The following is a 144,179-nucleotide window of genomic DNA, read 5'->3' as shown; positions in this document are numbered from 1 at the left end:
TTGTAGGACCACCTACAGCTCAACGTAGACAGAGACAGTCACCTGATCGGTACACTAGATACACGGCTCTTGTGAGCAAATGTGTCGTGACAGAGCCATCCTCTTTCGAGGAAGATGTGGAGGATCCCGCATGGGTAGACGCCATGGTGGAAGAGTATGATTCGATTGTCAGAAACAGTGCATGGGAGATTGTCCCAAGACTGGAAGGGAAATCAGTGGTGGGTTTGAGATGGATCTACAAAGCTAAGCAGGCATCTGACGGGAGTGTGGAGAAGTACAAGGCAAAATTTGTTGCCCGAGGTTTCTCACAGATAGAGGGGATCAATTATGAGGAGACCTTTGCACCTGTCGCAAGGTATTCTTCCATACGGACGATTCTTGCTCTCTCAGTGCAGATGGGGTGGCACATTCATCAGATGGATGTGAAGACTGTGTTCCTCAACAGAGTCATTGAGGAGGAGGTGTACATAGAACAGCCCGAAGGTTTCGAGATCTTCAGCAGTGAGTCGCATGTGTGCAGGCTCAAGAGAGCGTTGTATGGGTTCAAACAAGCACCACGTGCTTGGTACACACGGATAGACAACTATTTCACTGGACTTTGATTCTCTAAGAGTGAGGCGGATCCTAACCTATACCAGATTGTGGTGGAGGGTAAGTTGCTTATCAATGTACTTTATGTAGATGATTTGATTTTAACGGGAGATGAGCTGTTGATACTTTCATGCAAGGATGATCTTGCTAAGGAGTTTGAAATGAAGGACTTGGGCCTCCTTCATTATTTCCTAGGATTGGAAATTTGGCAGCGTAGTGGTGGACTGTTTGTTCTCAGGGTAAGTATGCTCGGGAGATACTGGAGAAGTTCAACATGCATGGCTGCAAGCCTGTTGATACTCCTCTTCCTAGAGGTTGGAGGAAGGAGTGTTGGATACCTATAGTAATAGGTTTCATATTTCATGATTGGCAAGAGAAAAGCCAAATATGCTCTGCTTTGGTATCCCAAAGATCCCATATTTCCTAGAAAGCAAGAGCTGGGTAAAGTGTTTCAAGTATTGAGGACCTTATTTCAATTTTTGTGGATGATTCAACAGTTTAATCTGGATCATGCCATGTTTCAATTTTGAGTTGTAGAATAGAGAAAGAGGTCTGTCCAAACAGCTTAATCTTGGCAGACAAGTAGTTCAGGTAGAGAAGCAAAGGTTCCCAAAAGTTTAATCTGGGACCTTGGAAGACATAAGGGTAGAAGTAGATAGAGAAAAAGAGGAAAAAGCCAAAGAAAAGAAAAGGCAATTGAGGGTTGCAAGTTCAAGTGCCCCTCCAAGAAGAAACAAAAAATGCTAGGCAAAATAGTTGGGTAGGCAGTTGTGGTTGCAGAAAGAATAAGATCACCATTACACAACTATCAATAGGTCTCTTGCCAAGGCAATTAATCTATCAGCAAGCAAAGTGGTGAAGTCCATGAAATTACAGCAAAGAGCATCACTAACTTCCTCTCTTTCCCTCTCTACTCCATCACTAACACCCCCTTTCTAAATTCCCCTCCTTCATTCATATTAACTCCTAATTCTACTATATAACCTCCCTTATCTTACCCCACCCCTAATATTATTAACACTAAGGTGTATAAAACCCCAAATCTTATGTATATTCCCTCCCCTAGGCATAATAGCCGTGTATTTTTCAAAAGGGGCCAAATGGCATCTGGCCACTTTGGTGAACCTATTCCACCCTTTTTCCCCTTTGCTGCAAGTCAATTTGCCTTCAAATCACCTCTGCATTGCTAAAACCCACTTTCCAAACCCATTTTGCCTATAAAACCTTTGCAAAGGTCAAATGCCCGCCTCTGGCACGTTTCCCAATCCTACCGCATTGTGGTTCAATCAAAACATTTGCAAAAACCCACATAAAACCCACAAATTTTAATTTTTCCGCCCGCAATATCAATGGCGCTTGTTTCCCCTCCGCCAGCCGTCGGATCAAGCCCATCAGATCCGACGGCCTACAGCAATATCGGAGCGCCTCCCGTGGCCGCACGTTAACTTCCGGGGAAGTGACGTTGCGCCTCGTCACGCCTCCTCCACGCGTCGGGCGCTAAACCATCTCGGAGCCCGCTCTGACATCCTCCGCGCCGTACCTTAACCGCCCCGGGAAACCGCAACGGTTAAGGCCTTAACCGTGACCGCCGCACGTTAACCGCCACCTACCCGCCGCTAATTCGCCGCCACGTTTGCCTGCCCGTACCCGCTTATGTTATTGGCCCACCTCACTGCTGACTGGACTGCCACCTCGCCGAACCTTTGACCAGTCGCCCACTGCCACGTCGCCCGATGACGTCAGCTGACGTCACCTCACCATGACCCACCAATGACGTCATGCTGACGTCAGCAGAAAAAAGCGCCAAATGGTAAAATGACCCATATTTACCAATTTTTCCCGTGTTTTTACCATTTTCACTGTGTTTTTTACTGAGCGCTCTGCTTGACCGTTTGAACTCGAATTTTCGCCAACCAGCCGATTAGCCCGGGCGACCTCCTCAAAAAAGCACCTGTGCACCTGTGTTTCAACCTCTGCTCGTCGAATTACAGGTATTTAGACCATTTCGCCCTCCATACGACCTTCATTAAGCTCAAAATTTCTCACAGGGATAATAGAACCATAAAAACTATATTTACACCGTTCATTCCCCTTCATTCCTCCAGCATTGTCATTGTGAGGGCCAAGAAACACTGGCAGAGCTCTAGAAACCTGCAATTCCCATTAAACCTCTGTAATTCTGCGTTTTCCCGGCAGAATTGCTAATAGACATAATTCACCCGGTTATAGAGTTCAATTACACCGCAGAGAGGTTCTATCACTAGACTCCAGTAGTATTTCAATTGCTACTGAGAGAATTCCCCTTGAATACTCAAAACCTCAACTGTTTCCACAGAAGACTGTCTCCAGACTGTGTTTTCACCATTCCACCTGTCTATTTGCAATTCTGGTAACTTGAACAGCTATGGAGACCCCTATTGCACTGAACATTAAGCCCATCAATGCACCTCACCAAGAACTAGCATGGAAAGCCCTGGGGGACATGGACTACCAAATGCTGGATTGGTTTCCCATGGGAACCAAGTATAATGTGTTAATGCTGAATGAACTAAGAGCCCAGCACCTCAGTGGAGCAGATATCTTGGGGATTTGGGAGTCAAATTTGCCCATATACAACCTTCCCCAAGTCAATCCAATGCCAGAGCTCATTTACAGTTGCCAGGAATGCTATGACCCCAGCCAAAGGGCAGTCATAAGCCCCACAGGCCTAGTCCTGTTCCACATCACCCCAGAGAGCATAAACCAGATGCTGCACTTCAGTACAGCCAAGAAATTGACCCCTCTGTCCATGCAGAATCTGATTAACACAGGGATCAAGCTGTCCAGTGAGCAGATTATCAAAATTAACCAACTGTTTGTCACACCAAGCTCAGAAACAGTCAGAACCCCTCCTATTGGGTACCGTTATCTGAATGAGTTGGGCAGAATGCTGGTGGATCTGATTAGCTATGTCCTAGGGTTCAGGGGGCTGGAAGATGTAGATGAAAGTCTAATGGCAATGCTGTCCATGTTTGCCCCTGGTAAGCCTCCAGCTGTGCAGTATGACTATGCAACCTACATAGCAGAGAAAATCCATGATCAGTTCATGAATCTGAAGAGGGAGAGACTGTTCAGGTACTCCTCATATATCTATCATTTATTCCTTTTCTATCAGCCAGCTACCTTCTCTGTTCCTTTGAGGCCACTCAATGCCCAAGGAAGCCCAAGATCAGTTGTTTTCTGGACCTCTGTGTTTCATTTTACCTCAGTATCACCCTATACATACTGTGAGTTCATTGATTTATTTGTTCATCCGGCCCTAACAGTTCTGCAAGGCTCTCCTCCTCCTAGATTAACCGATGAAATGAGGAGGATTCTACATCTGAACAAATCCTACAATATTGGCAACTGGTACTTCTACCAGAACCACACAGTCATTAGGATATATGGCTGTGAAATGAACCCATTTAGGTTGCCAAGGTATGTCCCCATGAGGCTTTTTGCCTTGGAGTATTTCAGGCAGTTTGGGAACTCAGATTACCTTCATTTTCAGAGTAGGAACAAGAAGTCACAACTGAAGGTAAGAAGCCAGCTAGGTTCCTTCCTGTATAACAAGAAAGAGGAAGGATGGAAAGAGGCACACAGCATGCTGGAAGGCCTCAGATTGCAGACCAGTTTTGAGTGGATTCCTTATGACCCCAATCATACTATCTCCCTCAGGAGAATTAGATACAGACTGGGCAACTATGCACATAAAAGACAACCTGAAATAGAAAAGTATGCCAATGCACTAGATTGGGAAGAGGGTACACTAATAGAACAACTCACTGAGGTAGAATTGCTTGAGAAAGAAGCCAGGAATGTACAAAAGGAAACTGACTTGGAAACTTGTGGACAGGTGCCCCACTCCTACAGAAAGCAAAGTGGAACAGCTGCTGGATCTTCAGCAGCACAGCAGCAAACCACTGAGAAGACATCCCAGGCAGCAAGCAAAGACAAAGGTAAACAGGTGGAACAGCCACCTGTATTGACAGAGGAACAAGTGGACACCTTGCTACAACAGCAAGAAGAAATGGAACAGCAAGAACTGGGGCAGCAACAAGAAAAAGCACAGTCCAGTGAACAGCCCTTGCAGCAGGAAAAGGGGACAGATCAACCTGGTAATACTGAGCAGCAGCCTCAAACAAAGGTGCCTCCCAGGACAGACACCAATATTGACACATCAGTCCTCCAAACACCACAAAAGGAGGATGTGACAAGGAAAAGGGAGAGAGAGACCCCCCACACCTCATCTTTCATCAGGGGAGAGAAGAGACAAAGACTAAATGACTCCCAAGAGGAGGACATAGCAGTAAGGCAGGCCATGGGCATGGGCCCACCCAGTGGAGAACTTTCGGCCAGCTCATCCCAGCGAGGACATGACATGACTATGGGAGGAGAGGTCAGCTCCTCCGGTCAAACCAGAAAAGGACAGTCAAGTATAAAACAGCAATTCATTGACATAAAAAGGAGGAGTGATCCAATAAAAGTGCAGCTATATGATCACTTGTTGAACCTAGCTCCTAGCAACCAGCAGAGACTCATGTCTGCTTTCGATGTGAGCGAAGACAAAATGATAATGAGCCACTTCATGCCTACAGCATTGCAGCCTCAGTCCACCTCGGACTATCTAAGAACCAACATGGAGGTTCTTGCCAAAGACATACACCCCATGGACAAGATTGAACTGCATAAGCAGACTGGTGAAATGGTGTATGCCTCCCTGGCAGATGAGACATTAGAGAATTATAAATTAAAGAGCAGCCTGGACAACACAGCTTCTCAGCTGGAGTTAGAAAGAGCTTCATCACAAGCCAAGGACAATAGGATCAAGTCCTTGGAAGAGGTAATCATAGAGATAGGGCATGACCCTAAAGATGTCTAAGGCATCCAAGAGCTCCTGAAGATAAGGGATGCAGACATGGCAGCCCTAAGAAAGAAAATCAAACTCCCGGCCACCATCCATCCATAGACAGATGAAGTTGCCCAGCAAAGGCAAGAGAAAGATGCTACAGATCTGCTGGTGTCCTTATACAAAGAGCTGGTCAGGACTCAGGACCAGCTAGGACAAACTGAAGCTGCAAAGGCAGCACTACAGGAAACACTGAAGCAAAGAGAAGAGGGCCAACCCTCCCAGCCTCCTCCTGTCATAATAAATCTTGAGGAAACCCCTCCAAAGATTACTCCTCCTCCTCAGCAAACAGAAACTACAGCACCATCCACAGCAGCAACAACTACAACATCAGAACAGGCTGCTAGCTTAGACATGCAAAAGCTGCAAGCTGAGATCCAAGCCATGGAATCTCAAATGAAAGAGCTGGATGAGCTTAAGAAAACCTTGACTAAGGTAAATGAAAGGTTTGACAAGAGCAAGCAGAATGAGGCAGCCAAAGACAGAGAGGTAAAAGCTCTTAAGAGGAGAATTGCTGAACTGGAGAAGGAGCTTGCATTAGAAAGGGTGACAGCTGAAATGAAAGCAGTGCTGTGGAGCAATATTGGGCGGTCCATTGCCAAACAGTGGCAATATATTGAGACCATGGATGAGCAAATGGTGCTCATCACCAAAGCAAACAGAGAAATACAGAGAGCCAGGGCAAGCCTTGGACACATGCCAGAAGCTGCTACAAGGATAATCAACACTCTGAACTATAAGACTAGCTCTCAATTAGCTGTCATGGGAATCACTAACAGGACAGAAGCAATTGCTGTAGCAAAGAGAGTCATTACATTAAGGAACTTTGTTGGAACATTGGAAAGGAGGACCCAGGATATGCAAACTGAAATCAATAGATTCCTGGAAAAATTCGTGACACTGCAGAACAGAGGCCTCCCCAGCATCCTAAGCAGTGTAGGAAGACTGCTCACCCTGGACAATTATAATAAGAGGATTGATGCACATGCAGTGGCAGAGATTGCACAACCACCCAGCACTTCAGCAGAGCCAAGGCCAGCCACAGGGCAGAGTATGTATGACAGGGTGGAGAACCTGTTTTTCCTAATGAATGAAGTTGACCATCTGTTTGATACACCACCTAACTTCTTCAAATTTACAGAAGCAGATGAAACTCTGGGTGCAATCCTAGCACACCAGCTGCCCACACAGGATGCCTGGAGAAATTTGACACAAACAGTTCTGTCAGGCCAGAATCAGTAGCGCTATTTCTACAGGCAAATAAGCATACATGCGCAGGCACAGTTTTGAGGAAAGATATATACAGGGAAGAGGCAGAGGCTGAGCCAACTCAGCAGGACCATTGACTCACCACAAGCAACAGTCACAATCACAGGTGACAAGTCCAAGGCACAGCGTACAAAGCATTAAAGACAGATTTTCCAGCATTTACTCAGAATATTTCGACCGACTTAGCTGTCTCCAAAGGCTAAAATATCTTCTGACAGAGCATTAAAATGCCTGTACTCTGTAATCAATGCTGCATTAAATTGTGACCATAATATCTTAAGTAGTTGGTAAGAAAGTAAAATCTGAGATAACTCATGACTCAGATATTTTGTAAATGACCGCAAGTATATATTGACCCTTCACAGCAGTTGAAGGGGTTGTTGTTATTTTCTTTTGAAAAGCTCTAGCTCGTTGTAATATTTTCAGAGAATTAATACAAAGGAAGAATGGAATTTCCAAGGCTTGGTGTTCTTTGATGTATTGTGGTGAAAGATGAATGTTACAGGATTCCAGGGTGTTGCATAAAACAACAAGTATTCTCAAATCTCTTTGTTATGTGTTTTTGAGTCTTTTGTTCTCTTTTGTTGTTCAAATGTTTTTACACTTGATAGCAAGGTGAAAGGATAGTCCCAGGATTTAACAATGTTTACCCTGGACTCAAACTGAGCTATTATACATGTTTTCCTCAGATACAGTGACAGAATTGTAATTCTTAATTGCTGCATTTCAAAACTGTGTCTTTTACTGTGACAGTCATTCTCAGGGATTCAATTTTGCCCCTAAGACCTCTGTTTTCTCCTCTTAAAGCTGTCTGTTGGGAACATATAGATAACAAGTGAAAATTCTTAAATGCTTTCACTGTTTGTATTACCTGTTTCCAGTAATTTAATCAAAAAACCTGTTCTATTAAGCACTCAAATGGCCCTGTAAGTTCCATCTTTCATCTCAAAGTTTCAAACACATATAGCCACAGACTCCATTGCCCAATGGTACTCAATCTCTCAGAAAACTACTTCACTAGAACCTAAAAGGAGTTTCATCAACCAAAACATAAGCAAAAAACCAGTACATAATAGCTAGCCTAAAACCCTATCACAAACAGTTACAAATCATAAAGAGAGAGCCCTCTCTGATCACAGTTTGGCTAGAAACAGTGATCCGAAGATTGGTTAGTGGTTACCCCGGCCGTATTCCCTTGGGAGTCATAGGGAACAACCTGGGTGTTAACATAAATGGCGACTCCACTGGGGACTTTAAGATTTCTTCAATTACTATCTATTTCCAAAAGCTACCATCAAGCCTGAAACTAGCCAAGAGGCCTCAGGACTGTTTCTGTAAACACAGGGACAGCTTTAGGGAAGAGCTAACTAGGGAAACTTCATCCTAGCTTTGAGACCTATATAGTCATTCCAGAATTCTTACCTAGTCCTTGTACATACAAAACCTTCTGTATAAAGTTCTAATAGAATACTTAGAAGCTGGCTCCCAAAAGGAACCCAAGGCACACTAGGGCAAACCCTGACCCTGATCAACCCATCATTGTTGATAATCCAAATATCATACCAAAGAACATAAGGAGACGGCAAAAGCAGGAGAAGCCTGCTGATTCAGATATAAGTTTAGACCAACCTATCCTCATTCCAACTCCTTGTAAAGTCCTTTTCCGTTCCACACCTAATTCCCCTAGTTCATCATCAACACCTCAAAGCCCTCCTCTCCCATCTTCACCATCTGCACATACTCTTTCAATCAGTCTCCCGCTTGTTACCCCTGTTATACCTGTGATCCCAGCTGTCCCATTTGTTCCTATTAACCCTATAAATCCCATAAACATGGCTAACAGATATGCACCTCTGCAGATACCAGCCAATGCTCCAGCTCTACCCCAAGACTACCAAACTAGACTCTCATTTTTTGACTCCCAGGGCCCTTTGACAGCTACCCAGCATGCTAAGAAGATGCAAGATCACTTTGAGACCTTTGAAATAGATGATGACAGTGTTAGGATGAGAATTTTTGTTCAAAGCTTAATTGGGGATGTCAGAACTTGGTTTAGATCCTTAAATGCAAATTCCATTGCAACCCCTGAAGTTCTATACCAGGAATTTACCAACAGATGGGAGAAAAAGAGAGATCCACACCATATACTTGGTGAATATAACACTATTAGAAGGGGTCCCCAAGAAACGGTTTTGGAGTATTGTGCTAGGTTCAACAACATATACAATGCTATCCCCCAGAACTTAAGGCCCCCTCCTGATTTGGCCCTTTATAACTTCCCTGATGGTTTTGATTCTGATATGGCCTATCAGTTGAGAGAAAGAGACCCTCCAACCCTTGCAGAAGCCCAAAGAGTTGCAGTCACTGTAGAGGCCAACCTAATTGCCAAAAGAAACAGGGCAAAGCTGGAAAAGAAGGTTGGTTTCAAAGAAGAGCCCTCAGGCTTTGATCAAAAGTTGGATGCAATACTAAACAGCATGAAAAGACTAGGTGAGAGAGTGGAATCAGTAGAAAGAAAGTCATCATGGGAGGCACCACAAAACAATTCTCCTAGAAACCCAAATTTTAGGAGAACACAGAACCCCAATATAGGAAAAACAGGTGCTGACCAAGATATCAGACCCCCTTTTCAAGAAAATTATGCAGAAACTTCCTCAGCTAATCAGCTCAATGAAGATCCTGAGATCAACTTAATAGGTCTGGATGGTAAAAGCCATGTTTTCCTAACACAAGAAGACCATGACGAGGATGAAGACAAAACATTCCAAACACAATCAGGAGAATCCTTTGACTTTAAACAAGGGTATGATACTGCTGTCTATGAAGTCCATAAACAATACAAACTAAGAAGTCGGACTGTAAATGCAAATCAGCCTGAAAAGGTAAAGGAGAAACAGCAAATCAAAGAAACCTTAGTCACTGAACCTAATGACAAAACAAATTTGCCTGCAAAGGAAGTAGTGGTTGAGGAGGTCACTGAAGTATTGTCCACACCACAACAACCCACGGCAACTTCATCCTCTCACCCAAATCCGAACATTACCCCTCAAGACATCAACATGAGGGGCAGGTTCCAAAATCAAGATGAAATCCAACAAGAAGATTCAATGAACAAAGAAAGGACTGCTATCCATGACCCTAAAATTCAGGCGGATAAACCCTTTGACCTAGGAACAGAGATTGGCAAGTTAAAAATAGCAATTCCCCTTTCAGAGCTAGCCAAGCATGACATATATAAGCAACAGATCAAAAAATCCCTTCAGCTCACCAACAACAAAGATGATGTAAATGTGCTAGATGACACTCCAGAATTACTGTTTGGCCCAGAGGTAGATGGAAAAACAGTAGTCACAGGGGTTTTGCCTTTTTATGTCAGCTTGCATGTTCATGATAAAATACTGCATAATGCAATGTTTGACTCAGGTGCATCTCACAACCTTATGCCAAAAGCAGTCATGGAAAGATTAAACTTGGATATAACAAGACCATACAAAGACCTGTTTTCTTTTGATTCTAGTCAAGTCAAATGCTTGGGCCTAATTAAGGATTTATGTGTGTCCCTGGTTCAATTCCCCAACAAAACCATTCTAATGGATGTTGTTGTTGCTGATATCCCACCCAAATATGGAATGCTCCTATCAAGATCATGGGGAGCCAAGCTCCAAGGCTCCCTGCAATTAGACATGTCATATGCAACCATCTCTGTCTTTGGACAACCCAAGAGACTTTATAGGGAAACACTCATGAAATATATGGTCAGCAGTGAAGAAAAGCCTCAAAATTTTCCAATATATGCTGTCCATTCGGACATAGACTCCTTCATCCTTTTCAATGACAGCACAAGTTCCTTAAGCAATGACATTAAGACCGAAACACCCATACAAGAACAAAACATCGATCAAACAAGTGGCACCTGCCAAAATTTAATCAGCCCAACAGTACCCATTCACCCTCCTTTAGTTGTCAAAAATTGTCAAACAAATGATGAAATTATCCTAGGAGACAAATGGGAAAAGAAACCTCAACTCATGCTCACATGGCCATCCCATGAAAAGAATTTAAGATCCCCTGACCAGCAAGATAGTCTGTGGGTCCTAGAGTTTGATGGCTCAGTTAACAAGTTAGGGGCAGGAGCTGGAGTATGGATACATAACAAACAGAAAGCCTGTGCACAAGGCCGGGCTTATAGATTGAACTTTAAATGCACTAACAACATGGCAGAATATGAAGCTCTGCTATTAGGCCTCAAGATTGCAAAATCATTACAAGCACATAGCCTCTCAATCATGGGGGACTCTGATCTAGTAATCCAACAAGTAAAAGGGGATTTTGTCACCAATGACAAAAGATTAAGGTCCTATAGGTCTGCTGTAATTGAAATACTAGAAACTTTCTCCGAGTTTGTTATCACAAAGATTCCAAGGGGCCACAATCTCCATGCTCACAGCTTGGCAACATTTGCCAGCACCTTCAAATTCCCACTACAACCCAACAATTGTTTCACAGCAGAAGTCAAATATAGGCCTTCTATTCCAAACAATGTCAAAGAGTGGCAAGTATTTGAGAATGATAGGCAAATAAACAACTTTTTAACCTTGCAACAAGAGTTTACAGGATTAAATATTGACCTTGAGACAGCAAGTCAATCTCAAATAGTTGATGGAGCAAGTCAATCACAATTACAGTTTCAACAGTCTGCCCACCCAATGTCACCTAGGACAGCAAAACAACTACTCAGTCCAACCATTTTCAACAAAGAAAACATTCAGCAAATTCACCAAATTGACTGTGAAGAGCTGAGCAACGCTGAAGATGAAATCATACAACTCAAAGACAATCTTCTTCCAGCAGGCCTTACCCCACTAGAGGACATTTTTGACTCAAATGATGTCCCCAGGAAACCAAAGATGCAGCCATTAGATGCAACAATTGAAGAATGTAACATTGGTACCACTGACAAGCCTAAAATAATAAAGCTATCTGCTGCTTTGCCCCCTGATCAAAAACCCAAATATGTTGATCTCTTTAAAGAGTTCCAAGATGTCTTTGCCTGGGGTTATGAAGACTTGAAGTCTTATGATACCTCTGTTATCCAGCACACCATTCCCCTCAAGCCTAATCAAAAACCATTCAAACAGAAATTGAGAAGAATCAATCCTGTCCTTCTTCCTTCCATTGAAAAGGAATTACAAAAAATGTTCAAAGCTGGTATCATAGCACCAATCAGATTTTCTGAGTGGATTTCAAATTTGGTCCCTACAAGAAAGAAAACTGGTGAGATTAGACTTTGTGTAGACTTAAGGAATTTGAACCTAGTGTCACTCAAAGACAACTACCCCTTACCCAAAATGGACCACATCCTTCAAAGAGTAGTAGGAGCCTCAAGAATATCATTGTTGGATGGCTTCTCAGGTTTCAATCAAATCCTGGTACACCCTGATGATCAAGACAAGACTGCATTTACTACCCCATGGGGTACTTTCAAGTATGTGAAGATGCCCTTTGGATTGAAAAATGCAGGGGCAACATTTCAGAGAGCAATGGACATTGCTTTTGCAAAGGAAATTCATGATTTCTTGGTCATTTACTTAGATGATCTTACACCCTTTTCAAAATCTGACCAAGAACACTTGAAACATCTGAGACAAATCTTCATAACATGCAGGAAATATGGTATTTCCTTAAACCCCAAGAAGTCTTTATTTGGCTTAGAAGAAGGGAAACTTCTAGGACACATCATTTCGAAAGATGGCATAAGAATTGATCCAGATAGGATACAAGCTATCCTACAAATGCCTCACCCAAGGAATGTCAAAGAGCTGCAAGGATTCTTGGGAAAAATCAACTTTTTGAGAAGGTTTATCCCAAATTTAGCAGAGTTAATCAGATTATTAAACAATATGCTAAAGAAAGATTCAAAGGTCAAATGGACTGTTGAAGCAAAACAAGCTTTTGAAAGTATAAAATTGGCCTTGACTCAAACCCCAGTGTTAACTAACCCTCAGTTTGACAGAGACTTCATCATTTTCTCCTTTGCCTCCCAACACACTATTGCTGCTGTTTTATTACAGAAAGATGACCAAGGGAATGAAAAGCCCATTGCTTTTTTCAGCAGAGCTCTTAGGGATGCCCCCCTAAAGTACCAAATAATGGAGAAACAAGCCTATGCCTTGATCAAAGCCATCAAAGACTTTAGGATTTACATCCTTTACTCCCATGTTGTAGCTTATGTACCAAGTCCTATTGTCAAAGACATTCTCACACAAGAAAACTTAGAGGGAAGGAGAGGAAAATGGATTGCAAACATACTTGAATTTGACATTGAAATAAAGCCTACAAAGCTGATAAAAGGGCAAGGTTTGGCCAAGTTAATGACAGAAGCAAATTTCCAAGCTTTAGATATCAACCAAATGGACAGTGAAACAGAGCTGGCGACTCCAAAGATCAATGTAGCCTTTGAACAATCTCCATGGTACTCTGATATCTGTTATGTGTTACAAAACCTGTGTGCTCCCCCAGGACTGTCCAGAACTAAGTCTAGGTTCCTAAAAATGAAAACATCTAAATTTTGTGTGATAGATGAGAATCTACTCTGGAAAAACCATGAAGGTATTTTGCTGCACTGTCTTCTTGAGAGTGAAACTGACAATATCATGCAAGAATTCCATGCTGGAGACTGTGGTGGACATCTGTACTGGAAGTCCACTGTGGACAAGATATTAAGGGCTGGTTATTACTGGCCCACTATGTTCTCGGATATGAAGAAATTCACAACATCATGCCACAAGTGCCAACTGTTTGAAGGCAAAAGACAGTTGCTGCCACTCCCTTTGAGGCCCATTGCAACAGAGAGACCTTTTCAACAATGGGGCTTGGATTTCATTGGAGAAATCCACCCCTCATCTTCAGGGCAACACAGATGGATTCTAACAGCAACAGACTACTTCACCAAGTGGATTGAAGCTGCCCCATGCAGACAAGCAAATGATTCAGTAATCATTCAATTTTTGGAGAACAATATACTGGCTAGATTTGGCTGCCCAGACAAGATAATAACAGACAATGCTGCTGCCTTCAGATCCAAGAAGATGGTCAATTTTTGCCATAAATTTCACATTACTTTGGGCCATTCTACAGCTTACTATCCTCAAGGAAATGGTCTTGCTGAATCATCAAACAAAAGCCTGATAAACATCATAAAGAAAGTGCTGGAAGAGAACAAAAAGAACTGGCATAAGAAACTAGTAAATGCTTTATGGGCAGACAGATTAACCACCAAAAGATCAATTGGGACCAGCCCATATGAGTTAGTCTATGGATTAGAGGCCAGATTTCCTTCATCACTAGGAGTGCCAGTTATGAAACTTCTACAAGAAAGCCAAGCAGAGCCAAATGACATGCAAAGAAGGATTAACCAGATAATTTGTCTACAGCAGACTAGAGAACAAGTTTTCAGCAGAGTGCAGATACTACAAGAGAAACTGAAAAAGGCCTTTGACAGAAGAACTAAAGCTGAAGATTTCAATGTAGGGGACAAAGTTTTAAAGTGGGATGCAAGAAGAGAAGAGAAAGGAAAACATGGGAAGTTTGATTCTTTATGGAAAGGACCATTTGCTGTCCAAGCAGTACAAGGTAATAACACCTACTTCCTAAAAAGCTTGACTGTAACTGAACTGGATGAAGGTCCTGTCAATGGCAGGATGCTGAAGCACTATTTTGACTGTTCACTATGATAGAAATTCAGAGGTTCATTGTATATATGCAATTGTACATATTCTTTTTGATTTAAATTATATAAAGAGGTTTTCCCAAATGCTGCACCTAGCAGCAACAGGCAGATAGAATCAGAGGTTCTCCAAGAAAGAAACACACTATTTTGACAGATTATATGCAGCAGATTTTAAAGACAAAGATGGGCAGTCAAGCAACAAGGCAATCTGACCTGCTGTTCTTGGTCTTTCAAAAGAAAAACCATCCCCATGTGGAGCCACTGTTGGATACCTATAGTAATAGGTTTCATATTTCATGATTGGCAAGAGAAAAGCCAAATATGCTCTGCTTTGGTATCCCAAAGATCCCATATTTCCTAGAAAGCAAGAGCTGGGTAAAGTGTTTCAAGTATTGAGGACCTTATTTCAATTTTTGTGGATGATTCAACAGTTTAATCTGGATCATGCCATGTTTCAATTTTGAGTTGTAGAATAGAGAAAGAGGTCTGTCCAAACAGCTTAATCTTGGCAGACAAGTAGTTCAGGTAGAGAAGCAAAGGTTCCCAAAAGTTTAATCTGGGACCTTGGAAGACATAAGGGTAGAAGTAGATAGAGAAAAAGAGGAAAAAGCCAAAGAAAAGAAAAGGCAATTGAGGGTTGCAAGTTCAAGTGCCCCTCCAAGAAGAAACAAAAAATGCTAGGCAAAATAGTTGGGTAGGCAGTTGTGGTTGCAGAAAGAATAAGATCACCATTACACAACTATCAATAGGTCTCTTGCCAAGGCAATTAATCTATCAGCAAGCAAAGTGGTGAAGTCCATGAAATTACAGCAAAGAGCATCACTAACTTCCTCTCTTTCCCTCTCTACTCCATCACTAACACCCCCTTTCTAAATTCCCCTCCTTCATTCATATTAACTCCTAATTCTACTATATAACCTCCCTTATCTTACCCCACCCCTAATATTATTAACACTAAGGTGTATAAAACCCCAAATCTTATGTATATTCCCTCCCCTAGGCATAATAGCCGTGTATTTTTCAAAAGGGGCCAAATGGCATCTGGCCACTTTGGTGAACCTATTCCACCCTTTTTCCCTTTGTTGCAAGTCAATTTGCCTTCAAATCACCTCTGCATTGCTAAAACCCACTTTCCAAACCCATTTTGCCTATAAAACCTTTGCAAAGGTCAAATGCCCGCCTCTGGCACGTTTCCCAATCCTACCGCATTGTGGTTCAATCAAAACATTTGCAAAAACCCACATAAAACCCACAAATTTTAATTTTTCCGCCCGCAATATCAATGGCGCTTGTTTCCCCTCCGCCAGCCGTCGGATCAAGCCCATCAGATCCGACGGCCTACAGCAATATCGGAGCGCCTCCCGTGGCCGCACGTTAACTTCCGGGGAAGTGACGTTGCGCCTCGTCACGCCTCCTCCACGCGTCGGGCGCTAAACCATCTCGGAGCCCGCTCTGACATCCTCCGCGCCGTACCTTAACCGCCCCGGGAAACCGCAACGGTTAAGGCCTTAACCGTGACCGCCGCACGTTAACCGCCACCTACCCGCCGCTAATTCGCCGCCACGTTTGCCTGCCCGTACCCGCTTATGTTATTGGCCCACCTCACTGCTGACTGGACTGCCACCTCGCCGAACCTTTGACCAGTCGCCCACTGCCACGTCGCCCGATGACGTCAGCTGACGTCACCTCACCATGACCCACCAATGACGTCATGCTGACGTCAGCAGAAAAAAGCGCCAAATGGTAAAATGACCCATATTTACCAATTTTTCCCGTGTTTTTACCATTTTCACTGTGTTTTTTACTGAGCGCTCTGCTTGACCGTTTGAACTCGAATTTTCGCCAACCAGCCGATTAGCCCGGGCGACCTCCTCAAAAAAGCACCTGTGCACCTGTGTTTCAACCTCTGCTCGTCGAATTACAGGTATTTAGACCATTTCGCCCTCCATACGACCTTCATTAAGCTCAAAATTTCTCACAGGGATAATAGAACCATAAAAACTATATTTACACCGTTCATTCCCCTTCATTCCTCCAGCATTGTCATTGTGAGGGCCAAGAAACACTGGCAGAGCTCTAGAAACCTGCAATTCCCATTAAACCTCTGTAATTCTGCGTTTTCCCGGCAGAATTGCTAATAGACATAATTCACCCGGTTATAGAGTTCAATTACACCGCAGAGAGGTTCTATCACTAGACTCCAGTAGTATTTCAATTGCTACTGAGAGAATTCCCCTTGAATACTCAAAACCTCAACTGTTTCCACAGAAGACTGTCTCCAGACTGTGTTTTCACCATTCCACCTGTCTATTTGCAATTCTGGTAACTTGAACAGCTATGGAGACCCCTATTGCACTGAACATTAAGCCCATCAATGCACCTCACCAAGAACTAGCATGGAAAGCCCTGGGGGACATGGACTACCAAATGCTGGATTGGTTTCCCATGGGAACCAAGTATAATGTGTTAATGCTGAATGAACTAAGAGCCCAGCACCTCAGTGGAGCAGATATCTTGGGGATTTGGGAGTCAAATTTGCCCATATACAACCTTCCCCAAGTCAATCCAATGCCAGAGCTCATTTACAGCTGCCAGGAATGCTATGACCCCAGCCAAAGGGCAGTCATAAGCCCCACAGGCCTAGTCCTGTTCCACATCACCCCAGAGAGCATAAACCAGATGCTGCACTTCAGTACAGCCAAGAAATTGACCCCTCTGTCCATGCAGAATCTGATTAACACAGGGATCAAGCTGTCCAGTGAGCAGATTATCAAAATTAACCAACTGTTTGTCACACCAAGCTCAGAAACAGTCAGAACCCCTCCTATTGGGTACCGTTATCTGAATGAGTTGGGCAGAATGCTGGTGGATCTGATTAGCTATGTCCTAGGGTTCAGGGGGCTGGAAGATGTAGATGAAAGTCTAATGGCAATGCTGTCCATGTTTGCCCCTGGTAAGCCTCCAGCTGTGCAGTATGACTATGCAACCTACATAGCAGAGAAAATCCATGATCAGTTCATGAATCTGAAGAGGGAGAGACTGTTCAGGTACTCCTCATATATCTATCATTTATTCCTTTTCTATCAGCCAGCTACCTTCTCTGTTCCTTTGAGGCCACTCAATGCCCAAGGAAGCCCAAGATCAGTTGTTTTCTGGACCTCTGTGTTTCATTTTACCTCAGTATCACCCTATACATACTGTGAGTTCATTGATTTATTTGTTCATCCGGCCCTAACAGTTCTGCAAGGCTCTCCTCCTCCTAGATTAACCGATGAAATGAGGAGGATTCTACATCTGAACAAATCCTACAATATTGGCAACTGGTACTTCTACCAGAACCACACAGTCATTAGGATATATGGCTGTGAAATGAACCCATTTAGGTTGCCAAGGTATGTCCCCATGAGGCTTTTTGCCTTGGAGTATTTCAGGCAGTTTGGGAACTCAGATTACCTTCATTTTCAGAGTAGGAACAAGAAGTCACAACTGAAGGTAAGAAGCCAGCTAGGTTCCTTCCTGTATAACAAGAAAGAGGAAGGATGGAAAGAGGCACACAGCATGCTGGAAGGCCTCAGATTGCAGACCAGTTTTGAGTGGATTCCTTATGACCCCAATCATACTATCTCCCTCAGGAGAATTAGATACAGACTGGGCAACTATGCACATAAAAGACAACCTGAAATAGAAAAGTATGCCAATGCACTAGATTGGGAAGAGGGTACACTAATAGAACAACTCACTGAGGTAGAATTGCTTGAGAAAGAAGCCAGGAATGTACAAAAGGAAACTGACTTGGAAACTTGTGGACAGGTGCCCCACTCCTACAGAAAGCAAAGTGGAACAGCTGCTGGATCTTCAGCAGCACAGCAGCAAACCACTGAGAAGACATCCCAGGCAGCAAGCAAAGACAAAGGTAAACAGGTGGAACAGCCATCTGTATTGACAGAGGAACAAGTGGACACCTTGCTACAACAGCAAGAAGAAATGGAACAGCAAGAACTGGGGCAGCAACAAGAAAAAGCACAGTCCAGTGAACAACCCTTGCAGCAGGAAAAGGGGACAGATCAACCTGGTAATACTGAGCAGCAGCCTCAAACAAAGGTGCCTCCCAGGACAGACACCAATATTGACACATCAGTCCTCCAAACACCACAAAAGGAGGATGTGACAAGGAAAAGGGAGAGAGAGACCCCCCACACCTCATCTTTCATCAGGGGAGAGAAGAGACAAAGACTAAATGACTCCCAAGAGGAGGACATAGCAGTAAGGCAGGCCATGGGCATGGGCCCACCCAGTGGAGAACTTTCGGCCAGCTCATCCCAGCGAGGACATGACATGACTATGGGAGGAGAGGTCAGCTCCTCCGGTCAAACCAGAAAAGGACAGTCAAGTATAAAACAGCAATTCATTGACATAAAAAGGAGGAGTGATCCAATAAAAGTGCAGCTATATGATCACTTGTTGAACCTAGCTCCTAGCAACCAGCAGAGACTCATGTCTGCTTTCGATGTGAGCGAAGGCAAAATGATAATGAGCCACTTCATGCCTACAGCTTTGCAGCCTCAGTCCACCTCGGACTATCTAAGAACCAACATGGAGGTTCTTGCCAAAGACATACACCCCATGGACAAGATTGAACTGCATAAGCAGACTGGTGAAATGGTGTATGCCTCCCTGGCAGATGAGACATTAGAGAATTATAAATTAAAGAGCAGCCTGGACAACACAGCTTCTCAGCTGGAGTTAGAAAGAGCTTCATCACAAGCCAAGGACAATAGGATCAAGTCCTTGGAAGAGGTAATCATAGAGATAGGGCATGACCCTAAAGATGTCAAAGGCATCCAAGAGCTCCTGAAGATAAGGGATGCAGACATGGCAGCCCTAAGAAAGAAAATCAAACTCCCGGCCACCATCCATCCACAGACAGATGAAGTTGCCCAGCAAAGGCAAGAGAAAGATGCTACAGATCTGCTGGTGTCCTTATACAAAGAGCTGGTCAGGACTCAGGACCAGCTAGGACAAACTGAAGCTGCAAAGGCAGCACTACAGGAAACACTGAAGCAAAGAGAAGAGGGCCAACCCTCCCAGCCTCCTCCTGTCATAATAAATCTTGAGGAAACCCCTCCAAAGATTACTCCTCCTCCTCAGCAAACAGAAACTACAGCACCATCCACAGCAGCAACAACTACAACATCAGAACAGGCTGCTAGCTTAGACATGCAAAAGCTGCAAGCTGAGATCCAAGCCATGGAATCTCAAATGAAAGAGCTGGATGAGCTTAAGAAAACCTTGACTAAGGTAAATGAAAGGTTTGACAAGAGCAAGCAGAATGAGGCAGCCAAAGACAGAGAGGTAAAAGCTCTTAAGAGGAGAATTGCTGAACTAGAGAAGGAGCTTGCATTAGAAAAGGTGACAGCTGAAATGAAAGCAGTGCTGTGGAGCAATATTGGGCGGTCCATTGCCAAACAGTGGCAATATATTGAGACCATGGATGAGCAAATGGTGCTCATCACCAAAGCAAACAGAGAAATACAGAGAGCCAGGGCAAGCCTTGGACACATGCCAGAAGCTGCTACAAGGATAATCAACACTCTGAACTATAAGACTAGCTCTCAATTAGCTGTCATGGGAATCACTAACAGGACAGAAGCAATTGCTGTAGCAAAGAGAGTCATTACATTAAGGAACTTAGTTGGAACATTGGAAAGGAGGACCCAGGATATGCAAACTGAAATCAATAGATTCCTGGAAAAATTCGTGACACTGCAGAACAGAGGCCTCCCCAGCATCCTAAGCAGTGTAGGAAGACTGCTCACCCTGGACAATTATAATAAGAGGATTGATGCACATGCAGTGGCAGAGATTGCACAACCACCCAGCACTTCAGCAGAGCCAGGGCCAGCCACAGGGCAGAGTATGTATGACAGGGTGGAGAACCTGTTTTTCCTAATGAATGAAGTTGACCATCTGTTTGATACACCACCTAACTTCTTCAAATTTACAGAAGCAGATGAAACTCTGGGTGCAATCCTAGCACACCAGCTGCCCACACAGGATGCCTGGAGAAATTTGACACAAACAGTTCTGTCAGGCCAGAATCAGTAGCGCTATTTCTACAGGCAAATAAGCATACATGCGCAGGCACAGTTTTGAGGAAAGATATATACAGGGAAGAGGCAGAGGCTGAGCCAACTCAGCAGGACCATTGACTCACCACAAGCAACAGTCACAATCACAGGTGACAAGTCCAAGGCACAGCGTACAAAGCATTAAAGACAGATTTTCCAGCATTTACTCAGAATATTTCCACCGACTTAGCTGTCTCCAAAGGCTAAAATATCTTCTGACAGAGCATTAAAATGCCTGTACTCTGTAATCAATGCTGCATTAAATTGTGACCATAATATCTTAAGTAGTTGGTAAGAAAGTAAAATCTGAGATAACTCATGACTCAGATATTTTGTAAATGACCGCAAGTATATATTGACCCTTCACAGCAGTTGAAGGGGTTGTTGTTATTTTCTTTTGAAAAGCTCTAGCTCATTGTAATATTTTCAGAGAATTAATACAAAGGAAGAATGGAATTTCCAAGGCTTGGTGTTCTTTGATGTATTGTGGTGAAAGATGAATGTTACAGGATTCCAGGGTGTTGCATAAAACAGCAAGTATTCTCAAATCTCTTTGTTATGTGTTTTTGAGTCTTTTGTTCTCTTTTGTTGTTCAAATGTTTTTACACTTGATAGCAAGGTGAAAGGATAGTCCCAGGATTTAACAATGTTTACCCTGGACTCAAACTGAGCTATTATACATGTTTTCCTCAGATACAGTGACAGAATTGTAATTCTTAATTGCTGCATTTCAAAACTGTGTCTTTTACTGTGACAGTCATTCTCAGGGATTCAATTTTGCCCCTAAGACCTCTGTTTTCTCCTCTTAAAGCTGTCTGTTGGGAACATATAGATAACAAGTGAAAATTCTTAAATGCTTTCACTGTTTGTATTACCTGTTTCCAGTAATTTAATCAAAAAACCTGTTCTATTAAGCACTCAAATGGCCCTGTAAGTTCCATCTTTCATCTCAAAGTTTCAAACACATATAGCCACAGACTCCATTGCCCAATGGTACTCAATCTCTCAGAAAACTACTTCACTAGAACCTAAAAGGAGTTTCATCAACCAAAACATAAGCAAAAAACCAGTACATAATAGCTAGCCTAAAACCCTATCACAAACAGTTACAAATCATAAAGAGAGAGCCCTCTCTGATCACAGTTTGGCTAGAAACAGTGATCCGAAGATTGGTTAGTGGTTACCCCGGCCGTATTCCCTTGGGAGTCATAGGGAACAACCTGGGTGTTAACAAGGAGGATGCCACTTCGGTAGAAGAAGTGGATGCCACTATTTATCGACAGTTGGTGGGGTCGCTTATGTATCTGGTCAATACACGACCTGATATATGCTATGCTGTTAACCAGCTTTCACAAGCTATGGTTAAGCCAACCAAGCTCTTCTGGAAGGCAGGCAAGCATGTATTGCATTATTTGAGAGGCACATCGGGATATGGATTGTGGTACAGACAGGAGGATGAGGTGAAGCTATGTGGCTTCACGGATGCAGATTGGGCAGGGAGCCCAATGGACAGAAAGAGCACATTAGGAGGGGTCTTCAGTATCGGGTCGACAACAGTTTCTTGGTACAGCAGGAAGCAAAGATCTGTGGCACTCAGTTCAGCAGAGGCCGAGTATATGGCAGCAAGTTTGACTGCATGCGAGGCTATATGGATGAGGAAGATTTTGGTCGGGTTGTTCGGTTCTCACTTGGATCCTACTGTGATTTATTGTGATAACCAGAGTTGCATTAAACTCTCGGATAATCTAGTATTTCATGATAGATCTAAGCACATTGACATCAGGTACCATCATATCAGAGATTGTGTGCAGCGGAGGGTCATGTTACTTTCATACATTCCAACGGAGGATTAGGATGTTGATATCTTGACGAAGGCGCTCACCAGGAGAAAATTCGAATACCACCGAGGCAGGATAGGGGTTGCTGATAATCCATATCTTGTTGAGAGGGACTGTTGAGAATGCAACAAGATGATGGAGCTTAGTGGAAAGGAGTCGCCTTCACTAAGTGGGCCCGCAGGCAAATTTTGGTGCAAAGTCTATTTTTAGACTATGTCTATTTTTAGACATATGGATCATGGTCTATGAGTTGCAGTATGTTATTTGTGGATGATTGGTCATGTTGGTAAAAATGGATGGACTTCTATTTTTAGACATATGGGCAGGTTTCTATTTTTAGACTGCCAGGCTAAAAATAGAATAGTCGAATATTATTGTCTCATAATAATATTTGGACTATAAACATTATCTTATTCTCTTGGAGCACTACAGTTTGAGCTACAGATGTGGCACATGCAGCTGTCAGAAGGAAATACGCTTTTCTTATGAGTCCGTTGAGCTATTGCATGCAGGACTATAGTTAGAACTCATGTGGTTAAGTTTGGTGGAGTTGATGGAGTTGTGTTCAGTTTTAGTTGGTTAAACTAGTTGTATTTTAGTCTAACTAAAGAATACTCTAGTGATGAGTTGTGTGAATCAAATATTAATTAATTCACTAATTATTAACTCATAAAGCAACTGAAGAATACATCAGTTAACTCAGTGCATGTACAGTTCAGTGGAGACAGGTGTTAGAGGTTGAGATTGCTATCAGTTGTGACTATATTTGTGCATGAGATCTTGCACAATCAATGGGATTGAGTTATGCCAATGAGAATTGCGCAGTGTGGGCATATACCAAGTGAAATATAGCTTGCGCTCACATTATCTCCAGTGTGGGTGATCATTTCTCTTGCAGGATTGCGCAGTGGAGGCAGGCAAAGTAGTGGAAGAGATTTGAACCTGTGACTTGTTCCGATCTGAGCTAGTTTTGTGTGTAACAGGTGGAGATAGTGATGAATACTTGAGAGGAGTATTGTACTATGTATTGTTACATGTTCTCAATCATTATAATATACAGATAGTGTGGAGTTTTCAGCTGTAAGCTTTCCCCAGGTTACATACTGTGTTAATGTGTGCATGCGATTGATGTTTCATTGTTTTTGATGCTGCTAAATTGATGATCAACGTAGAGGAGATTATGTATTGTGCATGTATTCCACAATAGTGTATAATCAGGATAATATCTGTGAATAAGTGTCATATTATTCAAAATTTCTACATATATATGAGAAAAAAAAAATGTAACCCCATGAACCCTCAGTGGGATTTGAAAAAAAAAAATAGAACAAACAAAGATAGGTTTCGTATATATTTATCCATGAAATATACAAACGCTATATATTTAAACCAATGCCAAGAAAGTATTACTAAATGCATTTTCCCCATAAACCACGGTGGGTTCTATATCTTCTAATGGATGATATTGATAAAAACACGAGGAAAGAGATCATTAATTGAGTTACACAACATGAGGTAAGAGGTCATTGATTGAGCTTGACGCGGAGTGTGAGATGGGTGTTTGTTTAATTTTACAAATTTAATACATTTTCGTAAGTATTTTTAGTAGAAAACTTCATAATAGTTAAACTATAAATGTGAATGGCCCTTGAATGCTCTAAACATGATTAAGTGCGAGATAGGAGTTTGTTTAATTTTACAAATTTAATACATATTCTTAAGTAATTTTAGAAGAAAACTCCAATCTGATATTTAAACTATAAATGTGAATGGCTCAACACTCTAAACATGGTTTAGTAAGAAGTGGATAACAAGTTTTGTTGGGCATCATCATTTGCATAAATCAAACTACCCAGGAAAAAAAATGCTAACCTTACACTCCTCTTAAAACAATCAATAAGTCCAAATAGATAAATTATTAAAAATGGGAATAATTCCTACTTGTCTATTCTAGAATGAGAATGTTCCTAAAACTTGGGAGTTTATTTAAGTCTATTGGGCTGAAAGATTCTCTCCAACTAGTTAAGCTCCTAGATTGGTGTGTGGTTGAGATATTCAATCAACCAGAGTGATTGTGTGTCCAAGATAGATTAACTATCTTGAGACATAGCTTGATGTACTTAAATGTATCATTATCATTCTTTGTAAACAATACATTGAGGCTACAGGCCTTTTCCGCCATGTCTCTGTTCCTATTTCTTATGTCTCTATTGAATTAAGGTTTTTATTTTATTTAATATCCTTTATTTGGTATCATAGCAAGGTTTTCCTGGCTCCCTAGTGAGAGGGTATGTGATCATGTGAAATCTGTGTTTGTTGTGATGGTTTGAGCATTATAGTTGAGTGGAGGCATGCGTTGGAAATTAAAGAGATAGATTGCATTACATGATGTGACTAAAGACGATATCTGAACTAAATATCGACCATTGTTTGGAGAGAAATGTGTAATTCACCATCCATAAGTCTAAGAGAGAAAGATTTGCGAATTTGGAAAGCCTATTGGAAATCACTGGAGTTTTTTTGCACTAAGCTCACCCTGTTAAAGGAAATCACTTGAGTTGTTGCATGTCGTATTGTAGCATAGATCTAGTATGTTGGAGAATCGAAGGCTTATGACAGTGTGAAAAGAAAATGCCAAAGTGGAGACACCCAATGTCATTTCGCAATCGTTGTCCAAAATGTCATATTCTCAGATCGATGTATCAAAGGTGACATTTTTGCTTGAATGAATCATTGTGCACCAAACCATGAAAGTGGAGTTCCCACCACCATTGTTATTCACTTGAAGAAAGAGGACAACGTTTTCAAGAAAGGGGATGTGTGTTCTGTTTGGTCACCATTGGAGGAGAGAACCTCTGTGAAGCATTAAGTGTTATCTGCCATTGAAGATCGTTATTTGTAATATGAAGGAGTTGTGTTGTATGCATTTAGAAGAATTCCCTGATTGCATATTAGTGGAGAAAGGTTTTATAATCGATTTTGATAGGACGAAATGTTCTTTGCTGGTGAAGTGGGTTGTAAGCATAGTTACCAAATACGTCCGAATCGGTGAAAAAAATACGAAAATTCGTGAGTTCGATTCGTATTTCGAATAGTTCGATAAAAATTCGATCCGATTCATATTCGCTTCACACTGTGAGAGTGTGCATTCCTAATCAGACTCATTCTATTATCTCTTGACTATTGTTTTTGCATATTATTATTACTTACTATTGAACTGCTGCATAATGTGAGAGCATGCATTCCTAATCAGACTATTCCTATTATTTCTTGGAGTATTTTTTGCAGATTAGTATTACTTACTATTACTTGTTGGTTACATAAAATGCAAGCCTAATCTTTCTAATTAGATAAACAAAAAAAATGGTAAATGTAATTATTTTTAAATTGAAAGTAGATGTTAATGGAGGCAAGAGAGCAGTAAAATAGAAACTAATGTAAAATGGAAATTGATGCCAATGAAGGCAGGATAGCAGATAAAATGGAAACTAATGGTAACGGAAATTTACCAAGATTTTAAAATTTAGACAAAATATATGTCAATGGAAACAAGATAAGAGGTAAAATGGAAACTAATGGCAAGCTGAAATTTTCAGATTTCAAAATTTTAATGTTTCCTTTAATGGTTTAAAAAGCTGAGATAAGTAGGAAAGAAAATTTTGAAGTTGACTAAAAACAAATTAATTTTTTTATATATATTTATGTTAAGAATTGATTTTTCTATATATATTTTTGTTAAAAGGAATTTAAAAAAAATAAGTTTTAAATATTTAATTTTTAAATGTCTTAACTATAAAAAGGATTTTAAAATAAAATCAGAAACTAAATACGGATATATTTTTTAGTTTTGTATATTATATTGATTAAATTTATTTAAATTTCAAAATAAATGGGAAGAAAATGAAAGAAAAGTATTTAAGTTATATATATATATAAAAGATGTATAGTGCCGAATTTTCTCCGAATTAAATTTTTTTCTTCCGAAACTTGGTAACTATGGTTGTAAGTCGGCCCAAGCATTTTTAAGTAACACAAAGTGATGATTGTGCCACCACTAACAGAGATTGTGCTACGTTCTACTAGTTTTAAAGGGTCATTGTGATTGTTTCACGTTTTCATTGAGTAGTTGTGGAAGTCTCTGTGTGGAGCTATGCTTAGGTGTTGTTGAAACTGTGTTGGACACATATCATTCATTCAATCTGCTAGCTTTCTTTGTAACAGATTGATTTTCATGGGAATATTGAGAGAAGAGCATACGGGAGCCACAAGCATAAGAGGACAATGTGGAGACTAAAACGTTGCAGATATCAACTATGTCTACATCAACTGAGGATACTCCTCCTGGTCACGTGATTGGCTCTCATGAATTTCTCCCTTCACATCATTTCAAGTTGGATGCACAATCTTGGACAATGATTTAACTATTCGCTTCACCTTTACAAAATCAATCGTTGCTGGCTATGGAAATATTCACATTGTTGTATGCTTGCAACACAGTTTTGATTGTGCAGACCTGCAAATTCATGAGAAGACTATGTTGCAGAGACTAAAGTCATTGAGCACGTGCAACAGAAGCATGATGTGGCATCTGAACATGATTCGAATCAAGATTAAAAGTCAATTAAATAAAAGATATTTTTGTAGTATAAGGGTTTGGTGCATAGCAAGCAAGTTTTTAAATCATATTGAAGGTCAATGGACTCTTTTTAGCCACTGTATAGATCAGATCGAACAAAAGTAACAGGGGTTCCCAATTTTTTTTTTTTTGTATGAGCTATCCAAATGGTGGAAGATGATATCTATACAGATGAAGGAGATACTAATTGGTTTGTCTGCTGAGTGTGGAGGAGTTAGCTGAGATGCAAAGATCTTGTGACAGAAAGGTGAATCTGTGTGAGGATTGGAGACAATTTGGTCTTAAATTAACTAGAGGAAGAGTTTTATGCATGTAGCAGGATTCTTTGTGTGCTGTTGTTGTTCAATTCAAAGGGAATTTCAAGCATCATGTTTTGCTACATTTATCATTGTTCAAACATTGTTGTAGGACAATGCTCCAGGAAAGATCAAAATACAAATGTGAAAGGTTTGAACAGATATACTTATAGAAATGAAGTAACATCATTTGTTTTTTGAAATTTAATAGTTGAGATTGCTGGAAGATTATAGTGCACATAATATTGAATCTGGGATAATTATAGAAGGATTTGGTAAAATATTTTTTCGAAAAAAATCTCAAAAGGATCAAGAAATACCTGGCTTGCTTTCCGTTTTCTTTAAACTAGAGGATATTCCTTATGTAGCATCAATAATTTTCCAATCTAAATATTTTCAACATGTTTTGCTTCGAGAATTGCATGTTTTTTAATTAAACTAAAGGATTATTCTTCTTTAGCCATTGGATTAATCTGAAAGAATATATTCACATGATTGATGCCACATTTGTTGTAGTACAGGCTACTACCTGAACACTATGACTCATAACTGATTGATGCTGCAAACCAGTGTATGAAGGATCTCGATTTTTTTTAACAAGAGCATAGAACGTGTGTTTATATCATGGACATTTCTCCATGCGTTAAACAAAGAAAGAGAATACCAACAACGTGGATGCATTGAACTACAGAATAGTACAACTATGCATAAATATAGAGTGTAGGAATGGACTAGCCCAGATTGTCGAAAGTTTCCTTTATCGAGTGGAGACTGACTCGATCATTCGCTTCCTCTTTCGGTTGATACATCATCCGAGTTAAAAAAAAACTCATTGTATGTTGTGAAGCCTAATAAGTCTACAACTTCCCTAAACCGTCTGGCATTAAGTGGAGGGGGCAGTGAAGAATCAATCTATCGTTGGAGATTGCAATTGGAATGCAATCCTAACAACGAGATGCAAGTAGCATTGGAAGGTTTTTGTTTATTACTTTCCTTGAAGCATTGATGTTTCAATTAAAATTTTAATACATACGGATGCCCTCCTTCAACCATTTGAGCTCTGTACTCCAACACAAAGATCAAACCTCCCAAATCAACATTCTTTGATCCGCTTTTAATGGAAACTATTTTTAACCTAAGAAATTATTTGTTATAACATTTCATATACATAAAGCAAAGTGGCACATTTTTAAAGATTACAAAAGGAATATTTGGAAGAGAATATTTAAAAAAAGGTACTTTGAGTTGTATTTCAGGAGATTTGAAACATAATGGAGTAATAAGGTGTCATTTTTGTAATTTTGGAGTGATACAGTTGTAATTATAGGGATTTGAAAAGGAATTTTTTTAGTTATAGACAAGTCCAAATTTGAGTCCAAGTTCAAGAAATTTTTTTAATTGAACTAAAGGGTACATTCTCGGTTAAGCCTGACACCGAAGCCTTGAATCATTAAGTCAAAATTCATAGGAGGTTGAGTTCTTTCAAGAAAAGTCATTTGAATTTTTCATTGCATTGTAAAATCATTAGCTTGGGTGCATTTTCGATGGTAGCTGAAACCCTAAACTTGTCAAATCAAGGGAGTGAAGCAAAGCAAAGCACCTTTAAGATCAAGCGAGCGTGAAATTTAAGAAAGAAAATTTAAGCAAACAAGTTCAAGTGGGTGGGCTAGAAAATCAAGCAAGTGTTAAAATCAAGAGAGAGTTCAAACAGAGAAAAACATTCAATTGTTAGAGTTTCTAAACAATTTGATCCTATGCATTGCTGAGGACACCGTGAAAATCAACAAAGCGACTCTTGCTAATATAAAAAAGCATCTACATTATGCACATGAAACCATTGAATTTTTCCAACTTGAATCACAACTACAATGTTTAACTTGGTAACTGGTAGCAGCAATTCGCTTATGACCTGACAGAGTAGTGAGGAAATAGAGGATCTGATAACCTAGAATAAAATACAAGTAATGTTATAAGGTGAAAATTTATGTGGAAATTATGGCTTACCCATTAAATGGCATGAAGGGAGGTTATTAATGTGTAATGGAATAAATTTTAACAGGAAAATGGTTGCCAAATGGGGAGTTGACACTTGGAGAAATGAGAGTTTTATTAGAAAATGGAGGGAAATGGTGTAACGACCTTTCAAATGGGGAAAAGTGGTTTCCAAAGGGCGTAGGTAGTGATTTATGGTTTTGGAGTTGGGGGGTGTGGAATGGATGAGAGAGGGGCACATGGTGGAGGTGGTATGAGAGAAGACCACTTTTCTGCACCCCTTCTCATCGGTTAAACTTCGGATGGGCTTGCGGGGTGCAGAGTAGCATAAGCGTCCTTGATCTATGAGCGCTTACAAATCGCGCCATTTAAACTTGTTTACATATCGCATAAAGAAAAAAGAGTCCCGTCCTTCCATTTTTTATAAAATAAAACTCTATTTGCATATAACCATGTTTAATTGTTAATTAAACACAATTAATTTATTTGAAAGCGACATTTTGGCTAGTGCGCTATATTTGGGATTTTTTGATATATTTTTCTATTTTTTTGTATTTTGTTTTTTGTCTTTTTATTTTTTATATCCCTTTTGATCAACATATATATTTTTATGAAAACATCTACCTTATCAAAACAATCAATGTTACAACACGATTTTCACCATGTTAAAGGAAATCACTAGAGTTGTTTTGTGTTGTGTTGTAGCATAGATCTAGTACGTTGGAGAATCGACAGCTTATGACAATATGAAAAGAAAATGTTGAAGTGGATACTGTTAACCTCCTGTTGCAACAGGTTTCATATTTCATGATTGACAGTGGAAGTGCCAAAAATCTTCATCTTTTCCATACTGCAAAAGTTTCATTTTTGAAATATTCATCGGTTAAAGGAAGGCCAAACAACTTAGTCTTGGCTTCCTAAGGTTTAAAATTCTTGTTTTAGAGATAGAGAATAAATATATGTCCAAACAGCTTAAGCTTGGCAGATTAATAGCTAGGTAGAGAATGAAGGTGCCCAACTGTCTAGTCTGGGCTCTTGGAAGCAATAAGGGTAGTTTTTAGATAGGAGGGCAGTTAAAAGGAAAAAAAGCAATCAGGGTTTGCAAGTCTAAGTGCACCCTTCCTGAAGTAACAAAAAATGCTAGGAGTATTAAGCTGGGTAGGTAGCCTGGGGTTGCAGAAGCAAGATTATCTTCAGTTTTGGCCCTGACAAAGAAAGCTCATCTCATCAGTGGCAGAGGTAGCAAAGCAGTGTTTATGGCAGAATTCTGAAAAGCATGTTTAATTTCCCTTCACCCCCCCCTAAAAGTCTCTTACTAACATCCCCCTAAAGGACCTTGGAATCTGCCCAACAAGTCCTGATTTCATTTCATTTTTGTGAAACATCAAGTCAAAGTTTTGGTTTTCTCCATGAAAAGAAAGCCACATTTCTTGTACAAAAGTCATTTGTCCACTTTCTATGCAATTCCTATGTATATCACCACTTCATAGACTTATCATTGTTCCCTTTCCATTTACACTCCACCAAGCCATATTAACTTCTAATTGTATTATGTAGCTCCCTAACTATTTCCCCATCCCCATTTACTACTAAAATTATATGAAATCCCCAAAAATATTAAATAACCCCCCACCTTGGCACTATAGCCATATGTTTTTAGTCCGGGAGATAGTAGCCCATCTGGGGCTCCTACCAACCCTTCCGTGTCCAAGCCTGGAATTAGTCTGACAACTGGTCACACTAATAACCTTTTCCCTTAAGTCCTGACCCTACAATACTCATTTCCCGCCCTTGTCCTAAGGTCACGCATGTAAATATATTTCACCCCGTTTGTATATAACCCAAAACCCACTTTACTAAAGTTTTCCCCCCGCTAGAATAAAACAATTAATAAAAAGCGGTGTGGGCCCCATCCTTAACCATCCGCCGCATTAACTGTGCCGCCAACCGTCCGATCTGGCACGTCCAAGATCTACGGTGGGCGGGCCTTTTTGTGACTCGACATGCCGAGGGTTAGCATCCGGGAGATGGGCGGTTTTCCCGTCGTACTCCCACCATGCGTCGCCCTCCCGGATGTGGCAGAGCCCCTCCCTTCGAAACTGCCTGCGCACAAAAGCGGTGCGCCTGAAACCAGATACCGCCCTCCCCTGTGTAAACGTCGGTGCCACGTCTCCCCATGACGTCACCTCCACGCCTCTGCTGCTCTGCCGCGATTGCCGCCACCTCATCCCTTTCGTACCCGCACCCTGCCACCGTGTCATTGCCATGTCACCGCCCCATCAGCTGCCACGTCACTTATCCGTACCCGGGACCCGCTGATGACATCGTGCTGACATCATCCCGAAAAAGCGCCAAAAGCGCTAAAATGTCATTTTTTGCATAAAAAGCGTGCAAACGACCGTTGTATTTCACTTCTATTGGTTCATTTGCAAAGCTCTGGCTCGTTGTTTTACCATTTTCTCATTCCCAAAGCTTGAAATCGACCAACCAAGCTGCTGCGGCCTATTATTCGACGCCATAGCTTGCCATTGCACCAACTCGTCCACTCTTGGTGTCGTTTTAACCAGGTATTTGCCAATTTCTCCCCTCTTCGCTCCGGTTCTTCCATGTTTTTCCGCTATACATGCTGCAAACCTGCAAAATTCCTCAATTGGCAATTCTGCTACACCTAAGACTTCACTAAAACCCACTGGTAAGCCCTTATTTCAAAAGCAATCTTGTAAACCCGCACCCGTTTACAGTTTCACCGTCAAAAACTCCATTTAAAGCTTGGCCTCCAGACAAAACCTTGTAAGAGCTCAGCATTGCCCAATTTCACCTCATTCCACTGTATAAATCAGTCCATTTGAAGTCATAGTAACTCCTTCCCCTTCTGCATTGCTCCTCGCAGTCTTTAACTCCAGAAAGTTCACTAAGAGAAGGGAAGTTGGCCCACAAACTTTGCAAAGATTGTCTCTCTCATAGCATAAGTGCCAAGCAGTCAAGCTATCGTTACATTTGAGTTCAGTCCTAGGTTCCTCTGCTACTCCTTATAGACAACTTTGTTAGCCAGCTATTGCATTGACCTTCCTTCCAAGCTCAAACAGTGAAAAGTTACATAATGGCCACTCCATCAGATCTGAGCATCACTCCCATGAATCCAGCAAGCAAAGAGCTTGAGTCAATGGCCTTGGCTGACACAGATTATCTCATTCAAGACCTAATTGGGAACAGGAATCATTTGCATACCTACTGCCAGCTAAGAAACAACTTTATAAACAACACTGACATGTATGGCATATGGGAGTCCAATTTGCCACATTATTTCCTCCCCTCTGTCAATATTTTTCCTGAGATTATTCACCTGTGTGCTGCAAACTATGAGCCAAATCAGAGGGCTGTTAAGTCTCCATCTGGGAGCATACTTTTCTACATCACTCCTGACTCCATCAACCAGATGTTAAATTTCAAACAGACTGAGCTACTACTGCCCTTCTCCATGAAGCACTTGCTGGATGAGGCCTCCTGGCTCCCTGGCCCCAGGATTGAGAGAATTGCTAAGACATTTATGAGGGCAGATTGCCAACCTAAGGAACCACCTCCATTCCTTTATGTCCATTTCAATGAGGTGGGCAAGCTACTTGTAGACATGATATCCTATGTGTTAGGCTTTCTTACACTAAAATTTGTCACCATGACTATTTGTAGTTCGTATGGCTCCATCAACTGTCATACTATCCTCCTTGGCAAGTCTCATACCTCTGCTCCTCATGTCAAACTCCAAGAAAGAGAGAATGTCCTTAAAAAGTCAATTAACTCTGGTTACGCAGTTTCTCTTAACCTTGCCTGCGTGTACGCACCCCAAGTTCACAATACCTGCATACTTGTACGCTCTGTCTGTAAAGGGATGGGTGCGTACTCCTGTAAAGGTCAAAAGGCGCGAGTTTTACTTCAAAAAAGTTACTTGTGGTCGAATCTAGAGCATTCTAGAAGATGGTTTGACGTGTATTGAGCGCCTCCAGATGGTTCATGCATCCCTATGAAAGAGGAACTTATCCCATCAAGAGGGGAGCTATCCCATTCAAAGAGGGGCTTATCCCATTGATGGTGGACCTGATTAACTTCCTCCAAAGCATTATAAATACAGGCATTGGGCCAGAGGGAGGGGAGGTTGAAAGCTGAACATTCCTAAGGGTAGATGCTGCTGAAATTAGGACCCTTATAGAGCTTGAGAGGAGAGATTCCCATCCTTTCTTAGCTTCATTTGGAAGTGGGTGAGCTGATCAAAGTAGAGGAGAACTCTTGGTGGACCCTGGGAGGGACCTGTACAACACCAAGGCACTGGTTGTAATGGTTTCTTTTGTTTCCACTTAATACAATTAAGTTCATTTTTCTCAACAAGTTGTTATATATAATTTGTTTCATATACTCCTTGGTCTTTATGATGAATATGTTTTATTTTATGAGTTATTTAGGTGCTATGTAATCGTTTGCTTGTTAGTGAATGCAGGTTTCAAAGAGAAGGAGGAGCTCATCTGGATCAGCGAGGCTGGACTACTACAAACAGCGTTGGATTAAAGGTATGTTCTAAACACCTGATTACTTGTATTCTAAATGCATATTTAGAGAAAGATAGTGCTTAATTGTCTTGTTTGTCACTAGAAAGCCTTAGCTTCTAGGGAGGTCGGTTTTGTCCGCAAAATTGACTCTTTCCGCATGAAAAAATGGCGACTCCGCTGGGGAATCCATGTATTTGATTGATTTCTCTTTTGATTGATACTTTGATTTGAGAAAAGTCGATTTCTTTCTGGTTTTTGGCTGATTTACTGTGAATTTGGGTGGAATAGCTTAGGGTTAAATTAGTTTTTATTTTTCTTGGTTTTGCTAGCAGTACGCACCCTCTGAGTTAAGAACAGTGCGTACTTGTACGCACTGCAGCTTTGTACACAGAGCGTACACGCACTTGTGCAAACAGGTTGCCTGCGTACCCTGTCAAAAGTTGAGAAATTTTCAATTTTTTCCTTTTTGCCTCTTAGATTTTGTTTATAATTTTTTTTTGTTGCCCAGATCCACTGGTTACTGTCAGAAGTCTTCATCTAAGCTTGTTTCATTAGTATCAAGGGTTTTAGTGAAATTCATAGAAGTTCTAGCCCTAGGGTTTGATTTTTGCATTGGTCCTGTAGTGACTTTGGCTTTAGAAGTTGTAAAACCTTGGATCTCCCTGGTCTTTTCAGTCTTCTTAGGAGTCGGACCTTTCATAAAATCCACCTGTGTGAGAAACCTACCTTTGTGTTGTCTCTTTGCGGAATTTCGACAAAGCTTGTTTGTTAAACCTGTGAATTTCATTCTTAAGAAAAAAAAACAAAAGATTTTGATTTTTGTTTTTTGACTGGTTTATGATTCTGCATGAACTAGTCCTTGGTTGAATTGTAACTGAGTAAAACATCCTGGAATTATACTTTGTAGGCTTTTGCCTCATTAGATTTGCTTTTAGGTGAATTTCTCTTAGATTTGCTTTTAGGTAAAATTGATTTGATTGTCATAGATTTTTTAAATTTTATTTTTGTTAAGTAGTTTTATATGCTTTGTTAATATAGGAAAAATACAAAAATCTCTTTGGAAAAAGTTTGTTTTAGTAGCGTTTGAAGTCTTTGAAAAGAGAAAGGAGTTTTCGTGAAATAATTAGTGGTCATCTGTTGTATGCTTTTGAAAAGATAAAGAGATTGTTTCTTTAGATCCGTGGTATGGGGATATCATCGTCTATCTCCAAACCCAATCCTTTCGGCCTGAATTTTCAAAGTCGGAACGTCGAAAAATTCGATTCCAGTCCCAACAGTGCAAAATTATTGGAGATACTCTTTATCGCCATGGGGCGGACTTGGTTTTTCAATGTTGTTTAACTCACGAGGAAGCTGAAAGGGTTTTGAATGACTTTCACTCTGGAGCATGTGGTGGTCATATGTCTGGGTACGCCACAGCCCAAAAGATATTGCGCGCTAGCTACTTCTGGCCGTCCTTGTTTAAAGACTGTATTACTGCGGTCCGGAAATGCCACAACTGTCAAGTGTTTGATTGCAAGATGCGCGCTCCACCTGATCCTCTCCACCCTATAATTGCCGTTGGTCCTTTTTCCAAATGGGGTATCGATTTTATTACATGTAACCCTCACTCGGCCGGGGGGCATGCGTATATCATCCTTGCAGTTGATTATTTTACTAAGTGGACCGAGGCGATGCCTACATTCAAGGAAGACGGCAAGACAACTGCAATTTTCGTATTCAATCACATTATTGCTAGGTTTGGTTTCCCACAAGTGATAATCACTGACCATGGGCGCCATTTTCGAAACGTTATGATGACAGAACTTACAAGCCAGCTTGGTTTGCCTCATGATAGCTCAACTCCTTATTATCCACAAGCGAATGGTCTGGTTGAGTCCATCAACAAAGTTTTAGTTATAATGATCCGACGAATCATTGGTATTCATCAGTCGAATTGGCACAACATGTTATTTTCTGCACTTTGGGCGTACTGAACCTCAGTGAAAACATCAACAGGGTTCACTCCTTTCAACTAGTTTATGGTTTGGAAGCTGTGCTGCCCATTGAATGCGAAATCCCGTCACTTCAAATGGCTGTCGAATTACTTCCAGCTACTTCCGAAGAGGAGAAGCGTTTATTATACTTAGCTCAATTAGATGAGACTCGACGTGATGCTGCATTGGCGATCGAGACTCATGAAAAACGTATGAAAGCTCAGTATGATCGAAATGTGACCCCTCGAAATTTTTCGGAAGGAGACCTAGTGCTATTATATGATCAAGCTAACGATAAATTAGGTGCTAGAAAATTCATTCCCATGTGGCATGGGCCCTACATTGTCAAGCGAAAGCTAGCAAAAGGGGCCTATGAGCTGGTAGATTTTGACGGGGACTCTTTTGGTAAACCCAGAAATGGACTTTACCTAAATAGGTATTATGCTTAAATGATGGGTATGAAGATTTTAGTTAGGTTAGATTTTTCTTTCTAGCTGGTGTGTTTGTTAGTTTAGACAGTGTGCTTAGATTAGAAAGTGTGTTTTTCGTCGTTATTCTGCTTATCTTGGTTTTACGCTTGATGTTTGCAGATGTCGATGCCTCTCCAAACATACATTGAATTTGCTGATGGTGCTTGTCGTAGTACACGGAATATATCTCCGCAGCATGGGTTATCTATTTGCCCTCTGACGAGTTAGTTTCTATGCATGGGGTAAGCCTTGGTCAAACAACAAACAACATTGCAGAGTACAGTGCAGTGATTGAGTTATTGTCTGAATCTATTTCATTTGGGATCCGGAGTTTGATAGTGAGGTTAGATTCTGAACTCATTGTATTACAGCTTAATAGAGTGTATGCCATTAGAAATCCAGTGTTATTAAGGTTATTTTTGAGTGCGTCTCTTGGAACGTGAATTTGATTACATTGAATATCAGCATATTCCAAGGTCTTTAAATACATTAGCAGATGCAATTGCTTCTCGAATGTTAGACAGACATTTGCAATAATCATACATGTAAATTTAAAAACATTTCATCACACATGTTTAACAAGATAAGCCGGTAATAATGATATATATAGATAGGAGTGTGTCAAAAAATACATCGTCTTCGATCATAGGTTGAAAAACACCTTATGATCGGCAAAAATGATAAGTACAAAAAACCAAAATGTCACATGTGTCTACAAAAACGATCATCCAATCACTGGTGATGCTCTCTATACGACACCACTGCACGAGCCACCCTACACAAGAACCTCCTAAAAGGTCCTGGGACTGCGACTACATAGCGCTGAAGCCTGATAGGAATATCGTCTATAGTAGTCTCTGGTATATCTGCCGTAAGACGCTCTAGGTCTTGTTCCAACTCAACTAGGGTCTCTGTGGCCTCGTCCCGTCGGGCTGGTGCCGCTGCAACTAGTAGCCTCCTCTCGAAAGGCCGGAGATTGGCTGGACGACGTGGGCCTACATCTGCATTTTGAAAAATTGTTACTGTCAGTTTTGAGACGATATATAAAAACAAAAAAAATAGATAATTTAAAAACTTGTGAAAATGAAGTACCTGTGTCATCCCATTGTTCTCCCAGTGGAAGAACCATGTCCGGATCTCCACGAAAATCAACTCCGGCATAAGGAAAATCCTGTATAGAAAAGATCTGGTCCTCCAACCAGTGAAAATACTCTGGAGTAAATCGGACAACCTCCGTGCCCTCGTCAGGATGACGGGCCATCACCGCAACCCATCGCATCAATTTAGGCTCTCGGGGAGGCCCAACCTCAACAGTGAGCTGCTATGGGATCAGCATCGGAACCCTCTCTATGGCAAAACTCACAACTAAAGGCCCATAACCAAAAGTCTTTAACTGTCCATTTTTTTTCCTAGTCAGTTGGCCCTTTAAATTGGCCAACACAGCATCACACTAGTTGAAAATGGTGCCCCGATAGCAATCAATCGCCATCCGCATCTGGGATCCAGTGGCAATGTGTAAAGCGGCAGCCCCGCAAAGTCTGGTAACTGTAAAAGCAATCACCATAAGTTCAGGTCGAGATATAGTTTTGATCTCTATCCCTTTCTCCTGAGACTGAGTGTTACACCACTCTTGTCAGAGACTAGCAGTGGACTAGCCACTCGGCCTAGTCCCGAACAGAGTCAAGTGTTCGCCTCTCTTGGGCAAACCAATGAGGAAATAAATATCTGAGGGCTCTATCTCGAGCTGGTGCCCTCCAATGTAAAAGCATTGGTCCTGGACGTTCCATCTCTCTACCAGCCACTCTAGAAAGTGCACCTGGGCCCTCATGCTAGGTATGGCCTAGTATTTGTAAAGGACACATGCCTTCAAAGCATCAATGGACGATTGATGATTAATGACGGCCAAATCAACATCTTCATGTTCTCTCTCGCGCCAATCAAGCATGGTGGGAAATCTACACACCAGAAAACATCTGTTAGATTCATGAAATCAAAAAAATTTGGTCCTTTTTGAAGAAATTGGGGTTTGAAAACTCGTTTTGCGGGGTACACACCCCGCCTTTAGGAACAGGGCGTGGGTACGCAGGTTCCCTTTAGGAAAGGTGCGTACGCCCGACATTTTCCCAACTGAGAAAATGTCGGGGTACGCGGGTCACCAGTGGAGCACCTGCATACCCCGAAAGGCGGACCTTGAAACCCCAAAGCCTCCAAAAAATGAAACTAGGGCCTAAAAACAAATTCTAAACAGATGAAAATGAAGAGGAGGATGTTGTAGAATACCTGATGAGACGTCGTTCGATTTCGATGGTCGGATTCTTCGCAATGTCCACGGGAAGTTTCTTGCCAAAATCCCTTTTTCTCTCCTCAACAGTAAAATGGTAAAAATGAATTGGTAAAAGCCCTTTTTATAGGTTTTTTGGGTAAATAAATGGTAAATTTGTTTATTTTTCACCATGAAAAGGAATTTTTCAAAGTATTTTTATCTATCTTAAACAGGTATGAGTAATGTGTTAGTTTTTGTGCAGGATAAAAGGATTTTCAGGGAAAATTGTCATTTTTCACAAACAAAAACATCAGAGTCATCTTTAAGCTCTTTTCTGACTCCTAAAACATGAAAAGATTGCCGAGCGTTTCTTTTACACTTGTTAAAACGGAATTAAAAGACGGTCCTCTTATAGCCCTTTTCTGACCGTAAAAACAGGAAAAGATTGCCGGATTTTTGTCGTTTCAAATTCGATACTGGAAATAAAGCGACGTGTCCTTGATTGCTTTTTACTTTTCAGGTCAAAGACACTAATCATGAAAGTACTCCTTGGTCGTAAAGATCAAGCGGTTCTCTTAAGTATTATTTTATACTTTTTCGGGCTTAGGAGACACAAATTTACGAAAAAGTTCAAACCTGGAGTCTTCTTAAGTTTTTTCAGACTCTCTAAAATTGAAAAACGCCAAGTTTCTCCTATACTGGACTCGTTAAAATTTCACAGTAAAGGACCTGTTCGATTACAAACAGGAACGGACCACTCCTTCTTAGGGTTCGAATCTAAACTAAGTTGGACTCATCCGAAGGATGAGCTTATAATCAAGCATATGTTATCCTCCTCAAGCTTGTAAAAAATAAAGAGGTACTTGCCAGAAATGGTGGGGGAAAAGAGAGAAAAATGAGCCTATTTGTTATCCTTTGTCTCAGAAGAAACCTTATCACCACTCTTGAACACGACACTTTTCATTCACCTGGGTTGGGAAATCCTTTGCCTAACAGTTAATCAAACCATATTGAAAATCTTCAACCGGTTTCGGGTATTAACTTTGGGTCAATTGTCACCAAGCCATCTGTCGTGTCGTTATGTGTTCAAGAGGTCACTGCAAATAAACCATTCATCTACAAAATACCTGTCATCCATCTCGACCATCCCTGAGTCAGTCCTTACAGCTACATTTCTTCAACTTGATCTATGATTTCGTGTTGTGGGCTTCCCTACAACGAGTCGCTTTCTATCGACATCAGCACATTATCTAGAAAGATGACCTAGAAATCGTCAGTACCTTGAAATCTGCATGCATCAATGGTAGGTTTCTCGCCTTTGACGACGGTTTACATCATTGACTTTCGATCGAAGGATTCCGTGAAATGTTAGACATCAACTCATTCATTCACATCTCATGGATTGTACTGGGTACTTTGAGAACCATTGACATCACTGGTGGTATCTCTCATACTTGTTAACAGTTTACATCATCGACTGGTAATCAAGTGGTTTCTCCATGTTCGACCTCAACTCATTTATTCGCATGGATAGAATCGTACCATTTCGGGAAGTAGGAATGAAGACCCTGGATCTAGTTTCCACCATCCAGGCTGCAAGGAGTTTTGTATTCATTATACAGTAGACTAATCATAAACAGATGGCTACGTCCATACTGTGTCTACAAGAGTCTATGATTATGATGTACTACGAAATCATTCCTATATCAGAGCAGTAGTTAGTTTGTTAGTTAAAGTTTTCAATCTGAGTATGGGAATGCCTACCTCAGCGATGATATGATCTTATATATGTATTTTGTGTTGAATATTTGCAGGTTCTGACTGGGCTCTCCACAAGATAATCCTTGAAATGATAAAGTACTTCACCCTTCCTAGATGATATGAAACCCTAATCTACTACAGGCTTCGCACTTTAGGGGGCAATCTGTTACACTAAAATTTGTCACCATGACTATTTGCAGTTCGTATGGCTCCATCAACTGTCATACTATCCTCCTTGGCAAGTCTCATACCTGTGCTCCTCATGTAAAACTCCAAGAAAGAGAGAAAGTCCTTAAAAAGTCAATTAACTCTGGTTACGCAGTTTCTCTTAACCTTGCCTGCGTGTACGCACCCCAAGTTCACAATACCTACGTACTTGTACGCTCTGTCTGTAAAGGGATGGGTGCGTACTCCTGTAAAGTTCAAAAGGCGCAGTTTTACTTCAAAAAAGTTACTTGTGGTCGAATCTAGAGCATTCTAGAAGATGGTTTGACGTGTATTGAGCGCCTCCAGATGGTTCATGCATCCCTATGAAAGAAGAACTTATCCCATCAAGAGGGGAGCTATCCCATTCAAAGAGGGGCTTATCCCATTGATGGTGGACCTGATTAACTTCCTCCAAAGCATTATAAATATAGGCATTGGGCCAGAGGGAGGGGAGGTTGAAAGCTGAACATTCCTAAGGGTAGATGCTGCTGAAATTAGGACTCCCTTATAGAGCTTGAGAGGAGAGATTCCCATCCTTTCTTAGCTTCATTTGGAAGTGGGTGAGCTGATCAAAGTAGAGGAGAACTCTTGGTGGACCCTGGGAGGGACCTGCACAACACCAAGGCACTGGTTGTAATGGTTTCTTTTGTTTCCACTTAATACAATTAAGTTCATTTTTCTCAACAAGTTGTTATATATAATTTGTTTCATATACTCCTTGGTCTTTATGATGAATATGTTTTATTTTATGAGTTATTCAGGTGCTATGTAATCGTTTGCTTGTTAGTGAATGCAGGTTTCAAAGAGAAGGAGGAGCTCATCTGGATCGGCGAGGCTGGACTACTACAAACAACGTTGGATTAAAGGTATGTTCTAAACACATGATTACTTGTATTCTAAATGCATATTTAGAGAAAGATAGTGCTTAATTGTCTTGTTTGTCACTAGAAAGCCTTAGCTTCTAGGGAGGTCGGTTTTGTCCGCAAAATTGACTCTTTCCGCATGACAGGCTTCAAAACAAGTGAACATGTGGATGAGACAGTGTTGGTTCTGCTGTCTTCATTCAGCCAAGGACAACCTCCTGCTATCAAGTATAATTATGCCAAGTTCATAGCAAACAAAATTCATGACCAACTCACTAAGCTAGATAGGCAGGGAGTTTTCAAATATTCCTCATACATCTATCATTTGTTCATGTATTACCAGTCTGAATGCTTCCAATGCCCTATCAAGAAATTGGATTCAAAGGGAGAAAGAAGATCTGTTGTCTTCTGGTCATCAGTATTCCATCAAATCCAACATTCTCCTTACTCTTACTATGAGTTCATTGACCAGCTTGTTTATCCAGTCTCCTTCCTCTTAATGAAGGCTCCTCCTCCCAGAATAACTTATGAGATGTAGAAGACACTGCAGCTATCTAAGAGCTACAAAGTAGGTGATTGGTACCTATACCAGAATCACACTGTCATCAGAATCTATGGCTGTGAGATTTGTCCCTACAAGCTCCCAAGATATGTACCAATGAGGTTGTTTGCCTTAGAATACTACAGGCAGCTTATCAATTTAGATCTGACTCATTTTCACAGCACCAAGAAGAAGGATCGACTAAAATTTAAAGACCACCTAGGCCCCTTTATCATGAACAAGAAGGAAGGTTGGCAAGATGCTGCCCTGATACTCAAGGATCAACTTAAGCTGAAAAGGAGTTTCTGGTGGGTCCCTTATGACCCACTTAGCTTTATTAATGCCAGAAGAGTCAAATATAGATTGACACCCTATGATCACTACAAAACCCCACACATTGAAAAATATGCTAATCAAGATGCATGGGCACAAGGCACCTTAGTTGAAGAATTCACTCAGGAGGAAATTTTGGAGCAAACTGCTAAAGATCTTGAAAAAACTCTTGACTTGGATTCTGCTGACCAGGTAACTTTCAAGCTGCCATACCAAGTTGAAGAGGGCACATCTACAGCTGCAGCTTCACAAGCTGCCCAAGGAGCTTCTACATCAGCAACAGGTACAGCTAAAGGAAAAGAGCCAATGGAGACAGAGCAAGGAGTGGTCACAGATCAGCCTGCCACTTCAATAGAACAAACTCAAGGGCAGGCCCCTCCTCAACAAACAGAGGCGCTACAAGTGCCACCTTTGCAAACTCCTGTCAATGAAGAAAGAAGCAAGAAGCGAGATAGGGAAGAATTTACACCAGCTAGTGGCTCTGCACAGCAGCCCGAAGCTAAAAGGCAAAGAGTTGATCCTCCATTTGAGGAGGAAGTCAGTGAGGAACTCATAGAAAGCCCGAGAAGGGAAGCAAGCCAGCATACAGCTACAAGCTCTTTCCAACAAGAGCAAGACAGACAGCATGCCATGGAGGTATCTTCCTCCACACAACAAAGCAAGAGACCAACTAGCGTCAAAGCCAGCTTTAAAGAAATTAAGGCTCAAAATGAGCTACTGAGAGTGCAATTGTATGACCAATTCCTAAAGGCAACACCTGCCAAGCAGGAAAGGTTGATGGCAGCATATGACATTAAAGAAGAAAGGATGATTCTCACCCACTTCAAGCCCAAGGTTCAGCAGCCACAGTCAGTTGCAGACTATGTCAGGACAAGATTAGAGGTCCTAGCCAAGGACATTCACCCCATGGATCAAATAGAGTTACATAAGCAAACAGGGGAAATGGTTTATGCCACCCTGGTAGACAAGGCCACATTGGCCCATGAGTTGAAGGAATCTCTGAAGAATACAAACACTCAGCTGGATTTAGAAAGAATGTCCTCCACAGCTAAAGACAACAGAATTAAAACATTGGAGGAGATCATTATTGACTTAGGACACGATCCTAAGGATCCTAAAGGTGTGAGGGCACTTATGAAAAAGAAGGATGATGATATTGCTGCATTAAAAAAGCGATTGAGGTTGCTTCCCACTGAGCATCCTCAAACAGCAGAACTGGTGAAAGAGAAAGAAACTGAGGATACATTGGACCTGCTAATGCAAATGAACCAGAGAATAATTGAGATGGAAAGGGAGTTGGAGAAAGCACTACAAGGCAAGCAGGGAGAGTCAATTTCCCAGCCACCTCAAACAGTTCCAACTGTTGTTACTGTTCCTCCTATGCAAGCAGCAGCGACCCCTCCAATTATTCCAGCTACTACAACAGCTACACAAGCTACAGTGGCAACAACAACAGCTCTTGACTCTAGCATGAGCATGGATGAATTGACAAAAGCTGTCAAGGAGCTAGAGCTTCAAGCAACAGAGATAAAAGAGGCCAAAGAAAAGTTGGCCAATCTTGAAGGAAAATATGATAAGTCCAAAATGACAGTGGCTGAGCAGACAAGGGAAATTAAAGCCCTGAAGGACAAGATAAAGGCCTTGGAGAAAGAGTTGTCTTTGGACAAAACCCTGGCTGAAATAAAAAAGATTCTGTGGGCCAAGGTTAATCAGTCAATCACAAGCCAATGGAGGTCAATTCAGGCCATGTATGAACAGGTAGAACTAATTGGCCTAGCTCAGTTTGAAACTCAGAGAGCCAAAGCAGCATTGGGAAACATGCCTGAGCAGGCCAACAAAATGATCAACTTTTTAAATCATCAGACTAAGGAAGAGTTGGCAGCACTCCATATCATGAACAGAACAGACGCCATATTGACAACAAAGAGGGTGCTAGTATTAAGAGGCTTTGTGCAAACCCTAGAAGCAAGATGTCGGGAAATACAAAGGGATGTAGACAATTTTGAAGTAAAGCTTGCAGCACTACAGACTAAAGGATTGCCCAGCCTACTGACCAGCGCTGGGAGGTTATTGACACGTGACCAATATGCAACCAGGCTCAATAATTATGTCACAAATCAGCTTACTGCTTCATCAAGTTCTCCAGCACAAGCAGAACCTCCTTCAGGACAGACTCTCTATGACAAGCTGGAAAACTTATTTTACATAGAACATGAAGTTAACCATCTGTTTGAGATGCCACCCAACTATTACAAGTACACAGAGGCTGATGAGACACTCGTCAAGATACAAAAGCATCAGTTGCCTCCCGAGGATTGGTGGCAGGCAATGCTGGCCATTTTGCCCAGGTAATTTCAGTTTTTGCCCCTTTTTGTTTATTTCAAATCTCGGTCAGCTATGAGTCAGCAAAAGGAGGCACGAGAGCACTGGACAGAGCGGTCAAGGAACGCACAGAGCAGGTTGGAGCAGTGGAAAAGCAAAGAGCTGGGACGACAAGCCTAAAGCGCGGATTTTTTGAAAGCGCAGCCCAGCCGACTCAATTGGACTCAAAAGTCAAATTTTTCTGACAGAATGAACAACTATTACATTCATAATTACTGCGGCACTTATTCTTTCAGCTACTACTCCTTAAAAGTTGGCGAAGAAGTTATGAGCTATTAATTCATCATCTAGATATTTTGTATCTTGTTTTTTGTATATATACGACCCTCTGCATTGTAAAAAGGGTTGGTTGGTTGTATAGCTCCAAGAGAGACTCGCTCTGTATACCTGATGTTTTACTTAATCAAAGACTGTTGAAAAGCTTGGAGGAATGAATGTGTGCTGTGTATTAATGTTTTGAAGAATTAAATGTGGAATTCTTGTGCTGCAACATGACTCAATAAGTGTTTCTTACCTTTGTTTTCCATTGATGCACCATCTAAATAGCAGAAAGAATGAATAGCTTAGAACTTGTTTAACTACACTCTATGCTCAATTTCTGCTGTTTCTTTATGTTTTCATCTGAATTAGTAATGAATATGAATTCCCTGTGGCTCATATTTCCCCTAATTCACTCATGTTTGACAATTATCTAGGGATTCTTCACTGCTCCTAGATAGAGCTCATTCACCTTCCCTCTGCTAAGCTGAACGAGAGATTCTTAACTGCCTCTCATTCCTAGCCCTCATTTCATCTTTTTAGCTTGAATCATTATTTCATGTGCAGCTAGCTTGCTCCATATTCCCTCTTGTGACCAAGAAAACGCACCAGCAGTCCTACTCCTTGACTCCACACCCAATGGTTCTAAAAATTTCATGCTATCCCTGCCTCTTTACTTGAAAGCATCATCCTTCCCACCAAAACTCAAACAAAACCCCTTGTACTCAATAACTAGCCTAAAATCATCATCAACAAAGCTAAATCCTAAAGAGAGAGCCCTCTCTGACTGCTGGTAGGCTAGGACCTGCAGTCCAAAGATTGGTTTGTGGTTACCTCGGCCGTATCCTTTAAGGAGCTTTAAGGACAACCTGAGTGATAACAAAGAAAACCAACATCATTTCTCAATTATCGTCCAAACCGTCATATGCTTAGATCGATGTATCAAAAGTCAGATTGTTGTTTGAATGAATCGTTGTGCACCAAACCATAAAAGAGGAGCTACCAATACCATTGTAATTTATTTGAGCAAAGAGAAAATGGTTTTCAAGAAAGGGGACGTGTGTTCTGTTTGGTCATTGTTGGAGGAGAGAACTGCTGGGAAGGATAAATGTTGTCTACCACTGAAGATGATTATTTGTAATGTGAAGGAGTTGTGTTGTATGCATTTAGAATAATTCCCTACTTGTGTATTCGGGGATAAAGGTGATAGAATCGATTTTGATAGGAGGAAACGTTCTCTGCAGGTGAAGTGGGTTGTCAGTCAGGCCAAGAATTTTTAAGTAACACAAAGTGATGATCGTGTCATCAGTAATATAGATCATGCCATTGCTAATACAGATCGTGCTTCGTTGTGCTAGTGTTAATGGGTCATTGTGATTGCTTCACGTTTTCATTGAGTAGTTTTGGAAGTCTTTGTGTGGAGCTATGCATAGGTGTTTTTGAAACTACTTTGGTTGCATATCATTCATGCAATATGCTACCTTTCTTTGTGATAGATTGATGTTCGTGGGAAGATTGAGATAAGATGATATGAGAGCCATGAGCGTAAGAGACCAACGTGGAGACTAGAAAATTGCAGATATTAGCTCTGTCTACATCAACTGAGCATACTCCTCCTAGTCATGTGAATGGATCTCATGAATTTATCCCTTCACATCATTTCATGTTGGATGCACAATATTGGACAATGATTTAACTATTCACTTCACCTTTACAAAATCAAGGGTTGTTTGTCATTGGAATCTTCACATTGTTGTGTGTGTGCAACACTATTTTGATTGTGTGGACTTGCAAAGTTGTTAGAGGACTGTGTTGCGGAGAATGGATTCATTGAGCACGCGCAAGAGAATTGTGGTGTAGCATTTGAACATGACTCGGATCAAGATTCGAAGTCGATTACATAAAGACAAGTATGTAGTCTAAGGGTTGGGTGCATAGCTTGTTTGAAATTGTATTGAAGGTCAGTGTACTCTTTTTAACTAGTGTACAGATCAGATCAAACAAAAGTAACAAAGGTTCCACACACAAAAGTTTGTTGTATGAGATATTCAAATCATGGAAGCTGATCTCCAAAGAGATGAATGAGATACTAATTGGTTTATCTGCTAAGTGTGGAGGAGTCAGCTGAGATGAAGAAACCATTAACAAAAAGGAGAATCTATGTCAGGGTTGTAGACAATTTGGTCTTAAATGAAATAAAGGAAGAGTTTTGTACGTGTAGCAGGATTCGATGTGTGTGGTTGTTGTTGAAATCAAAGGGTATTTCGAGCATCAAGTTATGCTACATTAACTGTTGTTCAACCAGTGTTTTAGTATGCTACTCCAAGAAATATTGAAATACAAATATGAAAGGATTGAACATATTTACTTGCAAAAATGGGGGAACACCATTTGTTTTTTGAAATTTTAGAGTGGATATTGCTGGAATATTATAGCATAGATAGTCTTGAATCTAGGGTAATTATCGAAGGATTTAGTAAAATATTTTTTCGAAAAAATTATGAAAAGCATCAGGAAATACCTAGCCTGCTTATTGTTTTCCTTAAACTGAAGGATATTACTTGTGTAGCATCAATAATTTTCCGAGTTGAATATTTTTGACAAGTTCTGCTTCGAGAATTGCAAGTTTTTGAATTACACTGAAGGATTATTCCTCTTTGGTCATTGGATTAATATGAAATAATATAATAATGTGATTGATGCCACATTTGTTGTAATAAAACCTATTTCATGAACACTGTCACATAGAAATGATTGATGCTGCAAAACAGTGTGTGAAGGATCTCATTTTTTTTGGTAAAGAAGAGCTTAGAACATTTGTGTATATCATGGAATTGCTACATGTGTTAACCAAGGAAAGAGAAGACCAACAATGTGGATGCGTTGAACTACAGAGCAGTAGAACTACACATAAATCTAGAGTGTAGGAATGGACCAATGCAAAAGGTTGGGAGTTTCCCTTACCAACTAGAGACTGACTCGATTGTTCGCTTCCTTTTTTAGCTGATACATCATCTGAGTTAAAAAAAAAACACATTGACTTCCATGAAGCATAAGAAGTCTGTGGCTTCCCTAAACTGTATGGAAGTAAGTGGAGGGGGCAATGAAGAATCAATCTGTCATTGGAGATTGCAATGGGAATGCAGTCCTAACAAGGAGATGCAAGTAACGTTGGAAAGGTTTTCTTTTTTTTTTAATACTTTGCTTGAAGCATTGATGTTTCAATTAAAATTTTAATGCATACGGACGCCCTCCTTCAACCATTTGTTCAACCATTTAAGCTTTATCCTCCAACGCGAAGATCAAATCTCGCAAATCAAACATTATTTGATCCACTTTTAATGGAAAATATTTTTTAACCTAAGAAATTCTTTCTTATAACCTTTCATATACATAAAACAAAGTGGCACATGTTTAAAGATTATAGAAGGAATATTTGGAGAAAAAAGGTACTTTGAGTTGTATTTCAGGAGATTTGAAGCATAGTGGAGTAATAAGATGTAATTAGAGTGATAAGGTGTCATTTTTGTAATTTTGGAGTGATAAGGTTATAATTCTAGGGGTTTGAAAAGGCATTTTGTTAGTTATATACAAGTCCAAATTTGAGTCCAAGTTCAAGACAAGTTTGTAATTGAACTAAAGGGTGAATTCTTGGTTGAACCCGACACCCAAGCCTTGAACCATTAAGTCAGAATTGAGAGGGGGTTGAGTTCTTTCAATAGAATCCATTTGAACTTATCATTACATTGTAAAATCATTAACTTGGGTGCATTTTTGGTGGTAGTCGACACCCTAAAATTATCAAATCAATTGAGTGAATCAAAGCAACGAACAACTCTAAGATCAAGCGAGTGTGAAATGTAAGAAAGCAAGTTTAAGGGAGTGAGTTCGAAAAATCAAACAAATGTTAAAATCAAGCGAGCGTGAGTTCAAGCGAGGGAGTTAAAATTGGGCAAAAATTCAATTGTTAGAGTTTCTAAACAATCTGATCCTATCCATTGTTCAGGACATAATGAAAATTATTGAAGGGACTCTTGCTGATATAAAAAAGTATTTACATTATGTGCATGAAACCATTGAATTTCTCCAACTTGAATCACAACTACAACATTATTAGCTACAACAGAAGAGCCTTGTTTCGAAGCCTTTCAACAATACAAATTCAAATGCTGAAGATGATGATTTCAAGCTAGTCAACCATACAAATTCAAGTTTAGAAGTCGTCCACAATCATGTTCAACCTTCATGTTCCAAGCCAATCATCAAACCATGGGAATAAATCGAATGCACCAAAAATCGACGTGGCTTAGGATATGAAAAATATGACAACAACTTTGATGGGCCTCAGTTTTGTCTCATTTTTAACTCAAACTCTCTCATGCTACTATTTGATTAAATGATTATTGTTGAAATTATTTGTTACTTCTTTTGTTTTAACATGATTAAAATACCATTAATGGAATTTTAATAGGGTTTGTATGTTGCAGGTTAAAGTTGATTTGATCATGTTTTGAACCTACACTTACCTGCCTGCACTGTGCAACAGATTCCTGCACCAATTTAGTTCTTATAGCATGCCTGCACTAGTGAAGTTAGCGTGCTTGTACTAGTGCAAGTCTTATAGCATGCCTGCACCAGTGCAGGTAGCGTGCCTGCAGAAGTGCAAGTTTTAAAGCGTGCCTCCACCAATTTGGTGCTTTCATACACTGGCACACTTCTGGGGGAATCTGAAAGAGGTTTCTGATCAAAATGTCATTTGAACACTTTCACATAAGCCAAGACACACCCAGGTCATACAGATTTATATTTGGAGAATAATTAATGCTACAACCCCGAATTTGTAGTGGTTCTCAAACTTCCTATTTACACCTCGATTTCCGCATCGCTCAAAGTGAATATCATAATTCGGAAACATGGGTTTTTCTCCCAGCATAGGAAATTGAGTAATCCTCAAGATGTTTTCCATAATTTGTAATGGTTAAGGAGATAAGAAGGGGGCTTTGGAGGAAGTTTGTTAAAAATACCAACTTTTCTAGAATTCTAGAAAATGCCCAGATTTGGGAAATTCGTGGTAAATCTCCATTATTTCAGTAGGGAAACGATTGTACTGATATTCTTTTAATGATAATTAGTTTGGATTCAATCCCCATGATGTTTGCAAAGGATTGAATTATTTTATGCCATGTTTGGAATGTAAAAAGATTATAAAAGAAGAGTTATGGCTCCAAGCCTAGCTAATTAGTTTAGTCAATCAATTAAGCAGAGGGCGGAAGCATGCACAGGCAGACACATCGCAGGAGGGAGGGGAAGTTGTTCCAATGTAGCAACACATGGATTTCAGTGTGGAATGCTTCTCCTACTTGCAGGGATTAGCCGATGTCTGCATTATGTAAAAGACTGTTTTTTAATTAATTGAAGCAATTTTCATTCATGCTTTGTCTATTCATCTATTGAATATAATGATTTTTATTTCTGTGTGAACTAGGCACTCAAAGAAGGTGCAAGCTAGCTGGGTTGGCCATCATACCAGCTTGACACCGCTCTCGTCTTTTAAATAACATTTAAATTTTTTGTTTGTTTGCTATGTGAATTTGATTTCTTTACAATTTTTTTCTGCCTTCGGTTGATGTTATCTATCTTGCTGCAGAATTTTTATTTCCAAGAATTAATTTGATTTGTTGCAATCCATTATTCTCAGTTTTAAGGTTAATTTGAGTTGATCCAAATTGTTTCTATTTCATTTGCTGCATTATTAATAATACTTGCACCTGAAATATTTTAAACAAACATCATGTCCTTCTAGAATCCTCAAGGTCCAGTCTGCCTTTATGAGATCTAACTGGAATTCTGTAAATTAATCCAGATCTATTAATTTATATCTAAAGCTGCGATTTTTACATTTGCTGAGCCGATATTTATAAATAAGGAAACTACACTATGTTTGAATCGATAAATGTTTAATTTAAATGATGGTTTCCTTTAACTTCTGGATTGTTGTTACACAGAATTAGTGCAAGCAGAATGTTACATAGAATTAAAGCAAGAAAATTGTTACACAGAATTAGAGCAAGCAGAATTAGTACAGGCATAATTAGTGCAAGTAGAATGTTACACAGAATTAGTGCAAGCAGATTGTTACACAGAATTAGTGCCAGCAGAATTAGTACATGCAGAATTAGTACAAGCAGAATGTTACATAGAATTAGCGCAAGCAGATCATTACACAGAATTAGTTCAAGCAGAATTAGTACAGGCAGAATTAGTGCAAGAAAAATAGTTTGAATTTCTTTTGAATTTATTCTAGCATTTACAATGTTTTCGTTATTGTGTTGGCACTGCTTGATTTCTAGTTTTGATTTCCATTCCTGTTTACCTACAATTAGAATTTCCTTTCATGTTGATTGCTTTTACTTTCCCGCATGCTTTTAATTGTTTGGGTTGGTGTTTCTCAAACTAGTGTAGGATTACATCTATTAATCGCAAGATAGACTACAATTTGTTTTGCAGGTTACCATGGACTCTCTCTGGCTTTTCCAGTGCTGCATCTTGAAGTGCACGAACTCTCTGGATTGACAAATTAAATGTTGGTACATTTATAGACCCTATACTACACCCAACATTTTTGCACCATTGTCGGGGAGGCGCTTAGGGGATTGACTTTAGTGACCTATTGCATTTGGTTTCTATTCGTTCACCTAGTTTCTCTTGCAATTTTATGTTCTTTGAATTTCTTTCTTTCCTACATTTTTTCTTTAAGGTTTCTCATTTTATTTAATGTTGTAAGAACCCCCCACCCACCCTACACACATAAATATACACTATTCATGTGCTAACAAATGTACCAATGGTCTTGTTGAAGATAGAAAAATGGTATTTTGAGGAATTTTTCAATGAAACATTTGAGGCTAACATCAATCATTCAATGCACCTATTTTACTGATTAATTGGAAGAAACATTCAAAGAAGGAGTCTCGAAGTAGTAAATGGAGAGCCTCTTTTAGTTTCGTAAGAAATGGAAAACATTGTTACTTTTGAATTTCCTATCAAAGATCTAGGAGTGGCTGAAATGCATAATATTTCCCCATCTGCACTACCAAAATTTCATGGTTTGGAAAATGAATATCCATATACATTCTTATTTGAGTTTGAAGTACTTTGTAGAGGATATGGTTATTGTACTAATTCTCAAAGGTTGCAAGTGTTTCTTTTACTCTTAAAGGAGCAAATCTCTGATAGTTCATGAGCCTTGGTGGGAACTGCGTTCAAACATGGGAAGACATGAAGAATGTGTTCTTAGAGAAATATCAAAACTATTGCCAGGCTAGTGAAGATAATTTTTGAATAACACAAGGGGAAAATGAAAGATTTGAGGATTATGTGGAGCGATTTAGATACAATCTCCAAAAATCAAAACATAGGAATTTGGTAAAAGATACTTTGAAAACACTCCTACTGAAAGGAATCAAAGACGAATTTTAAGAACCTTTAAATATAATAGGAGAAAGTGACATTTCTCACTTACCATATGATGATGTTTGTAAATTATGCATTAGTTATTCAAGAGGAATCTACAAGATCGGTAAGAATTCTAGAGAATTTTATTCTCAATTTTTGGAATCTACTACAAAAATAGTAGCTACAAAATATTTTCTAAATTTATAATTGGATGATTTGCAAGAAGAATGGAAGTAGTGTAAAGAAGATCATTCAATAAATTATTTCCCATCATTGTTGGGGTTTCAATGGGTATTAAAGGGATCAAGTAAGTAAATAAGTCGACTGCCAGGTATAACTCAAAACTCATCATCATTTAATACTTGGAATAATATTTATTGTCCCCAACAGGTTCCTAAACACATCTACAACCCTACAGTCCCATGGAAAACTTATAATCCTCCTTTGATTCAATACCCCACCTTATGGCTACAATGGCCCTCTCCTTGGCCCTCATCCTCGAGCCAAATATCTCCATGGCCTCAAGAATCATTTGGATCTTTTTCTCTAGGGAAATATCCCATGCAAATTCAACCATATGAGCACCAAAAAAAATCACAAGTTCTTTCCAATACACCATTATGTTATCCTCCTCCATGTTCCCAGCTGCATGTGCAACCTTATCTTAACCCTAGTCCATACCCTCATCCATATCCTAACCTTAATCCATACCCTCATCCATACCCTAACCCTAGTCCATGCTCCCATCCATACCCTAACCATAATCCCAATCCAGACCCTAATCCAAACCATCAAGTTGCACAACGGCTTGAACCTCCTATTCTTTCTATTGATTCCCATATTGAACAAGATGTTACACCTTCCATATTGGTAAAGGGAATGAATTTGGAAACTTCCCCCATTATTGCATAACATTTACCTCGGGAAGATATAATTCAAAGACCACTTGAGGATCAATCTTTCATTGGAACTTGTTCTGAAAATGTTGTTGAAACTCAAAGCCCTAGAATCTCTCTCAACCTTTCTTGTGAATCTGAAAATCAAATATTTGAGCCTGAATTTGAGGGATTTATCTTTTTTCTTTCACCAGATTTTTTGTTCTTACAAGAGAATGATTATCAAACTGTGGAAGACTTGTATTAGTTGGAGAATCATAAATACGTGGATTCTATTAAATCCTGGTTTTGAGCAGCCATCAATCCATCTTATTTATTCATCATTCAAAAACTCTTGGTACCATGTCAATTAAAGAAACTGGTTTCTCACGCTTTGGTATGTATTGAAGTTTATTCTTTAAAACTAAGTGTGATTATAATCAGCATTTTGTTACACACATGGCTTCATTGGAAGTACTCCTACACTTAAAGGTGATATATCTCTCTTTAAAAATAGGGTAGGGTAACAAATAGAGATGAATAACAACACTCTTGAACTTGTGATTCCATAAAAGCACAACTTTTGAAATTTTTATTATTGCGCATTCTCATGTTAAAACTTGTCAAAAGTACTTTACACTTAATGCTTCATATTTTTAAAGTGAATTTGATTGTGGATCAATATGTATTTTTATAAGTTACATGTAATACTTTTCTATTATTCTAAAAAACTATCATCCGTAAAATATTTTCAAGTCCCTCTCCAAAGGAATCAATGAAAACCCTCTTATGGTGGACCATGTTTCCAAAACTCTAATAATCTTTCATAAAGAACCCTAGCATGATAAACTCAAGGAATCTTTTTGGTCATTATCTGAGATGTTTTTTAATAAAGTTCTTAGGGTAGCATAACCGACCAGTAAAGAGTAGTAATTAAAAGCTTTTCACATCATCTTGCACTCTTAAGGAGTAGAATTGCTTCCCCACCTATTAAGTAATCCATCTGAGGTTAATCATAATTAGAGTTGAAAAAAAAAAACATAAATGAATTAATTGAGGGATAGGAGGTCTCATTGCGAGCTGACCTACTATGATCATGGGTCCTAAGGAGAATGACATTACCACACTGGTCACCAAGCTAGGGTAATGGATTTTAGTTGAAAAACTGAAAGACAAGAGGTCTCATCGCAAGCCAGCTTGTTCATTCTTCTTAGTTCTTGTGAATAGCATTGTCGTTAGCTGGCTACCAAGCCAGGACAACATCCTTCAATTAACTTATAAAAAGAAAAAAAGCAAATGCTCATAAATAACTCTGAATCTATATCTAATAGGTGGGACACAAGCATTTCGTAAGGTTAAAAGGTATCCCTATTGAGGCTATGGATGCTTGCTGGAAGTAGGGCCATGCTTGTGGTATTAAAGTTAAATCTACACTATAATTTACTTGGTTTATTTTTCTTTCTGTGAACTCACTATCGATCTCTTTGAGAATGGCTTTAAAATCCTTTTGTTGTTATACCTTGGAGTTCTATCTTTTTGGAATGATTTTTATGGACATGGGGACCCTTAGTGCAGGTAATTCATTGTGCTCGGATAAAAGGAGCTTTAACTATACATGGATAATGGTAAAATAATCATTATGAGAAAGTATTACTATGTCTACCTGTAACACCATATCTTTTAAATCATGTCACTCATGTTTATAATGACGATGTTAAAGTGAAACTTTTGATCACTGATGCCTCCGAGATATTATTTTTGAAAATTTTAAAAGTTGTCTATTTTTCTCAAGTAATAACACCATCCTTGCAATTTAGTTTTTCCATGGTAGTTTTCGTTTTAGGTTTTCTTGAAATCAGTTTAAGTAAATAAAGAGTCTAACAGACACTCTATTTTTGAGAGCAAGCTTTATCAAGTGCAGGAAATGAAATCATGCAAAATTGTAGGAACATCATTATGAATGTTTATACATATTAGATATCATTTTTGGGATTCAACTGCGTTAAGTAAGTCATTCAAACGTATGACCATTTCCATGAGAGGTAGTCGTAACTGACTAATTTCTCATGATTTTTTGAATAGTTCACTTAGCACTCATTGCATCGGGTGATGCTCACAGGGGTGAAGAAGTGAGATTGAAACTAGTGAAATGTGGAGAACGAATCACATAGCATCAATCATCGCTTCCGGGGCTTGCACCCGGTAACCAGGACTTCCCAGGAGGTCACCCATCCCAGAACTCCTCTGGCTCAAGCGCGCTTAACTGTGGAGTTTTCCCCACAATCAAGCCCACTTAGCTTGCTACCCCATTTGCAAAACCTTAGCAAGTATTGTGCCTCATGAACCATTCAAGTAGAGATCCCTTGACTCTTTTTGAATTTAAGTATGGGGGATTTACGCAGTGCATTATATTAGATATCATTTTTGGGATTCAACTGCGTTAAGTAAGTCATTCAAACGTATGACCATTTCCATGAGAGGTAGTCGTAACTGACTAATTTCTCATGATTTTTTGAATAGTTCACTTAGCACTCATTGCATCGGGTGATGCTCACAGGGGTGAAGAAGTGGGATTGAAACTAGTGAAATGTGGAGAACGAATCACATAGCATCAATCATCACTTCCGGGGCTTGCACCCGGTAACCAGGACTTCCCAGGAGGTCACCCATCCCAGAACTCCTCTGGCTCAAGCGCGCTTAACTGTGGAGTTTTCCCCACAATCAAGCCCACTTAGCTGGAGGAGTTCTGGGATGGGTGACCTCCTGGGAAGTCCTGGTTACCGGGTGCAAGCCCCGGAAGTGATGATTGATGCTATGTGATTCGTTCTCCACATTTCACTAGTTTCAATCCCACTTCTTCACCCCTGTGAGCATCACCCGATGCAATGAGTGCTAAGTGAACTATTCAAAAAATCATGAGAAATTAGTCAGTTACGACTACCTCTCATGGAAATGGTCATACGTTTGAATGACTTACTTAACGCAGTTGAATCCCAAAAATGATATCTAATATAATGCACTGTGTAAATCCCCCATACTTAAATTCAAAAAGAGTCAAGGGATCTCTACTTGAATGGTTCATGAGGCACAATACTTGCTAAGGTTTTGCAAATGGGGTAGCAAGCTAAGTGGGCTTGATTGTGGGGAAAACTCCACAGTTAAGCGCGCTTGAGCCAGAGGAGTTCTGGGATGGGTGACCTCCTGGGAAGTCCTGGTTACCGGGTGCAAGCCCCGAAAGTGATGATTGATGCTATGTGATTCGTTCTCCACATTTCACTAGTTTCAATCCCACTTCTTCACCCCTGTGAGCATCACCCGATGCAATGAGTGCTAAGTGAACTATTCAAAAAAATCACGAGAAATTAGTCAGTTACGACTACCTCTCATGGAAATGGTCATACGTTTGAATGACTTACTTAACGCAGTTGAATCCCAAAAATGATATCTAATATAATGCACTGCGTAAATCCCCCATACTTAAATGTTTATACATGTTTCTAATTTTTTTTTGCAAAGGAGTAACAATACCAGATTTTCTTGCATGAGGACATGCAAGATGGTCAACATGGGGGGATGTTTGGCCTCAGTTTTGTCTCATTTTTAACTCAAACTCTCTCATGCTACTGTTTGATTAGATGATTATTGTTGCAAGTATTTGTTACTTCTTTTATTTTAACCTGATTAAAAAACCATTAATGGATGTTTAATAAAGGTTTGTATGTTGCAGGTTAAAGTTGATTTGATCATGTTTTGAACCTACACTTACCTGCCTGCACTGTGCAACAGATTCCTACACCAATTTAGTTCTTATAGCGTGCCTGCACTAGTGCAGTTAGCATGCCTGCACTAGTGCAAGTCTTACAGCGTGCCTGCACCAATGCAAGTTTTATAGCATGCCTCCACCAATTTGGGGCTTTCATATATTCACACACTTTTGGGAGAATCTGAAAGAGGTTTATGATAAAAATGTCATTTGAACACTTTCACATAAGCCAAGACACACCCAGGTCATACAAATTTATATTTAGAGAATAAGTAATGCTACAGCCCCGAATTTGTAGCGGTTCTCAAACTACCTATTTACACCTCGATTTCTGCATCGATCAAAGTGAATCTCATAATTTGGAAACATGGGTTTTTCTCCCAACATAGGAAATTGAGTAAGACTCAGTCCGTTTTCCAAAATTCGTAATGGTTAAGGAGATACAAAGGGGGATTTGGAGGAAGTTTGTTAAAAATACTAACTTTTCTAGAATTCCAGAAGATGCCCTGATTTGGGAAACTCGTGCTAAATCTCCATTATTTCAGTTGGGAAATAGTTGTACTGATATTCTATTAATGATAATTAGTTGGGATTCAATCCACATGATGTTTTCAAAGGATTGTCTTATTTTATGCCAAGTTTGGAATGTAAAAAGATTATAAAAGAAGAGATATGGCTCCAAGCTTAGCTAACTAATTTAGTCAGTCAATTAAGCAGAGGGCAGAAGCATGCACATGCAAGAACAACGTAGAAGGAAGGAGAAGTTGTTCCAATGTAGCAACACGTGGATTTCAGTGTGGAATGCTTCTCGTACTTGTTGGGATTAGCTGATGTCTGCATTATGTAAAACACTGTGTTTTTTAATTAATTGAAGCAATTTTTATTCATGCTTTTTCTATTTATCTATTGCATCTAATGATTTCTATTTCTGTGTGAACTAGGCACTCAAAGAGGGTGCGAGTTGGCTGGGTTGGCCACCAGACCAGCTTGACACCGCTCTCATCTTTTAAATAGCATTTCAATTTTTTGTTTGTTTGCTGTGTGAATTTGATTTCTTTACAGTTTCTTTCTGCCTTCGATTGATGTTATCTAACTTGCTGCAGATGTTTTATTTCCAAGAATTAATTTGATTTGTTGCAATCCATTATTCTCAGTTTTAAGGTTAATTTGAGTTGCTGCAAATTGTTTCTATTTCATTTGCTGCATTATTAATTATACTTGCACCTGAAATATTTTAAACAAACATCGTGTCCTTCCAGAATCTACAAGATCGGCTCTGCCTTTATGAGCTCTAACTCGAATTCTGTAAATTAATCCAGATCTATTAATTTATATCTAAAGCTGCGATTTTTACATTTGTTGAGCCGATATTTATAAATAAGGAAACTACACTATGTTTGAATCGATAAATGTTTAATTAATATTATGGTTTCCTTTAACTTCTGGATTGTTGTTACACAAAATTAGTGCAAGTAGAATGTTACACAGAATCAGTGCAAGCATATTGTTACACAAAATTAGTGCAAGTAGAATTATTGTAGGCAGAATAAGTGGAAGCAGAATGTTACACAGAATTAGTGCAAGGATATTGTTGCATAGAATTAGTGAAAGCAGCATCAGTACAAGTAGAATTAGTGCAAGCAGAATCTTACACAGAATAAATGCAAGAAGATTGTTACACAGAATTAGTGCAAGAAAAATTAGTATAGGCAGAATTAGTGCAAGTAGAATTGTTTGAATTTCTTTTGAATTTATTCCAACATTTACAGTCTTTTCGTTATTTTTCAGCACCACTTGATTTCCAATTCTGATTTACCTTCTGTTTACTTGCAATTAGAATTTCCTTTTGCATTGATTGCTTTTACTTTCTCACATGCTTTTCATTGTTTGGATTGGCGTTTCTTGAACTAGTGCAGGATTACATTTATTAATCACAAGATAGACTAGAATTTGTTTTGCAGGATACTAGGGACTCTCTCTGGCATTTCCAATGCTGCGTCTCGAAGTTCAGGAACTCTCTGGATTGAAAAATTAAATGTTGGTACATTTATAGACCCTATACTGCACCCAAAAAACTTGCATATCCAAGATTATTCCAAACCAATCAAGTTCACCAGTGGAGGATTTCTTGATCAAGTAACATCAAAAAGCCATGATAAAATTAAATAAAAGCCCGAATGCAAACATTGTCTAAGAACAGGTCATATGGAAGATCATTGTTTTGAACTCCATCCTTGTCACCACTGTGGCAAGAAAAATCACTCATCTGAAAGATGTTGAAAACAAAAATGACCAGCTAGATTGAAGATAAATTATGCATGGATTGATCCTTGGGAGTGGTCATCTATAGTCAAATGATTATATAATTTTTACTGTAGAATTAAATCTCACATATTGCATCCAACAATTAAGTAACAATGGTACTCTCATGTGTTTGGAAGGGGGAGTATAACAATGAAACTCTCCTACATCTAAATGGGGGGGTTAGGGGGGGCGGGAATTCAGAAACAAATGTAGATGTTCTATCCATTCATCTATTAAAGGGTGGAATTGATGGTTGTCATACTGAAATTTTTCGACAACATTTGTTTTTTCTAGTGGGCATCGCAATTTTCCAGTGGGAAAGCTATTAGGATGCTGATTGAGAGCATTTGTATACATTCTTTTGTTCACTGCATGGTCATTGGACCAAACAAAGGATAGATGAATCCTTTTTTAGTACAACTTTAATTGATTGAGTTGTCAATAATTTTCACAATTCACTTCTCTTGGTTTGCTCTCTTCACATTGGAGTTTTCAACATCTAGTTTTGGTGAGTTTTCGCTTTAATTTTTAAGAAAATTAAAGTTTTATTCAATTTAATTTTTAAGAAAATCAAGGTTTTTAAAGTACAAAAATGAGAAGAGTTTATTAAAATAAGAAAATTGAAAACAAATATCAAGTTGTTAGGCTTTCCTGGAAATTTTCTAGGAAATCAATTTTGTGTGATTTCAGGAAATAAGTGTTGGATAAAAAAATAAAAAGAGAAATGATTGAGTAATCATTAAAAATTAATATTAAAACTTTACGAATAACCGTTCATAATTAAAGTGTCCCTTATTTCTTTCTTTCATATTAGATGGTAAGAATAATGACATCGTGAAAAGCACAGTTGTGTCAGACGAGCCATAATGCCTCGTTATGGTAAACTGAGACTTATAACACTGTGTGAGAGGATGACAAATCATATAAAGATTTGTTTCAACCATAGTATTGTATATATTTGTGACTAAAATAAATGAGGGAGGGATCATATATATTGTTTTTAAAGATAGGTGCATCGTAAATATATAAAGAAATACATATATGGGTTTTGTTGGCTTTTTCTATTAAGGGGCATTTTGCTTTAATTTTACTTTGCCCTTATTTTTACCTCTAGGTTGTTGATATTTACTAGTTGATGAAGATTGAATTGTGTTAATCTCATAAGTATTAATAGGAGTAGTCATAACAAAAAGAGTGTTTTGAACAACAACAATGGGATTAGACTTAGGATTAGAGTGGCCTGCTCGTTTCCTCATTGATTGTTGATTAATCGAACCAATCACACCATTCGTAGCATGAGATTATGTAGGCGTTAGTGGAATAGTATTCAATGGGCGAGGAGAATTAGGAATTTTATCATACAACATGACAAATTGTGAATAAAAAAGATTTAGATATTGGGAACAAGCAATAACTGCATGTTCCTTAATAACAATTCCACCTTTGGCAACATCTTCAGTAATAGTAGGAAGTAATGACTTAACAAAACATTATGTTAGTAACTAATTGGGGATATAAGATTTAGATAAATGATGATGGTGTCTCCATTCATGTATATGATCAGAAATATGTGTTGAGTCTGATAGTTCTAATGAAGTCAAAAGCTCAGTATCGCTTTCATATCAAATTGGTAACTGAAAATGAGTAAAAAATGTTGTTTCCAAAGAGTTTAAATTACCAAAGAATGCTCGTGGTAATTCGATATACCACTTAGCTGCAAGACCTGTAAGAGTCCAATGGAAAATATTTAGTCAAATAGAATCATCATTTAAGGAGTTATATGAACACCATAAATGGTAATTCATCGCATGATTTGATGGGTATTCTCTAGGGTTACCATCAAATTTCGGCATAACACTTGGTAACTTTGCAGGAATAGGTGGCCATAAAGGATGATGATAAATCGAATCATTGCTAAGCTGTGATAAATCGGGTAAATCTAATGTAGAAATAAATGGTAACTTGCAATTGAAATCAGGTTTATGATATTGGTAGCCTTGTGGATAAATTCCAACTTCCAGAGGAGGATACCCAAGATATCTTGGAATATGTTGTTCCATAGGAATTTACGTTCCACCAAGATAAGTCAAAGGAGCAAATCCAAGGTAATCTAGAGTAGGTTGAGTTGTAAGTGGAACTCCATAGAAAGGTTGACTTATTTGCATTTGACGATAGCCTTGATATGGTATTTGGAGTATACCTTGAATAGGTTTCCCAATGGGTATTTGAGGTGTAGCTTGAATAGGTTGACCAATAGGTATCTAAGGTACGCCTTGACAAGGTTGACAATAAGGAATCTATGGTATACCTTGAGTAGGTTGACGAGAGCGAATCTGAAGTACACTAAAATAAGCAAGGTTTCAAGGAGTACTAGTCATTCCTAGGAATGGGGCACCAGTAAGAGGTTGAGTTACAATAGGTTGTGAGCATTGATCCATTCACATTTATAGTTTAAATATTATATTGGAATTTTCTTCTAAAATTACTTAAGAATATGTATTAAATTTGTAAAATTAAACAAACTCCTATGTGACACTAAATCATGTTTAAAGCATTGGCCATTCACATTTATAGCTTAAATATTATATTGAAGTTTTCTTCTAAAAGTACTTAAGAACATGTCTTAAATTTATAAAATTAAAGAAACTCCTATCTCACATTCCTTGTGAATCTTACCTCATGTTTTTATGAGGTATCATCCATTAGAAGATGTAGAACCCACATGGGTTTATGGTGAAAATGTATTTAGTAATACTTTCTTGGCATTAGTTTAAATATGTAGTGTTAGTATATTTCATGGATAAATATATACAAAACCTATCTTTATTTGTTTTGTTTTGTTTTTTTAGTTATTTGAGGATATAAATCCCACTTCAAGTTATTTGAGGATTATGTTTTCTCTTTACACACACACACACACACACACACACACATATGCATTTTTATTATATTTTATGTTCTTGGTGTTGCATGGCCATGAATACAAAATGATATTTCTACTGGAGAACATATTTATATTTCTAATAATTTACAAGTGGATAGTAGGTTTTTCTCGGCATCATCATTTGTAAAAATCAAATTATCGAGAAAAACAAAGACATTTAATTTTTAAGAAAATTAAAGTTTTTAAAGTACAAAAAAGAGAAAGGTTTATTAAAATAATAAAATTGAAAACAAATATCAGGTTGTTACGCTTTCCGGGAAATTTTCTAGGAAATAAATTTTGTGTGTTTTCATGAAATAAGTGTTGGATACAAAAATTAAAAAGAGAAATGATTGACTAATCACTAAAGATTAATATTAAAAATTTACAAATAACTGTTCACAATTAAAGCACACATTATTCTTTTCTTTCACACTAGTTGAGGCTAACAGACTAGTATTTGTTGCCTTCATACTAGTTGAGGTTGACATACTAGTTGAGGCTGACACACTAGTATTTGTAAGAATTATAACATAGTGAAAAGCATAGTGGTATCACATGGGCCATAATGCCTCGTTATGGTAAACCAAGACTTATATTTCTCTGCAAAAGGATGACAAAGCATATAAAGTTTTGTTTCAATGATAGTCTTGTATATATGTGTCACTAAAAGAAACGAGTGAGAGATTTTACATTAGGGAGAATTTTGAGGTGTAAAATGGGCCTCCTAAGAAAAATGTACAACCAAAATAAACTTTATAAGAACCAATAAGGTTCAAGATGATGATGTCAACCATGGGGATGATTCACCATTTTTGGAGTAAAAAAGTAAAAATATTAAAAAATAATAAAATAATAAAACTACTTTTCAACTCGTATTTTCAACTTATCTCTCTAAGGTTTTACTCAAATTTCGAGCGGGATTACTCGTTGTATGAAAAATTTAATTCATCATCCAAGGAGTAACCATGTTGCATACTTTCGATGGAACCTGCTGTTAGAGCCTAGATTTACCTCAGGCTGAAAAGGCAAGGTTCTAGGTCCACATCAAACCACGCTCAGCCTTGTAGCTAGCCCTACGAGGACAGGAGAGGGCTCTCTCAGGGTCAATCTCAGCGAAAGATAATCGATGGGGCTTGAGATGACTGATTTAACAACTGATCTTAGGCTAGGTATTAAGTACAAGGAATTGTTTTGAGTTTTTGGGGGTTTTGTTAGAAAAAGGGACAATGAAATTTTGGGTCCGGTGATGAGGCCATATTTTTGCAAAGTTCTGATTGGGGAAAATAAGGCAATTGATTTGATGCTTTGAATTAAATGAATGGGTGGATAAGACAAGTGAGGAGCCAAGGAGGGCAAGAGGGTCTCAAGAGTCCTCCTCAAACAGATGAAAACATGAAGAATTAAACAAAATATCTAGGCAGAGCATAGTAGTCCATGAATTCTACCTTAATCACTCATTTGTTTAATTGTAGAAGACAAGAGAAGGGAAAATGATACACAATAACCTCAATGAATTTACAAATACATGGAGAAACACACCATCAAAACATAGAGCCACATGGATCCCAACAAGTGCTGCAAAACCCTGGTCTTTCCTTTGCCAAAAATGCAGAAATGAAATGTACAATAAAGTGCCAAGCAATCCCAAGTATCCAACCCTGAAAATGACTTAGAAATTACATAATATAGACAAGCCAAACCTATTCCCTTACCTCTAGGGGTCAAGCTCATCATTCTAGGAGCTATTTGAACTAATTCTAAACAAGGAACTGAAATCTAGATAGTCAAACAACTTACCCCTATATGCTATGAAACTGATTCATTCATTCAATTTTCACTTTTTTAGTAAATGAATCCTCTAGAACAAGTAAAATGTGCCAATATTACATCATAGTTATAAAATTACATCTAGAAAAGTCAAGAATAACCTCAAGAAGCAAAACTAGTCAAAACTAGGCGAATTACTAAGCGAACAGTGAAAAATAGGCAAAATCCTCTATGCGTCGCGCCTGATTCTCTATGCATTGCGCCACTTTGGAGCTGATTTTGAGGCACTTCCTGAAGTCCAGATTAAGCCCAAATGTTCTTGTTGGAAATCCCTACCTATCTACCTTCCAACCCAAGTGGAATTTCTGAGTTTGGATGTCATTTGCCCCTCCAAAACTTCAATCGCCCAATACTGCTCCCTGTGTGTCAAAATAGGGGCAGTGAAGTCATTTTTTGAGTGTTTTTGACCTCCTGAAGACTCAAAACTTGCCCAAATTTATTGGCCATGCACCAACAACCACGAATTTTCATGATAAATCTAGAAATGTAAACTTTTTGTGATTTGTATCTCCTTAGCAAAAGCGTGCGCCAGGTGGCGCGACGCATAGGGAGAAAAACCCTGTCTTTTGTGCCAAAATTTGTCAACATGCCAAAAATGCCTCAAATTTCTTGAAATTTGGGTTGGAGCTTCTCCATTAAGTTTCATGCTGATCTAAAGAGGCTTCGGTCAATATCTGAAGACGATCAAGCTCCTTTTGCCTCTTTTGTTTCCTTATTGCCTTCTTTAGTTTCGCCTTTAAATTCCTTATTCGTGCCTTGCAAAACTTGTTCCGTGCCATGTAGCGGAAAGCCATGTGAATTAGTAATTCTTTGTCTCTGTCAGCCTTCTCCAGCATTCCCTCTAAGTGGATGTTGACCCTCTTGAGATTAGACTCCCGATCATCATTAATCTCTTGCTCCAATGAAGTGAGCTCAATTATTCTCCTTTGTGCAGCTTGGTGATTCTTGCGGATGTTTTATAACTCCATGATTGCTTGCTGATATTCAAGTTGTTTATTCCTCTGCTCCAAGTATTTTATGACCCACTCAGCTTTCTCCAAGTTGTGAGTCAAGTCCTCAATTTCTGCCCGCTGCTCCTTTATGATCTCTCTAAGTTGTGCACTTTGCGGGTGCATATCTGTGTCATCATCCTGAACGAGAATGAAGTCAGTCTCTCACTCACCTGAAGGCCCCTCATCATGGATTGGCTCTTTGCCTCTGTCCTGTACCTGTGGTGCTGATGTTGGAAGCGAGGCCCCTTCCACACTGGGTGGAGATAACACTCGCTTCGCTGCTGCAAACAAATGTGTAGTACCCCTCTGGTATGTGATGAATACCGGCACACTAGCAGTCTCATGGCGCTCATACTGATGAGAAGGTCCACCTGTCTCATGCTTAATCTCTGATAGTCCCTGTGAAGCTATGAAGAAGTCACGAGAGATGAAATCATCCTAAGTGATGCCCTGTAATCCAAGGTGATGAACCACCAAAATCTTAATGAGAGAAAAATGATAAACACTGTTAAGTTGCTGCTGAGGGGTTTTGTGCTGCACAAGGGTGGTCATCCTCTCTATGTTCTGGAAAATGAAATACGGAATGTTCATCGTCCGTACCCTAGTGAAATGCATGAGAAACCTGATATGATAAGCATATAAACGGGAGAACCGTCCCTCGCAGCTGAAATATTTCATGATTAATTTCATTAGTGGAGCATATTCATCTTTCAGATATCAGAATTGAAATGCTCTCTTGAGCTGCCTCAAGAAATTGGTTTTAATGTATGGCTCATAGTGCTGTCGGTCAATCTTCTTCCTCTTGGTCCATGGTTCCCCAATGTTTGGTATGCTGGTTGCTAGTGAGACAGATTCTGGTGTAAGTGTGAAGGTGACACCGGATAAGGTAGCTTGATATCCATGTAAATGCAACACAAATAGACGAGCCAACTCATGATGAAATTGAACATTAGCCATCTTTTGACAAAACTCATAGCATGACTGATGCTGGAAACAAAACATGGCAAGAGGCCAGGCCTGTAATTCAGTGTGGGTGACTGGTTCTTCTCTGATATGCCTACCTCCTCTATGAGGCCTTCGAGGTGCATGTTCCTCCATGGGAGAGTCACTTTGGGATTCCATTTCATAATCCGATGAATGCTCAGATGCCATGACTGATGTTTTTCAAACTGCCTTGGAGAAAAAGATGCTGGCGTATGAAAACTGTTTGGACTGCTCTTTTAGTGATGTGTTCAAACTCTGCCACCAAGGGGAAACAAATGAAACAGGGACTGTTAGGAAAGGGAAATAATATTAAGGGATTAGGGACTATCGGGACAGATTTGTTAGGGAAATATAGGAGAGGGTTTGAGGGATTTATGTGTGGGAATAGGGTTTAGGGTTTCACATTCGAAAGTTTGGGAAAGGGAATTTAGGACAGGGGTTTAGTAATTCTAGGGGATAGGGAACAATGAAGTCAAGGAACAAATGGAATCAAGGAGAAAAGGAATGATGGACAAAAGTAAGCTTGGTGGCAAACAATTTTTGAAACCCTAATCAGCAACTTATATTTGAGGAATTCAAAATAATAGGGTTTGATCATTTGTTTGGAAGCTCAACACATCAATCATCATATACACCATAGATTTGGATGAATGAATAGCAAAAGAGGAGCCCAACCTACTTGAATTCAAGAGAAATTTGAACGTTTTGGGCATTTGGGGGCCATTCTGGAATTTTTGGGCCAGACAGCTGAGTGCGTTGTGCAACTTACCCAATGCACCGCGCCTTCCCGGTGCACCATGCCCATTCAAAAATACACTGGCTGATCGCGCCCAATGCACCGCGCCTCCCTAGTGCACCTTGCCACCTGCTCTATGCACCGCGCCGGATTTGAACGCAACTTTGGCTTGAAACTTTGCAAGTTTGCCCTCTCAACACTAAACTTCAACTCTCTTTGACCTCTTAGATGCAAATGAATGTTTTAAAATCATGAGAACATCTTATAGTGATAGATTTGATTTTTGCTTCTCACAAACCCACTTTGTAATGTTTTGACTTGGCACTTTTTCCACAATTAATAAAACTCTGTCTTTTTGTTTCCCTTTTGATTTTTGGCTTGAGTGATGAGTCTTTTGTCAATTTTTGTAGGGATAGTGGCATGTCTTGACAAAGGAAGACCAGGGCTATGCCTGGAGATTTCAACAACTGAAAAACTTTTTGAAAATTACATGACAATTTATTACAAAGCGAAATGACGAATTTTCTTCAAAACAGAGTTTTGAAGAAAAGTCATAGTCAAGCATATGATGATGAAAATATTGGAAATGAAAACCTATTAAGGACCTCCCTCATGAGTCTGCTGGCGTTATTAGACATTGTTGAAGACCAAATTGACTAACCCTAAACCTAATGACTGAAATGACCTTTGCTGATCTAGAAACTGAAACAGGCCTGTAAGTGATTTTAAAACTTGATTTTGACGGACAGACTTGAGCCAACAATGATAAGGCAGGAGGGGTAATGAATGACAAGATCCTTCCATCAGATTATGGCATGCCCCTAGCGGAATGCAACTGAATGAATCAAGCGAGACACCTAAAAATGAAATGCAATAAAGAGGTTTTGATCTCTGACGGAGGGCTGAACAGATCGACTCTAACACCTACTACACAGAAAATGAGAAATACATGGAAAAACATTATTACACTCACATTTTTAATATATTTCTTATTATTCGTGTAGTAGGGTCCATCAAAAGTATGCAACATCGGTACTCCTCGGATGAGAAATCAAATTTTGCATCCAATTAGTGTTGCCACTCGAAATTTGAGTAAACCCATAGGGAGATAAGTTGAAAATACGAGATGAAAAAATGGTTTTTTCTTTTTTCCCTCTAAAATTTGATGATGTAATCTAATCTTATTTTATTATTTCCACTATAATTTCCTTAGGAGGCATATTTAGACCTCAAAATTCCCCTAACGTATATTGCTTTTAAAGGTAGGTCCACTATAAATATATCAAGAAATACATTGTGTGCTCAGCATGTTGTCATCCTTATAATGGTATAGATCTATTTTAGTTATGGATTTAACATGAGTTGAGAGGGATCAAATTTGTTCATGTGTAAATTTATTTTAGAGTGCAAAAAACAATGTGTAATTGTTTATTGTTTAAATTGTATTTTTGAATGTTAGGGAGATTACGTAACATGTATATTTTAACCATGGATTTAACATGAGATGAGTGAGATCAAATTTCTTCATGTGTAAATGTACTTTTGAGTGAAAAAAACAATGTGTAACTGTTTATTGTTCAATTTTTTTTTGAATGTTATAGAGATTACATAACATGTCCATTGATTTTAATCAATCCACATTACATAGATTTTTTGTTATTGATATTTTTAAGTATATGTCAAATTTTTTTTTTTTTTTTTTCTAAATATGAATAATTCTATTAATGTAACAAAAAATAGTACATGGAGGCACCAGCCTCTGCAGATCCTGTCTCAGATTATGCCATGTTTAGCAAACAATAACTGGAAATGACTACCCACATTGGGGAAACCAGTCTAAAACTAGAGGAGTGTGCTGCCCACGTAGGGGAACCAGCCTGTAAAACCATAGTGGAATAGTTTTTTGAACAAAACATAAAAAATGACAACGCTTACAAAAAGAAACAACTAAGAAGACCCCTAAGTTTGGTGACCGGGAGCTCAAAACTTGAAGTAAACTTTGGTAGGCTAGGTGTCATTAGGCGGCGGAGGTTCCTCCATAATTAGACACCTGTATGCCTCCATGTCATCTTCTTTGGGCTGTTGATCTCTCGTCGCAGCTTCCATATTTGTGTAGCCGCCTGGAATATTGTGTCCCTGAGTTGCGCCTATTCGGGTTGGAGCTTCATCATAGGTTCTACGTGTACAAAACTTCTACCATGAGTTTTCCTTCTGTTGGTGTTGCAAGCTGGGATGTCAGAGCTTTGAGGCTCCTCTCTGAAAGCAATTGAAATGGTAGCAATTACGCAAGGGCATTCCATCGTGCAATGAAACTGAAATTGGGTGGAGTGGCTGGGTTGCGGCGTTGGGACAGAGGCAACAGGCGGCCAAGGAGCGTCTTCAACACGCCTAGAGCCAGCCATTTGAGCATGCCCAACATGCCCCCTACCACTGCGGGTGGCAGGATAACGACCCATGGAATGAGCCGTCGTCGAGGGGGAGGAGGAATCCGAAGGGGTAGAGTCAGAAAGAAATAGCGAGGGGGGCACATTTCTCTTCCTCTGCTGCTACCTCTTCTACATCGCATCCTGTGACGCAGACGAGGCATATTCTTCTAGTTGGAATTGGGCCGATGAGGACTAGGAGGCATAGAGCGAGGGATAGAATGGCCAGTGGGAGTAGGAGAATCGAGATTTTGAGGTTCAGACGCAGGATTCAGGGCTAAAGCAGCAGTTTGAAAGCAACAAAGAAGATTATGTGAGAAGTGGGCACCTTCAACCATTTCAATACAACAAAGAATCTGACAACGTCTTCCTATTGTCGTGTGCGAGCTTGTCTCTACAGTAGCAGGGAGACAATTGCAGTTCAAAGGAGGTGAAATAGGGGGAGGGTGGTCCGAAATCGCCATCTTATGGATCAGAATGAGGTTTCCTCGGCCCGCACAAAGAATTAAAACGCCATTAATTTTGGCGGTGAGCTTCTGGGTGGAAGCGTGGGTGGCCATGTGGCCACGCCACTTGCCAATCCAGATTTGTTGCACTGTACCGACGCTATTAAACACCTGCATCCGGGAATGTATACGTCAATATTAATTCATATTAAAATGTTTTATTCATAACTCACATTGGATATTTTATTTTACACAACATTAAAATATTTTATTCTAACATTTTTTTCTATATATAGATATATATGAAGTTGATATCACGTGTTAAAATAGTTTTGAAAAGTATAAGGTTTAAACATCTTACTCACATATTTTATTATTATTTTTTATTACAACGAACAATTTTTTATTTAGAATATATTTTATTTTTATTTTAAGAAGGACGAACATACTTACACGTAAACTTACTTCATACTGGGTTGTAGAATGAGCCTCTTGACTCGGCAAGAGAAGCATTATTTGTTAAATTTGTGAGCATGGAGGCATACAGTAAGTCATGTACTTCAAATGACAAAGTGAAGAACAATGTTAAGGCTATTTTTCATAAAAAATGTGGGGCAACGCAAAATTCTTGTGGGGAAATTCTCTTTCAAGAGTCAAATATTAACAAACATGGTACTCACCGATCGAGATTAAAAGCATATTAAGTGAACTCAAGATTTATACACATTCTTCATTAAGAAAAATGTCGATGATGGAGATTAAAAGCATATATATTTACTAGCAATGTGAACTCGATATTTATACACATGCTTCATTAAGACAAATGAGATGCGGTGGATAGTAGTTGTAAAATTATTAGAGCATAGATAAAAATCTAGCTGAAGAATAATGATGCAAACTTGTAAGAATTGAAACAAAAATTAAAATTGAGTATGAATTCAATTACACAATATTGGTTTGAGAATCAATACATAAAGAAGCTAAGTTAAGCTTAGTTGTACATGAAATAACTAAGGATAATTAAAGTTGTTAACACATATTCTTTGGGATTAGGTAAATTCATGTAAAATAGTGTAAATAGAAAATAAGGAGAATTGGAATATCAAGAGACACTGAGAGATGAAGCCCAAGAGTCTCTCCCTCCATGTATATATTTATGATCAACCTTAATGCAAAAACACAATTCATTTTGAGGAGTTACCAATTAGCCTGACATGGTATCAGAGCACAGGTTCCAGCCTCTAGTTTTGGCTTCCGTCCTACCCTTGTAACTCCCTCCTACCTCTGTTCTGCATATTTTTCGAAACTGACACCTCTGGAATCCCTCCTGTTTTTCTAATCACCATATCTCCTCAGTGGAATTGTTGAAAGAGTGATTGCTATCATAGAGACATGTTGAGTAGTTTCCAAATATAATATTCCTTCTTCAATAGGTTCCCAAACATCATTTATGCTTGTCGAGCTGAGTGTTGTATTCTGATACAATCCAGGAACCTTTTGTTTTATAACCTTTGTGGTAGCCACGGTCTTGCGTATTTCTTGTCCCATTCTTTCAATACAATTTCTGGCACCGTCTGTGGGAATTAAACCCATGACCATGAGCCACGACAAGAGCGAAATTATTTCATCTTCTGCACATAAGTGCATGTAGGGTCTTCAGGCTCAAAAGTGATAGCAAACAATGGAAACTCTTTAGAAGCAACTGTGAGCTGCTGCGTTGAAGGCAGAAAGGTGTGAGTTGGTGCATTGAATCCAGAGGCACTGTAACTATTGGATTTTAATTATCCTTGCAAATACTATGTTGCAAAGTTACCAAATGTTGAATAGCCTCCTCTCCTGCCTGAATGGTATGTTGACTTTTTAGTGACTGTGAGATGATGCATTGTGTATGGTATTTAATATTAGAGTTGGTGAATGGTATTGCGGTGAATGCTATTACACTGAATGGTATTGCGGTGTATGGTATTACATTGTGTACATTTATATGTATAACACCTTTGTTATATAACTAATCCAGGTGGATGTTGGTGGCCACACACCTATCCCACTTGGACCCCCACAACTGTCTCTTTCATTTTTTCAATTTCTGTAATTGTAGCACAATTTACTATTTTTAGCAGTTTTTCGGGTCTTAAACTTCCGGAGCTGTTTTGAGGCCCTAAATGACGTTTTTAAGGAAATCTAGGAGCAACATAGGTCCATGGACCCCTGTTTCTCTTCCCAAAGTTATAATGCTCGGATAGATCTTTTTAATGAGCTATTGTACGCATCAAACGAAGATCAGGTGCCAAAGTTACGACCTCGGGAAATTGATGTACCAACTTACCCAAAACAGGGCCCACAATTTGGTCTTTCATCTTCTAGGGTTAGGTTTTGGAATGTTAAGGGTTTTCCATTAGGATGTTATAGGCATTGTAACACAGTTTAGAGGCATGTAGCCGCCACATCTCTTCTCAGAGATAAGCTACCATTGCCCTAGTTGGTTTATTTCCATTTCTGTTTGTAAGCATATTTCAGTATTTTACATTAATGAAAGGAAGTATTATTTACACTACATCTTTGTGTTTATGGTTATCTTTGTAATTTGTTGCGTTCCTGTTTAAATCTGGATCAGTGGTATCAGGGCAGTTTGCTTTTTCTCTATTTTTCTTTGCATGTCCCCAACGAGGTCGGGATATAAGGAGTTAGGGCTTGAACTGGTCGAACCTTTGGAAGACCAGCATTGCAAATCTCGACGGTCTCCCATGGTGGATGAAAAGAAAGATGAGGGGGTAGGAGATTCTATCAAGATCTTGCTCGAAGAAGCCCTTGAGCGACAAAGGAACGCGATGATGGACAACTTTTCCCAAATTCTTCAGCGGCTACCGATAGGTGACGCATCGGCTTCCAGTAGCTACTCTGGAAATGCCATGCCCTTTAAGGTACAAGGTAATTTTGAAATCCACATATTCGAGGGTCAGATAGATGCAGATGCCGTAGATAAATGGTTAAATCTGCTAGAGGGTTATTTTTCTATTCATGAATTTTCGAGTCAGGAAAAGATTGTTTTCACTCTTCTCAAAGCACCCCCCCACGTCAAGGACTGGTGGGAAACCTACTGCGAATAGAAGGATGAAAGTATGAACTCACTATTCTCAGCCGCACACACTTGGAATTCCTTCCGGGATTCCATCAAGGAGCAGTACTGCCCTATCAAAAGATATGAGGACAAATACATAAAGTGGACCACGTTGCGGCAGGGATGGGACCAAGATGTGCCAGAGTTCACAAACATTTTTCATACCCTTCGCACACAGTTAGGTATCAAGGATTCTGAGCTACGTTTGGTACTCAATACCGCGACTACCTACACAAATACATCTAGGAAGAGATGGAGTTCCTACACATCTCGTCGCTTAGCACGGCGTACTGATACGCTATCAAAATCGAGAAAAGCTCAAACAGAAGAAGCGAGACTTTGGATCTGCGAATCTGAAGACCAAAGGACAAAGCCAAGGCGGGGTGACCCAAGACAACCAGTCGAAGCCGCAAGAAAAGACCAGTACCACAAGTTGAAGAAGGAGACAGGAAAGTGGTGTGAGTTCCACAAGAGCCCCACTCACAACACAAGTGAGTGTCAGACCAAGTAGTCGCTGGTGGCCGAGTTGAAGGTTTCCAAATTAGATGCATGTTTCGACCCTGAGTCAGAACCCGACAAGGGGAATGGAAAAGGGAAGCAAGTTATTGATGCGGAGCCCAGCGTCACTATTGCCACTACCAAGATACAAAAGAATTAGCTCGAAGATCCAGAGGAGGGGGAGCGACTTTTCCACTCACAAATGTGGGTGAAGGGTTCGCTGCTGTAATTCATTATCAACAGTGGTAGCCAAAAGAACCTCATTTCAGTAGAGGTTGTGAAGCGGTTGGGCTTATCGACTACACCACACTCGCAACCGTACAATATTAGGTGGCTTCACCAAGGACAAGATCTTCGAGTTCGCCAGTGGTTCCACCTTCCCTACAACATCAAACCCTTCACAGACGAGGTATTGTGTGATGTTGTGCCTTTGGATGTTTGTGATGTACTATTTGGTCAGCCATACTTGTGGAGGTGGCATGTTGTATATGAGTCAAGCTCTCACATTATTATTATTTCTTTGTGTAATTAATTATACAGGATACTAGAGGTAGCCCCATCTACCACCACCTCTTTGACCATTGCTAAGAAAGGCAGCAAGCTCATCTCACAGACTAAGAAATTTATTTTCTGTCTGGTTTTCTCCCAAAGTAAGGGGAAGATCGTCGCTGCATCCATGATCCCCGTGAAGGGTTCCTCCAAGTAGCAGTAGTAGCAAAGGGATACGGTCATGAAAGAACACAGGAACAACTTCTCCTCACCCATAGGGGCACCACACAAGCTTCAGGTGAGCAACAAATTCTGGTTGCATTTGCAGAAATAACGCCTTACAAGAGCCCATCAGAAGCTCTGACCACGCTGACATGGTCCTTACACCATTACCAAGCCCGTGGGAAATAATTCTTTAGAGCACAACATTTCTCCATTCCTTCGCCTACACCAAGTGTTCAATGTGTACCACCCTCGACCATGCTTCCCACCATTACTGGACACATCTGAGATTGCAGAACAACTCACCAGGGACCAAGTTCAGCAGATGGAGGAGCTCAATGTAATGGGGACCATTGCTTCCTAAGGGGGGAGGAATGATCTAGGTGGATGTTGGTGGCCACCCACCTATCCCACTTTGACCCCCACAACTGTCTCTTTCAGTTTTTCAATTTCCGTAATTGTAGCACAATTTACTATTTTTAGCAGTTTTTCGTGTCCTAAACTTCTGGAGCGGTTTTGAGGCCCTAAATGATGTTTTTTGGGAAGTTTGGGAGCAACATGGGTCCATGGTCCGATGTTGCTCTTCCCAAAGTTGTAGTTCTCGGATAGATCTTTCTAACAAGCTATTGTACACGTTAAATGAAGATCGGGTGCCAAAATTACGACCCCGGGAAGTTGATGTACCAACTTACCCAAAACGAGGCCCACAATTTGGTGTTTCATCTTCTAGGGTTAGGTTTTGGGATGTTAAGGGTTTTCCATTGTTTCTCAACAATAAATAGGCCTTCAAGCCTCATTGTAACACAGTTCAGAGGCATGTAGCCGCCACATCTCTTCTCAAAGATAAGCTACCATCGCCCTAGTTGGTTTATTTACATTTCTGTTTGTAAGCATATTTCAGTATTTTACATTAATGAAATGAAGTATTATTTCCACTGCATCTTTGTGTTTATGGTTATCTTTGTAATTTGTTGCATTGCTATTTAAATTCGGATCAATAACTCCACCATATATTGGATATCGCCCTCCTCGTGGTACCATAAACCAACCTCTCTGAATACCACCAAACTGCCATACTTTGTATATACTCTGTTAGAGCCTAGATCTACCTCAGGCTGAAGGAAGGCAGGTCTAGGGTAACATCAAACCACGCTTAACCTGGTAGCTAGCCCTATGAGGTTGGGAGAGGGCTCTCTCCTTGTCAATCTCAATTAGGATATTGGCAATTAGGGCTTGATATGACTAAATTTAATGTAGATTTTAGGCTAGGTATAGTAGCTCAGAGGATTTGATTGGATTTGTTTTAGGTCAAAAACAACAAGAGAAAGGGTGATTGGACTATGGAATCGATGTCAGTTTTTGCCGGCAAACTTGGCGCAAATTAAGTACCATGTTTAGCCAGATAAAGATTAAGAATGTGATTAGCATAGGGTAGAAAGCCCACTACCATGCAGGCATCAAACAAAGGATGGATCTATAGTAGCAACTTTAGATGAAAGAGAATAACGAGGTTGCTCAACAGAGCATCTAAGAAAGGATGAATTCTGCTAAGACAACCATTACAACTAACAACAAAATCATCATGAAAGGAGCATCATTACGGATGAATTCCTAACATGTCATTTAGATAATGCTGAAACAAAGCATAAAAAACATAATGTGTAAGTGAATTACATGAAAAAAATACTGAACAATGATACCGTGATGGATCCCAGGTCCAAAGGGCAAAAACTGCTTTATTAAAATGATATTCAGGAAAATTTTACATAATGCCAAGTAGCCTGTCTGCTGCCAAAATCCAACCTCTACACTATGAAATTCATAAAATTTATACATTTAGCTCATCCCCGTATTAAGGGAATTGAGCTCAACCATCTTCTTCAAAATAGAATCAGTTACATTAAACTTGGACCGAATTTCTGAAAATAGGTGTTGACGATGAACTCGTATCTCCTAAACCATAGCATCTGTTATAAAAATGAAAAAGGTTTTTGTAGATAAGGTCATTTTGGATAAAAGCCTCTCTCAAATTCTAGAAATTCGTTTCTAGTTGCTCGTAACCTGTGCCACAAAATCATCTCTAAAATAGAAAATCATTAAAAACTTAAATCTGTCAAAATGAGTTGTAAAGATCTAGTCACATATTCAAATTCATGACACCTGTGAATAAAATAAAAGAGTTTTTTGTTATATGGCTCATATTTAACAAAAACCTCCTTGGGATTTTCAAAATTACTTTCCATATGTTGTAAAATGGCACCGCACTAAAATGACTAAAACAGTAAAAAATATTAAAAATTTGCTTTGTTTTAATGTAGGCTCCAAATATCATTGCATGTCTCCCACATAGTAGCATCTGTGCATAAATTGAAGCAGCTTTTTGTTATTTGGTATGTGATGGATAAAAACCTCTTTCACTTTTGAAAAATTCCTTACCATTATTTCAAAAACTGATCTTGTACTAAACTTGTCATTGTGTGCAGCAACTGACCTCAAAACATGCATAACCAAGAATCATTCATTCATTTCGATCATATCTTCAGATCTAGAAACTGGTTATGGGAGTGTGATCTACCGTTGGAAATATGTTTCCAAGCTTCTTCTGATGGAAATACTTAGGATATGATTTGCACTGAAGATCATGTGCAAAACATATCTAAACGCCAGACATAGTAAGAGCCCATTTTGATCCTTGGTGACAGACTGCGAAGACTGGAACTAACATACTCCATACTTCATATCTTCCTCCACATACCCCCGCTATACCACACTTTTTATACCACTTTACTTATACAACTCGATTCATACATTGCTTAACTGTGCCATAGCAGTTGTACCACTCTCACAACTCCCGGTTATAACATATATCTTCGATGTTAAATGGTATAACATATAACTTCTACAAATTGTTGAATGGGACCTCCCACCAAAGTTGTGTAATACTTTGCCTCCCGCTATAAGTATATATTTCAGTCAATACTTCACCTGCCACCTCTCGCTTGGTCATATTACTCCTCCGTTGGTTTTATAATATATAACGCTTTGATAATTAAACCCTTCCCCATATAACTCCTCCCCCATATAACATCTCCCCCATATATTGACTCCTCCATTTCAGATATCCCCTCCACCACGTAACCCCTCCCTCAGTTAATAACTTTAATGTACTATTCCTCACTGTTTTTTTTTTCCAAAGTTAAAAAGAGTTTTCCACCAGAAGTGCATTTTTGCCACTAGAAGTGAATTTGTTTTTACAGTATATTGCCAAAAGAGTGCAAGTTTTTAAAAATATTAAAATGCATTCATTGATATCAATTATTCGAGTATCTCCCTCTGGAAAAGAGAATTATCCTAAATGGTCAAGGAAGATAAAACACACTCATTTTCAATGAGTTGCGGAGAGGAGATTGCAAAGGAGAAGGAGATAATGAACCTGCAAAGCCCACTTCAGATAAGGAGATTCCCATTTGGGAAAATAATAGAACCAAGGCCTATGCGTTGATAGTAGCATCTGTAAATGAAGAGGCGAGTCACCATATTTCACCATTTTCAAATGCTTTTGAAGCCTTAGATAAGTTGAAGGAATTGTATGACTTGCACTTTGAACTTGAAGTTGTCCAATTAATGATTACATTTTTCAATCTTGAATTGAAAAATGACGACCCTCTTGAGTTAGCATCAAAAGAAAGATCCATTATACATGATATAAAAATCACTGGTCTTGAAATAGACATTCCTCTCATATCTTATGTCAAGGCACTATAGACCACTTATTCACATTATCTTGATTCATTGCAAGAAAGTGGAAACCTCAAGGAGATTACCTTTGACTCCCTCGAGAAGAAGTAAAATGAGAGAGATAAGGATTTTGGGGAGAAGACAACTCCTCAGTCTCTTGAAGAATTTCTGTGTCTTGCACATAGAGAGAATAATCATGCACAATATTCTTCTAGAGGAAGAGGTGGTTGAAGAGGAAGAGGAAGAAAGAATTTTAGAGGCAGTGGGGAAGACAGTTCCAAGGAGAAATTATTATCTTCATTGCATATGATGCAATAGAGATGGGCATGATGCATCCACATGTAAGTGGCCTTGGGACATAATTGAGTAGGAAAGAAATTAAGGCAAAGGTAAAACCAATGACAAAGGGAAAGGTAAATCACCTGAATCCACTCACTATGTTGTGGTAATTTGTAATAATGGAGTAACTAAAGACTTTTTTAGGAGAAACTTTCTACATAACTTTTAGGAGAGGTTGTTTTGGAGAATTTAATGACAATTTTGATGGAGAAATATACTTGCATACATGTCAAAACTCAAGCCATCAGGGCTTGGCACCATCGGGCTCAAACTGCCTGGTCTTCTAGACTTCGTTCTACATGATGTTCTATACCTCCCGATATGAGGAGAAATTTGTTTCCTTTGGTCCACATCCACTAGCAAGGAAAATCCATTCATACATTTGATGGAAAAGTTGAGGTCAGAAAAGCATCAAATCGCTCACTTGTCATGAAGGGAATAGAAGAAGAAAGGCTTATGAAGCTAAAAGGAACCTCTACTCATGCAAAGAACTTCTCATACAGTTCTCATTTTGATGAGGGTACATTTCCATCAAGTTTGTTATGGCATGCTATATTTGGACACTTGAATTATGACAACCTTCATATGTTGAAGAAAAGTGGTGTTACTGGTTTGCCTACATTTCCTAGGAAACTTAGGCAATGTGATGCTTATATCTTAGGGAATCACAAAAAACAGTGTTTTCACGATCCACACTCTAGAGTACATAGAAAACTTGAAGTTATTCAGTAAGACTTATGTGGCCCAATGACCATTCCTTCTGCAAATGGTAATAAATATATGGTGATATTTATTGATGACTACACCAGAATGCATTGGGTTTAGTTTTTTGAAGGCCAAATTTGGTGTTTTTCCAACATTCAAGAAATTTCATGCATGGATTGAAAATGACACACAATCTCATATTGAATCTATTCTCACTGATAATGGAAAAGAATACACTTCAAATTAATTTGAAAAATATCTTCGCTAGCATGGGATCAAACATCAAACAAATGTGCCTTATAATCCCCAACATAATGGAGTAGCTGAAAGAATATACAAGACAATATTAAATATGGTACATTCCATGATGTTTTTCAAGAATGTTAAATTGATGTTTTGGGATGATGTAGTTATATGTGTTGTGTATGTAAAGAATAAGTGCCCATCTAATTCTATTAGAAAAAATACTCCTTGTGAAATGAGGTATGGCCACATTCCTTCGGTAAAGCATCTCAGGGTCTTTGGTTCCACCTAATATGCCTTGATATCTAAGGAACAAAAAAAAAATTGGTTCAAGGAGTCATAAGTGTATCTTCTTGGGGTATTCAAATACCTCCAAAGCATGCCATCTCTATGATGAAGTTAATATGAAGTTTATAGTGAATAGAGATGTGATATTTCTTAAATCTTCTAAGACTGACAATGTTGTTGAACAACAACTTAATCTATTGGATAGATTTGAACATGCAAATCCTTTTCAAGATTTTGATAATGAGATGTAGAATTTCTCACTATAGATCACCTGATAATGCGATATACTAAAGAAAAATACTTGTCTACTTCTACAAACAAACTTGCGAAAGCTTAATAGATTTTGAGCAAGATCAAATAGAACACATATAATAGAGAATGAGAAATCAATCACACATGAACACAAAAAAATACTTTGGGGAAAGCCTCAGCTAAAAACCCCGCTATCTGTATTATCATACAAGTGGAAATATCTCTGGATTACACAAAGATTTAGCTCACAAGCTATCCAGCTCTCAATACGATCCCTCAATGTTGCTCATAGACTGAATAGACACAACATATGCCTTCCTTTAGTCCTCCAAGCCTCCTATTTCCTTGCGCAGTTTCTCCTGGGTCCTTTGGCTACCACCTGTGTGAATTCACATCACACACAACTCACCAAACTAAGAAATAACTGTGCAATCATCAAGGAATGAATTCCTTATGCATGCAAGAGATATCCTCAATGGAAGATTCCTACAATTGATAGTACAATGTTCCCATCATCTGATCTCAACTGGGTCTCTGACTGAACTGACATGCATGAGTTATTTATGAGAGAATATTCAATTATCTAGAGTACACTAGTTACCTCGATGCATGCATCAACTACCTGAATTCACAATCAGTTCCACAAACTATTGGAACTAATCTAACTGGACTTAACTCAGTTAACTAAGCTAACTAATCACAACTTAAAGTACAACTCATCCTGATCTCCTTAATTAAGGGATAACTTCCTCAATCAAAGGGAAAACTGTTGCATGTCTTCACATAGACTTCATGCTTGATTTTCTCCAAATAATTAACTCAAGATGAATTAATTAATTATTTTTTAAACAGCTGCTAAGATTAAATTCGAATTTTAATTCTCAATTTTAGTTTAGGGACTAACTAAAATTGGAATGTATCCCGAAATGCTATTTATAGCAATGCTAGTTTTAGCACTTCTATATTTAGCATTTCTTGTTTCTTTTTTCAACACTCCTGCTCAACAATAAAGGGATTATTTGTCACCCCAATCCTATCTCTGTGGAACTCAAATTTTCATTTTGACAATGCCTTAGTCAAAATATCTGCATCCTTCTCCTCAGTCGAAACATACAACAACAACATGATCCTCTTCACCACACAGTCTCGAAGATGATGATATCGAATATCGATGTGCTTGGACTCGTCATGAAATACTGGATTCTCAGAGAGTTTGATACAACTCTGATTATCACAATAGATCACAGTTGGATCCATCCTATGATCAAACAATCCAACTAGAATTTTCCGCATCCAAATGGCCTCACATGTTGCCTGACTGGCAGCCATGTATTTAGCCTCTGCTGAGCTAAGTGCAACTGACCTCTGTTTCTTGTTGTAACAAGAAACTACAACTGAACCAAGGTTGAAAATTCCTCCGGAAGTGCTCTTCTAATATGATGGACTTCCTGCCCAATCTGCATCTATGAATCCCTAAAGCTTCACTCCCTTTGTTCGTCTGTACCATAATCCATACTGAGATGTGCCTCTGAGCTATCTCAGCACAAGCTTCGCTGCCTTCCAAAACAACTTGGTAGGTTGAACCATAACTTGACTCAGCTGGTTCACCGCAAAGCACAAATTGGGTCGTGTGTTCACTAAATACAACAATGAACCCAGAAGTTGCCGATAAACAGTAGTAGCTACTACCTCACTTGAAGTAGCATCCTCCTTCCTCCAGTTACCTGCTAGAGGAGTTTGCATGGGCTTGCACTTCTCCATGTGGAATATCCTGAGTATCTCATTGGCATACTTGCCTTCAGACACAAACACTTCCCCATCCTTCTGCCACACTTCCATGCCTATAAAGTATTGCATGAGACCCATGTCTTTCATCTCGAACTCTCTTGCAAGGTCCTCCTTGCAAGACTTGATAAACTGATTATCACCTGTCAATATCATATCATCAACATAAAGAACAATGATCAATGACTTACCTTCTACCATGATGTGGTAAAGGTTCGCATCTGCTTCACTCTTTGTGAAGCCAAACCTGGTGAAATAGTTGTTGATCTTGGTGTACCATGCACGAGGTGCTTGCTTCAGCCCATAAAAATCTCTCTTGAGTCGACACACATGCGACTCATGATCGAAGGTCTGAAATCCTTCTGGCTGCTCTATGTACACCTCTTCCTCAATTTTGCCATTGAGGAATGAAACCTTCACATCCATCTAATGGATCTTCCAACCCATCTATGTTGATAGTGCCAACATCGATCTAATAGATGAGTATCTTGCTACATGAGCAAAAGTCTCATCATAGTTGATCCCCTTGACCTGTGAGAAACCACGGGCAACGAACCTTGCCTTATGTTTCTCCACACTTCCATCAGCTGCTTGCTTTACCTTGTAAAGCCATCGATAAATTATCATTAACTTGTTCTCTGGTCTTGGAACAAAATCCCAAACACTATTCCAAACTATGGAGTCGTACTCCTTCACCATAGCATCAACCCAGACTAGTTGCTACACTGCTTCCTCGAAGGAATATGGTTTGGTCTCTACACAGTCCCCAACCAGGGCCATGTAACCAATGTACCGCTTAGGTGATCTCCTTTGCCTGCATTGAGAGGATGGCTGTCCCACATTCTCTCTTACATCCATCACCAATCTATGAGCTTCCCTTGAGCGTTTCTGCCCATCTCTGGAAGACTCTGCATGAGTGGATGTCTCCACTCCTGGATCCTCTGCATGTGGCTGCTCCGCATCAGTCTGAGGCTCCTTATCCTTAGGAACCAAAAGTTCCTCCTCTGCATGCAACTTGAGCTCCCTCTCAAGGGAAACTCGCATGGCCTTCTACTCGTCGAGCTTTAGATCTCTGCATACCACTGTCCTCTAACTAGTAGGCAATAACACCCAATAGTTGTGGGGTGTATCAGTGTACCCCACAAGTATCCCCAACTTAGCTATTGGCTCTAGCTTCTTCCGGGCATCTTTGGTCACATGGCAATAAACTGATGATTCAAAGATCCTGAAGTGACTCACATATGGTCTCTTCCCGGAGAAGGCCTCCACTGGTGTCTTCATCCCCAGTATATGATGCGAGCTTCTATTCTGCAAGTATACTACTGTATGGCATGCCTCAACCCACAAATGAAGTGGTAGGCTATGGTCATGCAGCATCGCCTGAGCTGCTCCCACAATCATTCTATTCTTCCTTTCAGCCACCCCATTCTACTGTGGGTTATGGGGTGTCGTCAACCCCCGTTTAATTCCTTCTGCTACACAAAAGTCATTAAACTGTTGAGAAACATACTCTCCACAAATATCACTTTGTAAGGCCCTTACCTTCTTTCCATATTCTTTCTTAACCAAGGCTTCGAACTCACAAAACCTTGAGAAGGTTTGATCCTTCTTCTGCATGAAGTAGATCCAGCATATACGAGAAAAATCATCAATAAAAATAACATAGTACCTTTGTTTAGCGGTGGAGGCTGTCGAGAATGGTCAACACACATCTGTATGAACTCACTCTAGGATTGCTCCAGATCGACTGTCTCGATCCTGAAAGGAATATTTTGCATACTTACCCTAAGTACAACCTTTTCATGTATCCACTTGCTCCAGTTTACCCTTGGGAAGTCCGATAGAAATCTGTTGCATGATCTCCAAGGCCCCATGGTGCAAGTGGCCCAATATTCTATGCCATAGCTCACCAATATCTTAGCTTTGCACCAACTCTACTGTGGAACTAAATGCAACACAATCATCTACCTCCAGCTCGTAGAGATTCTTTACACGAATCCCAATCCTCTTAGTCTATCCAGTGACGATGTGCCTCAGGAATGCCTTTCCTTTACTAAAGACTACATCATATCCTTTGTCTTCCAAAATAGCGACGAACACCAGGTTCTTCTTCAGTCCAGGAACATACTTTACATCAGTTAGGGTGAGAGGAGCTCCATGCTCCCTTTGAAACACAACCATACCTTCACCTGAAACATGGCACTTTCCATCATCGCCCATCTCTATGCACATCTGGAGGTCCTTCTCCTCCAAGGCACTGAATAAACTCTTGTTGCCGGTCATGTGGAATGAGGCTCCACTGTCCAGGTACCAAACACAACCCGCTATCGATGAAACCATGCATGTGATGAGGGTGAAATCCAATTCAAACTATGAGGCTAGTGCCTCACCATCTGATCCTTTCGAGGATCCCTTCTTGGATTTATTCTGTGGACAATTCGTAGCATAATGGCCCAGCTCATGACAATGAAAGCATCGCACTTTTGATTTGTCAATCTTCTTCCCACCATGGGAAGAACTCAATTTGGAATGGGAAGCCTTCCCTTTCCCTTTCCTTGCCTTACTCGCTAAGGCTAGATTTTCTTCATCATCATGCTTTGATGAAGATCCATCTCTGGTTTTTCTCCTTATCTCCTCTTGCATCAGATCCGACCGCAGTTGTTCCCAATCTAGCAGTTTCTCTCTCCCATTTACTGAGTCTTGGTAGCTATGCCATCTCTTAGGAAGACCAAGGGGAGTAAGACTCACCATGTCATCATCGGCTGTCATGATTCCTACACTTCCAAGCTCATCCCTATAGGTGGTGAGCTTGTTTAGGTATGTAGAGATTGTATCACCCTTTTCACACTTGATTTTACGAAGCTTTTCTTTTAGTGCCAACTTCCTCTAATGGTTGTTGTTTTGATATAGATCCTTCAATGTTTTCCACATTGAAAATGGTGTCTCCTTCCCATGGAGACTCAAGACAATGTGGTCTCGAACTCTCTCCAAAAGAATCCTCCTTGCTCTAGCCACACATTTCTTCCATTCCGCCAATTCTTGGGCATTAGCAGCTACTAGCTTGGGGACTTCTTGAACAATGAAGTCCTTCAAATCGTTGTCCTCTAATACCGCTTCCATGCAATCCTTCCAGGCTATATAATTTGAGCTGCCATCTAGGGCATACTCGAGTCTCAAACCGTTGAATGCCATTGGTGAAATTTGAGATGTGATAAGAATTCAATTTCTATAATTAGGAACTTCAAACTTCGAACTTCTCCTTTATTTGTATATTGTTCTCTACTTTAATCACCTTTGCTTTGATACCATGTAGAATTTCTCACTGTAAATCACTTGATAATGCATTATACTAAAGCAAAATACTTGATCTACTTCTACAAACAAACTTGTGGAAGCTTAATCAATTTTGAGCAAGATCAAATACAACACATATAATAGAGAATGAGAAATAAATCACACGTGAACACAGAAGCATACTCTAGGGAAAGCCTCAACTAAAAACCTCGCTATCCATATTATCATACAAGTGGAAATATCTCTGTATTACACAAAGCTTTAACTCACAAGCTATCGAGCTCTCAGTGCAATCCCTCAATGTTGCTCATAGACTTAATAGACACAACATATCCCACCACTCACAGCTATAATTATGGAAGTGTTTCTTCTCCTACCCTTCCACAACCTACAAGGTTTACACCATAACAATTGGAAGAAAAAAGAAAAAAAGGGCTTTGTTGCAATTGAGATAGAAAAAGCACTAAAGGTCATAAGTGTGTTGAGAAGAAATTATTTCACATAGAGTATGAAAAGGATTAAGAAAATCAAAAGAAGAGGATATATGCCAAGACCCAACCCTAGAGAAAGAAGCAATGAATCCGACCATATCTTGTAAAGCATTAGCAAGAATTACCACTCCTCAAACTCTCAAGATAGAAGGACATATCAAGAAGAAAAAGGTTAAAGAAGTGAAAGATCACATCGAGAAAGAAGAAATGCATCCAACCATATCTTGTAATGCATTGGCCGGAATTACCACTCCTCAAACTATCAAGATAGAAGGACATATCAAGAAGAAAAATGTTCAAGAAGTGAAAGATCACATTGAGCATCAAGAAATGAATCCAACCATATCTTGTAAAGCATTGGAAGAAATTACCACTCCTAAAACTCTCAAGATAGAAGGACATATCAAAAAGAAAAAGGTTCAAATAGTGAAATATCACATCAAGCATCAACAACAAGTTATCCAACTTTTAAAGGATAATGCCACTTTGGTGCAAAATTGAATAAAACAAAAAATAGATCAACATCGGAGTGAAATTTTTTTTGATGTAGGTGATTTGGTATTTTTATCGCTACACCTCAAGCAACCTATTTATGACAAGGAAATGTTGGCAATACTACATGCACTTAAGAAATGACGACCTTACCTAATGGGAAGACACTTCAAGGTAAAAATGGATCATGATAGTCTTAAATACTTTTTAGAACAAATGTTATCTTTAGAAGAACAGAAAAAATGGGTCACGAATATGTTGGGTTATGACTTTGACATCATCTACAGAAAAGGGAAGAAATTTTTTGTTGCAGATGCACTCTCAAGAAAGGATGAGGATGTGGAAGCATTGTTTTGTGTTATTTCTATTATCCAACTGGATTGGATAAACGAAGCAAGGGATGAATGGAAGAAGGACAAAGAAGTGTGGCCACTCATTCAAAAGTTGTAGAATATCCCAATTCAAACAATATTTCTAGAACTTGAAGACGAAGGAAAAATCATATTGGAACCTGGAGCAGTCATAGAAACAAGAACCCGAGAGCTACGAAATCGATCAATTTCAGAGTATCTCATCAAGTGGAAGAACTTACCTGCTAAAGATTCCACATGGGAGGACAAAAATTTTAATATAGAAGCATCAAGAACTACTCAAGCGTTGAGGACAACACCTTTTGAAGGAGAGGGGCATGTTCGGTCCCTATACTACTACTGTAACCCCTTATTGTTATTACTACAACCCCCTTATTATATTGTTGTGCCCATGTAGTCCCCATATTGTTATTATTGCGCCCTTACATTATTATGGTTATGTCGGCTCTGATTATATTATGACCCCTTAGAGTCCTATATTTAGAAAGGAGGTCTTGTCATTTTTATCATCCAAGAATTGTTCATTTGTGTAATATAAAGGAGGTTGCCGCCTCGAAGAGGATTATTTCTAAGGAATTGATCTATCTTTTCTATTTTTTTGTGAGCTGGTTTCATAAAAAACTGATAGTACATTGTCCCATCATCTAATCGCAAATGGGTCTCTGACTAAACTGACATGCATGAGTTATTTATGAGAGAATATTCAGTTATTTGAAATACACTAGTTACATGCATGCATGCATTAACTAACTGAACTCACAATCAGATCCACAAACTATTGGAACTAATCTAACTGGACTTAACTCAGTTAACTGAGCTAACTAATTACAACTTAAAGTACAACTCATCCTGATCTCCTTAATTAAGGGATAACTTCCTCAATCAAAGGGAAAACTGTTGCATGTCTTCACATAGACTTCATGCTTGATTTTCTCCAACTAATTAACTAAAGATGAATTAATTAATTATTTTTCAAACAACTGCTAAGATCAAATTCGAATTTTAATTCTCCATTTTAGTTTAGGGAATAACTAAAATTGGAATGTATCCTGAAATGTTATTTATAGCAATGCTATTTTTATCACTTCTATATTTAGCATTTCTTGTTGCTATTTTCAACATGAGATTCCACATCTTGAAGGAGGGATTCCTATACTAGATAAATATGTGGAATCTTCTTCTAAAAATCTCTCTCCCCCACATGAATCTTCAGCCATTGATGACAATTTGAGTGATGTGATTGACAGAATTAGGAGACTAAATATTGATTCAACCCCAACTCAGTCAACTGAGAAGCCTGCGCCATCTCAGAAAGGTCCTCCAAAATGGCTGACAAAGACACTTAAAAGTGTTCATCCTTATGAGGTTGGAACGACAGGAACAAGTAGTTAAATGAGATAGAATTGAGGTGATGTAGATGATTCTGATTGACCTATTGATATAGATGTTTCTTATGATTGTGAACTGAATTTTTCTACATATTTTGAACCAACTTCTTTCAAGGAAGCCTTTTCTCATGATGAATGGAAAGGAGCGATGCAATAATAATATAATGCCTTGATAAAGAATGGCACCTGGAAGCTAGTTGATCCTCCACTGGGAACCAAACCAATAGGGTGCAAGTGGGTCTACAAGAACAAGTATAAAGTTGATGGCTCACTTGAAAAGCATAAATATAGGCTTGTGGCAAAAGGTTTTGCACAGAAGGAAGGGGTCAACTATGAGGAGACTTTTGACCCCGCAACAAAATGGGTTACCATTCGGACACTTTTTTCCTTGGCAGCTCAAAACGATTTGAAATTCCATCAAATGGATGTAGAAACTACTTTCTCAAATCGAGATTTGAAAAATAATGTTTTTATGTCCCAACCAGAAGAATTTCATGTGAAGGGTCAAGAATACAAAGTATGCAAGCTTGTAAAATCCTTATATGGCCTCAAGCAAGCATCACGAGCCTGATATGAGAAGTTAGCTGAGCATATTTTGAACCTCAACTTCTAACATTACGATCTTGATGATGCAACTTTGTTTTTCAAGAAATTTGGCAAAACAGTTGTATATCTTGTGGTGTATGTAGATGATCTTTTGATGACATGGAACAATGAGATCTACATTGCATCCATAAAGAAGGAATTGAGGAAAGGTTTTGAAATAACTGACTTGGGCTATGTTCACTACTATCTTGGTATTGAAGTAACTCAACATCGAAAGTTTATATTCCTCTCTCAGAAGAAGTACATTGAATATTTGTTGAACATGTTTTGCATGGTTGAGTGCAATCCTTTGACTACTACAACGCAACAAAACTTAAAGCGCATATCCATTGAAGGAAAGGAATTTGAGGATGCAACAAAGTATAGACAACTTGTATGAAGTCTCAAATACCTAACTACCACCAGACCAGACATTTCATTTGTTGTTGGAAAGCTCTCTAGTTTTATGCAAAATCCTTGTGATGGACATTGGTCTGCTATGAAAAGAGTTCTAAATTACTTGAATGGAACTCAAGACTTTGGAATTAAGTATACACAAGTGAGCAACTTCAAATTGATTGGATACTCTGATTCATACTTCAATGGAGATAAATAAACTAGGGTATCTACTTTAGGTTATGTTATGGGTCATGGACCAGGAGTTGTCTCTTGAAGGCCACACAGACAATTAGTTCCAACAGATTTCAAAACTAAGGCAGAATATGTGGCAACATTTGAAGCAACAAAGGAAATTGTGTGGCCCAGGGAATTTCTGGAATATTTCAGGAAAAGCAAATGCATTCAACTCCTCTCATGATTGATAACACTTCTTCAATAAATTTGGACAAGAACCCAAAGTTCCATGATCGAACAGAGTATATCAATACCAAATAGCATATGATTCGACATCATGTTGAGGCCAAGACAATTCACCGACACCATTGTTCCACAAATGAGAAAATTGCATACATCTTCACGAAAGTTCTTGGAAGAGAAATTTCTAAAGATTCAGGAACGATGCTTGGAATCACCCACATCCAATCAGATTAAGGGGGGGAATGTTGAAACCTAATCTTTAGGATTAGGTAACTCGATGTAAAATAGTGTAAATAAAAAATAAGGAGAATTAGAATATGAAGAGACACTGGGAATGAAGCCCAAGATTCTCTCCCTCCATGTATATATCTACAATCATCCTTAATGCAAAAACACAATTGATTTTGAGGAGTTACCACCTGGCCTGACAAAAGCTAAATAAAGCTAATTGTGCTTTATGTTCTGTTAATGTGCACATGCACCACATGCAAGCACTAGAGTTAAATAACTAAATCCAAGTGCACACCATATGTAAGAACTCAAGTTAACTAACTAAAGCTAAGTGCACATCACATTTAAGTGCTTGAGCTAACTAACTAAATCTAAGTGCACATAACATGCAGGAACTAGAGTTGAATTGAAGCTAATTAAGTCTAATCAGGTGCATGTACAACAACACCCCCCTTAAGAATAACGTAGGTGAGTGTGATTCAAAATCAATGGGTCCCGACAACAAGGCCATTTTAGGTACCCATGTAAAATGCATGAAATAGAGGAAAGAGGGAAAACCTAGTGGGAAGAAAACCCTCCTCAAAATATAATGCAAACCGTAGAGTAAATACGACTGTTAGGCAGTTGTGTCCTTCACCCCGAGATGATCTCGAAGAAATTGAAACTTCTACTCAGTGAATGTCTTAGTGAAGAGGTCCACAGTCTACCTAGAATTGGGACATTAATGTAGATTGATGAACTCATCATGTGATCTAGGAGGATCTCGTCAGATCATTTGCACAGGTTCATCATCAGTGTTCAGTGTCGTCGTCAGCATTCAGTTCAGTGTCGCTAGTTTCGACAATGTTGTTTATGGTTTAGGTTTTCATGGTGAAGGCTTTGTATCTGGTTGTGGACAAGTTTTCATCGACATGGGCGTGTCATCCATTGCAGGGGTTCCATATGTTGTCGTCTTATGATTGGGTAAATTTCACATTATGATAATTGTTGTGAAAGGGTTTGTTCTTACATCTAAAGATCTAAATGCCTACACCTAAACCATAAAACTTTGACCCTAACCTATCAAATCCATGCATAAAAATACATAGAATTCCTATGCAAGAAACCATGGTGAAAAACCTAAAGTCTAAACCATAATCCATACACTAAATACCTAAAATCTAGTCCTAAACGTGTCGGACATGACATATTACAATCTATGTATTAACACAATACATAAAACCCACAACACCTATGTATAACCCTCGGCCAATACATTATACATTGCAAAAACAATACAACATTATAAATTACAATACACAATCCCTAGACCACGTCGGAGACAACAGACATAGACAACAACATGTGAACAAGCGGAGATAACGTCATAAGTTAACCACCGGCTTGGAAACTGCACGGAGAGTAAACCTTAAATGTGGACATGTGAGCAAGTAAGCGGGTAGAGTTACAACTAACCGTCGGCTTGGAAACTGCATGGGGGTTGTAACATATGATCAAAGTATAAAGCCGCCAGAGTCAACATAAATGGTTGCAGTTCACCTCCAGCCACTACCAGAACCGCCAGACTATTGTCAGCATGTGAACACACAGTAACCACAAACCGGAACTATTGGAGCATTGATAAAGGAACCGTCGGAGGATAACCACTAGGTGGAAACCTATAGTTAGACTGTGGCTGGTCACACGTAACCGTTAGCCTCCTTCACTTGGTTAGCAAGCTGCAACGGTTTTGATTTTAATATAAGGTGATATTTGGGTTTTTGTAATTAAAGATTTGGTTATGTTAATACAAAGACCTTGCAACGAATGCCTAAGGTGTCAACTAAGTCTAAGACCGAGCTTTTACCTATCCAAATCAAACCCATTCATGCTTATCTGAGCCATGGGAGCTTTGAATGTAGTTGGAAGGTGTTAAAGGGAGGCTTGCTCATTAAAGTGGACATGAGAGTGATTTTGGTTTTTTTTTATGCAGATTCTGGAGGTCATAGTCATTTTTGTTTTCAGTGTAACAAGAGCTTCCAGAGTCGGAATTGGGAACCATGACAGCTTTGGAAGATGGTTTAGAGAGATATCCTTTGACAGTGACCAGAAGTGCCTGCATACACATTTATTTTGGTAAAATCGTTGTGTAATCGACCTCTTCTGTTTCAATCCTAATAAAGCGGTCGCCCATCTTGAAAGCGGACCTAGAGACGTAGTCCATCAGGAAAGAACCTCGTAATCAATATTCCCGTCTGGTATTGCTGTGTTTTGTTGTTTTCATTACTGTTTTTCATCTTACTTATGTTTTATCAGTTGTCGTACAATCTCTCTCCTCGATCAGTTCTCTTGGTTTTCGCACTTTCAGTTAAAATTCAATTCATTAATGGCTAATCAATTCTACATCAATTTTAACTTATGATCATTTCAGATCATATAATTTGGTATCAAAGCAAGCTGCATTTGTAGAATTTTCCATTGAATGTTAACTAGGTCAAAGTCGCAACGAGGAGAAGGAATCCTTGAGTAGATTAATCTAGAGATTGGAAAGCGACGAGTCATTCATAAGTCGACCATGACAGGATCTGATGTAGGTGAAAATACAGAAACTAATATGAGTGATGAATAGTTTAAGCAAGCATTCTTGACTATGCATCAGATATTTGGATAATTGTATGAAGACAAGAAGGCGAGAGATGCAACTTCTTCTTTAAAGACATCAAAGAAGGGCAAAGGTAAAGGCAAGGCTAATAAACCACCTTCAGCTCCATCATCTCCATCATCATCATCATCATCTTCTTCTTCTTCCAGTGCAGAATCTGAAACAGAAAAGAAACCTAGGAAAACATCTCTTTTGAAACTTGATGTAAAATTTGAGTTACCTATTTATGATGGCGAAATGAATCCTGAAAAGCTAGATAACTTGATTAAGCAGTTAGAAGTGTATTGTTGCATTTAGAACATTTATGATGATAAAACAAAAGTTGAGTTAGCTTTAGAATGGGGGGAACAACCTTAATTTGGTGGGAAAGTAAAACTCAGCTAGATGTAAAGCTGAAAGGAAAAGTCATCTCTTCATGGTCTAAGTTTTTAAAAGCTCTTAGGAAACAATTCTATCCTTTAGGATACATGGAGCAATATGTTATTGATTGGCAAAATTTGAGGCAAGGTAAAGGGCAGAGTGTTCAGGAGTTTACTCAGGAGTTCGAAAAGAAAGCATTGGCACTCGGTATTTCATTATATAAACGTGAAACTTTATTAAAATCCATCAATAGTTTACATTCATATTTGCGGCATACATTGTTGATGTTTAATCCTGGTGATTTTGATGAAGTGTGTGTTCAAGCCATACGTATTGAATCAGGTGGCAGACCATTCAATTTTTCATCGCAGTCATCCAAAGAGTTGGAAATCAAAGATTCCAATGACAATAAAGGGAAGAAGAATTCGAAGAGAAAGAAATCAATGATGCATCAGAAGGAAAGACCTACTTGTTCTTATTGCTAGAGAATCGGTCATGATGAATCTTGTTGGAAACTTCATCCAGAACTTAAGCCCAAAAAGTTCCTTAAGGAGAAGGCTGAAAAGAAGGCAATTTCAACAGTCCATCAAGATCTAGGTCCAGATTCAGGCAATGAAAGGAGGATAATTGTTATGGTTACGACAGGTAAAATTTCTAACATTGGTTCAAGTTCAAATACTATTGCATCTTCATCAAACATAAATCCTTCAAATGAGGTTAAAAGAGTTGAATTGTTTGACATAAGGATAAATTCTAAGCACACAAAGGTAGATACAATGTTTGACAGTGGATCATAGGCGAATTTACTATCTAAATGTTTAGTTAAGAATTTGGGTTTGGAAACACATAATCATCCAAGACCTTACCCATTAGGATGGCTAAATAAATCAACTTATATAAAAGTCACCAAACAGTGTCGACTAATATTTTCCACTACAGCTAATTACATTGATGACGTCGAATTAGATGTGGTTCCAGTAGAGATACATGCAGTTGTCTGAGGAAGTCCTTATCTTTATGATCGTGATGCATAATTTTATAGGAGAGGGCATAAATATCACCTTAAGGAAGATGGGGTTGAATTTATTGTCAGGGCACATCAAAATAAAAATCACTTGAATTTAGTTGTTTCTAATCAGATGAAGCAATTAATAAGTTCAAATAAAAGATTTGTAATCATGTGTGTAAAGGAACAACATAGGAAACAACATGATGTTTGTTCAGGTTATGAGGCTTAGCTTAAATATAGTTTGATCAAAGAGATAGAAACTATTCCAGTTCTATGTAAAACCAAACATATTACCCATAAGCAGGGAATACAACATGAATTATAGTTTGTGCCTAAAGTTCCTCTTCCTAATGTCATAATGAATCAATTCAGTCCAAGTTTGGAAATTAACAGTTACATGGATACAGGTCAGTATTGGGAAAGTCAATGTTCAATTCCTCTTGTAGTGTGTCACAATTTCATGTTTCAAACAGTTTCGAAGCCTCTTTTCAAGTGGAGATGAAGCCCATTTGTTTTCATATCAAAGCCTTTTCTAAAGCAGTGTCAAAGTATATAAGGGAAACTTATGTGTTAGGGGAAAGTGCTAAACAATGGAAACATCATTTAATAAATGAAGAAACAATGATTCAAATAAATCAATAGCCAATTCAATACTTTCAAAGACAAACTAAGTTGCAACAATTTTCACCTTACAGTTTGATGGGTTTATGGCAGCAAGTTCACTTAGTAATCAGGAAGCAGGAAAGTATGTCAAGTCAAGTAGTTGTTTTGATGTCAAAATCATCTTTTCTTGTCTCTTTTATTTTGCAAAATAGATTGTTAATACATGTCAATGGTATTGAACGATATCCTGTAGAGACTGTTTTCAAAGATGATTATGAATCACTAACTCATGGTATTTAGTGGAAAGAAATCAATTACCATATTTATAACAGGTTGTTTGACCGTCTTCGCAAGTTGTTCATACTACAGATGGATGGAACAGGTCACCGACTCAAAATGTGCCATGGTCAGCATCATTAGGGTCATCACTTGCAGGTGATTGATCAAATGTATTGGTACATCATCAGGGCAAGGTGGAAAGTGAGGGAGCTCTACCCTCATTGACTATTTGTTTAGTCAAACTTTTGTGGTCCGAAAGCTTTCAAGTGGAGAGGATTGATCCAAGAGGATATCGTCAAATTAGTTGCATAGGTTCATCATCAGTGTTCAGTGTCATCGTCAGGATTCAGTTCAACGTCGTTAGTTTCGACATTGTTGTTTATGGTTCAGGGTTTTCATGGTGATGGTTTTGTATCTGGTTGTCGACAAGTGTTCATCAACAGTTCCACCTGGGTTGATCATCAACATGTGTATGTCGTCCATTGCATGGGTTAGATATGGGTTGTCATCATATGATTGGGTGAATGTCACATTGTGACAATTGTTGTAAAAGGGTTTGTTCTTAAATCTAAAGATCTAAAGACCTACACCTAAACCATAACACTTTGACCCTAACCTATCAAATCCATGCATAAAAATACATAAAAGTCCTATGCAAAAAACCATGGTGAAAACCCTAAAGTATAAACTCTAATCCATACACTAAATACCTAAAAACTAGTCCTAAACATATCAGACATGACACATTCCAATATATGTATTAACACAATACATAAAACCCATAACAACTATGTATAACCCTTGGCCAATACATTATACATTGTAAAAACAATAAAACATTATAAATTACATTACACAATCCCTAGATCGTATCGGAGATCACAGGCACAGACAACAACATGTGAATAGGTAGAGGTAACGTCATAAGTTAACCGCCGGCATGGAAACCACATGGAGAGTTAACCTTAACTGTGGACATGTGAGCAGGTAAGCGGGTAGAGTTACAGATAACTGCCGGCTTGGAAACTTCGCGGGGGTTGTAACATGTGATCAAATTATAAAGCCACTAGTGTCAACGTAAATGGTTGCAGTTCACCGCCAGCTGCTACTGAAACTGTTAGACAGCTGTCAGCATGAGAACACACAATAACCACAAACCAGAACCGCCCGAGCATTAATAGTAGAATTTCCAGAGGATAACTACTAGGTGGCAGCCTACGGTTAGACCGTGGCTGGTCACACATAACCATCAGCCTCCTCTACCCGGTCAACAAGCCGCAACGGTTTGATTTTAATATAAGGTTATATTTGGGTTTTTGTAATTAAATTTTTGGTTATGTTAATACAAGGACCTTGCAATGAATGCCTAAGGTGTCAACTAAGTATAAGACCGAGTTATTACCTATCCAAATAAAACCCATTCATGCTTATCTGAGCCATGGGAGCTTCGAATATACCTGCAAGGTGTTAAAAGGAGGCTTTATAATTGAAGTGGACATGAGAGTGAATTTGGTTTTTGTATGCAAATTCTGAAGGTCATAATCGTTTTTGTTTTTAGTGTAACAGGAGCATCCGGAGTCGCAATTGGGAATCGTGACAAGCATTGGTTCATAGAGCTAGCCTTTGAAAGTGACCAAAATTTCCTGCATGCACATTTAGTTTGGTTAAATATCTATGTAATCAACCTCTTTTGTTTCAATCCCAATAAAGCAGTCGCCCATCTTGAAAGTGGACCCGGAGATGTAGTCCATCAGGGACGAACTTCATAATCAATATTGTTGTCTGGTATTGATATGTTTTACTGTTTTCGTTACTTTTTTGCATCTTACTTATGTTTTATCAATTATCGTAAAGTCTCTCTCCTCAAGCGGTTCTCTTGGTTTCTATACTTTTAGTTAACATTCCATTCATTAATGGCTAATCAATTCTACATCAGTTTTAACTTATGATCATTTGAGATCATGATGAATTAATTCTCTAATGAAGTGCATGTGGATCTCGATATGTTTGGTTCGTTGCCACTGCACTGGATCTCTGCAAAACATTAGTGCACTATGGTTATCACACCATATGGCAGTTGGATGATGGGCACTAATACCAAGCTCAAAAAGAAAATGTTGTAGTCAAATGTCCTCAATAGGGCATTGATTCCTCCTCTGTACTTAGCCTCTACTAATGATAAATAAATGGAAGCCTACTTTGCTTGACCACCAATTAGGTCGGATCCCAAATTAAGTATATAAGCGAAGGTGGACATGTGATCAAGGTTGTCACTATCCCAATATGAATATTTGAACCCAATGAAATCCAAATAATAATTTGTTGCATAATGAATCCCATAGGTGATTGTCACCTAGACATATTGAAGGATGCACTTTGCAACTTTCCAGTGTAACTCAAGTGGCTCCTGCATGTATTTGGAAATGGATCCTACAACATATGAGAGACAAGGATGGGAGTGAGTGAGATAAATAAGACTCCCCACAAGATTATCATACAATGTGAAATCAACCATTGGTGTGCCTTTAACATTCTCAATCTTTATCCATGATAAGAAATGTGTGCCTGCTCACTTGTAGTCACTCATGTGAAATCGCGCCAAAATATCTCTAGCATATTTTCATTGAGAAATGGTAATCTCAAAACCACTCTAATTGATCTCTAATCCAAGGAAAAAATTTAGAAAGCACATATCTGTCATAGAAAACCCCTTATGCAATGTAGTTTTAATCTCAGCAATGGAAGAAGTTAAACTATCTGTTTTCAAAAGATCATATACGTAGAGTACTATGATAACAATGAGTCAATTTTCTTTAAAAAGTAAACATTGGAAATAGATTTGCAGAATACAAAATTTTGAGATAAAAAATAGGAATGTATATTTGCATACCACTCTCTAAGTGCCTTCTTGAGTGTAGGTTTTAACCTTGTACATAAATTACCTGCAAATGAATTCTTAAAACAGAAAATATACAATAGTGAGATACATAAAACAAATACATAGATATTTCCCCTGGATGCCAAAACAGAGACTACTCGATTGATTTTTTGTTATATTCCTTTCAATGTTACAATACATATATATACATGTTGAAGAATCCATAATCCCCAATCCATTAACCCTAGATGAGAACATAATCATAGTTCCCTTAACCGGATCTACAAGATACCATGGAATCAAAACCATGTGAAAAACCCATGTAGAAAACCATAGGTAGGTTGGCCCACCTAATATAGGGTCCAAAATGTTTTCCCGAGGCACTGCCTCGGACCCCATGTAGGGGGGTTTCTACCCCCTGCTGTGCCCAATGCGACGAAGGGGGGGTTGGAAACCCCCTGTCTAACCTCCCAGCTTCACACCTGGGGCTATTGGTGGAAATTATATAACACACACCCAACATTGAGGCCATAGAGAAACTTCATTAGTTTTCATACCAGGTATGAATTTTTCACGTAAACCTACAACTACTCTATGAAAATTTCCTCCTCAAGATCACCATGAAGAAGGACATTCTTCATATCCATATGACGCATCTCACATCTTCTTGTTGCTGCAATGGAGAGAGCTATTCGAATGTAATCCATTTTTTCCATTGGAGAAAAATTCTCATCATAGTCAACACCATGTATCTGTTGAAAACCTTTTGCCACCAACCATGCCTTGTATCGACTAACTTGGACATCTACAACTTTCTTAGTCTAGTAAAGCCACTTGCACCTGACAAGTTTATGATTGGAAGGTAGTGGAACTAGGTCCCAATTCTGGTTCTCAAGAGTTTTATTCCTCATCCAAACTTTGTTCCCATGCAGGATGCCCAGCTACTTTTACATAAGTTTTTTGATCTGGTGCATCCATCATATAAGCATGCATGGGTAGGCATGGCTCCATATCTAAGAGTCCTTGTGGACCTTACTCAAATTGAGGTAAAGTGGTAGGATCATCGAAGAGATCACTCATGCTACACCACTTTTGTGATTAAAGTGGTCGAGAATCTTCCAAACTGCATGAGGAAGTATTATATTGATGTTCAACAACTAGTGGTCCAACAAGTGTCGTAGGAAAAGGCTTATATATATCAGAATTTTTATTTGAAGTTGTTACCACTCAGAAGTATTCCCTAGAAGTTATCAAAAGAAGGAATAATCTGAGGTAACCAAAAACCAAATCTTTTAGACTCAGGTTCTAGCCAACCTAAGTCCAGAGAGGCCTCTCTCTTTATAATTTAACTTTGTTTCTATTAGATTTTAGGTTAGTTCTTTGTGTTCATGAGGATTTTGATTTGGATTGAAAGTTGGGTGGTGGAATTCTTGGAACAGATGGATAGAGCTAGGTCTTTAATCCATTGGGTTATGGAGTCAATCAAAGGATAACTTAATTGGATCAGATCATTAAAGGGATTGTTCACAGGGCAGGCTAGCAAAGCAAAAGGAAAATCTTGAAAGGGCTGATGGATGGAATGATTCTAACTAGGGTAAAAGGCAATGAAGAATCCTTAGACTGGGATCAGAATGAGGAACAAAGGGTAATCATCAACAAAGGGAAATTGAGAATCCTGTGTTACATATACCACAAAGAGAAACTACGGAAGTAAGGGAGCATTTAAGGATTCCCTAACTAAGATAGTTTAGCAGAAAACATTAAGAAGGTAAACAATCAAAACAGAGTGCATTAAAGCAAGTTCTGAAATATCATTCCTAGTTTACCATTTAGATTTCATAGAAAACACATATGATTATTAATAAACATAAGGAAAAACAATAATATACATGAGAGAATACTTATTTGATTTTCGCTTTACATAAGAATCCTGTAAAATGTCTGAACTTTGTTCCATGATCTAGCAAGCCAATCCAGTCTTGATATAATAGCACTTTGATTTTAGATACAAGTATATAGAAATGTCTTTGAATCCACCCTAAATACTTCGAAATGGGAAGTATTTATACAAAAAATATTACAAAATATCTCATAACAGTTTGAGATTTAGTTAAGGAAATAAAAATATCTTCAAACATGAAGATAGAGACAGATGGAAAACTGCATCATGCTGCCCTCTTATTTTGGTAGTGCTGGTTGTTGAACTTGAGTTTAGCCCTTTAAGTTGGTTGATATTTGTACGTTGGAAATCATCTTTGTCTTTAATATTTCACTGATAATCTTTAACGTGCTACTCTTTGACCCTGTTCACCTGTGTCATGTAGCTGTCATTCAGATTTACTATGGTAACTTGTAGTAAATCTGTCATCTTTTCCCACCATTCATCCTCAGGTAAATTTAGTTTGAGCATTCTTCTATAGATCTTGGCTGCCTCAATGTTTTTAGCAAAATTAGGCTTGGTGAGAAACAAGTGTTTCACCTCATGCTCCAAAAAGAATAGATCTTCTAAAGTATCATACAATACTTTCCCTATTAGCAAGGCCTTGATACCTGAAGTGCTTTCTTGATACTTGTCCAACTGCCTTAATCTGTCAACATAGTCCAATTGGGTCATAAGTTTTTCATGGATGACTATATCACTTGAAAGGCCTTTATTCCTCAAAATTTGAAACTTTGCCATGAATCTGTTAGTGCCCACTTGCATGTTATGGCATTTTTCCTCCAGGTTAACCATAAGGTTTCTTTTGGAAAGAACCTTTTTGACTTCTATGATAGCCTCAGTTCTATCCACTACACCCATCTCATTAAGTTCATTCCTGTTTTTGTTGAATGAGTCGATTAGCATCCTTCGACTGGTCTCCTAAGTCTTCCTTTACCTTTTGAATTGCTTCAGTGGCCACTTTCACCAGTTTTGTTTGCTCAAATATTACTTGAACTGATGGCCAAATAGCATTGATAGAGTCAATGATATTTTCCCAGAGCATCTCTTTGGTCTATCCTAGTGGCTTTTGTAGAGTTAGATATGTTTCTAGGACCTTAATATTCTCACCCATTCTTAGGGCTTTCTGTGTTTCTTCTCTCTGTTGAATCTAGGCAAGCTTGCAGTCAGTTTCTAAGCTTGTCACTTTCTCCTTAAGACTTTTGAGTTCTATTGCCTGGATGGACATTTCTTCCATGGCTTTCACTAACTCTGTTGCCTTTTCCGTTGAAGCACCTACTGTTGTAGACTCAGTTGCGACTCGCAGTGCTGTGGCAGGTAGAGTTGTTGGTGCCAATGCTGCTGCTGATGTTGAGGGAACTGCAATTGTTACTGTGGGAATGGCAGTTGTAGAAGTGGTGGCCACTTCACTTTGTTTGGACTGAATCAATGTGTCCAATTCTTTCTCTGTTTCTTTCAATTGGTCATTTAGCTTTAGGACCAAGCCCATAAGCTCTTCTTCTCCTTTTTTGGTCTCTAGGACTTCTGTTGTCTGTGAGAGATGTGGTGGAATCTTAAGTTTCTTCTTCAAAGCAGTTATGTCATCATTTTTCTTCTTGATCAGTCTTTCAGTGGCCTTCACATCTTTGGGATCATGTCCCAACTCAATGATTAAGTCCTCTAAGTATTTGATTCTGGTGTCTTTTGCATGTGAAGAGGCCTTTTCCAATTGGAATCGAGCTGATGTATTATTTAGGGAATTTTGCAATTGGTGAGATGCAATGGCTTTCCCTATCAAGGTGGAGTATATCATCTCCCTTGTCTGCTTGCGCAACTCAATTTGGTCAAAAGGATGTATGTCCTTTGCCAACACTTCGAAATCCATCTTTTTGAAGTCAGTTGCTATCCTAGGTTACTAAGTTGTAGGTTTGACAAATTTCATATGCATCTTGCCTTCTTTAACATCATAGGCTGACATAAGCCTTGTCTAGTTTGTAGGTGCCATATTTAGGTACTAAGCATAAGTCTAGGCTTTTAGCCTCTCATTCCTGGCCTTTATATCCTTGTACCTTTCTCTTATGTCTTGATCCCTGTCAGCTGGCATCCTAAAGGAGGACACTTCAACACTTAGTTACCTTTCCAACATTTGATTATTTGATGTGGAAGGCTCTAGTGTTCCCCCAGAAGGAGTGGCGGACCTGCTTCTTTCTCATTTTGTGCTGGTGGCCCCTACTGTTTCTTCTGTAAACTCCTGTTTAAAGACAGGATTCAACCTTTACCTTTTGACCTGGTCGGTCTTTGCATATGCTTGTGTGGTTGCTCTGCCTGATGTAGTGGCATCTTCCCTATTCCTTTTGAGGCTTTTCTCCTCATTTAGAGGAGTTTGCAAGTTAGGGGGAGTACTCATAGTGGGCTTCTATATACCTGTTTGATTTAATTCCTCTAATAAGTCTGGCTACTCTGACGCTTCTTGCCCCTGGGATTCTTCTTCTATTTGGGACTATCCTTGGACTTGAGATTCTCTGGCACCTAAAGGAAAGAACCTTCATCAAGCCTTTTCTCTAAATCAATTAGAGCATTTTCAACTGATACTTTAGTGCTATCCCTGTCCACTAAAGTATTCTCCACCCATTCCAATTGGTTTGCATATTTCTCTATCTCGGGGATTCGGTGGTGAATATAGGGAGCCATCTTGTTCTTCTGCCTTCTGTTGCATATGAAGTCATAGGGGTCATATCTCCACATGAATATTTTTTTTAGTTTAAGTCTTTGAAGGATTTCCTTTGCTTCTTTCCCAACTTCTCTGCTATTACATACAAAGGGTCCTAGTTGATCTTTGATTCTGAGTTGGGCCTTCTTTCTGGCCTTAACAAAATGCACCTCATCTGAGTTGATTATTTGCCTGTAGTACTCTAGAGAAAATAACCTCATTGGGAGGTGTTTGGGAAGTTTATATGAGGCCAACTCATAGCCATGGATCCTAATTTCCGTGTGATTTTGGTACAAGTACCAATCTCCCACTTTGTGTTGTTTTGACAGATGCAGGATCCTCTTGATATCTAAACTGATTCTTGGAGGAGGGCTTCCTAGTAGCATGGTCACTACTGGATTTACAAAAAGATCAATAAAATCTGTGTATCGATATGGGGAATCATACTTATGTATCAAATGGGTCCAAAAAATTACTGACCTAGGATGACCTTTAGTGTCAAGCTTTTGAAGAGTGAGAGGGAACTTGTCAGCTTGGTAATATAAGAAAAGGTGGTACAAAACTGAAGAATACTTAAATACTCTCTCATTACTCATTCTCAGAAATTTGTTCATGCATCCTATCAGCTATGTACTTGGAATAATCATACATGACAGTAGGGGGCTGTCCTGGAGTAAAGTGGACATGAAGGCTAAGATAATTTCATCTATGTATTCACTGGTTGTATAGCCTAAGATACTAGATATCATTGACACAATCTCTTGGCCAAACTGAGAAAATATGGTATATATATATGGAGGAGGATCTTGTGGGATATGTTTTTCTTCTACAATAAAATTCTGGAACATTTAAGCAAGTTTGGCAGTGGTAAGCTTGGGAAATTTGTCTAGTAAGTCTCTAATGTAAATAGGGGTTAAGTTCTACCCTGGTTTTTGCTACAACATTTCATTGATTGATTCGGCAGTGATGGTGAAAAGGATGGTTTGGTCAGGGGACATCACTACTCTTTGACTAGGAATGTAGTTTTCATGGAAATAGTGGACAATCTCTGGAAAGATGTGCACCTCAGGGAACTAATACTTGGGCAAATTAGACTCCCAAAGACCTATTTTGTCAGCATGGTTTAGGTATTGGTCTCTGTATCGGCAGTATAACTTGAGAGGGGATTCATGGATAGAGGTATCCTTGATTTGGAAGTCTTTATCAACAAGGGGAATGTGGTCTAAGTCCAGGTGAGGAGTAGTCATTGGCCTGACATCCATGGGAATTGGGGCAGCCATTCTTAGTTCTTGTGGATTTAAGAATGGGGGAAGTAAATTTTCAGGTTTTGAGGTAATGGGGGATCAATTCCAGGTGGGTCTTATATTACTAAAGTTCCCTATAATTTCAATTAAGAAAGCTTTAGAGACTGGTTCAAAATTTTAACAGGCCTTTCAATGGATTTTGGCTGCAACACCTGTTGACCTTGTGATGGATCCCACACTATCATTCCAGGGTATTGACCCGTAACAGGTTGAGGATACTGGGATCCATAACCGGATTGAGGATAGGATTGATAACTAAAAGGTACAGTTCCCATACCTTGGACATATGACTGACCTTGAGGTGGTTGATAACCTTGACTCAAGTATTGACCTTGAGGTTGATAACCTTGGGGTAAATACTGATACTGGGGTTGACCTTGACCTTGAGGTTGATACCCTTGAGGTAAATATTGATACTGAGGTTGACCCTGGGGTACATATTGAGGCTGGGGTTGACCTTGAGGCATGTATTGTACCATAGGTACATACTGACCTTGAGGTTGCCCCCCAGACACAATTCGTGTACCTTGAGGTTGCCCCCCAGGCGTTAATTGAGGCTGCCCCCCAGGCGGTAATTGACCACCTTGAGGTTGAGAAATGGGAATTGAACCTGACATCATGTAAATGTCCCCTACACCCAACGGTTTATTGCCATTGTTTCCAGCTAATAACCCATGATCAATGGGTTGAGGAGATGCCCCCGCAAAGGTACCAGAAAGTGACTGATACCCGGTGGGAACAGAAGGTCTGCCGTGTAAGAAAGATTCCGGAGATTCAGTGAACACGGACGACTGACCAGACATATTTACAGGAGTATAAATACCTCCAGGTGGAAAAGGAGTACGAGGTGGAGAAAAACTTAACCCTGAGTTGTCTAAATAGTTAGTTAACGAAAGGTACCAAGTAGTACTTCTAGGAGGACTGTAAAAGATAGATTCACGCTCCCTTAGATCAATAGTAGGTCGATCTTCAATGTTAGAGACGCCTATTTCCTCCTCTGGAGCAAGTTCTTCAATAGCAATCAAACCAGTAGGAAGATTTTCGGTGATAACTCGTTCTACTCTTGGTGAATCTGGAACACTAGAAGTTGGAGTAACAGGCTCAGATATTTCAGGTTCCTCCCCTAAATCACTAGTAGATGAAAAGCTACCAGCAAGCTCGGAAACTGTAACAGCTTTGGGATTATAACCTGTCTCTAGACTTTGGTAATCTGGATGGACTACCAAGGAAGACTCTCCTTCTTCAGGTGAACCTACTCTACTGCCACTAGGAGGAGTTACAAGGACCTTCAATCCTTCGTACTGACCCAGGACGTCTTCAGGAGGTCCACCCCATGATCTACGGAGTTTCCTCAACAAATCAGTTCCGGTAACAATCTCAGGTGATTTGCTCCGAAGTCTACGGGACTGTCTCGGTAATTCCACCACAGCTAAAAACTTTTAACTACTACACATGAAAACAAAGTAAAATCTCAAATCAAACCACCTAAAGTCTCTAAAGAACCAAGCAAATTTGAATCATACGCCTAAAGAATCTAGGGCGTCAAACCAAACACAAACAGTAGCCTTCCAGACCGAAAACGCTAGTTGGAGATGAAACCCAACATCGCTGGATTCAGTATAGAAGTGGCGGGTGGAACAGTTACCCCGACAACCTGCTTAATGAATAGACCAGCACAAGTTCCTCCACTTTAACCGTCTCGAGTGAAGTGAACCCCCCGGAAAATCCAAGTGAGTCTAGCCGACGTCTGCTCCAGGTATAGTGGGATCTTCCCTCCACCGTAACCTCGGTAGAATCCTAAAGATAATGGTCACTAAGGTTACCAACCGCAACAAATGCACCTGGGGGAACAGTCTACACTCCGATAGCATGCAAGGGCAGAGTATCAAGCTCAATCCCCTTACCGGTTCCTTGACAATAATCCAAGGTTTACCGATAAGTGACCCCTGGCTCCTCGACAATGGTTAATCCGAGGTTTACCGTTTGTAATACGTGCGTGTCTGGCGTCGTTCCCAACGAGGGAGGATTGATCCCCTCACTAGTTCAGACACGAGCTCGCGCTTCTCCTTTAAGAGGAGCTTTCCCAGAGTACAAATGAGACAATTGGATTTATTCTATCACAAGATAAGCTACTTGTTTGGTTTTGTTGTCTTGGAGAGTTAATTACTCTCCTACTCCAAGACACTAGCCTGATCTAAATTGGTGTTTCAGAGCCCTAGTAAATAAAAGTTACTAAGTTGATTTTACTTTAAGCGTTAATTTTATGGTTTTTCTTAAAGACAAAAGGTAGTGGAAATGAAACCAATGGTGTGTAGACTCGACTCGCAACCACTACAAAGATGCACCTAAGATGATTTACGCTACTTTTCTTTTTCAATGAAATTCTTAGCTAAGAGTCCATAAAATTTTAAACTTTTGGTTCATTTTGGAGAAATGAGGGTTTCAAAATGCGTTTTGCGGGGTACGCACCCCGGATTTTAAGAATAGAGCGTCTGGACGCAGCTTCCCTTAAGGCCGGGTGCGTACACCTGGTATTTTCCCCATTGAGAAAATATCGGGGTACGCAGGTCAGCAGTGCATGACCTGCGTACCCCAAAGGGCGCATCTTGAAACCCCAAGACCTCCAAAAAATCAAATAAAAGCCTAAAAATGAATTTTAAACGGATGGAAAGCAAGAGAAGGATGTTGTAGAATACCTGATGAGACAGCGTTCGGTTCTGACGGTCGGATTCTCCGCAATATCCGCAGGAAATTTCTTGTCAAAAGCACTTTTCTCAACCTCAACAGTAAAATGGTAAAAATGATATGGTAAAAGGTCTTTTTATAGGTTTTTTGGATGAATGAATGCTAAGTTTGTTTATTTTTCACCATGGAAAGATGTTTTTCAATGTATTTTTGCCCATCTTAAATAGGTATGAGTAATGTGTTGTTTTTGTGCAGGACAAAGGGACTTTAGGGTAAATTATCATTTTTTACGTCAGAGTCATCTTTTAAGCCCTTTTCTGACTCCTAAAACATGAAAAGATTGCCGAGCGTTTCTTTTACACTCGTTAAAATGGAATTAAAAGACGGTCCCCTTATAGCTCTTTTCTGACCGTAAAAACAGGAAAAGATTGTCGGGTTTTTGTCGTTTCAAACTCGATACGGAAATAAAACGACGTGTCCTTGATTGCTTTTTACTTTTCAGGTCAGAGACACTAGTCATGAAATTACTCCTTGGTCGCAAGATCAAGCGGTTCTCCCAGGTATTATTTTATACTTTTTCGGGCTTGGGGGACACAAATTTACGAAAAAGTTCAACCTGGAGTCTTCTTAAGTTTTTCAGACTCTCTAAAATTGAAAAACGTCGAGTTTCTCCTATACTCGGCTCGTTAAAATTTCACAGTAAAGGACCTGTTCAATTACAAACAGGAACGAACCACTCCTTCCTAGGGTTCGAATCAAAACTAGGTTGGACTCATCCGAAGGATGAGCTTATAATCATGCATATGTTATCCTCCTCAAGCTTGTTAAAAATAAAGAGGTACTTGCCAGAAATGGTGGGGGAAAAGAGAGAAGAATGAACCGATTTGTCATCCTTTGTTACAGAAGAACCTTATCACCACTCTTGAACACGACACTTTTCGTTCACCTGGGTTGGGAAATCCTTTGCCTTAAAAGTTGATCAAACCACTTTGAAAGTCTTCAACCGTTTCCGGGTATTAACTTTGGGTCAATCGTCACCAAACCATCTGTCGTGTCGTTATGTGTTCAAGAGGTCTCTGCAAATAAACCATTTATATGCAAAATACTTGTCATCCATTTGACCATCCCTGAGTCAGTCCTTACAGCAACATTTCTTCAACTTGAACAATGATTTCGTGTTGTGGGCTTGTCCTGCAACGGGTCGCTTTCTATCGACATCAACGCATTATCTGGAAAGATGACTTAGAAATCGACAGTACCTTGAAGTCTGCATGCATCAATGGCAGGTTTCTCGCTTTTGACGACAGTTTACATCATTGACTTTCGATCAGAGGATTCCGTGACGTGTTCGACATCAACTCATTCATTCACATTTCATGGATTGTACTGGGTACTTTGAGAACCATTGACATCACTGGTGGTCTCTCTCACACTTGTTAACGGTTTACATCATTGACTGGTAATCAAGTGGTTTCTACCATGCTCGACATCAACTCATTTATTCGCATGGCTAGAATCGTACCAATTCGGGAAGTAGAAATGAAGACCCTGGATCTAGTTCCCACCATCCAGGCTGCGAGGATTTTTGTATTCATTATATAGTAGACCAATTATAAACAGATGGTTGCGTCCATACTGTGTCTACGCAAGTCTATGATTATGATGTACTGCAAGATCATTCCTGTATCAGAGTAGTTAGTCTGTTAGTTAAAGTTTTGATCTGAGTATGGGAATGCCTACCTCAGCGATGATATAATCTTATACATGTATTTTGTGTTGAAAATTGCAGGTTCTGACCAGGCTCTCCACGAGATAATCCTTGAAATGATAAAGCGCTTCACCCTTCCTAGATAATACAAAACCCTAATCTACTACAGGCTTCGCACTTTAGGGGGCAATCTGTTACACTAAAAAATGTCACCATGGCTATTTACAGTTAGTATGGATCTATCAACGGTCATGCTATCCTCCTGGGCAAGTCTTATGCCTCTTCTCTCCATGTCAAACTCCAAAAAGAGAGAAAGTCTTAGTAAATTTGTTTATCTCTGGGTACGCAGATTCTCTCGGCCTTACCTGCGTGTACGCACCTAATGTTCACAAAATCTGCGTACTTGTACGCTCTGTATGTAAAGGCGCAGGTGAGTACCCCTGTAAAGGTCAAAAGGCACGAGTTTCATCTTTAAAAAGTTACTTGTGGTCATTTCTAGAGCATTCTAGAAGGTTGTTCGACGTGTATTGATCACCTCCAGATGGTTCATGTACCCCTATGAAAGAGGAATTTATCCCATCAAGAGAGGAGCTATCCCATCCAAAGAGGGGATTATCCCATTGATGGTGGACCTGATTAACTTCCTCTTGAGCATTATAAATACAGGCATTGGGCCAGAAGGAGGGGAGGTTGAAAGCTAAACATTTCTAAGGGTAGATGCTGTTGGAATTAGGACTCCCATTTAGAAGCTTGTGAGGAGAGATTCCCATCCTTTCTTGTTTCATTTGGAAGTGGGTGAGCTTTGTCAAAGTAAAGGAGAACTCTTGATGGACCCTGGGAGGGACTTGCACAACACCAAGGCTCAGGTTGTAATTGTTCCTTTTGTTTCCTATTAATGCAAATGAGTCCATTCTTCTCAATAACTTGTTATTTATGAGTTGTTTCATGTACTCCTTGGTCTATATGTTAAATATGTTTTATTTTATGAGATTATCAAGTGCTATTTAATCGTTTGATTGTTAGTGAATGCAGGTTTCTAAGTGAAGGAGGAGCTCATCCAGATCGGCGAGGCTGGACTACTACAACAACGTTGGATTACAGGTAGGATCTAAACACTTGATTTCTCGTATGGTAAATGCATGTTTAGAGAAGGATTGCTCTTGTTTGTCTTGTTTGTCACTAGAGAGTCTTAGGCTCCTAGGGAGGTTGGTTGTGTCCGCACTATCGACTCTTTCCGCCTGACAGAGGCCACCCGATTCCACTCATCGAGCGCCAAGTCACCTGGGGGACCCAACAAAAAAGCAACCCATTTCGGGGGGTATCGTTCAGATCTCGGGCCCTTCCAAAATCAACATGAGCCGTCGAATGGGGAGGGGGGAGATCGTGTGGCAGTTGGGCATCGAAGTTGCACGGAAGGTAATGGAGGGACCTAGCGGGCAATTAAATGCAACGGTTTTAGCTTAATGAGGGGTTAAGGCGGGGATTAAGGTATCGAGCGAGATATGATTGGTGGATGGGTTGACTTTAATTAATCGCAGATTGATTAATTATGTATTTTGTCAGGGTTTGGATATTATAAAGTTTATATTTCAAACTTCGGGGTAGGGATATTAATATTAAAGGTGTTTAATAAGTATATACAGGAAAGGGTTTATTTTTTGGGAGTTAACATATAAATAATGTTAAAGGTTAATATGAAAATTGCGGGAGATAATTAAAGTGCGCTAAGCATAATGTGTTTTTGTAATTCTTTCCCTTTTTACATAGAAACATTACAACTTAGGCTAAGTGCTTTTTTGTGGGTTTTTCATAAATGGGGGTATCCATGGGGGTGATTGCTTTTCCTTAGGAAAATGGTGTTTTAACCTTAGGAAAAGGGATTTATTAGGGGAAAATGAATGAATTGAAGGGGTGAATGTTTATGAGGGGATTTTAGTACTTAAGATCTATAAGTCATTCGGCATAGGGTCCGATCTCTCTAGAAGTCAGAGAAATGCTCTGAGCCCTTTGACTTAAGATTTTGGGTACTTCAAATTTACTGTGGGAAATTAGTTAAGTAAAGGGTGAAATGAGTGAGGGGAAATTAGTTAATTTTGACTTTGTGAATTTTATGCCAGTTCCATTTCTCATTCAAACTTAGAACTTCCATGATGAGGGTGATAAATATGCTTTTGTCTAACAATCATCACAATTCTGTAACCTTTCTTCTACTTACCCATCTACTCATCTTACCATTTTTACTTCCCTTTATTAGGGTGCATTTAAGCTAGCAAACCCTTATCAAACATTTTTATTTTCTTTACAATGGTAATCTAACTAAATCTAACCTTATTACATCCAAGGGCTCAGAGTAAATAGTTGAGCTCCTTTTATTTACTCTACCTAATATATTTATCTGCCAAGATTAAACAGTTTGGTTAGATTTTATTCTCTAACTATAGACATGAAAATGAAACATGAAATAGTCAAGTTTAAACACTTTGGCTATCATGGATTGTGGCAAATATTACAAGCTGCACACAATCATTAATTTTAAAAAAAAAGGTAAAAAGTAGTGGAATTTTGACTTGCACACTTTCATGGTCTTCTCTTTTCTGGGGGTTCATATTTTTCATCTTTTTTGACCTTTTTATTCTTTTTGTCCTTTGATTTTTCTTTTAGGACATACCCTCTTTACATTTTTTAATTTCTTGAATATGGAAAACATTTGTAGAAAAGTAAAGGTATGTACATATTACAGGTTTTAATCTCATTCATTCAAAAATTGTGACTCCTATTGGTATAGGAACCTAACAATGGATCCACTTGGAGATGGCATGTCTTGGTGAAATGTCAAGAACTTGTAGATCAATGGCCTTCTAAATTGATGTGATGTTACCCTGCAACTTTTCTCTTTTTACTTTTTCTGCATTATTGCTATTTATGACAGTAAAACCTTTGAGGATTAGAGCCTTCTCTTCGAGCTTCAACTCCAAAGATTCACTATCCAATCAACTCTAAACTTAAAAAAATAGAATATGTACAAATGTTTAGTGGAATCAATAACTGGGTTCAATGTAGTGTTTAAGCATTCGACCATTAACTGGTCCTCCTTCTCCTTCTATGCCATCCATCTCTCAGAGGAAGAAAGCATTATTAACTTTGAATGCATAGATGACATATGGGCCTTTCCATAGAAAATCAAATTTCCCATGTTTACCTTTATCCTCTCTTTTTGAGTCCCATTTCAAAACTTTGTCTCCTAGGTAAAAATATTCTACCTTAGTCCTTTTATCAAAAGCTTTCTTGATCCTTTCTTGCACAACTTGAGATCTAATGTACACTTCTTCCTTTGTCTGCTGTAAATGAATTGTTTGGTTGATTCTTCTTTGGATGTCATTTGGTTCAACCTGCAATTCTTGGAGCAGCTTCATCACTGGCGTTCCCAAGGACGATGGGAAAACAACTTCCATTCCATAAACTAATTGATAAGGACTAGTACCAATGGACTTCTTTGTGGTTAGCTTATTTCCCCATAAGGCATTCACTATCTTCTTGTTCCATGTTTTCTTATTATCTTCTAACAAGTTTTTTATGATGTTTACTAAACTCTTGTTTGAGGACTCTGCTAGTCCATTTCCTTGGGGGTAATAAGCTATGGAATGGCCTAAAGTTATATGGTACCTGTTACAGAAATCAATCATTCTCATAGATTTGAAGGCTACTACATTATCAGTGGTGATTTTGGTTGGGCACCCAAATATAGATAGGATGTTGGATTCAAGGAAGGTTATTATCACAGTATCAGTGGCTTGCCTCGATGGTATGGATTCTATCCATTTGGTAAAGTAATATGTAGTAATGAGCATCCATTTATGTTGTGTAGAGGAAGGTGGGTGGATTTCACCAATGAAGTCAAGACCCCATTATTGAAAAGGTGCTTCAAAAAATATTGGTTTTAAGGGGAGGGGTAAAAGCTTTTTCTTTCCTTAAAAAATTTGGCATTTATGACATGAAGTTACAAATTTCTTTACATCAGAAAACAAAGTGGGCCAATAGAAACCAGCTCTAAGAATCTTGTCAGTAATGGTTTTCCAGTAAAGGTGTCCTCCACAGTCACCTGCATGAAAATCTTGTAACACCTTGTCAGATTCTTATTTCAATAAACAGTTAAGAAGGATACCTTCATGATTCCTCCAAAACAAAGCATTATCAAGTATGCAAAAATTTAAAGATTTCATTTTTAAAAACCTACTTTTGGTCCTAGATAATTCAGGAGGAGCTTGTAAATTTTGTAAAACATATATGATGTCAGCATACCATGGTGATTCAATAAAGGCCTGGTTGATTGGTGGAGTCGCCATCTCCTCTCCATTATCCATTTCTGCAATAAAATTTATGCCTAAGGCATGACAGTTCGATTCAACTATGAGCTTGGCTAAACCTTGGCCTTTGATTAATTTTGTTGGCTTGATTTCTATGTCATATTCTAATATAGTAGCAATCCATTTCCCTCTCTTTCCATCTGGACCATCCTAAGTTAGGATATCCTTGACTACTGCATTGGGGACATAAGCTATTATATGAGAATATAAAATGTAAACTCTAAGATCTTTGATATCATTGACCAGAGCAAAGGTTTTCTTTTCCATTATATTGTACTTTAAAGGGGAATCTCTTAGGGCTTTGCTAAAAAAGGCAATAGGTTGTTCATAACCCTGATCATTCTTTTGCAGTAGGACTGCAGCAATTGTATGTTCTGAGGTAAAGGAAAATATGATGAAATCCCTACGAAGCTTTGGATTGACCAAAACTGGTGTTTTTGTTAAGGCTAGCTTAATATCTTCAAAGGATCTCTTAGCTTCAATGGTCCATTTTACAGTCGAATCTTTTTTCAACATGTTATTCAATGATCTAACTAGTTCTGCCAAGTTAGAAATAAATCTTCTAAGAAAGTTTATATTTCCTAAAAAGGCTTGTAATTCTCTGATGCTCCTAGGGTATTGTATCTGTAAGATGGCTTCAATTCTTGCAGGGTCTATTCGAATACCATCTTTAGAGATTATATGGCCTAACAACTTACCCTCTTCTAACCCAAATAAAGATTTTTTAGGGTTCAAAGAAATTCCATACTTCCTACATTTGATGAAAACCTGCCTTAGATGATCTAAGTGTTGTTTATGTTAAACACACATGGTCAGTAAACAATGTGAAAGATAAATCAGTGAGTTCGTTTTTATTAACAATAGATATAATACATTTATAGTACACATATGTGACTCTTGGGATTCAGATCCCAAGGTCTCTTGGACTGCTTTGTCCATTCAACTCCCACGCTAACCCATTAGGATTAGGTGTCCAACATTCCCCCCCTTAATCCGAAGGGTTATGTATGAGTCCAAGAAGAGAGTTGTAATACAAAATGTGCAAAAGATGCATGGCAGCACTAGGCTGAATGTGCTCTATGAAATGTTGGTATAAAAGGGCGGTGGTTTAAGGATGACCACCAACACTGGAACGCTTAGTGCAGTTCCCGGAACTCTTCCAAAACTGGCAAGAAACTGAAGTTTTCTGCTAGAGGAAGTGTTCTCAATCTGTGATGGTTTAAGGATGACCAACAACTCTGGAATGCTTAATGAAATTCCTGGAACTCTTCCAAAACTGGCAAGAAGCTGGAGTCTTCTGCTAGAGGAAGTGTCCCAGATTGCCAACTGAAGGTATGTTCAGGCATCTTTGTCTCTAGCTACAACTCTGAAACTGGTGTGGCAGGTTGTGGCTCAGGCTCACTTGATGTGACTTTGAAGCTTGTAAATGACAATCATTTCCCCCCCTATCAGATACAAGGTGGGAAGATGGAGAAAGCTCAACTGCAAGACTGTTTAATACTCTAGAACAAGTTCTGACATGTGTTTGGAATATCTTCTTGGTTGTTGATGCCCATTGCCAAGAAGCGATCCATCCAAGATGAATCTTTGTTCTTGCAGGACGTTTGTTTTTGAAGCATCTGTGTGAAGAATGGCTGGTTTTATGACAGTGCTCACATGGATGAAGATCAAAACAGTGATCTTTCAAATGGCCAACTCGGTCACAGTGTTGGCATTTTACAATATGTTGTTGTTGTTGTTGTTGCTGCTGTGGAAGAGGGGCAGAATCGGGAACAGCTGAAACTGAACTGTCATAACGAGCAGGTGAACTGTCATAAATGAATCCAGCACTCTGAAACTGAATGGGCTTGGCGTAGTCTAGAATATGAAAGGACAAGTCCTTGTCATATCCAAGACCAGTTCTGTGCTTGTTGTGGAAAAGATGTTCCCAAGGTCTGATGATGGGCTTGGGAAGTGCAGACTGAATTTCTGGATCTGCATGTACAATTGCTGCTTTATTGGGTTCTGGATCTGATTCAACCTCAATCTTACTAATTTCACCACTTGCTAGTTTAACCTTGAACAACATATTGTTTTGAGCAGAAAACAATTTGGAATGAGAAATCTGTTGAAGCTCATCTTGCTGGAACTGAGATTCTAGTTGCAAAAAATCAATCTTTTCTTGTGCATCATGCAGGCAGGTCTGAATGTCACAAAGAGTGTCTTTGCTGACATTTACCTTCCCATCAATAGTGGAGTGTATTAGTGTATTCAGTAACTCTAATACATCATCAAATCTAGCCATTGTCTCAACAAAGAAATGAACACTCAACAATCCTAGTGGAGACTATAGCAAGTCTAGACAAACCCCAGCTATTGAAGATTTCAAAAAATTAAGAATATCAGTTTGAAAAATACATTGTCTAATACCATTCTTTCAGAGATTCTGTTCTTTAAATTCTGTAGAAATTTCACATCTGACTAGACTTTGTAGCTGATTCCTTCAAACTTTATAAAACTTACCTCTATATCCCTTCTGGAAGCTCAGGAATGCAAAAAGAATAAAAAATCCGCAAATACCAGCAAATGTTAGGAAGAACAGTGTCAATTTAGGTCCATGGAAGAACAAGTCACCACGTTGTTCTATTCCTTAATCAGCATTTATAGATCTTCAAAAGCTTACTGCTGACCCAAGGATACTCTGACTATAGCAAATTTCTCATTTTCTTCATCAAATAAAAGTCAAACTACCTATGTTAGCGAGAGACAATTCCAAAGGTCATGTGCCTCATCCTGTGGATTTTTATATAAGTAAATCATAAAACCATCACTGCGAGAAACTATTACTTTACATAGCAAACTAATCCCTGCTTGTCGGGTATTTGCAATTGAATTTTACAAAACCTTGTGTGCACGAGAAAAATGTAACCAAAAAAAGTGCACTTGGTGCCTACCCACTATCCAACCTTTTCCGCAGTAGTAGTACAATTCTAATCATAAATCTCATGCAGCACAAAGCCTAGCAGAACGCTGCTTCTCGAGATCCTTGACTATTTGCCAGTGATCAGAAGATAATCTCCTTTCCCCATAACTCAAAGAAACCAAGCGTTGGATAGGCGAAGAAAGTCCTGCATTTATTACACGACATGCATCGAAGCAGGCGAGGGACGCATGCATCAGAGTCTTTGGTAGGCACAGTGAAGATATTTTGAAGGCGCTCGTCTTACAACATTCAAACTGCCATCTCTTTTAGTAACAATACAACTGCCATTTTTGATGATCTAGAAGGTGCACGGCAGAGTGCCAGATTTGTTATGAAGCACGTGCATGGAAGACACTAAGTGAGCAAATTAGCGTTCTTTCCAAGAAAAGAGCATAGCTGAAGCAGGCAGTCACTGCGATGGTTCAGCAAGCCATGCAATATATTGAAACAAACGTCCTGCATAGGGGAAACTCTGATTTGGCATGCGAACGAAAGATATTTCGCATAGGGGAGCCGAAGCGACAGGCTGGCTAAGCTGAAAGAAAGGAGAAACTCCTTCCGAAGTATCAGAGACAAGCACCGTTCTCAAACGAGGACCAGAACATGAGTCTGGCGTCGTTCTTACAAAAACGCAGTCGATACCATTAAAAAAACGCAGTCTTCAGTCTTCAATACCCAAAAAACGCAGTCACCATTACAATAAGATGCTATAGGGGCAATTCGGCATTTCTGTTTCTGTCTCTATTTCACAGAAGTGCGCATTTTGGTATAGTTAAAAGGAAAGGGAAATACATTATAGGATATGCAGCAGTCGCTGATATGATTTGGGAAAATTTCTAACAGATTTCTGACCAAGGTATCTTTGGATTATTGTACGCCAGAGCAGGTAGGATTCACTAAAGCACTAGAGAAGGATAAACCATGACAAGACCTGAGCTAAAACTGCAGACAATGGCTGATGTGTTCAAGCAGGCACTGATATCTTTTAGGGCAAATATACGAGTTCTTCTTGTTATAGCAGCATTATCCTCGATGTATAATAATGCGATTGAGAGCTCTATAGGTTTAGTTGGTTTACCTTTCAATGTATCACATGGAAACTTTTCACTCGACTTCGATCACCGTGGTAAACAAAATCACAGCCCTTTAGAAAGCGTTTCTGGTATATCTCAACGACAGAGACGTTTTGTAGATGGGAATGGCAATACGCATACTGAGTTTCAACGCATTGATAATTCAAACATTCATGCGCAGAGAGGGACAGAAACGCACAGCAATTACTTATGATCTGAGGGCGCAGTCTCCAGAGGCGCTCAGAACAGAGGGCGCAGTCGTGACAGAGGCGTTATAAGGCAGTGCTTGAAAGGAATATGGCAGAGGGCCAGGACTGCTCACGACAGAGGAATGGCAGCGCTGAAACAGGTGGCTCACAGAAACAGGTGGCTCACAATGGAGCAGGGCAGGAGATCGCCCGCTCTGATACCATGTTAAACACACATGGTCAGCAAACAATGTGAAAGATAAATCAGTGAGTTCGTTTTTATTAACAATAGATATAGTACATTTATAGTACACATATGTGACTCTTGGGATTCAGATCCCAAGGTCTCTTGGACTGCTTTGTCCATTCAACTTCCACGCTAACCCATTAGGATTAGGTGTCCAACAGTTTATCAGATTTTGAGAATACAGTGGTATCATCTAAGTATATTACTAGGAAGTCATGGATTTCCTTTAAAAGCTATGTACATAGCTCTTTGAAAAGTGGCCCTTGCATTCTTTAATCCAAAAGGAATCTTCACATACATGAATGTGCCCCAAGGAATAGTGAACGTTGTTTTGGCCTGGTCATCTGGGTGAACTAAAATCTAATTCTAACCAGAAAACCCATCCAATAATGAGATTTTGGTTGACCCTACTACCCTTTGTAATATATGATCCATCTTAGGGAGAGGGTAATTGTCTTTAAGTGAAACTTTATTGAGATTCTTGAGATCAACACACAGTCTAATATCACCAGTCTTTTTCCTTGTTGACACCAAATTTGAAACCCAGTTAGAGAATCTAATTGGTGCTATTATCTTGGCTTCATACATTCTTTTAATTTCCTTTTCAATAGAAGGTAATAGGATAGGATTAATCCTCCTAAGCTTATGTCTAAACGGCTTTTGATTTTCTTTTATGGGAATGGTGTGTTGGATTATGCTGGTGCCATAGGACTTGAGGTCTTCATAACTCCAAGCAAAGACATCTTGGAATTCCTTTAGTAGTTCTATGTACTTCACTTTTTCAGTAGGAGGTAAGGACTTTGAAAGTTTTATCAATTTTGGATTTTCCTCAGTACCTATGTTGCACTCCTCTATATCAGGTTTAAGGGGTTCCATTTTTGGTTTTCTAGGGACATGATTTGAATCAAACAAGCCTTCCAAAGGAGTTAATCCTTTGGGTAAAAAGTTGCCTTTGAGATTAATGATTTCAGAATCTTTGTTAATTATCTCTTCAATTTCAACTTGCTTTAGGTTTTGAATGTCTGATTTTGTAAACTTTGTGGGATGGAATCTGTCTATCTCTTCATCTTATAATTTGTTAATTTCTATTTTATCTATAAAATCAAGATCTAATGTAATGTTAGTATCTATATTACTATTTACAAATTCGTTCTCTAAAGTTAAAATTATTTATTTGTTAGTCATTAGCAAATGCTTTCTAGTTTTTCAAGTTGTCTGGGGTCTGTGCCTAACCTCAACTGTGTACTGATGGTTAGGTTGAAATGGTAACTTACAAGTGCTGGCAAACATCTCTAAAGGATGATCTTGCATATTATGTTTTCTTGGAATGACTGCAAGCTTAGTTTCTAGAAAAGTGTTCAATATTTCTACAACTGTTCCTCTATAAAAACTTAATCTAGGGTCTTTTTTCATATATAAAACATTGATTTGTTTTATAACCAACTCAGAATCTCCCATAATAGAAACTCTTATAGCTCCTAACCTTTTAACCAATTTGAGACCTAAAAGAAGTGCTTCATACTTAGCCATGTTTTTGGTGCATTTGGAATTCAGTCTGTAGGCATGGCCCTTTGAGTAATCATTCTCTAGATTGTAAATCTAGACTCCTGCTCCTGCTCCTAACTTGTTCACTAACCCATCAAATTCAAGATGCCATAATATTTCATGTTCATAATTCTTACTATCTGGGGGGGGGGGAAATCTTCTTTGATTAAGGTATCTTGATTATCTTTTTTATTTGAAAGCTCTTGAGTTTGGACAATTTCAGTTTGAAATGTAACTGCAATTTCTTTTGTTTCTAAAATAATGTTGTTTGAAGTAGTTTCTTGTGTTTGTTCAGCATTGTACAGAATAAAAGAATCAATGTCAGAATGCATGGAATAGATAAGAAGTTTTAAGGCCTAGCCTGGCTACTCACTACATACTTCATTAGGGTCTCTCTGTACAATTTTTTAGGATGTCCAAAGACTTAAATTGTAGCATATGACATGTCAAGTTTCAAAGATCCTTGGAGTTTAGCGCCCCATGATCTAGACAATAGCATGCCATATTTAGGTGGTATGTCAATAACAACTATGTCCATGAGAATGGTCTTAGCAAGATATTGTACTAAGGAAACACACATGTCTTTGATTAATCCTAGGCACTTTACTTGACTTGAATCAAATGAAAACAGGTCTTTGTAAGGCCTAGTGATATCCAAGTTCAATTTTTCCATAATGTTAAGGCTAATATAAAGGGTGCTATCCCTCCTTCTAATGGTTTGCCATTAACATCAGGACCGAATATAAGCACAGGCTGATCATCAAATAAGTTAACGGAGTCTTCATTCTCAAAAAAGTTTAAAGATTTTCTTATTTGAGACTTGTAAGTTTCATTTTTAATTAACTCTATTAAGGGGATTGATATTTTTAGCTTAGCCATCTCTGCTCCCAAACTGAAAGGAAAAGGGGCTTTCTCTTTTTGAGGATTTGGTATTTTCATGGCAGGATTTTGAGTAGGTTGGTCTTCTTTTTCTACATTTGAAGTCCTTTTTTGAGGATTTTCTATTGTGATGTTTGGATATTCCTCCACTGTCTCCTTGGAGGGGGTTAAAGTGGATGGTTGATTATCAGGGGGTTGGTCATTGGTTATATCTACAATGGTGGGACCAGAAAGGTTCTGATTTGGTCTAGAGAGGATTTGGAGAGTTTTTGTAATTGGAACTGCTTTGATTTTCTTAGGTTGATTTGGTACTGCTTTTTTGTTTTGGTCAGGAGTATCAATTTTCTTTTTACTACTCAAGTTGTACTGTTTGTGCACTTCAAAGATAGCAGAATCATAACCTTGCTTCTAATCGAATGATTCTCTGGATTGGGTCTGTAATTGTTGAAGCATATGTAATTCTTGATCATCTTGAGTAAAAAAGACAGTTTCCTCCTCATTTAATCCCATTAAGTTAATTTGTGTGTCTTGTTCAGCATCTTCTGGATGGGAAGTTTCAGCATACTTTTCTTGAAAAGGATGCCTAATATTCTGATCAGGTCCACTTTTTCTAGTGTTTTGATTTTGATTATTTCTAAAGTTTGGATTTATCATTGGAGGTGCTTGTTGATTATCCTAGTGAGGCTTTCTTTCAATGTTCTCTATCCGATCCATCGATTTTTCCATTCCTTTGGCTAGGGCATCTATCTTAAGGTCAGAGGGTGAGGCTTCATATTTCAATGGTCCTCTCCTTTCATTCCTAACCCTGGATCTTTTTGCTATCAAATTAGCTTCTACACTAACTGCTACACTCTGCATGTCTTCTATGGTTGGAGGATTTCTCTCTCTCAGTTGGAAAGCCATATCAGTATCAAACCCCTCAGGGAACTTTATCAGAGCTAAAATAGGTGGGGGTCTAAGATTGACTGATATTACATTATATATATTGTTGAATCTAGTACAGTAATCCTGGACTGTTTCATTTGGTCCTCTCTTGATGTTTTCATATTCTGAAAGAATCTGCAGAGGGTTCTTTTTCTTTTCCCATCTATTTAAATTTTTTTGATAAAATAATTCTAAAGTGTCTATGCTATTAGTAGGCAAAGATCTAGACCATGTTCTTACATCACCAGCTAGAGTCTGAGAAAAAAGTCTCATTTGGATATCTCCAATATCAATTTTATGTAATTCAAAGAAATTTGTCATTTTGTTTGTGTTGTTGTGCTATGTAGGTTCCTATGCCATCAAATTGGACAATTTTGTTCTGGTAATCTTGTGGCATGGCACCTCATGGAGCAGGCAACAAAAGAGGAGCATATCTATTTGCCATGGCTCTAAGTTGGACAAGACTAAGAAGTGGGGTTGGAGTACTAAGAGGTGATACAGTGGGTGATGGGGAATTGGGAGTAATGGGTGACTGATGTGTAATGGTAGGTTGGTGGGGAAGTGAAGGTATAAATGGAGGTGAGTAATGAACTTCAAAGATGGAAGGGAATAATGGTTAACTTTGAAACTGTTTCAGAAAGCTCAGGGATCTTAGTGTAAAGGATGAATGAGGGGTATTTAGAATGTATTGATCAATTGACAAATTTTCCCTTTGGACTTCAAGTTCTATTGTAAATTCTGGATCTAGAACTATGTCATCAACTGCACTCTCAGACTGGGTTCTAAATAGGGAAAGGTCAAATGACTCGTTAAAGGGGAGGTCTTCTAAAAACAACCACCCATCAGGGCATGAATATGCTTTGATTGAAGGTGTAGGACTGTTTGAACTTTATTGTCTTCTGGATATTCTGGAAATCAGATTAGGATTATCAAATACTTGGGGAGGGTTTGGATCTGGGTGGCCCTAGTATAACGTGTTCTTCTTGAAGCCAGAGTTTCAAAATTTTCTAGTTACTTTATTTTTATGAGTTTTTTATAAATAACCTCTAATAAACCCTTCAAGAGGCTTGAAATAAAGATTTGAAATTTCTCAAAGGTTTATTAAGACTGAGGATTTGACTCCCCAGTGGAGTCGCCACTATGTTATCACTCATAAGTCTTCCCTAGAAGTTATCAAAAGAAGGAATAATCCAAGGTAACCACAAACCAAATCTTTTAGACTTAGGTTCTAGCCAACCTAAGTCTAGAGAGGGCTCTCTCTTTATAATTTAACTTTGTTTCTATTAGATTTTAGGTTAGTTCTTTGTGTTCATGAGGATTTTGATTTTGATTGAAGGTTGGGTGTTGGAATTCTTGGAACAGATGGATAGAGCTAGGTCTTTAAGCCATTGGGCTATGGAGTCAATAAAAGGATATCTTAACTGGGTCAGATCATTAAAGGGATTGTTCACAGGGCAGGCTAGCAAAGAAAAAGGAAAATCCTCAAAGGGCTGATGGATGGAATGATTCTAACTAGGGTAAAGGGCAATGAAGAATCCTTAGACCGGGATCAGAATGAGGAATAGAGGGTAATCATCAACAAAGGGAAATTAAGAATCCTTTGTTACATAGACCAAAAAGAGAAGCTATGGAAGTAAGGGAGCATTTAAGAATTCCCTAACTAAGATAGTAGAAAATATTAAGAAGGTAAACAATCAAAACATAGTGCATTAAAGCAAGTTCTGAAATATCATTCCTAGTTTACCATTTAGATTTCACATAAAACACATATGGTTATTAATAAACATAAGGAAAAACAATAATATACATGAGAGAATACTTATTTGATTTTCACTTTACACAAGAATCCTATAAAATGTATGAACTTTATTCCATGATCCAGCAAGCCAATCTAGTCTTGATACAATAGCACTTTGATTTTAGATACAAGTCTATAGAAATGTCTTTGAATCCACCCTAAATACTTCGAAATGGGAAGTATTTATACAAAAAATATTACAAAATATCTCATAACAGTTTGAGATTTAATTAAGGAAATAAAAATATCTTCAAGCATGAAGATAGAGACATATGGAAAACTGCATCATGCTGTCCCTCTTATTGTGGTAGTGTTGGATGTTGCAGTTGAGTTTCAGCCCTTTAAGCCGATTGATATTTTTATGTTGGAAATCATCTTTGTCTTTAATCTTTTACTGATACTCTTTAACTTGCTACTCTTTGACCCTATTCACCTGTTTCATCTGGCTATCATTCAGATTTACTGTGGTAACTTATAGTAAATTTGTCATCTTTTCCCACCATTCATCCTTAGGTAACTTTACTTTGAGCATTCTTCTATAGATCTTGTCTACCTTAGTTTTTTTAGCAAAATTAGGCTTGGTGACAAACAAGTGTTTCACCTCATGCTCCAGAAAGAATAGATCTTCTAAAGTATCATACAATACTTTCCCTGTTTGCAAGGCCTTGATACCTTAAGTGCTTGCTTGATCCTTGGCCAACTTCCTTAATTTGTCAACATAGTCCAATTAGGTCATAAGTTTTTCATGGATGACCATAGGACTTGGGAGGCCTTTATTCCTCAAAATTTGAAACTTTTCCATGAATCTGTCAATGCCCACTTGCATGTTATGGAATTTTTCCTCCAGGCTAGCCATAAGGTTTCTTTTGGAAAGAAACTTTTTTACTTCTATGATAGCCTTAGTTCTATCCTTTACACCCATCTCATTAAGTTCATGCCTATTTTTTCTGTTCAAGAAGTGGATGAGTCGATTAGCATCCTCAGGCTAGTTTCCTAAGTCTTCCTTTACCTTTTGAATTGCTTTGGTGGCCACTTTCACCAGTTCTGTTTGCTCAAATATTACTTGAATTGATGGCCAAATATCCTTTACAGAGTCAATGATATTGGACCAGACCATATCTTTGGTCTGTCCTAGTGGCTTTCGTAGAGTTAGATCTTTTTCTAGGACCTTAATCTTCTCACCCATTCTGAGGGCTTTTTGTGTTTCTTCTCTCTACTAAATCCGGTCAAGCTTGCAGTCAGTTTCTAAGCTTGCCACTTTCTCCTTAAGCCTTTTGAGTTCTGTTGTCTGGATGGAAATTTCCTCCATGGCTTTCACTAACTCTGTTGTCTTTTCTATTGAAGCACCTGTTGTTATAGACTCAGTTGTGACTGGCAGTGCTGTGATAGGTAGAGCTGTTGGTGCCAATGTTGCTGCCGATGTTGAGGGAACTGTAGTTGTTACTGTGGGAATGGCAGCTGTAGAAGTGGTGGCTAGTTCACTTTGTTTGGACTGAATCAATGTGTCCAATTCTTTCTCTGTTTCTTTCAACTGGTCATTTAGCTTTAGGACCAAGTCCATAAGCTCTTCTTGTCCTTTTTAGGTCTTTAGGATTTCTGCTGTCTGTGGGTGATGTAGTGGTGGAATCTTAAGTTGCTTCTTCAAAGCAGGAATGTCATCATTTTTCTTCTTGATCAGTTTTTCAGTGGCCTTCACATCTTTGGGATCATGTCCCAACTCAATGATTAAGTCCTCTAAGGACTTGATTCTGGTGTCTTTTGCCTATGAAGAGGCCTTTTCCAATTGGAATTGAGCTAATATATTATTTAGGTATTTTTTCAATTAGTGAGCTGCAATGGCTTTCCTTGACAAGGTGGAGTATATCATCTCCCCTGTCTACTTGTGCAACTCGATCTGGTCAATAGGATGTATGTCCTTTGCCAGCACTTCAAAATCTATCTTTTTGAAGTTAGTTGTTGTCTTAGGTTGTTGAGTGGTAGGTTTGAAAAATGTCATCTGCATCTTGCCTTCTTTAACTTCATAGGCTGTCATAAGCCTTGTCTGGATTGTAGGTTCCATATTTAGGTACTGAGCATAAGTCTGGGCTTTTAGCCTCTCATTCTTGGCCTTTATATCCCTGAACCTTTCTCTTATATCTTTATCCCCATTAGCTGGCATCCTAAAGGAGGACACTTAAACACTCTGTTGCCTTTCCGACATCTGAGTATTTGATGTGGAATGCTCTAGTGTGCCCCTAGAAGGAGTGGCAACCCTACTTCTTTGTCTTTCTGTGTTGGTGGCCGCTACTGTTTTTTCTGTAAACTCCTGTTCAAAGACATGATTCAACCTTTGCCTTTTAACCTTGCTGGTCTCTACATATGTCTGTGTGGTTGCTCTGCCTGATGTAGTGGCCTCTTCCCTACTCCTTTTAAGGCTTTTCTCCTCATTTAGAGTATTTTGCAAGTTAGGGGGAGTACTCATAGTGGGCTGATGTATACCTGTTTGATTTAATTCCTCTGATAGGTTTCGTTGCTCTGACTCTTCTTGCCCCTGGGATTCTTCTTAGATTTGGGACTGTCCTTGGACCTGAGATTCTCCTGGCACTTGAATGAAAGAACCTTCATCAAGCCTTTTCTCTAAATCAATTAGAACATTTTCAACTACTACTTCAGTGCTATCCTTGTCCACTAAAGTATTCTCCACCCATTCCTGGTTTTCATATTTCTCTATCTCAGGGATTCGGTGGTGAATGTAGGGAGCCATCTTGTTTTTCTGTCTTCTATTGCATATGAAGTCATAGGGGTCATATCTCCACATGAAGCTTTGTTTTAGTTTAAGTCTTTGAAGGATTTCCTCTGCTTCTTTCCCAAATTCTCTGCTATTACATACAAAGGGTCCTAGTTGATCTTTGATTCTGAGTTGGGCCTTCTTTTTGGCCTTAAAAAAATACACCTCATCTGAGTTGATTATTTGCCTGTAGTACTCTAGAGAAAATAACCTCATTAGGAGGTATCTGGGCAGTTTATGTGGGGCCAATTCACAAACATAGATCCTAATTTATGTGTCATTTTGGTACAAGTGCCCTCCTGATATCTGAACTAATTCTTGGAGGAGGACTTCCTAGCATCATGGTCACTACTGGATGTACAAAAAGATCAATAAAATCTGTGTATGGATATGGGGAATCATACTTATGTATCAAAGGGGTCCAAAAAATTACTAACCTAGGATGACCTTTAGTGTGATGTTTTTGGAGAGTGAAAGGGAACTTGTCAGCTTGGTAATATAAGAAAAGATGGTACAAAACTGAAGAATACTTAAATACTCTCTCATTAGTCATTCTCAGAAATTGTTCATGCATCCTATTAGCTATGTACTTGGCATAATCATACATGATAGTAGGGGGCTGTCTTGGAGTAAAAATGGACATGAAGGCTATGATGATTTCATCTATGTATTCACTAGTTGTATAGCCTAAGATACTAGATATCATTGACATAACGTCTTGGCCAAACTAAGAAAATATGGTATATATATATGGAGGAGGATCTTGTGGGGTATGTTTTCCTTCTACAATAAAAGTCCAGAACATTTGAGCAAGTTTGGCAGTGGTAATATTGGGAAATTTGTCTAGTAAGTCTCCAATGGAAATAAGGGTTAAGTTCTGCCCTGGTTTTAGCTGCAACATTTCATTGATTGATTCGACAGTGATGGTGAAAAGGATGGTTTGGTTAGGGTACATCATTTCTATTTGACTAGGAACGTAGTTAGCATGGAAATAGCGGACAATCTCTGGAAAGATGTGCATCTTAGGGCACTAATACTTGGGAAGATTAGACTCCGACAGACCTATTTTGTCAGCATGGTTTAGGTATTGGTATCTGTATCAACAGTATAACTTGAGAGGGGATTCATGGACAGAGGTGTCCTTGATTTGGAAGTCTTTAGAAACAAGAGAAAGGTGGTCCAAGTCCAGGTGAGGAGTAGTAATTGGCCTGAAATCCATGTCAATTGGGGGAACCATTCTTAGTTCTTGTGGATTTAAGAATGGGGGAAGTAAATTTCCAGTTTTTTAGGTAATGGGGGTTCAATTCTAGGTGGGTCTTATGTTACTAAAGTTCCCTTTAATTTCAATTAAGAAAGCTTTAGAGACTAGTTCGGAATTTTAGCAGTGCTTTCAATGGATTCTGGCTTAAATACCTGGAATTGAAGAAAACAAGGTCTGAATTGGTTAATTAGCGATTTTGAATGGTTGAAAAGGCTTCAATCAAGTTGGAAGGAAATCTGGAAGCTTTTAGCATATTCTAAGTGCAAGTGTACATGGGTTGACATCTTTCAACGTTCATAGGTGTGTGCATGTAAAATTACAGTTAAAAATGATAAAAACAATGATTTGGGGCTTTTTTGGATTTATGCTCAAAAATTCAATTTGGAGGGTACGAGTGAACAATGATCGTTTGTTGTGTAGCGGGATGAATAGTGACTATTTTTGTGGGCAGCGGGCTGGCGGTAAATGGTTTACTTTGCACATCCTTTGTGCGCTTGGCGCTATTGGGGGGACGCCGCCTGATTCCACTCATCGAGTGCCATGTCGCCTTGAGGGCCCGACAAAAAGCAACCCATTTCGGGCGAGTATTGTTTGGATCTCGAGCCCTTTCGAAATCAACATGGGCCATCGGATGGGGAGGGGGGAGATCATGTGGCAATCGAGCACGGGAGTTGCACGGAATGTAATGGAGGGGCCCAACGACAATTAAACGTGGCGGTTTTAGCTTAATCAGGGGTTAAGGTGGGGATTAAGGTATCGGGAGAGATATGATTGGTGGATGGGTTGACTTTAGTTAATCGCAGATCGATTAATTATGTCTTTTGTCGAGGTTTGTCTATTATAAAGTTTATATTTCAAACTTCGGGGTAGGGATATATTAATATTAAAGGGGTTTAATAAGTATATATGGGAAAGGGTTTATTTTTCGGGAGTTAACATATAAATAATGTTAAAGGTTAATATGAAAATTGCGGGAGATAATTGAAGTGTGCTAAGCATAATGTGTTTTTGTAATTCCTTCGCTTTTTACATAGAAACATTACAACTTAGGCTAAGTGCTTTTTTGTGGGTTTTTCATAAAAAGGGGTATCCATGGGGGTGATTGCTTTTCCTTAGGAAAATGGTGTTTTAACCTTAGGAAAAGGGATTTATTAGGGGAAAATGAATGAATTGAAGGGGGTGAATGTTTATGAGGGGATTTTAGTACTTAAGATCTATAAGTCATTGGGTCGAGGGTCTGGTCCCTCTAGAAGTCAGAGAAATGCTTTGAGCCCCTTTGACTTAAGATTTTGGGTACTTCAAATTTATTGTGGGAAATTAGTTAAGTAAAGGGTGAAATGAGTGAGGGGAAATTAGTTAATTTTGACTTTGTGAATTTTATGCTAGTCCCATTTCTCATTCAAACTTAGAACTTCCATGATGAGGGTGATAAATATGATTTTGTCTATCAATCATCCCAATTCTGCAACCTTTCTTCTACTTACCCATCTACTCATCCTACTGTTTTTACTTCTCTTTATCTTTCTTCTACTTACCCATCTACTCATCCTACTGTTTTTACTTCTCTTTATTAGGGTGCATTTAAGTTAGCAAACCCTTATGAAACATTTTTCTTTTCTTTACAATGACAATCTAACTAAATCTAACCTTATTACATCCAAGGGCTCACATTAAACAATTGAGCTCCTTTTATTTACTCTACCTAATCTACTTATCTGCCAAGATTAAACAATTTGGTCAGATTTTATTCTCTAACTATAGACATTGAATTAAAACATGAAATAGTCAAGTTTAAACACTTTGGATATCATGGATTGTGGCAACGATTACAAGCTGCACACAATCATTAATTTTTCAAAAAAAAGGTAAAAAGTAGTGGCATTTTGACTTGCACACTTTCATGCTCTTTTCTTTTCTTGGGGTTCATATTTTTCTTATTTTTTGACCTTTTTATTCTTTTTGTGCTTTGATTTTTCTTCTAGGACATACCCTCTTTACAATTTTTAATTTCTTGAATATGGAAAACATTTGCAGAAAAGTAAAGGTATGTACATATTACACGTTTTAATCTCAGTCATTCAAAAATTATGACTCCTATTGGTATAGGAACCTAACAGAAGTATCATCTGCATACTCATCAATTAATGGTGAGGAAAACTTTGTAACATGTTCATCTGGTGGTGCATAGAAAACATCTTCTTCAAACTTTACACTGTGTTTGATAAATAGCTCTTTAGTGTTGATATCAAGCAATTTGTAGCCTTTGACATCATCAGAATATCCAACAAACATGCATGCCTTGATCTAGGGCTTCAAAGCCTTCCCTTCTCTGTAGGAATGTGGGCCCATGCTGGAGATCCGAAGATGCACAAATGACTGACTTTAGGCTCCAAGCCTCAACATATGTTTTTCCAGTAGCGAATTAATGAGGAGATATATTCTGGATGTATGAGACACAATTAATAGCTTCAACTCACAATTTTGATGGAAGATATCTTGCATACGACATGCAATTGGCCATCTCTTTCAAAGATATATTGTTCCCTTTGACCCCATTTTGTTGCAAAGTATAAGGAAGTGTATGTTGCAAATGAATGTCTGCTTAATTTCTAAGATTATGGATATCTTTGTTGACATATTCCTTCCCATTATCTATGCAGAGGATCTTCATGCATTTTCCAGACTAATTTTCTGCATGCACTTTGAAAATCTCTAGATGTTGAAAAACTTCATACTTTAGTTTTAGGAAATAAACCCAAGTGAATCTTGTGTAACCATATATATATGATAACGCATATCTTGCTTTTCTTATTGAAGTCACTGGAAATGGACCCACTTGGAATTAATGAAGAAACGTAGTAGTTATAGATTTCATTATTATTAGTTTCTTGTTGTGTTACATCTATATTATTATGGTGTTTGATTAGGTTTTAGATCCTACTTATGAGGAAGTTGTTCCCACTCCTCAACAGATTCCCAATAGTATAATTTATATGTATGTTCTAGGTGATGCGATGAATTAGCTTGTTAAGAGGCACTCTCAAGTTGAGCCAACCTCATGTGAGAGCTAACCATTCTTGCATACTCGTCTTTCTCTATTTGTTAAATGAAATAAACACACATTAACATAGCTAGACATTCTTCGAATGCTTTGTCACTGAAAACCATGCTTATACCAATGAGACTCCTTCAAGCTAATCCCTATTCCACCGAAAGGTATAGCCTTTTAGGTGTGACCAAAGTTTCCTAGCATCATCAGAGGTCGTTAGCATTTAAAATGACTTGTAAACCTTGTAAAAATATGATGGTGAAATTCCAAATAATAGACACAATCCCCACATCCATGTTTCCCCAATGGAGTATAGTTTCTTTGTCCCATCAACAAAACTCTAACTTTTTGTATTATTGAATTTTAACAACAATTATAAAATTATTATAGAATTAAATAACTTTACATATTTCATAATATAAAATAAAATAATCACTCCTCCATTAACAAAATATTTATAAATCATATTTTTTTAATCTATTAAATTAAAATAATATATTTGTAATACAAAATCAATTAATTTCTTTGTAATTTGAATAATATAATTATATTTTCAATTTAAAAGAACACAACCATAAATATTTTTAATTAATCACATCTATTGATAAAACTATCCAAAAATCATGTTTGAAAAATATTATAAGCAATTTCTCAACTATATTGTATCGTAGGTGCACATGGGAAACCATCACTCGACATTAGAGATTTTGTCAAAAAAGGGTGATTATAGATAAGTTAGAGCAATGCCATATATCATAGTCTAAATCATCTATCGTGAGAGGATCCATGTTATGAATACGTTTATTATTGAATAAGGTTGCACGTTAGGGAGTGTTCATTTCAAGATTTAAGCATGAGTATGTACATTGGAAAGAAAATGGATAAATATACAAACTATGAGTCTCAAGCGCATGCATAAATTTTTAGTTAAAAGCCATGGATAAAGAGAAGTGCATTTAATGATGGGTTCTCATTTCAAGAGTCTATGTACCCATGCATATACAAAGTATGACCTTCAATGACATGGATAACGAAGTATAACTAAAAGATTTTTTTGGAAAAAATAATTTTTTATTATTCACATGGAATAAAAAAATTACAATCCAGATGGCTTGGATTCCAGGGACATAAAGAGAAAAAAATTGATATAAAACCCATAAATATTACATATTTTATTAAAAAAAAAAACGCCTTTATATCCAAATCAAAAATTGTAGAAGTATATAAAGAATAATGCATTTAATGATGTGTTAATTTCAAGAGTGGAAGTACCGTTGTTGTACTAATGATGGACAAGAAAACACCTGGGTGAATACACAAAGTTGTGAAGGAGGCATGCATGTATATGATTGTTAAAAAATGCAGCAAGAAATTTTCAATGTGATTTTGCCTTGTTAAAATTCAGAAAATTCTAATTTCCACCTCAGCAGACAACTTGGATGAGTAAGTTGTGTGACATGGCTTGTATCATTGAGTTACTCAATAAATTCAAGTCGGAGGAGCTAGAGTTCAGTTCTGCATGTGCGATTACTAATTTGTATCAATCAAGGTTATTTATGTCAGGTTGTTTTCATTTAAACTAGTTCCAACTTTTGGAGGAACTAGTGGAAGGTTAGTAAAGTAGTGGGACTTCAGTCAAACTCAATGATCATCCAATTAACTGATCAATCAACCCAAAATAACTATTGCATGTAGATAATTCGAGTTACCTAGTTGAAGTGGAGATTCCAAGGTAGTGTAACATCAGTTGTAGATTAGTCTTGAGTGTACATGTGTTGCATGTAGTCAAATGATCAAGATAAGGAATTTCACAGTTCAACTAGAGAAATTTCTGAAATAATAGGGGCTACTTCCTCAGGGAACAATGGAAGGAAATAAGAGCTCATGCGTAGGAAAAATTTGACTAAGTCTAGGTCATATGCCTTCAGTGAGCAGAGAGAAAGGTTGTGCACTTTTAGGGTGAGCTCAGTTGAGCAAAGCAATTGTAATACATATCTATTCATTCGATTAGTGCAAGAAGACATTGTGTTTTTTAGTATATTTATTTCCCTAGATAGGAATACCTGTTGTACGTGTGTTATTTCTTCTTGCATGCCTGAGGTTTTTGTTCTAAATTGTGAATCAATTTCTGCATAGAAGTAATGTAGGTTTGTGTCTTGTGATTTTTATTAAAACTTCATGAGTAGTTGCAAATCTACAACAAATTTATACATGGTGTCAAAGTTAGATTCACATTAGAGTAGGTTTGAAGTTATTTCTCAAAGGTTCGAATTTGAATCTTAGTGTAGCAGGATTTCATCAGAGTTGAGAAGATGGACTTCAATGGACTAAGGCTAGAGTATGCCTTTGAAGGCACTTTATTACATGGAAGGACCACATGGCAGAAGTATTGGATGGAAATGGGTTGCTAAAATACATCAAGTCAGATGTTGCAAACCCTCAAGCATCTGATGCCTGAAACCTTGCTCAGTGGAAGAAAGATGTAGCCAAGGTGAGGAGAAAAAATCCCTGAGGGAGTATTCGATCATATTGTCTTGAGTATCCACGGAAAAGAAACTTCATTCACAATATGGAAAGAAATTATTGAATTTTTCGAGAATACTAGGGACTGCAAGAAGTTGACACTCAAAGATAAACTTTGAAGTATTAAGATGCAAAAAAATGACACAATTATGCAATGTCTAAGAAATTTTACACAGTGTCATGATGAACTTGGCAGAGTTGGTATTAATGTCCCTGAAGAAGCCTCCATAACCCTAGCCATTTTGGTCCTTCCCAAGAGCTGACATAATTATCAAGATTTAATGAATGGGAGGGATAAATTACTGAGTTGGGAGTGCTTATGGTCCAATTTGGTAGAGGAGGAAATAAGGCAGAATACCAGAGATGGTACTTCATCCAAAAGCAAGCATGAAGAAAAAATTTCATTGGATGGAAAGGAAAAGAAGGGAAAACGGAAGAAATCCCAATCCAAACCAAAACCCAGTCAAGGGGGAAGAAGAATGATTTGTCAAAAATTAAGTGCTTCCATTGTCATGAATTTGGGCACTATGCCACGAAGTGTCCACACAAGAATGAAAGAAAGAAGGCCTCAGGAGGAGCAACAGGTGAATATTTGGCTTCACAGTTTGAGCTTGACTTTACCCTCATTGCATGCATGGCCAACACAATGATGGAGAACATGTGATACTTGGACTCAAGTCAATCATTCCACATGATGGGTAATAGAGACTTTTTTAGTGACTCGGAAGCAAAACATTTTTAGATGCACATCGAGATGGGGGATGGCGAAAGGTATAACACGACTGGGATTGGTACAGTCACCTTTCAGAGGGAGTAGGTCTCCCCCCTCATGCTCAAGGATGTCATGTTCATTCAAGTACTAAAGAAAAATCTTGTCTCTATTATAGTTTTGGAAGACTGTGGTTATGATGTGATCCTTAGAAAAGGAAAGGCATTTCTGAGACACGTTGCCATGAGAGATGTGAAGAAGATCGGGGTTCATATGAAGAAACTATACAAGCTAGATGTGGAGGATTGTGCTACATTGAGCTCAAAGGCGGAGAAGGTGCAGAGTCATAATGTCTATGAACTTTGGCATAGAAGACATGTCCATTTCCATCATGGCACTTTGAATGTCATGCAATAGATAACCAAAGGCCTCCCAAAAGGAGCACTTGAGTAGCAGGTTGTATGTAAAGGATGTACTTTGGGGAAGTACACAAAATACACATTCCATGGGATAACAAAACACATGCAGTCCTTGAAAGGATCCACTCTAATGTTAGTGGGCCTTTCTCGACAACGTCCACTTCCAGGCACAAATATTTTGTCATTTTTATTGATGACTTCTCACAGAAGTGTTGGATCTCCTTCATGCGGAATAAGGATGATACATCTCCATGTTCGTAGAATTCAAGGCACTAGTTGAGAATGAAATGAGTAAGAAGGTGAAGGCTCTCAGGAACGATAATGGAGGTGACTAGGTGCTGAATGAATTTAAAAATTTATGCGCAAAAGAAGGCATTCAATGAGAGTATACAAAACCCCACAACCCACAACAAAATGGGGTGCCCGAGAGAAATAACTATAGCATTATGGGAGTAGCAAGGTGAGTGTTTCATGATCAAGGCCTACCTTTGCATTTGTGGGTCGAGGCATGCGACACAACAACCTATTTATGGAATCAGAGTCCTCATTAGATTTTGGGCATGATTACACCAGAGGAGGCTTTCTCAAGGAGACGATCATGTGTGTCGCACTTCAGGATTTTTGGAGCCTCTATTTATTGCCATGTCTCCAAAGAATCAAGGAAGAAGCAAGATTCGGTAACAAAATTTGGGGTATTTTTGGGTTACATAGAAAATCCCCAAAACTACTGTGTGTACTTTCCATCCCTCATAATGAAAATTGTATGAAGGGATGTAAGATTTGATGAATACAAAGAAATGAAGTACTCTCTTGAAAGGGAGCTTCAGATCCCACCAAAAGAGGAGCTTTTAGCTCCAAATGAGGATCCTTAGGAAGTTGTGGAGAAGCCAAAAATTGAGGAGCAGAGAGTGGAGACAACCACTTAAGCATAATCATCTAGAGAAGGCAGAAAAAGGACCAGGGAATTTGAGAGACTTGTGCAGGATGCAAGGGAGAATGTGGGTGCTGCTTCAAAACAATGTAAGAAGAGAAGGTCATCAGATCGATACATTGGCTACATGGCTCTAATAACTGAGCTTGTAGAGACTGAGCCATTCTCTTTCAAGGAAGCAATAGAGAAAACTATGTTGGTTGATGCAATGATGGAGGAATACGAATCCATTGTAAATAACAATGTTTGGGGAGTGGTACCAAGACTAGCAGATAAATTAGTTATGGGTTGAAGACGGATATTTAAGGTAAAGCATGCAGCAGACAGAAGCATCTAAAAGTACAAGGCTAGATTTTGGCCAAGGGGTACTCTCAAATTGATGGGATTGACTATGAGGAGACCTTTGCTCCTGTAGCAAGGTACTCATCCATCAGATAAATTCTTGCTTTGGATGCACAGTTGGGGTGGAAGATATACCAAATGGATGTGAAAACAACATTACTCAACAAAGTTATTGAGGAGGGTGTGTAATTCAGGAAACCATAAGGCTTCGATACTTTTTATCGGTAGTCGTATGTGTGCAGACTCAAATGACCATTATACAGTCTCAAGCAAGCACCTCGTGCTTAGTACACGAGTATCGATAGCTAACACACCGGTTTAGGCTTCACCAAAAGTGAAGCGGATGCAAACCTCTGTCATACCTTGGTAGAAGGTAAATTTTTTTATTATTGTCTTATATGTTAATGACTTTATTTTAACTGGTGATGAACAACTGATCGTATCTTGCATGGAGGATCATGTAAGGGAGTTTGAAATGAATGACATGGGTCTGAGGCACTACTTCCTCAGATTACAAGTATGGAAAGGTGGCGGGGAACTGTTTGTCTCTTAGGGAGAGTATGCCAACGAGATACTTCAGAGGTTCTACATGTACAATTGCAAACCCATGGAGACACCTCTAACGAAAAACTGGAGGAAAGAGGATTCCACTTCAGGCGAGGAAGTGGATGCTACTATTTACTAGCAGTTGATGGGTTCACTAATTTATCTTGTGAACACATGACCATATATGCGCTATGCATTCAACCTACTGAGCCAAGCTATGATTAGGCCAAATAAATTATTTTGGAGGGCAGTTAAGCATGTTCTATGGTACCTCATAGGAACTACCCAATTTAAATTGTGGTATAGACTAATAGGGGGAGTGAAGGTGTGTGGCTTCACAGATGCAAATTCAATGGGGATTCCATCAGATTAAAAGAGTACATCAGGTGGAATTTTCAGTGTTGTGTTCACAACTATTTCCTGGTATAGTAGGAAGCAAAGGTTTGTCGCACTCAACTCGGCAAAAGTATAATACATGGCTCACAGTCAAGGAACATGTGAGGTGATTTGGACGAGAAAGATACGTGTTGGATTATTTGGATAGATGATGGATGAAAATGTGATCTACTATGATCATCAGAGTTTCATCAATCTCTTTGATTTCTTTTTTTTCATTATCAATCCAAGCATATAGATATCTGGTGTCACCATTTACGGTACTATGTCTAGAGTCAGATAATGTTGTTGCAGTGCATTCCGACATAGGAACAAGATGGTAGCATTATGAAAAAGACCTTGTCAAGAGGGAAGTTTGAGTTCCATAGGTGTAGGATAGGAGTGGTTGATAATCCCTTTCTCGCTGAGAGGTAATGTTTAAAAATGCAACAAGAAATTTTTAATTTGATTTTACCTTGATTAAATTGAGAAAATTCAAATTTCGACATCAATAGATTCTTTGGATGATGTTAACTTCTATGACATGGCTTGTGTCACCCATTTTACTTAGTAAATTTGTGTTCAATGAGTTAGAGTTCATTTCTGCATGTCTGATTGCTAATTTGTAGCAATCAAGGTCAGTTATCTCAGGTTATTTTCAATTAAACTAGTTCCAACTTTTGGAGGAACTAGTGGAAGGTCAGTTACGCACTGGGACTTCAATAAAACTCAATGATCATCTAGTTAACTGATCAATCAACCTAAAATAACTAGTGCATGCAGAGAATCTGAGTTACCTAGTTGAGGGGGAGATTCCAAAGCAGTGTAACATGAATTGTAGACTAGTCTTAAGGGTACACATGTTGCATGAAATATGTTTATCAAGCTAAGGAATTGCACAATTCAATTAGAGGAATTTCCTAAATAACAGGGGCTAATTCCTCAAGGAACAATGCAAGGAAATAGGAACTCATGTCAAGGAAAAAATTGACCAAGTCTGGGTTAGAGGCCTTAAGTGTGCAGAGGGATAGGTTGTGCACTTGCAAGGTGAGCTCAGCAGAGCAAAGAAATTGTCATACATCTCTATTAATTTGATTAATTGAAGGAGGAATTGGGGCTTTTAGAAAATTTATTTCCCTACATAAAAATACTTATTGCATGTGTGTTATTTCTTCTTGCATGTCTGCGAATTTTGTTCTAAATTGTGAATTAATGTCCACAGAGTAGTAGTGTAGGTTTGTGTCTTGTGATTTTGATTAAACTTTCATGAGTAGATCCAAATCTACAACATAATTTCTATAATAATTGATGTGGATGGATAATTTGATAAATAATAATGAATGACAAAATCTCTCTCTCTCTCTCTCTCTCTCTCTCTCTCTCTCTCTCTCTCTATATATATATATATATATATATATATATATATATATATTATCCTTTTTTCTTTTCTCTTATGTTTTTATATTTTATATATATATAATACAGTGGGAAAACCTATCATAATTTATATGTTGAGCTAGCAACGAGGACAAATATTATTGAATGCTATCTCTAAATGCAAGTTGGCTCATCACCCTTATTCAAGGAAAACCAATCCACCTATAATTATCTTGTAAGGGGGCAAGGTTTCACTCCTGCAATATGCTTCTAGCTCTTTCTCTATTAACCTATTTCCTTATTTCTTAAGAACACAAATTATTAGCTAAGGAGAAGTAGTTTTAAGAGAATAACACATGCACACATACATCTAAGAAGATAAAAGTACTATTTGTATTTGCATAACACATTATTATTAGATATGAATAAACAAAATAAAATTGCTACATAATATTTTGGTTATTGTTTTTATTCATTTTACTGAAGGTGTATATGCTTGAGTGGTGTTGGTAATTATGTAAATTAGTTAAAAAAATTCATTATATATGAAATAAGTATTTATGATTGATACATGGTTTAACTTTATTTATTTTTATATAAATATTTAACAAAAATAGTTATGAAATTGTCTAATTATATTATTGTAGATGTGTTTATTTCTATAATTTTTTAGAGTAAATTAATATCAAAGTATTGTTTTTATATGGTTGATGAATTCTATATAATTCGTGGTCAGAAATCATTCTCACATGTAAAATGAAATAAAGGACGAATTGTAATGTCATAAAAATACTCAAAATAAAATTTCTAGACTTAACATGAAGAATGGGTTTATAGATGCATAGCTAATGAATAATGTGTTTTTTCTTTTAGAACTTAACAACATTACATACTATGAATGTTTCAAGAAATTGTGTTGCACACTAAGAAATGTGATATTTTCAAACAACAACTAGTATACATAAGGTTCATGGATGTATGATCTTTTAAAGCAAGAGCTAATATACATAGGGTTGATGAATGATAGAGGTGATAGGTTAAATATTGATCTTACCAAGGTTTAAAGCATCATGAAATGGATAAAACAATTAAATTTTGTTGAGATGGGAGGTTCTTTTAATAGGTTTATAATGTCTTTACAATTTCATCCCACATTTCTTTGTTATGTTTCACTAATAAATTATTTGATAAAGGTATTCACAAAATTTCTTTGGATCAAGATTACATTGAGCATTTAATGCATTAACTAAGAAACATTGTGAGACACCTATGTTCGGTACTACAAATCTATATCAGCCAGTTTATATTGAATTTGATGGATTAGAACATAAGTGAGGGTGTTGAAAATAGGAACAAGAAATGCTAAAAATATAAGCACTAAAAATAGCACTGCTATAAATAGCAGTTTGGGTAGTAGTGCTGGATTGAGCAACAGGGAATGAAAAATGGAAGTGCTAAAAATAGCATTCTATTTTTAGTAGTTCAGGATGGATTCCTATTTTTAGTCAGTCCCTGGACTAAAATAGGAAGTAAAATTCGAATTTGAACTTAACAGCTATTTGAAAATAAAGTAATTAATTCACCATGAGTTAATTAGTTGTGAAAAATCAAACATGAAGTCTATGTGAGGACATGCAACAATTTCTCCATTGATTGAGGGATTTATCCATTAGCTAAAGAGATAAGGATGAGTTCTAATTTGAGTTGTAATTAGTTGGCTCAATTAACTAAGTCAAGTTCAGTTAGATTGATTTAAGCAGTTGTTTAAATTAATGTGAGTTCAGTTAGTTAATGCATGCTTGCATATAACTGCTGCACTTCAAATAACTGAATATTCTATCATGAATAAATCATGCATGTCAGTTCAGATAGAGACCTAGTAGAGATCAGAGGAGGGACAATGTACTATCAATTGGATGGATTTTTCCTACAAAGGAAGCTCATCCATGGAGAAGGATTTATCTCCTTCATGGTTGCGCAGTTAGATTAGAGTTTAGTGAGTGTGTGAAGAGGCCAATTCACACAAGTGGTTGCACTGGACCCCAAGGAAAATTGTGCAAAGAAATAGGAGGCTTGAAGGGCAGAGGAGAAGGTTTGAGAGAGGCCTTTGACTATCTATGAGTAGCAGAGGGATTGTAGAGAGAGCAGGATAACTTGTGAGCTGATTCTTTTTGTAATCCAGACTATATTTCCACTTGTATGATAATATAGAGTTGGGGTTTTAGGTTGAGGCTTTCCCTGTGATATTTATTCTGTGTTATGTGTGATTGGTTTCTCATTCTCAGTTATATGTGTTCTCATTGATTGTGCTCAAATTGATTAAGCTTCCGCAAAGTTTTTTGTAGAAGTAGATCTTGTATTTTGCTTTAGTCTATTGCATAATCTGTTGATCCACAGTGGGAATTTCTACATGGTATCAGAGCATAGGTGATCAATGTGAAGAACAACATACAAGAAGGAGAAGTTCGAAGTTTGGTTTATGAATATAGAAATCGAGTTCTTATCACATCTCTATTTCACCTATGGCTTTCAGTGGTTTAAGACTCAAGTATGCCCTTGATGGCAGCTCGAATTATATAGCATGGAAGGATCACATGGAAGCAGTATTAGAGGATAACGATCTAAAGGACTTCATTGATCAAGAAGTCCCCAAGCTGACTAATGCTACTGAACTGGTGGAATGGAAGAAATGTGTGGCTAGAGCTAGGAGAATCCTCCTAGAGGGAGTTCGAGACCACATAGTCTCGAGTCTCCATGGGAAGAAGACATCGTTTTCAATGTGAAAAACATTGAAAGATCTATATCAGAATAGCAGTGATCAGAGGAAGCTGGCGCTGAAAGACAAGCTTCGGAAAATCAAGTGTGAAAAGGGCGACACGATCTCTACGTATCTGGAAAAGCTCACCACTTGCACGGATGAGGTTGGAAGTGTAGGGATCATGACAGTTGATGATGACATGGTGAGTCTTGCACTCCTCGGTCTACCTAAGAGCTGGCATAGCTACCAGGACTCGGTTAATGGAAGAGAGAAACTGCCAGATTGGGAAAGACTTTGGTCGGATATGATGCAGGAGGAGATAAGAAGAAGCACCAGAGATGGTTCTTCATCCATGGAGGATGAAGAAAACTACGTCTTAGCGAGTAAGGAAAAGAAGGGGCAGGAGAAGGATTCTCTTTCCCAATCCAGTTCTTCCCAAGGTGGGAAGAAGTTTGACAAATCAAAAGTGTGATGCTTTCATTGTCATGAGGTGGGCCATTTTGCTAGAAATTGTCCACTGAGGAAATCCAAGAAGGGATTCATGGAAGGATCATAAGGGGGGGCATTGGCCTCACAGTTCGAGTTGGATTTCACACTATTCGCATGCATGGTTTCATCCATGGTGGGAAGTGGTTGGTTTCTTGACAGTGGAGCTTCTTTCCACATGACCGGCGACAAGAGTTTGTTCAGTACTTTGGAGGAGAAACATCTCCAGATACTCATTGCGATGGGTAATGATGAAAAGTGTAGTGCCTTAGGTGTAGGCACGGTTGTTTTTCCGAGGGAGCATGGAGCTCGGATTACCTTACCCGATGCCAAGTATGTACCAGGACTGAAGAGAAATTTGGGGTCGATAGTGATGCTGGAAGACAGAGGCTATGATGTAGTCTTCAGTAAGGGAAAGGTTTTCCTTAGACACATCATCATTAGACAGGTGAAGCAGATCGGTTCACGGGTCAAGAACCTGTATGCTCTTGAGGTTCAAGATTCATGCAAAGCCTTGAGGAGCAAGGCAACTGATGGAGATGTTTGGTCAATTTAGTGATGTCTAAATTGCAACTTTTAAATGTCAACCCGGGGCTCGTAAGATGATGAAGTGATGTGTACTGTATGTACTTAGGCAACTGTTTCTTAAGTTTTTGTCGTTTTTAACTTTTTAATTTTGTTTCCAAATATATTTCTCCTACAATGATGTGATGGAAATGAAATGAAGTGAGTGAAGTGTGTGTGATTGTGATGAGTTCTAAATGATTTCTTAAAACTTTAAAAGTAATCTACAAGAAAGCTTTGAACAACAACTGAAATGAAATCAACTCTTAAAGGAAAATGAAGGCATCAAATAAAGACCAATGTCATCGGCCCAGTACCTCTACTGCTGATGAAAATGAAATTGAAAATGACATCTACATTAACTCAATTAAAGAAATAAGAACAACTACTTTAATTCTTCAATTAAATCTTAAGCAATGTAAAATCTAGGTGACAAATCACACTACTTAATTTTCCCTTAACCTTTCTTCCTTCAGCTGGATTGATCATATAAGAAAGAGTTATGAGCAAGTTAGCAATGTGAGTCTTAAAACATAATAAACCAAGCTGCACTAAGTGATATTCTGGCTCCACTAAAGTTAGTTGATTATGATAAAAAGAGCCATCAAAAGAGGAACAACTTGATAAGCTATGAGCAGAAAGTAAAGTGTAAACTAAAGCAATGATACTAATGGAAACCGAAAATAAAGATCAGCAGTCTAGATAAGACGATCACAAATGCCACTAGCTGTAAAAAGAGAAGAAAGAAAACTGTCCCGGGCACCTAAGAAATCTGCAAAAACACACTGATCGGTCATGAACAAAAGTGCAGAAATATATATAAGCGGAATTCAAAGTTATATACAGCTATTGTACATGATCAAAACACAACAATCAAAGGCATTCTGTACAACTATTATACATAAAATGATAAAAATAAATGCAGGAAATTAAAAGCACTGTACAGGCCTTAAGTAAATAGGGGCCCTCTGCCTACTCCAACCAGCTCAAAGATCAATTACACGCTCAAATGGAGAACAGTCTTCTCATATATTATGTATCAAATAGAAAGTACAGTGGGGTTCAAAATTACATATCAGCAGCTAACTATCCAACGTTCAGAGACGCTTTATTTATAGCAGAGAAAAACAAAACTAACTTAACACAAACTACGCTATTCTATCAGCTGTGTAAAAACACGTAATCTGGCAGCGTCCTCGGATTTAGGCAACGGTCGTGGTGGGCATTAAATCTTCTGTTGGATTTGTGTTTCCCATCATCTTCGTGGCTGAGGAAGAGGCCAACTGTTCTTCATGTTATAGACATTTTTGTGCCTTTCATCACTGAGCATGAAATGTCAATAATCAAGGGATCCAAAGTCCCTAAACATGTTGTTCCTACCCCTAGAGGAACAAGGCCAACAAACCACAACACTTAACAAGAGTTCTCCACCTGAAAAAACTCAAAAACAAGGCAATTCTGGATCATGTCAACTGCTCCACTGAGCATCTGCGCTGAATGTCAACTGCTCCACTGTCTACCTGCGTTGAATGTCAACTGCAAAGAAGGCTACCTGCGCTGAGCGAGTTTGGACAAGTGGCAGAGTCATTCCTCAAGGTGTCAATGCCCAGGAAGCTTCCAAAATGACACTTGGATCAGGGAATTCGACTGGTGATGAGTAAGAGGTTCCAAATCTCCAAGTGGAAGCAAGAACCTCCAAGTGGACTCAAGAACTGAAGTGGGAGAGGACACTAGTCAGTCTCAGACCAGTCTCAAGCTGACTCATCCTCTCTCCAATAACCCTATATATAGATCTCTTCTACATGAGATCAGGGAGGCTAGAATTTGTTATTTGCAAATAATTGCTGTTGGTTTGTGGCTAGAAATATTGGGTGTGTTATGCTTTGAAGGGAGCTGAAGAAGGAATTCCATTCTGCTGGGAAGGAGATGCTGGGTTGGAGCCCTATGGGTTGTATCTCTTCCTGAACCCTGTTACTTTCAATAAAGCTATCTTGATTCTTTCCTATATGCTGGTGTATTTTGTATGATTGCATTAGTATATTTGATTTACTTCTAATCCTGAATCATTTATGAATATGTATATTTGCCTTTGTATTGTGTTCTTCTCTTGTTGCAAGTAGCTGTTCTCTTGTCACAGGTAGCTGTTCTCTTGTGATCTCGTGGGATTCAAGTAGCTGTTCTCTTGATCAAGCGAGGAGGCAAGTAGCTGTGGACACACAAAGAGAAGAGGATCTAGTTTGAGGGACAACCGAAAGACAATGGTAAGTCTGCCGATCTCCTCTCTTTCATATTTCATAAAGGAAGAAATCGTGATAGCTGTATTCGTTTGTTGCTAAGGCGCTGTCACACCTTAGGTGGATAGGATCGTCCTAAATAGGCATTTTTCCCCACAACAAATTGGCGACTCCACTGGGGAAGAACTTGTTTATTCATTTCATTTGTGTTTCCGTCATTTGTTTACTTCGTAGACTTGACAGCAACTCTTGAACTGCATCTTTCCCGGATGCAAAGTAAAAGTTGCTGCTTTGATCGAGTATGTTGGACTTGTCTATGATTTAAACTAGATCCACAAATGTTTTGATTCATCCTTGTGATAGTCTTTAGTACCCTATCAAAGCATCCCTCTGTTTATACCTTGCTTGTGTTTCTGATTTGGTCTGAAACAGTTGATTTTTGAGCATTTTGTGACCCAGAAACCAAGGGAAACGAGAGTTTCTCTCTTCAGCGCAGGCACTGTGAAGGCAGTCTGCATTTCAACGCAGGTCCCGAAGGGGCTACCTGCGCTGAATGTCAAACTGACAGTGTTGGACCTGCGCTGAACCAGTGTGGCCTTGTGCAGCTGGGGTTCTTTGTCCTCTTTTGCCCTGTTTTGATCTCTGTTTTTGCAGCCTTTAACCAAGTATAGGTGCTGGTCTGATAACCCTTTTCTTTGCCTGAATTCCACCCCAATTTTTGTACAAAAAGATTGTGAATGTTTTTATGTGTTTGTGGCGTCATTTACAGTCTTCCTTTTCATGAGTAAAGTAGTCCTTCTGTAGCCTTTGATTCAGATCTGATTGAAAGCGATCTTAGAAGAGAGTTCATTGGCTGTTTGTTCAGATTGATTATAGTTTTACTTTTGCTTATTGGTTTGAATTTGTTCTTTTAAAAGTATCAAAACGAGTCTTTATTTCGAAAATCGCAAAGTGATTGTAATCTCTTCTACCCTTGTTGATTTCGAAGAAAGTGAACTTGTTTATTTTGATCATTGTAAAAGCAAATTCAAAGTTGTACAAAAAGCTTTCTTTGTAGGCATCTATACTAAGAAAGTTGAAAACAAACACATGCATTGTGCATTTTGCATTTGATAAGTTTGCATGTTGGATTTAGGGAAAGTGCATTAGAGTGTGCTGATTGCTCTTTGAGAAAAGATAGTCGCTCTCTTTTCCCTTAGTAGCTAGGATTTTCAAAGTTGAAAGATTGTAAAGCTTGCTTATCATCTTAGACTGCATTTAGGAAGTTGTATCATACATCTCGTGGTGAACCTTGAAAGGCAAACTTTAAAAAGATCAACCTAAAATAAACTGAATGAACCTAACAACGCTTTGTAACATAACGCACAACATAGAGGTCTAGGCTAGAGACGTGTTCCGGCGTCGTTAAACATAGTGACTGTCGATCTCGAAGAAGGTGGGTGATTCCTCCTGAGAGTCGGTGGCGCTAATACGGATTGTGCTCCCACGTACCGTCGCGTATATATTGGGAGACCCCTATAGGCATATATCTTTTATCCTTAGGAAACCGTGTCGGCCGCCCTACTGATCGCAATGCAGTGAACATAGCATTCACGAAGATCGACCACCCGTACCGTAAAAAGTATTCTGTGTTTTGCGAAAGGTTTGGCACACCCTCTGCCTAGATCTCCAGAGCAGTTCCTTTTGGCCTTTTTCAGACTCTATAACAGAAAAAGTCCATCCGAGCATTTGTCACTTCGGGCTCGTTAAAACATCGAAGGAGACTAGAGTCATCTTTAGCTTTTTCTCGACTCTTTAAAACTGAAAAAGCAAGTTGTGTCTAAAAGCGTCGTTAACAATTTATTTTAAACGGAACAATCACCCTTTAATCCTGCGTTGATCTTTAGGTTGAAAAGATGGAGCACACCAACCAAGGAGTTCCCTTGGGTGGAAATCCTAGTCCCTTCTCCTCTTGGGGAGATGTTGGTGCGCCCCACATGGCCACATTGTCGCTTCCAGGACTGACAATTGGCCTACCAGTTTGGCTCTTTTCGACCAATGTCGTTCAGAATACCACCACTCCTGAACAGTCGAGTCAACAGTTAGATCAGACAAGAGTTGCCTCCCAGCCTTCCACTTCATCTTCCTCCCCTCCTTCCTCTTCGCTTGACGGAACTGGTCGATCAAAAAATCAGGTTCCTAAGGAGCAAAAGGAGAAGAAGAAGAAAGAAAAGAAGAAGAAGGAGCCTAAGGCGACTGGGGGCAAACAAGTGTCATCTAACAAAAATCCACACACCGCACTCGTAAGGCCTAAATCGCCATGCGTCATATGCAGGGGAGACCACTTCCATAGAGATTGTCCCTGTATCCCACGGATACTAAGAGACTGGTCCCCCCGTTTGCACAATTCGGGAGCATCGACCTCTGATAGCCATGTCGATTGCTCACCGTCAACTAGTGGGAGTGAAGATCCAGGACAGAATGGGAAAGTTAAAATTCCCTGCAGACTGTGTGAAGGCGATCACGCCATCCACCGTTGTCCCTTCTTAGACGAGGCAAAAAGAGTTCTGGAAGATCGCCCGATTTTACGAGCGAATCTTCCTCCTGGATATCAAAGACTCCTGCCAAGTCCCTCACTAGTTGAGAATCCGGCCGAGCCACTTAGATGGTCAGCCGAAGCACCTGTCATTGAAGAAGAACCGTCTGG

This window comes from Pinus tabuliformis, chromosome 2_2 (assembly GCF_031772625.1).
Source record: "Pinus tabuliformis cultivar Carrire ecotype Pingquan chromosome 2_2, CPIR1, whole genome shotgun sequence".
In the NCBI taxonomy this organism is placed as follows: Eukaryota; Viridiplantae; Streptophyta; class Pinopsida; order Pinales; family Pinaceae; genus Pinus; species Pinus tabuliformis.
The sequence above is the reverse complement of the archived record's forward strand: the minus strand, read 5'-3'. Positions refer to the sequence as shown.